The following is a 144,179-nucleotide window of genomic DNA, read 5'->3' on the forward strand; positions in this document are numbered from 1 at the left end:
AGATGGATTGCACCTGAATTGAAAGGGGGCTAACATACTGACAGGGACATTTGCTAGAGCTCTTCGGCAGGATTTAAACTAGTAAGATTTTGGTGGGGGGGGGTTTCCAAGGAGGTGGTGAGGAAAGAAATCAATGAGACTGATACTGTTGAGAAGAAGTGACAAACAGTCAGAGACAAAGCTGAGAACAAATTAGGACTGATAAACTGCATTTATTTCAGTGCAAAAGACCTAACAGGGAAGGCTGATGAACTCAAGAGCATGGTTAGGAACGTGGGACTGGGATATCATAGTAATTACAGAAACATGGCTCAAGGATGGACCGGACTGGCAGCTTAATGCACCAACTCGTATGGGGAGTCAAGCCAGATATCTAATATGCCTCGCTTTTCCTGAGTGTTGATGCAAACAGCAGGGGAACATCAAGCTGTACCCTACCTGTCTTTCTGAGAATTTGATGCGGACAGTGTCAAACAATCCTGTCCAACAAATGGCCCACAATCCAGAATCCAACCTGCCATGTCAGTGTTCAATTTGCTGAATTGGTTTGGAGGAGCAGTGAACAGTATGAAGGTGAATGGTTTCATTCAGACTGAGATCTGGACACACACATCCCCTGTAAGCATGTGGGTGTAGGGAAAAGTCTGCAAATGAGAGGCTCAATGGCCCCTGGGCTGGAAGGCAAGGTTCGTGCTCTCCCTGCAGTCGAAATGGTAGAGTGGATGCTCAGTCCTAGGAGATGAGAGAGACACAGGCAGTTTTAGAAGAGAGAAAAGGAGAAATGTATGAGATGGAGTGCGCATGTACGGGAGGGTGAGAGAAAGTGAACAGGCACAGAAGGGAGCAGGAGAGAGATGGATGAATGTTTGAGAGCCCTGCGACTGGTTGTGAGCCACACATGCACTGACCCCAGAAAGGTATCCATATACCAGACTGGGAGAAATGGGAAGTCTGGGCTTTTGTTTTTGTATGAGTTCTACTGAGGCCAGCTTGAAAGTGTGCAGCCAGAGTTGAACGTGTCAGTTAAATGCAACTCTTTAGCTCCCTGCTGATCAAGAGTTGGGGCTTAGTCTGTCCTTCCCTCTAGTGTATCACTTTAAGTAAAAAGGCAAGTAGGGTTTTGTGAACTTTGCTAAATGGTATTTTGGTGGGTTTTTAATTTTTTTTTACATACACCCATTTATTGCTTTGACTTTTCTTAGTGATTGAATGGTTTTTTTCATACTTCATAAATTTGAAAATAAAAATTTGATTTGTGTTGTGCAAAACATTTTCCCAGCTGATTCTAATATGGACCAAGTCCAATCCTAATGTTTGCAGTTTACCATGTGGTTAGTCACAAGTAAATGAATCTACCAATGATCTTTTGTTCTATAGAACACAAGTTTATCATGCAAACAAGCTACATATGATACTTTAGAAAGATCTTAGCATAAACAGCAAAACAAAGTTGCAACCACTTTTTCAAACAATATACTTTACTGATTCTTGATCCTAATGAAGAATCACTTCTTTCTTAAATCTTTAATGTCTTACTTAACTGACTTTATAGTTTTGATGGCTTACAGACTTTCCAATTCTCATGACCTGGACCTTTATTCAGCTCTGACAGCTTGAAAACTAATAAAAGTACAGTTTTGAGACATCATACACTCACCTCTTCTGAATTGAACTAGTGATGGGGAGGTGCTAGTGTTGGACTGGGATAGACAAGGTCAGATGTCACATGACACCAGGTTATAGTCCAACAGGTTTATTTGAAATCACAAGCTTTCAAGGTGTTGCTCCTTCAACAGATGTGCAGGTTAGGGTGAATGGGCCATACTAAATTGCCTATAGTGTTCAGGGAAGTGTAGATTAGGTGCATTCGTCAGGGGTAAATATAAGATAATATGATAGTGGAATGGGTCTGGGTGGGTTATTCTTCAGAGGATCAGTGTGGACATTGTTAGTCCGAAGGGCCTGTTTCCACACTAGGGATTCTGAGAATTCGATGAGGGGAAAAAAAAACACATCCCTGGTCTGTTTTCTCTGTATGTCATATGAGTTCAACTTTGTAAACACTGCATCAATTAACTCCATGGGCAGACTGCTATGCATTCATCTGAAATCATATGCTTCGTTGGAAATTATTTTTAGCACATTTGTCCAAATGACTTTCCAGCCTTCTTTCTTTAAAAATAATCTTCACGGAATTGCAACCACATATCTATTTCACCTCTGCTTTAAAATTCATATTTTCAAAGGATAATGTATATTTTATTTAAAAATCTTCAATGCACAAAACTTTGAATGAAAAACAAAATCAAGAATTGGCTCATCAGGTGAGCTTTGGATTACCCTAGTGTAGCCGAGAGTTTTGTCTACTGTTCACAATATCTACAGTGAGAGTGTTTGATTTAGGATAATATATGGGAAGCTTTATTAAAGCCATAGTGAAGTAGCCCTGAGGACACAGGCTTTGCCGTATTTCCAGGGTGAGCAAAGTTGAAAGATGCTCCTTGTCTGTCTAAGGGACTGTCGGGTACCCAGGTATTATCAGTGTGGTTTATTGTACTCTGAAAGAGGGTGAAGAGATTAGATTACTTAGTGTGGAAACAGGCCCTTCGGCCCAACAAGTCCACACCGACCCGCCGAAGCGCAACCCACCCATACCCCTGCATTTACCTCTTACCTAACACTACGGGCAATTTAGTGTGGCCAATTCACCTGACCCGCACATCTTTGGACTGTGGGAGGAAACCGGAGCACCCAGAGGAAACCCACGCAGACACGGGGAGAACGTGCAAACTCCACACAGTCAGCCACCTGAGTCGGGAATTGAACCCGGGTCTCTGGCGCTGTGAGGCAGCAGTGCTAACCACCATGCCGCCCACATTCCAATTAGCTTTTCAAATCCAACTCAAACATCAGAATTAGGGAAATATTTTTATTCTGTGTTAAGAAGGTATCAACACTGCTGTGCTTTGAGTTTATTTAGAAAGGTAGTTGTGATTTTGCCTCCAGCCAGTTCCTGTCGGGAAGGACATTCCACACCATTTTTTTTGGCTTGCAGAACCAGTTCATTACACTGAGCAAACATTAAGCTGGGGCTCCCAAGAGGCCATAGAGTCAGTATTTCAAGCAAAGCTGCCTCCGCTCTCCAGGACTCGGGGTGTCAAGAGTTTTGTGCTGGTCTGAAAAATAATGCCACGAGAGATGTCTCTGACAGTAATGGCCTTTTGTGTGATTGTCTTCTGCGCTGGTGGTGTCTTCTCCGCCAGGGGCGAAGTGATGCATAAACTGGCTAAAAGGAAGCTGTGTGCAGATGAGGAATGCAGCCGTAAGTAATCCTCAACACATAACTGAAAATCAGTTCGCTGCAGGGATGGGTTTAACGCTACTTTGGGAAGTTGAAACCTTGCTGAACATTACTTGGTTCAACTGACAAGTTTTAAATGAAAATTGCAACAAGTGGAAATCTGTTTTCAGCATCTAATACGGGAGACCATTCAGTCCATCATGTCAGTAATGTCTCCCTGGAAAGACTACCTAATTAGGCCCACCAGTTGGTTTTTCCTTCCCCCCCCCCCAAAAAAATCCTGCAAAATGTCTCTTTTCTGGTATTTATTTGATTTCCCCATTTGGATGCTATTCTGCTTACAGCACTTTCGCAGCAGTGCATTTCCAGTCATTATAAACTTGCTAGGCAAAACAGGTCTTTCCACTGACCCCTTTTGTTTATGCCAATTCTCTTAAATGTCTGCCTTCTATTTACAAACCCACCCCCAACACAAGAAATTTCTCCCCTTATTTGTTCTGTGAAAACTCTTCATTTTGAGAGGGTAAAAAGGTGTGACTTTTTTTTCCATAGGCAAGTGGAATGAACTGAGCTTCTGAAATCACCTTCACCATCTGTTCCACTCGGTCCTCCTACCCTTCTGTCAACAGCGTAAAGCCCACCATTTTTCAGCCCCTTTTGGTTCTGAAGAAGTCATGTCGGACTCAACGTTAACTCTTTCACTCTGCACAGATAATGTCGGATCTGTTGAGTTTCTCCAGCATTATCCATTTTTATTACAAACAATCAGAATCTGATTTCACTTTGGTAGACTTGGGTTTTCATTCAGAATTGTTATAGAGCACAAAGGAGGTCATTTGGCCCATCTTTACTGCTCCAGGACCTCAAAGCAGCATTTCACCAAGAGCCACTCTCCCCGTATTCTTGCACATTCTTCCTTTTCAATTAAGTCAATTCCCTTTTGAATGCTAATATGACCCTACATCCACCACACACTCAGGCAGTGAATTTTAGACTCTTAAGTACTCACTGCATGTATAAACTTTTCAGTACAAATTTTGCTTCTTTAGCCAATTGCTTTAGATCTATTAAGCTGGAGAGGGCTCAGAAGAGACTTCCAAGGAAATTGCCAAGAATGGAGGGTTTGAGTTACAAGGCGTGGCTGGGTTTTTTTTCACCAGAGTGTAGGAAGTTGAGGGGTAACCTTACAGACGTTTATAAAATCATGAGGGGTATAGATAAGCTGAATAGCTGGTGTCTTTTCCCCGGGGTGGGGGATTTCAAGACTTAGGGGGCTTTCGTTTAATGTGAGTGGAGAAATATCTTTTTTAAAAATGAGGGGCAATGTTTTTTATAAAGAGAATTGTTCATGTGACATTTGGATAAGTATGAATAAATGTTTTAGAGGCTTGTGAGCTCAGCGCAGAAAGAAGGGATTAGTTTAGTTTGGGATTATGGCCATTCGGACTATGGTTGGACTGAATAGTCTAAATCGCAAAATAGTCTACTTCTATGACTCTCATTGTCAATCCTCTTGATAAGGTGGGAACAACTTTTTCTCCCTATCTGCTCTATCCAGACTCCTTGTGATTTGTGCTTTCTTTTTAGTGTGTTCCCATAGGAAGAAGGCAGCTCATGTCAGTCCTTCACTGTCTCTTGTTTTGCTGCTGGAGATATAGTTTGGCGTCTGACCCCACTTGATGTGAAGACCTAGACAAGGAATGTTAACATTTATTCCCTTAAATATTCCCAGCATTGAACAGCAGGAGCAGGGAACGTGTCTGACTTTTTCCCCTCAAAATATTGATAAATAATGCCTTGGATATTTCTGGGCTTGATTCTGAACCAAAGGTGCACAGGCTGGACAATGCATGCTCTGTTAAACATTATTTTCCTTGTAGATCCAATTTCAATGGCTCGAGCACTGGCAGATTACACAGGTCCTGACTGCAGGTTCATCAACATTCGTCAGGGACAGATCGTTTACATTTATGGAAAACTCAGAGGAAAAGGACGCAACTTTTGGCAAGGGACTGTGAGTCTGAGACAAGTACCTCTATAAAGTCTGTTTAGTGTTGGTGCTGAGACTGACTTCTGCCCCTCACTCTTGGCTCTGGGGCTGGTTGTGGTACTTTGGTTATCATTGCTGGTGTTTGGGCTGTGGTTACTGTCTGATGTCTATGTAAAACCAAGCAAAGTCTGTCTGAGACTGACAAGTTTCTGAGTGAAACTGACCACCACCCGTCTTGAGACTGATTAGAATTTCTGTGAGATTGATCCATTGTCTATGAGACTGACAAGTATCTCAGACTAACGTGCCTATGGGACTGACCCACACTGAGACTGACCAGTGTTTCCGTGAAACTGACCAATATCTGAGACTAATATCTCTGTGACTGACCACTGCGAGACTGATGGGTATTTGTAAGACTAACCAATGTTTGTGTTTAGGTTCAAGGTGATTATTTTGGGGAGCAATCAACAACACTTGGATTTTTCCCAAAGTCGATTGTGAGAGAGCTCCAACATCTAGGGACTGAACTTGTGGAAATGCCAACAGTTGTAAGAGCATTTTACTTTCTCTTTCATTAGCTATTCATGTCTGCTGGCAGAGAGGGATAATTAATGGCATAGTGGGGCAATAGTTGGAATCACAGGACAATTAGTGCCACAGTGGAGCCACACAGATGCAATAAAAGACGTTTTGTCTTGCAACTCATTCTCCTGACAGCAAGTCACAAATAAGCAGAAAAATTGCTGATGCTGCCTACCTGAAATGAGAACAGTGAATGCAGAGCAGAACAGAAACAGTACGATGTTCATTACTATCAGGCAGAATGGACAAATTAGTGTTAAATCTGTACAGCCTCTATCCAGGATGGCCCATTCTTGCTTCACTAATACCACATCCATGGTGGCACTGGGCTACAAGAGAACAGAATTCCAGATGGCTCTCATATCTATGCTGATCAGCATAGATGTGAGTTGAAACGACTGTCTTCACCAAGGCTGAAAAAAAGGAGAATAACCCAAATGTTGCTCCTCAATTATTGCCCAGTGACCCCAGCTTAAAGTGAGCATGGAAATCAACCTGCATTTCTGCTTGATACTCACTGACTCCAATTTCAATTAAGTAGGAAAATCATTATGGACTCCTGTTCCCACTCTCTGTCCAGCTAAGACCTAGTTTAGAGATAAAAGGGAAATCTGCTTAGATTCCTACTCCTAATCATTGCTCAGTGATCCTGGTTAAAATCATCCAGGGTTCTTGATCTTAATCTCTAAATCAGGAATTCCTGGACAAAGAGAAAAAACTGCTGGTCCTCCATCTCCTGAACATTGGGCAATGACACCTCACTTAGAAATAAAGGGAAAACCAGCTAAGGTTCCAGGTCCTGATCTCTGTCCAGTAATTGCTGGCTTAGAGATCAAGGGAAATCAGCCAGGGCTCCAGTTTCTAATCACAGCCCAGAAAAATTGCCACGGATAAGTATGTGCATGTTGGCCTAGATTGTGGTAAAGCCAACATTTTAACAGTTTGATACTACACCAAAGCTGTGCTCATACGTGAAGGGTCGAGCAGCTGAGGGCAATTGATGCATGTGGAAACTGTTCTCCAGTAGGAGTCAGTATTCAATGGGAAAAATGAAAAGAAATTCAGTTATAGAGATGAGTTTATTACAGCCTTTTTGACAATGCTAACTTGTATTTGTAGGACTGGGATTTCTACTGTTAGTGAAAGAAGAGGATCAGAAAGGAATCGGGTTCCCACAAAACCAGCCAGTCAATGCCATGGAGTGCCATTGCAGCATTAGCTTTACAATAAACTGTCTTGTCAATGAGTTGTAATAAAGTGGTGTCTAATTGTTAACTGTAGTTCTTGCACTCTGCCACACGATGGCACTTGTGAGCTACTGACATCAAGTTGGGGATTTGGTCTAACTTTGAGACAAAAATTGGAACACATTAGCTCTCTGTATGGATCCACCTTTAAGTAGCCGAATCTAATTAGCTAAACCTACATCCTGCAGAGCACTATTGCTGTGCATCACCTCTGGATGCCAGATTCATGAGGTCACTGGGCTGCAGGAATCTCTCATCCCCTCTCCTAGCAGGCACATTGATCCTTGTGAACCAATTCTGCATCTAGCTTCTCTCTGTGCTCAGAGGATAAAAGAAGCCTGTTGAGAAGGAGCAACTTTCTGCCAGCCCTCTGGCTTAAAACCCATCCACAATATAGCCACTGGCTGCCTGGAACACCCATCTAAACCTACTGTATTCATCAAAAAGGAGGTAGGAGGGACAGATAAAACAGAAATAGTGCCTTTTAAAAAGTTCTCTCATGGTACCTGGGCACTTATTGCCCCACCTCAGAACATGCTGCTCAATTAGAGAGTTAAGGGAGAGGACATTGAATAATATAGCACAGAACAGGCCCTTCAGCTCTTGATGTTGTGGCGACCTGTGAACTAATCTAAGCCCATTACCCTACACTGCTCAATCGTCATCGTGGGCGGCACGGTGGCACAGTGGTTAGCACTGCTGCCTCACAGCGCCTGAGACCCAGGTTCAATTCCCGACTCAGGCGACTGACTGTGTGGAGTTTGCACGTTCTCCCCGTGTCTGCGTGGGTTTCCTCCGGGTGCTCCGGTTTCCTCCCACAGTCCAAAGATGTGCGGGTCAGGTGAATTGGCCATGCTAAATTGCCCGTAGTGTTAGGTAAGGGGTAAATGTAGGGGTATGGGTGGGTTTCGCTTCGGCGGGTCGGTGTGGACTTGTTGGGCCGAAGGGCCTGTTTCCACACTGTAAGTCTAATCTAATCATCCAAATGCTTATCCAAGGACTGTTTAAAATTCCCGTAATGTCGAGGAGTTAACTACATTAGCAGGCAGGGCATTCCACGCCCTTACCACTCTGAACGATGAACCCACCTGACATCTGTTTTAAATCTATCACCCCACAATTTGAAGCTATGCCCACTCGTACAAGCTGACATCATTGTCCTAGGAAAAAGACTCTCGTTATCTACCCTATCTAATCCTCTGATCATCTTACCTGTCTCTATTAAATCGCCTCTTAGCCTTCTCTGCAATGAGAACAGACCCAAGTCCCTCATCCTTTCCTCATAAGACTCAGACCAGGCAACATCCTGGTAAATCTCCTCTGCATCCTTTCCAATGCTTCCACATCCTTCCCGTGATGAGACGACCAGGACTGTACACAATATTCCAAGTGAGGCTGCACTAGCGTTTTGTACAGTTGCAGCATGACATCATGGCTCCGGAACTCAATCCCTCTACCAATAAAATCTAACACACCGTATTCCATCAACCACCACTCGCTGCCGCCTTACAGAAAGCCAGTTCCGAATCCAAACTGCTAAATCACCTTCAATCCCATGCCTCAGCATTTTCTCCAGTGGCCTACCATGTGGAACCTTATCAAAGGCTTTGCTGAAGTCCATGTACACCATGACAACTGCCCTATCCTTATCCACATGCTCAGTTACCTTCTCAAAAAACAGGTTTGTGGGTGACTCAAAGATCAAGGCCAAAAGCTTGGCCATCTCCTTCCTAAATTCCCAGAGAATTCTCAGAAAAATCCTATCTGGCCTAGGGGACTTGTCTATTTTCACACCTTCTAGAATTGATAACACCTCCTCCTTACTAACCTCGATCCTTTCTAGTCTAATAGCCCATATCTCCTCTACAATATTCTCTTTTTCCTGAATGAAAACAGATGAGAAGTATTCGTTTAGCACCTCTCCAATCTCCACAGGGTCCACACACAACTTCCCACTTCTGTATTTGACAGCCCTATTCCTACCCTTGTCATCCTTTTATTCCTCACATATCTATAGAAAACTTTAGGGTTCTCCTTTATTCTACCTGCTAAAGCCTGCTCATGTCCCCTCCTTGCTCTTCTTAACTCTCTTTAAATCCTTCCTAGCTAATCTGTAACTCTCCATTACCTCATCTAAACCATCTTATCTCAACGTCACATAAGCCTCCTTCTTCCGCTTAACAAAAGATACAATTTCTTTAGTAAACCACAGTTCCCTGATCTTATCACTTCCTCCTTGCCTGACAGGGACACATCTATCAAAGACATGCAATATCTGTTCCTTAAACCAACTCCACATTTTGATTGTCCCCATCCTCTGCATTTTGCTGCCCCATTGTATGCCTCCTGAATCTTGCCTAATCGCATGCTAATTGCCCTTCCTCCATCTTTAACTCTTGCTTTGTGGCACGTATCCATCCCTTTCTATCGCTAAACTAAATGTAACCGAATTATGGTCATTCTCTCCAAAGTGCTCACCTATCATTAAATCAAACACCCGGCCTGGTTCATTATCAAGCACCAAATCCATTTGGGCTTCTCTCTTGTTGACCCTTTGATGTACTGTGTCAGGAAACCCATCTGCACACATTGGACAAAAAGTGATCCATCCAACGTATTAGAGTTACAGCATTTCCAGTCAATGTTGGGGAAGTTAAAGTCCCCCACAATGACTATCCTTTCACTCCTGCCCAGAATCGATTTGCCAATCCTCTCCTCCACATCCCTGGAACTTTGTGGAGGCCTATAAAAAAAACTCCCGCAGTGTAACCTCTCCTCTCCTGTTTCTAACCTCAGCCCATACCACCTCAGTCCTCATCAAATGTTCTTTCAGCCATTGTTATACCGTCCTTGACTAATAAAGCCACACCTCCCCCTCTTTTACCTTAATGAAAAATCAAAACCCTGGAACCTGCAATATCCATTCCTCACCCTGCTCTATCCATGTCTCAGTAATGGCCACAACATCGAAGTCCCAGGTACCTATCAATGCTGCAAGCTCACTTACCTTATCCCTGCTACTCCTGGCATTGAAGTAGACACACTTCATACCAGCTTGCTGTCTGCCATACATTCCTGTGACTGTGAAATCCTGTCCCTATTTTCCAGTACACAGGAGTGAGAGTAGGGAACTACAACACAGGTCCCTCGCAGGTTCAAGTGAAGACCTGTAGAGGTCCCACCTTCCCCAGAATGAGCTCCAATTATCCATAAACCTGAAACCCTTCCTCCTGCGCCATCCCTGCAGCCACGTGTTAAGCTGATAGCTCTCCATGTTCTTCGCATCACTATCATGTGGCACGGGTAACAATCCAGAGATAACAATTCTGTTTGTTCTCGCTCTCAGCTTCCACCCTAGCTCCCTGAAATCTTGCCTTACATCCCTATCACTCTTTCCACCTATATCATTGCTACCTATGTGGACCACGACTTGGGGCAGGTAACCTTCTCCCTTCAGGACCCCAAAGACACGATCCGAGACATCACGGACCCTGGCTCCTGGGAGGCAACACAGCAATCATGAGTCTCTTTCGTTCCCAACAAACCTTCTATCTGATCCTCTCACTATTAAGTCCCCAATGACTAACACTCTCCTCCTTTTCCCCATTCCACTTCTGTGCAACAGGCACAGACTCTGTGCCAGAGATCTGCACCACAGTCCATGCCCCGGTTAAGTCATCCCCCACAACAGTATCCAAAATAGTATACTTGTTTTTCAGAGATCACTTCACTGACTGTTTCCCCCCTTCTAACAATTACCCAGCTTTCTTCATGCCTCGGAGTAACTACTTCCCTGTAACTCTTATCTATAACAGATGCTGCCTCCCGAATGACTCGAAGTACATCCAGCTCCTGCTCCAGTTCCCTAATGCAGTATTGGAGGAGCAAGAGTTGGATGCACTTCCTGCAGATGTACTTGGATGGAACACTAATGGCATACCTCACCTCAAACATCATGTAGGAGGAACATTCAGAATAAAGGTCTTATGCTATAGAAAGTCCTAACTCTCCCTTCAGTATAAAGACCTGTCCAGTTAACCAATCAGATAAGTTACCTTAATCTCTACTATGTTAAAGTCTTAAAATTAGCAAATTAATCCCATGAATGTTTTCTATCACGAATTCCAATGCAGCTTAAGAAATTAACCCACATCTATATACACTGTACAAAAATTGGTAATTACTGTTTGTTATTCTCTTCGCCCTGTTTTCACATCAACAGCACCCCTCCTGCAAATTCGCATGCAAAGACTCAATCTAATATCAGTCATCCCTATCCCTCTATACATCAGGAACCAAGCTGTCCCAGTACAAAATGCTACTAAAATTCAGGTCTGGATGAATCAGTGAAGAGAGACACAGAGCTAACAGGGAGTCTGATAAGGCTCTTCTTTAGACTGGTTCCCCCCGAGAGCTATCTCAAATATTTGTTTGACATTAAAAGGGTTGAGCCAGAGAGTCCCCTGCACAACGATAGGCTGAGAGGCTAATCTATACTTTCTGGTTCGGGTACGGGCCACCGTCCCAAACAGATTCATGTTGTATTTTGAAAAATATTCTAAACCTTTCTGCAGAAATACTGCCTTTTTGGACACCCTGACAGCTGCAGATTCCAGGGTCTCATAATTAAAATACTTTCATTTCTCTGGCACCTTATTACATTTTCCAAGAACTTCTCAAAGTGCATTACATCAAGTGAGTTATTCACGTAGAAGAAAATGACAGCTGATTTCACACAGCAAGAAACAGTGAATTTAATCAACAAATTAATTTGATCTTTCACAGTCTTGGTCAAAGAAAAAAATGTTGACCGGGACACCATAAATCATCAAATAGCGCAGAGAGATCTTTCAAATCCAACTAACTAACCACTGCCTCAGTTCAAGACATAGTAACTTAGCTCTTCCTTTCCTTACACTTATTTTGCATAGTGCCATTCGGATCCAGAGTAGTGTATTTGGTTATGGTCATGTCTAAAACACATCACTAAAGGCGAGACAGTGTTATCGTGATAATGTATAGAGGCTCTGGGGACCAGGGTTCAAATCCTGCCACAGTAGCTGGTGAAATTTAAAATTTGATGACCATTGTCACTGGATTTTATTGATTGCAATAAACAGTTCCCCAATCCCTTTAGTGAAGGAAATCTGCTATCCTTATCTGGTCTGACCTACGTGTGAATCCAGAGTCACAACAATACAGTTGTCTCTTAACTGTTCTCTGAAATAGCCTAGCAAACCACACACTTCAAGAACAACCGAGGCTTGAAAATAAATTCTAACTCTGCCAACAATGCCCACATTATTTAAGGGGAAGCAATGGCCTCATGGTATTATTGCTAGATGATTAATCCAGAAAACTCGGCGAAATGTCCTGGGAACCCGGGTTCGAATGACACAACGGTGGAATTTGAATTTGATGAAAGAAAGGAACTGGAATTGAAAATCTACGGATGACCATGGAACCACCGCTGATTGTCAGGAAAACCCCATCTGGCTCACTAATTTGTCCTTCAGAGAAGGAATCTATCATCCTTACCAGGTCTGGCCCACATGTGACTCCAGACCCACAACAATGTAACTCTCATCTGCTCTCTGAAATGGCCTACGAAGTCATTCAGTTCAAGGACAAATGGGACAGGCAATAAATGCAGGCCAGCTAGCAAGGCCCACATCCCACAAGCGAATTTAAAAACAAATCCCATTTAAAAGAATAAATGTTCAAAGAACAGCTGCAGATATCCAATGCACTCAGAATCCTTTCACCAAACAACCCAAACTCAAGAGACTAAAACAAAGTACTGAGAATGCATGCCCATGGCAACAAAGCCATCAGTACCCCATCACTTAAAAGTACAACACAGCTCCACAAATACCTGCAGATCTCCAACACCTTATCTAATTAAGACGATAGGCTGTTCCACCAAGACTTCATCATATGCACCTTATCAGATGGCTCACATTTACTTCCACGTGAGAAAAGGGTTGGAATTCTGAAGGACACTCACCAACTCGTAACACTAGCCCAAGTATTTGTCGGAGCAGCGCAGACCTCTTGAAATCCTGCAGAGTCCCAGACGCAGCAGGTTCTGTGGGAAGTGCCCGGTAAACTGAAGATGGCTGGAAAAGCACAGCAGGTCAGGCTGCACCCAAGGAGCAGGAGAATCGACGTTTCGGACGTAATCCTGATGAAGGGCTTATGCCCAACACGTCGATTCTCCTGCTCCTTGGATGCTGCCTGAGCTGTTGTACTTTTCCAGCACCGCACCGTCGATCCTATTGCTTTAACCAGATGCCACCTGCAAGCCCGTGTTATCATGAAGATTTACAAGGATGTTGCCAGGGTTGGAGGGTTTGAGCTACAGAGAAAATCTGAATAGGCTGGGGCTGTTTTGCCTGGAGTGTCGCAGGATGAGGGGCGACCTTGCAGAGGTTCATAAAATCATGAGGAGCTTGCGTAGGGTGAACAGACAAAGTCTTTTCCCCAGGGTAAGGGATCCCAAAAACTACAGGGTTTAAGGTGAGGGGGAAGATCTAAAAGGGACCTAAGGGGCAACCTTTCCGTGCACGTATGGAGTGAACTGCCAGAGGAAGTGATGGAGGCGGGTACAATTATCTAGATGGGTATATGAATAGGAAGGGTTCAGACGGATATGGACCAAATGCTGGCAAAAGGGACTAGATTAATTTCAGGTATCTGGCCGGCATGGACGAGTTGGCCCAAAGCGTCTGTTTCCGTGCTGTACATCTCTATGACTCTACTTACCCTTTCACAGTAGCTGTTTAAGTGTGCTGCTGGACATTTAAATTGCATAACAGAGCACAGTGATTGCTGCAAAGTCTTCTTGGTTTGGCTTCCCTCAACTATCCTGCATTACAAAGGAGCTGTTAAATTTCAGGTATGCTCTGTATTTCTGGAAGAACTAGGATTGGAATTCATAACTATAAATACACAGCTCAGAAGAAAAAAACATGGAGCAGAGCAGCAATCTGATTGTGATTGCCAATGCTCGATATCTGGGTCACAAATTTGGATTCCATGCTCACAAACCCTGCTGAGCGCTTGCATCAGAAACCATTAAAAACGTTTCAGTGTCTGCAATAGTTTGCCTTTTGCTCTCAGTGCCAGCATCTTAATGGATTGGGTTAAAGGTTTCATGTGAAAATTCTGCTTACAATCAGGTAGTCAGTCAGATTACGACAACAGGAGCCCAATCCAACAGATGTTGGAAATGAAAATAAATACCGGAAAGTGCAGCAGATCAGGCAGTGGCAGATTTAGTCTCATGTATCAGGCCAATGAATTATACTTGCTCTTTGCACTGTCAGATGCAGCTTGAACTGCTCACTGGTTTCTGTTCTCTGTCCAGTGACTCCAACATTAGAGATGATCAGGAAATCAGAACTACTCCGAACCGCAGTAACACCACAGGCTGCATGAAAATGACTGCTGGTCCTTCCAGACAACGTGTGGGTTGCAGATCCCAACCAACCAAACCTTGTTATCCCAAGATAGTTAGAATAAACAGCCCAAGCCCTTGATAATATGGAATTCTATCAGCAAACTACTGCAAAACCATCTTGCATTAAACACAACAGTTTATTACCCTGGTCAGAAAACACCCCTGTCCATTTATTGACTTTCAGTGGTTTATTAAAACAAGGCTTTATAATCATATTGTGAACACAAACCACAGCGAGATCAGTCAGTCAACAAGGGTTTTAGTGCAGTGTGATAACAGAACCCCCCTTGCCCTTCCATTAGAGGCCAGGGATCTTTCTCATCTGTGTGAGGGGGCATGTGGGGTCTCACTTTAAAGTCTCACGCAACGGACAGCCTATCTGGCATTGTGACTCTGCCTCAATACAGCACTGGCAGTGTCAACACGTGTACTGAACCACCTGAAGCTAAATCTTCGGATTGCTGAGCCACATCAAGGGGTGGGTGGGAGGTGTATGTGTGTGCCTGTGTGCATCTGTGCGTGTTGAGTATGTTAGCATGCATCCAGTTCACACAGCACTACTACTCCAAATTGGAGCCATCAAAGAGTAGAATTGTAAGTTATTCAGGTGTCTCTCCCAACAAACTGCACAGAACTACCAGGGTACCAGTCAAAACAACAGTTCTTCAGATAACCCAGTAGTTACAGCAAACGAAATACATTTCTGCCGAGCCCAAACTATCTTTTCACAAAATAAAAGTGAATACATCATAAAAGATGAATTTTTGTTTTAAAAATCTGGAATCTGTGACATTTACATCTAAATATGCATGGCATGTTTTGTGGGAGGCAATTACAGGTATGAGTTGTTGTCCTTCGATATGTAGTGCACAGTGGTGTAGTGACAATGAAACAGTAGTAATCAAAACACCCACATTAAAATGCTGGGGAATTTCAGTTCAAGTCCCACCGGGGCAGCTAATGAAATGAAAAAGAAGCTAGTCCTGGTAATGGAGGCCATGAGACCACTGTCATAAAAATCTGATTCACAAATGTCCTTTAGGGATCAAACGTTGGTGTCTTTACCTAGCCTGGTTTACACAGGACTCCAGATCCACAGTGACTGTAGTTAATTTTTAAACTGTGCTCAGAAATGGCACAGCAAATCATTCAGGTCAGGGTCAATTAGGGATAGGCAACAAATGGTGGCCTGACCAATAGCACCCACGTCCCACAGATTAATGAAAAATATAGCCCCTTGAAACCATTCCATCATTCACGGAGATGAGAGCTGAACTCCAGTTTCTGACTCATTCCCTCTACTAACGCAAGGCCTTTAGTTTGAAGATTCTTGGTTAAAGTAGTGGTGCCTGCTCAGCAGTGGCTTGAAGTGGCTGATTTGTGGCCGAGCAGGAAGAGGGAACACCGGTCACCGATGCATAATTCCCAGAACATTTCATTGTCTCCTGGAGCCTCAGCAGTGCGCGTGGGTCTCGGCTCTGGGCAGCACTGCAGAAGAGCCGGACGTGCTCCTTCAGTTCATCAATCTGCTGCTGGGTGCCATTGTTCTGCCGGATGAGGTCCTTGGTTTTCAGCGTAATCTCCAGAAGCCCTGACCTACTCAGGATCTCCACCGTATTGCGGAAGCGTCGTTCCTTGGCGGGACTGGAGACTGGTCGCCTGGGGCCTCTGTCAGCCAGTCGAGTGGTGTCACTACAGAGTGACTGGGCACTGGGAGCATGAGAAAATGTGGAGGCAGGGGAGGATGATGACGATGATGAATGCACAGATTCAGAAGATTCAGACTGGAGAACAGGATTCGGAGAAACTACTGGTGATGGGGAGACGGAGACATCAAACTGCGTGTAAAAGTGCGCTGGTGTCTGCTGCGTGTTCTCAGCTTGCTGGCAGTGGCCCACTGGTGGGACGTGCGAGGTTTGCTTGTTTCGGTGATATTCCTGCGGGGGTTCTCCCAACTCGTCCAGGCATAAACGTTTGCTCTTGCTGTGACCTGCAGTCCTGTCGTCCTGAGCCAGACAGTTCCCTTCCTGACTCCGGCCACTGTTGTCATCCCGGCTTTTGTCTGGGTGAGGCGCTATCCTGGGGTAGGAGTTTAAGATCGGAAGATAGGTATCTTTCCCAGTCCCAGCCTTTGCCTCAATCTTCTGCGATTTAAAAGAAGCTGCCAAAGGCTGTCCGATGAAGACCACTCGGGTCTGGCCTGACGTCCCGAGGGAGTGCTGACTTCCCCAGGTCTGTAGCTGGGCTTGGACAAGCTGACTCCTTGTTGGAACGGACAGAGGCTGTTTAAAAACATGGCAATGGGTAAAGCAGAATTAAGATCCAGTGATTTAAAGGAACTGCCATTCCCTGTAAGCATGCAACAAGCCTTCCATGCAACTGCTCCAAGCGAGCACACAATAAGCCCCTTTGCAGCCACTGCCTAATGCGTCTCATTATTATTCAGTATAAGTACATTATAAGATAGCACACCTTTGGTCTAATAGAAATATTGCAGCTGGGCATCATGTCACCATTCACACAGCCTGCGTGTGACCATCCTGTCAGTGAACATACACTGACTAACAATAGCAAGGTCAGGATTGCCAGCACAGTGGGCAGACGATGAGCAGTAATGGAAAGGTTTCTCTCATTTAGCACAATGCAAAATAGCAAGTAACATAAAAACAGACAGAAAGAGCTCCTTTAAATATATAAAAAGTCGGAGGCAGAAGAAGTGAGCCCAAGCCCCTTAATAATTAAGGCTGGGGAAATAATAGTAGGGAATCAAGAAATGGAAGATGAGATGAACAAATACTTTGTACCAATCTGCATGGTAGAGGATACTAATAACATTCCAAAAGTACTAAACACTGAAAGTGGTAACGGTCAGGCGAGAAAATAAAAAATATCACTGGAGCAAAAGTACTAGGGAAACTGATGGGGCTAAAGATGGTCATGTTTCTAATACTTTAATATAGTGGTTGTACTAGCCGTAATCATCCAAGAATCATTGGATTTTGGACAAGTCCCAGAGGATTACAAAATTGCCAATGTAATATCCTTATTCAAAAAAAGGAGAGTCAATAAACAGCTAACTTAAAGGCCAGTCAGCTTAGCATTTGTAATTTTCCCCAATGTCAAAGTTGATTATAAAGGATGCAATAGCATAGCATTTAGAAATGCAAAATATTACCAAGCAGTCAGGATGGCTTTACAAGGAGAAATCATGCCTGACAAATTTACGGTTCTTTGAGGTGGTAACATGCAGAATGGATAAAGGAAAACCAGTAGATGCAATATATTTGCATTTCCAAAAGCTTTTCAATAAGGTGTTGCACACACTTAATAAGACAAAAGTCCATGGTTTGGAGTAGCATGTTAGATTGATAGAGGATGAAGACAGAAGATAAATGATAAAAGACTGAGAATTGGGATAAAGGGGGCATTTTTAGCATGGCAAACTAGAATGAATGGAGTGGCACAGGAATCAATACTGGGAACACAATTATTTAGAATATATATTACAGGTGCACAATCCCTTATCTGAAATGCTTGGGACCAGCTGGTTTTCAGAATTCAGAGTTTTTCGAATTTCAGAATAAGTGACAGTTTGATGGTGACATTTTAAAAAATCTTACTGGAGGAGCATTCCCACTCAGCCTTGAGAGAGAATTGAGGCCTGGTGATGGTGGGACACACACACACTAGAATGGACCCAGTGAGGCTCTCCATGAATCATGAACAAGTGGAGGTAAGGAGTCTAGGCCGGCACACGTCACACTTTGTGTCCTTATGTTTCTCCCCTAACTAATCCACATCTTAAAGAGGGTTTACGACAGGACATTGTGGAGCAGGGGCCGGGTCTGTACCTCTTTAAGAAGAACATTCTTCACAATGTATACAGGAGTCAGGCTGGAAAGTGAGCTCTGTACAGCTGCTGTTCTCTCCATGTGGTTTGACACAGCTGGCCTCTTTTGCGAAGGTGGATCCTCCAAGTCGGTCTGTTCCAGTGTACTCAGATAGTCTGAACTTGTGTCTGAGGACAAAGCAGAGAGGAAGTGATGCACCCAAAGGTAATGCAAAGATAATACAAACTATCTTCAAACATGGACCATCAAATCATTACAACTTGGTGGAAATTAATGTACAAAATAATCTCTGCTTGCACATGACATAGCACAGAAAACGCTTCAGCCTATTGTACGTGCGCTGGGTTTTTGAAAGAACTGAACATTTCGACCTATTTTCACTATAATCCTGCTTTTTTTTTCCAATCAAATAGTTATCCAATTCTCTTTGAAAGTTGCAGTTTAATCTACTTCTACCATTCTCTCGGGCAATACATTCTAGATCCTAACCTTGCGAGTGAAAATAATTTATTTTAATTTCAACTTCATACTCAGACCTGATGTCATGAAGCTTTAATCATTTGAACTCCCAGGACAATGCCCAATTGTACAACTATTTCATCTCTGGTCGGCCTGACCTCCCTTCAGTATGGTACATGCACATGAATGTTAATGGTACTGTTTGGGCATTATCTGTTAGGTATGATTCCATGGGTATATCAGGCTGTTGCTTGACTAGACTGTGAGTCAGTGTGCCCAATTATGATGCTAACTCCCAGGTGCAAGTCTGGAGGATTAAGGTCAGCAGGGCGGAGTTTACTGCAATTTCCAGTGTCTAGCTCGATGCTTCATTGTCTATTCATTTTCATTAGTTTGATATTATTAGCGGTTTTTATTGTAGCTTGCTAGGCAATTTCAAAGAGTAATCCATGTTTCTGTGGGTCTGAAGACACTTATAGGCTAGACCAGATCAGGAGAGCAGTTTTCTTTACCTAAGGAATATTAATTGCAGGTTTTTATTGAATTCCATCATGTGCCATGATGGGATTTGAACCTGGATCCCTAGATCATTATCTGGACTCCGGCTTACTAGTCCAGCAAGAATACCACTATGTCATTGCATAACTTTTGTGCCTCTACACTAACATGGTTGATTCTTAACTGTCATTTGAAATTATCTGAAAAGGTACTGAGCTCAGGTACACTTCAGGATGGGCAACAAATGTTGACCTTGTCACTGATGCCCATAGAGTCATAGAGGTATACAGCAAAAAAACAGGCCCTTCAGCACAACGTATCCGTGCTGACCAGGTTTCCTACAGTAAACTAGTCTTAATGTGCCTACATTTGGTCCATGTCCCTCTAAAACTTTCCAATCCATTTGATTTTATAAACCTCTATAAAGGTTAATCTTTTCATCAATAAATAAAGAATAAAAAAATCAGCATTACATCTAAGCCCACTCTACAAGTGTCCCTTTAAACAGTCTTCAACTTTGTCAGCTCATCATGATGGAGAAAGTGAGGACTGCAGATGCTGGAGATCAGAGCTGAAAATATGTCGCTGGAAAAGCGCAGCAGGTCCAGCAGCACCCAAGGAACAGGAGATTCGACGTTTCGGGCATGAGCCCTTCTTCAGGAAATAAACAAGGCATTTCCTGAAGAAGGGCTCATGCCCGAAACGTCGATTCTCCTGCTCCTTGGATGCTGCCTGACCTGCTGCGCTTTTCCAGCAACACGTTTTCAGCTCATCATGATATCAAACACGGAGCAGTAAGCAGTGCAAGGTGGAAACATGGGAAGGTGATGTTGCACTGGTTTAACTAGACTGGTGATCCAGTATAAGTCTCTAGGGTCTCAGATTCAAAGGAGAAAGTGAGGTCTGCAGATGCTGGAGATCAGAGCTGAAAATGTGTTGCTGGAAAAGCGCAGCAGGTCAGGCAGCATCCAAGGAGCAGGAGAATCAACATTTCGGGCATAAGCCCTTCTTCAGGAATCCCACCACAACAGATGGTGGGATTTGAGTTTTTAAAAACCTGGAATTAAAAGTTTGATGACGACCAGGAATCCATTGTTGCATGTCGGAAAAACCCACCTGGTTCATTAACGCTCTTTAGGGAAGGAAATCTGCCATTCTTTACCTGGTCTGGCCTATATTGATTCACTTTGATGGGATTGATGTTGGCTCACTTTTAACTGCCCTCTGAAAAGGCATGCCATGCTATTTACTTGTATCAAATTACTAAGAGAAATTCAGGAATGAAACCAGACAGACCACCTAATATTGACCAAAGCAGTAGAAATGACAACAGCAAACTCAGACATTGGAACACCACTAATGGCAAGTTCCCTTTCAAGTCTCTCACTTCCTGACTTGAAAGATATTGTTGTTCCTTCACTGTTACAGAATCAAAACCCTGGAACTCCCCTCCCCACAGCACACATCAAGTGGGACTGTAGCAGTTAAAGAGGGTAGCTCGCCACAAACGTCTCAAGGGCAATTAGGGATGGGCAATAAATGCTGGCCCAGCCAGCAATGTCCACATCCCATGAATGAATAAAGAAAATTTTAAAACAGATTTCTGGGCAGTAAGGGAATCCAAGGACTGTGTGGAGATATAGAGGCAGAAATAAGCCACTTTATTGAAAAATAGAATAGGCCACATGGGTCCCATGGCCTATTCCTATTTCTCTTCATACAGGTACACTATCTCTCATTTTATTGCGTGTGCAAGGTACTTATCATAGAATCCTTACAGCATAGAAGTAGGTCATGCAGCCCTTCAAGTCCTTACTGACCCTCCAAAGAGCACCCCACCCAGGCTCAATCCTTTACCCTATTCTTGTAACCCTGCATTTCCCATGGCTAACTCACCTAACCTACAAATCTCTACACACTACGGGGCAATTTAGCATGATCAATCCAGCTGAACTGAACATCTTTGGTCTGTGGGAGGAAACCAAAGCACTTGGAGGAAACCCATGCGGCCACGGGAAGAATGTGCAAAACTCCACACAGCTATGAAAGGGTAAAGTCGAACCCAGCTCTCTGGCGCTATGAGGCAGCATTGCTAATTAAAGACACCGTGCCGCCCGAAAGGAACATTTGGAAGAATCATAGAACCCCTATGATTCAGGCCATTGAGTCCACACTGCTCTTCAAAGCTCATTCCCACCCAGACCTTCCCTCTCCCTGTAACCCTGCATTTCCCATGGCTAATTCATGTAGTCACTATGGCCACCTAACCTGCACATCAGGTTGTTGTAATCTGAACTCTTGTGGTGGAGTGGTACTTTTTGTACAGTTGTTGAATTGAACTGGTAAATGTGGCACCTGGTCATCTTCGGGTTGTCACAGTATTTCAAAGAGACAGCCAGCATGCACTTTAAATCATCACTCAAACCCACCCTCTCCAACCCACTGTTCCATCCCCGCCCCACCCCACCATCCCCCAACCTACACACACCTTCCCCCAACTAGTTACCTGAAAAACCAGAATCTTTCTCTGGTTCCTCTAATGACATTTTCCGATTCTTCCTGGCACTTCCCATGTGATTTATTTTCTCCGTCTCTTCGTACCAACTGCTTGGCAGACTCTCCAATTTAACAGAAACCCCATTCATCCTGTCCTTTAGGCTTCTGTGAGAGATTCTTGTGACGACAGGCACTTTATCCAGAGACATGTTTCTCTGAAAGAGAAATCCAGAATTATAAGGATTATTGGCACGTGTGCACGTCTGGGTATATGTGAGACAGAGCAAGAGAGTGTATGTGAGCATATATGAGTGAGAGAGTGTGAGGGCATGATTGAGGCAGAGAGAGTAGCATCATGATAATACCACTGCACTAGGAATTCACATTCCCAGGCTAATTCTCCAGGGTCTTCGGTTTGAACCCCAGCATGGTAGATGTTGATTTAATTTTTTTTTAAATTCTGGAATACAGACCTAGCCTAATGGCAACCACACAAAAACTGTCAATTGTTGTAAAAACCCGTCTGGTTCGCTAACAGCCTTTGGGGAAGGAAATCTGCCATTATTTTCCAACCTGGCCTACACATGACTCCAGAGACACAGCAGTATGGCTGATTCTTGATTATTATCTGGGGAATACTAGTCTGTGATGAATGAAAAAACACACTTGGAAATGGAATGCAAGCCTGTCCACTGATACTCTGTATGACCCGATACTGTTCTTTACCCTGCCCTCCCCCATCTTCATTTCCAACAAAGGATTAGTCATAAGACACGTGGAGGTGATAGTCTATTGCTAGACTATTAATGTGGAAACTCAGCTAATGTTCTGGGGACCTGGGTTCAATTCCCCAGGTGTTGGAATTTGAATTCAATTTTTAAAAACTGGTATTAAGAATCTACTGATTACCACATAACCATTGCCAAATAGCAGAAAAAAGACTCATCTGGCTCACTAATGCCCTCCAAGGAAGGAAATCTGTCATCCTCACCCAGTCTGGCCTGCATGTGACTCCTGATCCACAGCAATTTGGTAGACTCTCATTGCTCTCTGAAATGGCCTAGCAAGCTACTGAGTTCAAGGGCAGCTCAGGATGGGCAATAAATGCTGACCAATGCAATGCCCACATCCCATAAATGTATTTTTTTTAAATGACACAGGAGGCAACCATCTGGCCCACTGACCTTCTCCAAGTCTAACCCACTGCCCTGCATTTTGTTTGTCAAATGAGTATCTTATCAATAACCAAGGGCAATATGGCAGCTCAGTAGTTAGCACTGCTGCCTCACATTACCAGGGACCTGAGCTTGATTCAGCCTTAGGTGACTGTCTACGTGGAGTTTGCATGTTCGTCCCGTGTCTGAATGTAGTTCAACCAGGTGCTCCGCTTTCTTCCCACAATCCAAAGATGTGCAGGTGAGATGGATTTGGCCATGCTAAGTTACCCCGTTGTTTCCAGGGGATGTGCAGGCTAAATGGATCAACTGTGGTAAATGCGAGGTTACAGGAAAAGGGTTGGGGGCTGAGTCTGGATGGGAGCTCTTCAGAGGATCGGTGATGAGTCAATGGGCCAAATACCTCCTTTTACGTCATAGGGATTTTATAAGTCATATATGCTAAATGCAATAGGCAATTCAAGAGAACTTTTTTTGTTTAAACCCACAAACTGGGATTAATATAGAACTCATTACTACAATTAGATTAGATTTGATTACTTGCAGTGTGGTAACAGGCCCTTCGGCCCAACAAGTCCACACCGACCCTCCGAAGAACAACCCACCCATTCCCCTACATTTACCCCTTCACCTAACACTACGGGCAATTTAGCATGGCCAATTCACCTAACCTGCACTTTATTGGACTGTGGGAGGAAACCGGAGCACCCAGAGGAAACCCACGCAGACACAGGGAGAGTGTGCAAACTCCACACAGACAGTTGCCTGAGGCAGGAATTCAGACCACGTCTCTGGCACTGTGAGGCAGCAGTGCTAACCAATGAATAGTTGAGTTTAATTTAAGGAAAAGCTAAATGTGTATGAGGAGTTCAAGGGAAGAAAAGATCACGCTAATAAGATCGTGCTAATAGGAGAGTGTGAGAAGGCTTGTGAGATGCATCAACGTTGACCAAGTCCAGTTGGACTGGCGAAAGGTTCTCAATGCTGTAAGATAATTTGCAATTAATCAGCTTCCTTGAGTTGGGGAGAAGCTTTGTTCATCAACCCTGGGATAGTACTGACGTATCAGATAACAACAACTCTGAGGTGACAGGTCAAAAGCCAGATTTTCACAAGAGTATGTTGGAAGGATGGAGAGTGCAAACTGCAGCTCACCAAAACAAGCAATCTGAGAATTAAAAATTTATGACACCAAAACCAAAATGGATACCCCTTATCAGCTACCTAAATTTTTACTGGACATTCTCAAGTTTCCTGGGGCCACGAATGTTATAATGGGTGAAGAAAGCATTAAGGGCAGGAAGAAGCAGTCAGGTAGCCATAAGCCACCTCACAACAGCAACTATTGAGATTTAGTCTGCAATTAATGAGTGCCTCAGGGAGCAGCACAGTGAAAACTGAAATGAAATAAAGTGCGAAATAAGAGATTTAACTAAATGAGAATCGCAAGTCTAAAAGCTTCAATTAATTAAAAAGCAGATCCTGAGCAATTTCAGATTAAGGCCCTTTTTACTAGTATTTTCAAACATCTTTGTGCCCGTTTCCTCACTGTAATGACTCAGGGGCAGGTAGAGACTTGCTGCGTCACATGGAGCTTATGTCTGTCTGATAAACTGCTTTCCAATTCTGCAGAGTTCCTGCTGTCCCCAACTCTGAACAGCTGAAGCAACAAAAATCTGTAAAGACATATAAACAAATCTAAACAATGCTCCCTCTGACAAACTGCTCTTTTGAAATTGGATATTTTTGTAAAATAATCCCATAATGCACAAATACAGTGAAAACTGATACCTTGACCAAAATACCATGCAATTCAATCCCAAGTTTACATTCAGTTTGCAGGAAACTCTCCACATTTTAAATTCAATTCTTTTTCATCTCCTTCCCTCTATGCCCTCATCAGAACTTGCTCTCCCCAGCAACTTCTCTCCCCAAATACATTATGCTCACATTTAAAACCTAGACTGTCAACGTGTATGTTCTCACATGGGAATCCAGCCATAGGACCTTCCAAAAGCTGCTCCCACACTCCACAACTCACATTCCCATGCCCTCTGACCCTGAGACACCCCACATTGTCCCCACCAGGAACTCCACATTCTCATTCCCCTCACCCCAGGACACTCATGTCTGCTGCCCATCAGATCCCCACATCTATTGCCAACACATCCCCAGACCCCCACATCCTCTGTCCATTCTTCCATATGCCATCTGCTCTCACCCCAGGACTGCCACACAATCTGCTCAACCCATTATTCTTTACCTCGCCACCTCCATAACCTCTAAATCCATATCCAGAGGACATCCAAATTCTGTAAAACCCTCTTTATCCCTACGACACCCACATCCATGACCCTCCTCTCCCGTGGGACCCTTCCATTATCGAGCTGCACCCAACGGACACCCCCTTCCCATTAGTCTCTACTTGCATTCCAACCATGAGTATGCACCTCCTCTGCCTACCTCATTTCCTACCAAACCCTCTATGCCCATCGTGGGATCCCCACGTTCTCTACCCCCCGCTTCCCCTCACTGGGATCCCCACATTCTGCACACCCCTTCCCCTCACTGGGATCCCCACATTCTGCAACCCTCTTCCCCTCACTGGGATCCCCACATTCTGCACCCTCCTTTCCCTCACTGGGATCCCCATGTTCTTTACCCCTCTTCCCCTCACTGGGATCCCCACATTCTGCACCCCTCTTCCCCTCACTGGGATCCCCTCACTGGGATCCCCACATTCTGCACCCTCCTTCCCCTCACTGGGATCCCCATGTTCTGTACCCCCCTTCCCCTCACTGGGATTCCCATGTTTTGCACCCCTATTCCCCTCACTGGGATCCCCATGTTTTGCACCCCTATTCCCCTCACTGGGATCCCCATGTTCTGTACCCCACTTCCCCTCACTGGGATCCCAACGTTCTCTACCTCCCTTTCCACTCACTGGGATCCCCACATTCTCTTCCTCTCCTTCCCCTCACTGGGATCCCAACGTTCTTTACCCTCCATCCCCTCACTGGGAACCCCATGTTCTCTCCCCACACCCCCCACACCCAATAGGATCCCCACATTCTCTGCTCCCCTTCCCCTCAAAGGGATCCCCACATTCTGCAGACCTCTTCCCCTCACTTGGATCCCCACGTTCTCTACCCCCATTCCCCTCACTGGGATCCCAATGTTCTCTACCCCCATTCCCCTCACTGCAATCCCCACAGTCTCCACCCCCCCTTACCCTCTCTGTGTTCCCCACATTATTTACCCTCCTTCCGCTCACTGAGATCTCCACATTCTCTCTCTATCCCCCCACTCCCATTAGAATCCCCACATCCCAAATGGGGATCCCATCACTCTCTAAAACCTCCCCTGCCCCCCCCCACAATGGGATCCCCACACTCTCTAATCCCATCTCCACAATGGCATCCCCTCACTCTCTCATCCCCTGCCCTCCCCAATAGGATTTCCTCACTCTTTAACTGCCCCTCCCCCCAATAAGATCTCCACACTCTCTAACCATTCCCTCCCCAATGAGATCCCCTCACTCTCTAACCTCCCAATGGGATCCCCACACTTTCTAACCCCCTCCTCCACAGGATCCCTCACTCTCTAAAGATCCCCCTCACCAAAGGGATCCCCTTACTCTCTAACCCCATCCCCATTGGGATCCACTCACTCTCTAGTCCCCACCCCAATGGGATGCCCACACTCTCTAACCCCTCCCCAATGGGATCCCATCACTCTGTAGTCCCCCTCCCAAATGGGATCGCCTCACTCTCTCACCCCCCTCCCCAACGGGATCCCCTCACTCACTAAACCACCCCCCTCCCCAATAGGAACCCCTCACTCTCTCACCCCTCCCCAATGGAATCCCCTCACTCTCTCACCCCCTCCCCAATGGGAAGCCCTCACTCTCTCACCCCCTCCCCAATGGGAACCCCTCACTCTCTCATCCCCTCCCCAATGGAATCCCTTCACTCACTCACCCTCCTCCCCAATGGGGTCCGCCCACTCTCTCGCCCCCTCGCCAATGAGATCCCTTCACTCTCTCGCCCCTTCCCCAATTGGATCCCCTAAACCCCTCCCCCCTCTCCAATCGGAAGCCCTCACTCTCCACCACCTCCCCAATGGAATCCCCTCACTCTCTAACACCCCTCCCTCACCAATTTGATCCCCTCATCTCTCACCCCTCCTGAATGGGATCCCCTCACTCTCTTACCCCTCCCCAATGGGACCACCTCACTCTCTCACCCCCTCATCAATGGGATCCCCTCACTCTCTCACCCCCTCCCCAATGGGATACCCTCAATCTCTAAACCCCCACTCCCCAATTTGATCCCCTCATCTCTCCCCCTTCCTGAATAGGATCCCCTCACTCTCTCACCTCTCCCCAACGGGATCCCCTAAACCCCTACCCCCTCCTCAATGGGATCCCCTCACTCTCTCACCCCACTTTCCAATGGTATCCCCTCACTCTCTAGCCCCCTACCCAATGGGATCCCCTCACTCTCTAGCCCCCTCCCCCATGGGATCCCCTCACTCTCTCACCCCCCTGTCCACAATTTGATGCCCACACCCCCTCCCCAATGGGATCCCCCTGACTCTCACCCCTTCCCCAATGGGAACTCCTCACTCTCTAGCCCCCTCCCCAATGGGATCCCCTCACTCTCTAACCCCCTCCCCAATGGGATCCACTCACTTACCCCCTCCCCAACGGGATCCCCTCACTCACTCACCCCCTCCCCAACGGGATCCACTCACTCGCTCACCCCCTCTTCAATGGGATCCCCTCACTCACTCACTCACGCCTCCCCAATGGGGTCCGCTTACTCTCTCGCCCCCTCGCCAATGAGATCCCTTCACTCTCTCGCCCCTTCCCCAATTGGATCCCCTAAACCCCTCCCCCCTCTCCAATCGGAAGCCCTCACTCTCTCACCACCTCCCCAATGGAATCCCCTCACTCTCTCACCCCCTCTCCAATGGGAGCCCCTCACTCTCTAGCCCCCACTCCAATGGGATCCCCTCACTCTTTACCCCCACTCCAATGGGATCCCCTCACTCTCTAAACCCCTCCTCCACAATGGGATCCCCTCACTCTCTCACCCCCTCCCCAATGGGATCCCCTCACTCGCTAACACCCCTCCCTCACCAATGGGATCCCCTCACTCTCTAACACCCCTCCCTCACCAATTTGATCCCCTCATCTCTCACCCCTCCTGAATGGGATCCCCTCACTCTCTTACCCCTCCCCAATGGGACCACCTCACTCTCTCACCCCCTCATCAATGGGATCCCCTCACTCTCTCACCTCTCCCCAACGGGATCCCCTAAACCCCTCCCCCCTCCTCAATGGGATCCCCTCACTCTCTCACACCACTCTCCAATGGTATCCACCCACTCTCTAGCCCCCTACCCAATGGGATCCCCTCACTCTCTAGTACCCTTCTGAATGGGATCCCCTCACTCTCTCACCCCCACCTTCCCCAATGGGATCCCCTCACTCACTCACCCCCTCCCCAACGGGACCCCCTCACTCTCTCACCCCCCTCCCCAATGGGATCCCCTCATCTCTAAACCCCTCCTCCCCAATGGGACCCCATCACTCTCTCACCTCTTCCCCAATGGGATCCCCTCATCTCTAAACCCCTCCTCCCCAATGGGACCCCATCACTCTCTCACCTCCTCCCCAATGGGATCCCCTCATCTCTAAACCCCTCCTCCCCAATGGGACCCCATCACTCTCTCACCTCCTCACCAATGGGATCCCCTCGTCTCTCACCCCTCCCCAATGGATCACCTCACTCTCTAGTCCCCTCCCTATTGGGATCGCCTCACTCTCTAGCCCCCCTACCCAATGGGATCCCCCCACTCTCTAGTACCCTTCTGAATGGGATCCCCTCACTCTCTCACCCCCTCCTTCCCCAATGGGATCCCCTCACTCACTCACCCCTCCCCAAAGGGATCCCCTCACTCATTCACCTCCTCCCCAACAGGATCCCCTCATCTCTCACCCCTCCTCAATGGGCTCACCTCACTCTCTAGTCCCCTCCCTAATGGGATCCCCTCACTCTCTAGCCCCCTCCCCAATGGGATCCCCTCACTCTCACCCCTTCCCCAATGGGATCCCCTCACTCTCTAAACCACCCCTCCCCAATTTGATCTCCTCATCTCTCAACCCTCCTGAATGGGATCCCCTCACTCTCTCGCCCCCTCCCCAATGGGATCCCCTAAACCCCTTCCCCCTCCCCAATGGGATCCCCTCACTCTCTCACCCCACTCCCCGATGGGATCCCCTCACTCTCTAGCCCCCTCCCCAATGGGATCCCCTCACTCTCTAGCCCCCTCCTGAATGGGATCCCCTCACTCTCTCACCCCCTCCTTCCCCAATGGGATCCCCTAACTCTCTCGCCCCCTCGCCAATGGGATCCCCTCACTCTCTCGCCCCGTCCCCAATGGGATCCCCTAAACCCCTCCCCCCTCCCCAATGGGATCCCCTCACTCTCTAACACCCCTCCTCAATGGGATCCCCTCACTCTCTCACCCCCTCCCCAATGGGACCCCCTCACTCACTTGCTCCCTCTCCAACGGGATCCCCTCACTCACTCACCCCCCCTCCCCAACGGGATCCCCTCACTCACTCACCCCCCCTCCCCAACGGGATCCCCTCACTCGCTCACCCCCTCTCCAATGGGATCCCCTCACTCACTCACCCCCCTCCCCAATGGGGTCCGCTCACTCTCTCACCCCTCCCCAATGGGATCCCCTCTCTAAACCCCTCCTCCCCAATGGGACCCCCTCATCTCTCACCCCTCCCCAAGGGGATCGCCTCACTCTCTAGTCCCCTCCCTAATGGGATCCCCTCACTCTCTAGCCCCTCCCCCATGGATCCCCTCACTCTCTAGCCCCTCCCCCATGGGATCCCCTCACTCTCTCACCTCTTCCCCAATGGGATCCCCTCACTCTCTAAACCACCCCTCCCCAATTTGATCCCCTCATCTCTCAACCCTCCTGAATGGGATCCCCTCACTCTCTCACCCCCTCCTTCCCCAATGGGATCCCCTCACTCTCTCGCCCCCCTCCCCAATGGGATCCCCTCACTCTCTAGCCCCCTCCCCAATGGGATCCCCTCATTCTCTAGCCCCCTCCCCAATGGGATCCTCTCACTCTCTAGCCCCCTCCTGAATGGGATCCCCTCACTCTCTCACCCCCTCCTTCCCCAATGGGATCCCCTCACTCTCTAGCCCCCTCCCCAATGGGATCCCCTCACTCTCTCACCCCCTCCCCAATGGGATCCCCTCACTCTCTCACCCCCTCCCCAATGGGATCCTCTCACTCTCTCACCCCCTCCCCAATGGGATCCCCTCACTCTCTAGCCCCCTCCCCAATGGGAAGCCCTCACTCTCTCACCCCCTCCCCAATGGGATCCCCTCACTCCCCCCCCCTCCCCTTGGTACATGCAGGTGCACTGTGGGTGGGGGTTCCTCAGTTGTCAGATCGCGATCCCCTCCCCCACCCCGAGGATCCGCTGGTTCTCCGGTCCCCGTGCCCGATGTTGAGGGGAGTGGAGGATGTTTATATCCCGGACCCCGATGTTTTCATTCCGTTCCCCTCACCGAGCTGCCGTGCCGACCCCCCACTCGCCTTCGTCCTCGGACACTCTCGGTTTCTCCCGATTGCCGCCGCCGCCGCCTCTCACCCAAACCTGCTGCTGCTGCTGATCATCCCGCCCACCAAAAACCCACTGAATGACCACCGCACTGACCAATGGAAGGGCGCTCCTCTCCTCGCCTCCACCAATCCGACGCGGTGGAACCGCCCAGCATGTGTTCCGCCCCCGTGCCCAGTGTGTTTGGCTGCGCCGCCCGTGCGCGGCCTCGTGAGAGGCTGGCGTGATTGACAGGCCGTCTCCATGGCGACCGCCCAGGCGGCCGGTCCGTGCTGCTCCTTGAGGCACTTCAACGTGAGCGGGCTGCAGAGCGAGAGGCGAAGTGCAAAGGTGCAGCAGTGGTGCATGCAGCCCTGAGGCAGGGTGGGGTGACAGGCACGTGTGCAAACAGTGCAATGCAACGAGGAGGGTCTTCAGGAAATAATTGTACGCGGTGGGGGGACAGTGCAAAGGGTAAAAAATCTTTGCAGAGCTTTGAATGATGGTCATACTGAGCAACAGATTGGGCACCTAAATGGAAATCTGAACATAAGGAGTCAGAAGCTGGGTATCTGGGCAACCATTTATTAAAATTAAAGTTGTTGAGTGGTGGTCCAGAGGCTCACTGAAGATGTTACCTAATATGGTGACGAAACATCTGAAGATGAACCTTCCAGCTCAGCGAACAAACCTTTAGGCAGGTGGTCATGTCTCTACCTGTGGACCAAAGGCCTGGTGTTAAGGAACAAAAACATAAGTTGCTGGAAAGCTTAGCAGGTCTGGCAGCTCCTGTGCAGAGAAATCAAAGTTAACATTTCGGGGTCCCAGTGCCCCTTCCTCAGAACTGATGGCAGCTAGGAAAAGGCCTGGGTTTAACTCCCAGAGTGAGACATTATATCTGAATAGGTTGATTAGAAATTTTATTCAAAACTGTGACTGATAGATTTTTAAACTGTAAGGAAATCAAGAGTTATGGGGAAAAGGCAGGAAAATGGAGTTTAGAATTAAATTTATTGTCATGTGTACTCAATCATGTTATTATTTCAACGCAGTCTCACCAGAGTGTATGGGTCTGTTCTCGCATTAGAGAGAAGCAACTGGTGGTGATTTAACCTGAGGGCCACCAGACCTCAGGTGAGAGAAGAGGTTGAAAAGAAGAGTCCTTCATGGTAACCTCAAACCAGTGATGGGAATTGAATTCATACTATTAGCATTACAGTGCTCTGTTAACCAACAATCCAGCCAACTGAGCTAAACCAATTCCTACTCAAGTGTAGGACTATGTTGAAAAGTGTAGAAAGTTGTTCTTATCCAGTGCCATCTTGGCTACAAAACCAGAATTAAACGAATAACAGAAAAATGAAAAAAGAGCCAAAAGGTAAGAAAACATTTGTATCTAAGGTCTAAAGTCTCATCTCCATAAAGGAGTCTCACAATCTCATTGAATGACAGACCAGACTTGATGGGCTAAATGGTCTATTTTTGCGTCTATATCTATCTTAGTCTACAACGCCAGGGACCCGGGTTCGATTCCAGCCTTGGGCAACTGTCTGTGTGGAGTTTGCACATTCTCCCCGTGTCTGCGTGGGTTTCCTCTGAGTGCTCTGGTTTCCTCCCACAGTCCAAGGATGTGTAATTTAGGGTGGATTGGCCATGCTAAATTGCCAATAATGTTCAGGGATGTGTAGGTTAGGTGCATTAGTCAGGGGGTAAATGGAGAGTAATGGGGAATGGGTTTGGGTGGGATACTCTTCAGAGGGTCAGTGTGGAATTGTTGGGCCAAAGGACCTGCTTCCACACTGCAGGGATTCTATGATACTATCTCTAACCCCGTTCTGACAGAGGTGACTGACTGTAGTTTTGGGAGCAATGGTACCATAGCTACAATGATGTGGAGGAGCCGGGATTGGAGTGGGATGGACAAAGTTAAAAATCACACAACACGAGGTTATAGTCCAATAGGTTTATTTGGAAGCACTAACTTTCAGAGCGCTGCTCCTTCATCAGGTAGCTCAAGTATAGGAGTACATTGAAAAGTGGAGAAAGTTGCTATTATCCGATACCATCTTGGTTACAAAACCAGAATTAAACAACAACAGAAAAATGATAAAAAGAGCTAGAAGGTAAGAAAACATTTAGGTCTTAAGCTACCTGATGAAGGAGCAGCGCTCTGAAAGCTAGTACTTCCAAGTAAACCTTTTGGACTATAACCTGGTGTTGTGTGACTTTTAACCAAAGCTAAAGGCCACCCTTGCTCCTCCCAATGGTACCAGTGCTCTATGAATCAAAACCCATACCTTCCACATCAATCCTTGAGCTATGTGTTCAGCTCTCTGATTTTAATTATTTCCTGTCAATTATCTGCTTGTTGCTCAGGTCATAATCCAAAGATCATTTCCTTTGTGGTAACACTTATTAGTTCAGTCCCTTACTGTTCATATTCCAGTAGCAGAACCTCTTTTCTAGTGACAGTTAGGAATTCAAGAGCTTAGAGTGCAGCAGGCTAAAGGTTAAGTATCTACTGGTAGGGTTTCAGCTGCCGAGCAGATTACTGCTCCTGCTGTGTAGACAGATCACACATACTCCTTCATATTTTAAACATTTGTAATCAACTGTTCAGACTCACCTCTAAAGTAGCTGGTGAAAAATGTGATGCTGGAAAAGCGCAGCAGGCCAGGCAGCATCCCAGGGAGGGGCTTGTGCCCGAGGCTTCGGTTCTCGTGCTCCTTGGATGCTGCCTGGCCTGCTGCGCTTTTCCAGCAACACATTTTTCAGCTCTGATCTCCAGCATCTGCAGTCCTCACTTTCTGAAGCAGCTGGGGCTTGAATGCAGGTCAGTAATCCTCAAGAACCCCTTGCACATACACCTTCACTCTCATTCTCTTCATTTTCTTTGAGTGCATCAACTCAAACCTTTTACCCCCTCCCGACACTAGCTTTAATGCGCCTTATAAATGATTGTGAATTGCTGAGGTTCCAACTTCTATATAAGATGCCCTCCAAATTCAGGTGCATACACAGCCCCTTATCCTTACTGGCGCAATGCAGCATTTCCACAGATACCTCGGAATCACTGACCGATGACGATACAAAGAGGAGGAGGAGTATCTGGGAAGGCACCTGGAAACCTGCCACTGGGAGAAAGCAGAAGCTGGGCGAAAAGGGCAAAGGAACGTGCTGCCATACCAATGCCCCAACCACCCCATCCCGTGACCACCAGCTGCTTCAAGTCTAATAGAGTCTGCTGTAGCCACATTAGTCTGTACAGCCACCTTGGGACTCACCCTGAGAGTGACAGGGAGTCATCTTAGTCTGTGAAGGACCATCAATGTTGACGATTCCTTCAGCACGGTCCCTCACTACAATTTCCACCAATTCCACATCCATGATCCCAGTTGTCGCAAACATGTCACAAAAACAGAAGTCGCTGGAAAAGCTCAGCAGGTCTAGCAGCATCTGTGAGGAGAAATCAGAGTTAATGTTTCGGGTCTGGTGAGGATCACTGGATCTGAAACACTAACTCTGATTTCTCTGCACAACTGCTGAGCATTTCCACTAACTTCTACTTTTGTTTCTGATTTACAGCATCCGCAGTTTTTTCTGCTCTCTGTCTCAAACGTGTCTCCTCCTTTCACAGAATGTTCAAGCAGGTAATACATTTGGAAAGCCAAACCTGGCCTCCAGGACTCAGCGCTTATGCAAGCTTCTTTTATAATCCGAAAAAAAAGCTGCTCAACATTTTTTCACTATCACTTTCCCAATGGTGCCTTTCAAAATACCCAATTGTTTGAAGCCACATGTATTTATAGAGGTCTTGTCAGATAGTTAGAATCCCATTGACCGTTCTGACCATTTATTTTTAAAACACAGTGACAGTACATTATATTCCTGTCCATTGCTCATTCACTTGGTATTACTTGCTTTGTGGATGACTGATTTTTATTCAACCTAGAGAAACACAGCACAGGAGACCAATTGGTCCATTGTGTCTGGGCTGGTTCTCTGTGAGAACCTCCCCCAAACCTTTTTACCCATATCCTTGCATTTATTCAACTTTTTAAAGTTCTCTCATGGGATGTGGACATGACTGACTGGGCCATTATTTATTGCCCGTCTCTAATTGCCCTTGAAAAGGCAGTGGTGAGCTGTCTTCTCAAACCACTGCAGGCCACGTGATGTAGGTAGATGTACAATGCCCCTAAACAAGGGATTTTTTAAACCCAGAGACAATGAGAGAACAGAAACATATATCCAAGTCAGGATGGTCTGGGGTTTGGAGAGGAGTTTGCTGTGGGTGGTGTTTCCATGTATCTCCTGCTCTTGTCCTTCTAGATGGAAATGGTCGTGGGTTTGAAAGGTGCTATTATTAAATCTTTAGCAAATTTCTGCAGTGTATCTTGTTAATGGTACACACTGCTGCTACTGAGTATTGGTGATAGGAGGTGAGAGGGGAGGGGAGAGAAGGGGAGTGGATGTGATGCCAATAAAATCGGCTGCTTTGTCCTGGATGGTGTCAAGCCTTTCCAGTGTTGTTGGAGCGACACTTATCCAGGCAAGTGGGGAATATTCTATCACACTCCTGACTTGTGCCTTGTAAACAGTGTACAGGCTTTGGGGAGTGAGGAGATGAATTACTCACTGCAGGATTTCTCATCTTTGGTCTAATCCATTAATAATTGCATTACCTTCCCACCACCATCTCTGAAAATAGTGCCTCTGTTGAACTCCCCTTTGGTCATTTCCCTTCACGTGGAACCAGGGAAGGAAACTTGGACAGGTTAGGCCTAAATCTATTGGAGTTAATCTCATTGAAATATTGAAGATCTTGAGAGGATGTTTCCTCTTGTAGGTGAACACTAAAACCAAGAGAAATAATATAAAAGATATCCCTTTTAAGACATCAACAAGGGGAATTGTTTTTATAGGAAAGTGAAGGCATTTCATGATATGCTTGCATTGGTCAGTGCATTGAGTGTAGGAGTTTGGAGGCCATGGTGCAGCTGTACAGTACATTGGGTAGGCCACTATTGGAATACTACATGCAATTCTGGTCTCCCTGCTACAGAAAGGAGCTTATGAAACTTGAAAAGGTTCGGGAAAGATTTACAAGATTGTTTCCAGGTTGTAGGGTTTGAGCTATAGGGAGAAACTAAATAGGTTGGTGCTGTCTTCCCTGGAGCATTAGAGACCAAGAGGTGACCTTATAGAGGTTTATAAAATCATGAGGGGCTTGGATAGGGTATCTAGGTGAGGTCTTTTCCCTGGGGTAGGAGAGTCCAAAACTAGAGAGCATGGGGCTGTAAGTGAGGGGGTGGGGAAGATATAAAAGGGACCTAAGGGGGCAAACTTTTCACAGAGAGGGTATATGGAATGAGCTGCCACAGGAAGTGGCAGAGGCTGGTATGATTACAACATTTAAAAGGCATCTGGATGTGCATACAAATAAAAAGGGCTTAGAGGGATATGGGCCAAATACAGGCAAACGGGACTAGATTAATTAGGATATTTGATCAGCGTGGACGAGCTGGACAGAAGGGTCTGTTTCCACCCTGTATATTCAGACTCTCAAAAGTGTCATTTGGTTGTGGAAGCCTCTTCCCCAGAACATTGGAGAGGCTGGGTCATGGAGTCGGTCATGAATTTAACCCCAAGGCTGAAATAGATTTTCAACCGACAAGGGACTGAAGAGTCATTGGGTGCAGGCAGGAAAGTGGAGCAAAGGTCCAAAATCTGATCAGCCACGATTCAGTCCTTCCCCTAAGTCCTATGTTCCTTCACAGTTTGTAGAAAAAGAGCAATGATTCCTCTGTTCTGGCCCAAAAGCATGCTTCAGCCAGAATCTTACAGCCCAGAAACAGACTCTTCGGTGCAACTGGTCCAAAGCAGCACCAGCATAGCACGTAGTTGCTTTCAGAAGTAGGTTCTCCAATCTTAGAATGTGAAACTTATAGAAACTTGTCCGTCAGCCATCTGATGTCGTATCTGAACTTGATTTCCAGCTTACAGCCCCCAGTTCCTGCACCACCACCATAGCTTACAACGTAAATTGGCTTGGCTACTGTCAAATGAAGGTGGACTTTTGGTGCAGTGGGTATTTCAGTCTGGTTTAGCACCAGGAGCTCCAGGTTGAAGTCCAACTACAGGAGCAGTATCAATTGGTAAATCCTTCCAACACCAATGGCAGATGGTGAAAGTGGGAAAGATGCTAGAGGTTCCTGGTCAGCTGTGGGATGAAGAGAGAGTGGAGCCATCATTCATAACTCCAGACTCCAGTCGTACAGAATTGTAATAGAGCAGATGGTGGCCATTTGGCTCCCATCAAACCATCATCTGTAAGTATAAGGGCTTTTGCCCAAAACGTCGAATTTCCTGTTCCTTGGATGCTGCCTGACCTGCTGCGCTTTAACCAGCAACACATTTTCAGCTCTGATCTGTACAGGACTTTGGTTAGGCCACATTTGGAGTACTGTGTGCAGTTCTGGTCGCCTCACTTTAGGAAAGATGTGGAAGCTTTGGAGAGGGTGCAGAGAAGATTTACCAGGATGTTGCCTGGAATGGAGAATAGGTCGTACGAGGACAGGTTGAGAGTTCTCGGCCTTTTCTCGTTGGAACGGCGAAGGATGAGGGGTGACTTGATAGAGGTTTATAAGATGATCAGAGGAATAGATAGAATAGACAGTCAGAAACTTTTTCCCCGGGTACAACAGAGTATTACAAGGGGACATAAATTTAAGGTGAAGGGTGGAAGGTATAGGGGAGATGTCAGGGGTGGGTTCTTTACCCAGAGAGTGGTGGGGGCATGGAATGCGCTGCCCGTGGCAGTGGTAGAGTCAGAATCATTGACGACCTTTAAGCGGCAATTGGATAGGTACATGGATGGGTGCTTAATCTAGGTTGATGTTTGGCACAACATCGTGGGCCAAAGGGCCTGTTCTGTGCAGTATTGTTCTATGTTCTATCTCCAGCATCTGCAGACCTCACTTTTTATTCCCATGTCAACAGTCTCACTTTGGTGGTGGTTGTTGGTGATGGTGAATGGGATTGTGGCAAGGACATTGGCTGATGGCTGGATTGAATCAGAGAGCTCCCAATAACATAGGGTCAACTCCCATTCTGGCTGACTTGCATTTGGAAGCTGCCCTTGGCAAACCTTAACATTGTAGATCAGACTTAACATTAAGCAAAGAACTGAACAGGATTAAGAAGCGCATAATCTTTCTCCTCCAAATTAAAATTAGCAATACACAAATTTTTATTTAGAAAAGGCATTTTTATTGCATACATCAGAATAGCTCAACCTTTGCCTTGGGATCTTTGAGAGAATAATACGATAAATGTGTGCAGAATTTCATGGTTCAGTTGCAAGACATGCCAATGATAATCCATACTCAAGGTCAACTGCAAGTGAGGATGCAAAACCTTTTTTTTGGAAAGCTAGCAGTTCTTTTACAGTGACTGTATTTTCTTGAGAAAAGGGCTAGAGGACCCAATGGGAGAGACACATTTGAAGGCTGTTGTGGTGCAGTGGTAGTGTCCTTATCTCTGAGCCAGGAGACCCAGGCTCAAGTGCCACCTGCTCCAGAGGTGTGTCATCACATCGGAGCAGGTTGTTTGTGGAAAATATCAAACAGCACTAGTTTGGCCTCAGGTGCAGTGTTGTAACCAGCTTTAGGCACAACACCTTAGGAAGGAGGTGAAGGGACTGGAAGAGCTTTACAACTCCAGGTTGGCTCCAGTGATGAGGAACTTTGGTTATAAGGACAGATGGGAGAAAAGCTGGGACTGTTTTCCCTAGAGTAGAGAAGACAGATTTGTTTGAGGTTTTCAAAATCAGAAGAATGTAAATAGCTGGAATAGGCCATTCAGCCCCTCAAGCCTACACCTCTATTCTACAAGGTCACGACTGATCTGCCCCAGGCCTCAACTCCTCTTTTATGCCAACTCCTCATATCAAGGAGTTGAAGGCTATTTCAGAAATCTATCTAATTCCTCTAAACAATCAAGCCTCCACAACTCTCTGGGGTAGAGACTTCCAGACATTATCCATCCTTTAGGAGAAGAAATACCTTTGTATCCCAGTTATTATCCTGTTAATCTGTAACTACATACCCATAGTTCAAGATTCCATCACTAATGGAAACATCTTCTCAATATTTATCCTGTTAAGCCTGCTCAGAAACTTGTATATATCAACAAAATCATCTCTCATATCTTCTAAACTCTACTGAATAAAGGCCAAAGCTCTTTAGCTTTACTTGTAAGTTTGCAGATGACAGTAGAATTGGAGGTGTAGTGGATAGTGAAGAAGGTTAGCTCAGGGTACAACAGGATCTTGATCAGATGGGCCAGTGGGCCGAGGAGTGGCAAACTGAGTTTTAATTTGGGTACGTACGAGGGACAAATCAAGGCAGGACATATACACTTTATGATAAGATGCTGGAGAGTGTTGCTGAACAAAGAGACCTAGGAGTGCAGACTCTCAGTACCTTGAAAGTGTAGTCGCAGGTAAATAGGATAGTGAAAAAGGCATTTGCTATTCTTGCCTTTATTGGTCAGAGCATTGAGTATTGGAGTTGGGAGGTCATGTTGTGGAGGACATTGGTTAGGCCACGTTTGGAATAGTGCGCGCAATTCTGGTCTCTCTCCTATAGGAATTACATTGCGAAACGTGAAAGGGTTCAGAAAAGATTTACAAGGATGTTGCCAGGGTTGGAGGGTTTGAGCTATAGGGAGAGGCTGAATAGGCTGGAGCTGTTTCCCTGGACCGTCGGAGGCTGAAGGGTGACCTTTTCAGGGTTTGGATAGGGTAAACAGACAAGATCTTTTCCCTGAGTTGGGAGGAGTCCAAAACTAGAGGGCATGGGTTTAAGGTGAGGGGGGGAGAAAATGATTGAAAAGGGACCTCAGGGACAACATTTTCATACAGAGGGCAGTGCATGGAATAAAGTACAAGAAGAACTGGTGGAGGCTGATACAATTGCAACATTTAAAAAGGCATCTGGATTGGGATATGAATAGAAAGGGTTTAGAGGGATATCGGCCGGGTGCTGGCAAACAGGACTAGATTAATTTAGGATATCTGGTCAGCACGGACAAGTTTGGCTCTGTAGCCGTGCTGTATATCTCTCTGGCTCTAATTCTTCCATCCCAGGAATCAGCATCAGTCTCTTTTGATCTGCCTCCGATGCCAGCTTATGCTTCCTTAAATATGGGGATCAAAACTCGGAGGTCTGGGCAGAGTAAATAGGGAGAAACTGTTCTCACTCTTGAAACAATGGTGACCAAGAGGGCACAGATTTAAAGTAAATAAGCAAAAAAGCAATGAGGAATATAGTTTTCACTCAGTGGTCACAGTCTGGAATGCACTGCCTGATGCTGTGATGGAGGTAGGTTCAGTTGGGCTACTGTCATCTGAAAAAGGAAGAATTAGAGGGAAAAAGGTGAGAGAATGGCAAGTAGTAAATTGTTCATTCAGAGCTGGTATGGACCAAGAGAGACCTAATGGCTTTCTTAAATGCTGGAATAACTCTGCGACAAGTTGCTACAGGTGTCACATTTCAGATAATTCTAACCAACCGGTTTAGAAATGTTATGGATACACCTCAGGAGCAGACGAGACCTGAACCTAGGCCTTCTGTCTCAGTGGTAGTGTGCCACAGGAGCCTCAGCACTTGCCACAGTATATTCACATAGACAGACCACACACAGGTCAGCACAACTACAACTAAACCCCAGTAGAAATCAGCGACTAGGGTAATGTGAAAGGATCAGGGGACCCCATGAATCTACTGCCCAGACCATTTAAGAGGTGCCTTCTGCAATCATCCATTTGTGACATACCGCTTTCTGGGATCTTGCTCATTAGCACTTCCTACAGGCCGGTGGTTACGCTTCAATCTCTCACCTCGAAAGCAACCGGGGAAACAACCTGAAGCTGCGAGAGGTGCTAAATAAATGGAAGTCCCTTTCTTAGATATAAAAAGAGAGGGGAGTTCCAGATCAGTTTAAAAATACAGACACATGCAATTCTTCAACACGTGCTGCTCACGAGATTTCTGGATGGGAGTTCTAAAACAGATGGTGCTGGGTGGATATTCTGTTTAAAAATCACAATTGAAGTAAGAGTCACTCTTTTACAGTTTCCAGTTGACAGAAGGGAACGGTGTTCCTTGGTGAAAATGTGGCGGACAGTAGCTCCGACAGAGAGAGACTTTCTAAATCAACAGGGGGCTGGATGCAGGAGATAGGGAGGTCCCGTTCCCACTTGCAAAGCGAGAGGTTAGATTTAAAAGCCAAGTTGGTCGATGAAGCAAAACAGAGAAGAATCTATTTTCTTAAGCAATGTAGAATGCACTGCCTTTAAAAAAAAAGGCAGGCTCACTTTCAATTTTCAAAAGGGCGTTTGGATTGATTTAAGAGTAGGAACAATGTGCAAGGTGACAGGGAGAAGGCAGGAGAACAGCGCTAGGTGAGACGCTCGCTCGGAGAGCCAGTGCAGGATCCGCGGGAGGAATGGCCTCCTCCTGCACTGGGACAATTCAGAGCTTCTCCCTCTCTGCCTCCTTCGCCCCTCAAAAAATGAGCAAATTCCGGTTCACTCAGACAGCCACACTAGGAAAGGCAGCCACAGCAACGTGAAGCTGCTGCCAATGTTGCACGTCATTGCCGCAGCTCCCCATTCAAATTCTCTCTGCGGTTCGGTGATTTCACAATCCAGGCCTCAGACTGCTTGGAGGTGCCTCCTACTCATTGAGGGGCATCTGAAAGAGAGACAGAAGAGGGAAATCAGGATTCATTCCATACTGCTTCTGCCCCCCCTTCCCAGGTTTCAGTTACAGAGACAACTACGGAGATGGTGGCACAGTAGTAATGCCATTAGATGAGTAGTACAGAACCACAGGCTAATTTGAGAAAATCTGGTTCGAATCCCACCATTGCAGATGGTGGGTTCCAAATTCACAAGGAGAAAAATCCAGAATAAAATGGTAGCCATGTATCTATTAACAATTGTCATAAAAACCCATCAGGTTCACTAATGTCCTGTGGAGATAGAAATCTGCTGTTCTTACCTGGTCTGGCCTACATGTGACTCCAGACCCACAGCAATGTGCTTGACTATACAATAACCTTTAGGTAATGAGGGATGGGAAATAAATGCTGGATGAACCAATGACACCACATTTCATTAAAGAATTTTTAAAAGTAAAGCTAGCCAGTCATGGTAACCATGACAATGATCATTCATTGTTGTGAAAAGCCTAATGGTTCACACTAATGGCCCTCCAGGGAAGGAAATTTACTGTCCGTACTTCACCTTGCCTACACGTGACTCCAGACCCACAGCAATATGGTTGACTCTTGAGTACGGCTGAAAATGTGTTGCTGGTCAAAGCACAGCAGGCCAGGAGATGCTGCCTGGCCTGCTGTGCTTTGACCAGCGACACATTTTCAGCTGTGATCTCCAGCATCTGCAGACCTCATTTTTTACTCGAAGACTCTTGGGTACGCTCAAATGGCCTAGCAAGACGCTCAAAGTCAGAGTCATAAAGCATGGAAACAGACCCTTCGATTTAACCAGTCCACGCTGACCATCTGGCGGCGCTTGGCCCATATCCCCCCAAACCTTTGCTATTCATGAACTTATCCAAACGTCTTTTACATTTTGCAACTGTGCCTGCATCCACCACTTTCTATGGTAGACCATTCCACACATGAACCACCCTGAGAAAAAGTTGCCCCTCGTCCTTTTTAAATCTTTCTCCTTTCACCTTAAAAATATGCCCTCTGGTTTTGAACCCCCCCCCCCCCCAACAGAAAAAACTTTTGCTATTCACCTTGTCCAAGCCCCTCGTGATTTTATAATCTCTATAAAGTCACCCCCTCAACCTCCTATGCACCTGGAGAAAAAAAGTCCCAGTCTTGCCAGACTATTATTCTATCACAAACTCTCCAGTCCTGGCAACATCCAGATAAATCTTTTCCGAATACTCTCCAGTTTAATAATATCCTTCCTATAATAGGGCACACAATACTCCAAAAGAAGCCTCACCAACATCCTGTATAACCTCAACATGACATCCCAGCTCCTATACTCAATGAAGGCAAGAGTACCAAATGCCTTCTTAACCATGACACCTACAATCCTGTGAAAGACTATAAAGAAACCCTCAGATTAGTTTCACAGGTCGACGCACCATTGAGGGCCGAAGGGTCTATACTGTGCTGTAAAGGTCTATGTACTTTAGGGAGACAAAGAATAGGAGGCCATTCAGCCCCTTGAAGAGCAGATATTGGCTGCTCAACTTTCCACCATGTCCCTGAACACCCTCGTGCAATGAAAATCTGGTTCCTATAGTAACCAAAACAAGAACAGTACCCTATCACATTAAGCTGTTGGCCTGGGAATAGGCTGTTAAGTGTGCAAAAACTGTGCTCAGTGAAGCAGAGTTTCTGACATTCGAACAGCAAATAAAAATGGTCGTAATTTAGGCAATTTAGACAGGAGCAGGTTAAAGACTCTGTACAGATATAATCACCCATTTACTGACTGTACCTGGAGACAGCACCTCATGTAGAACCATGAGTTGCTCCTGGTAACAGAATAAGGTTTGACCTTTCACCTTCACACTTACTGGTTAAGCTCAGGCATGTCTCCTATCTTTGTCCGTCGCCTCTGACCTTTCTTCTTGTTGTTTCTCCTGAAATAAAAAAAACCATCACTTGAGCAAAAGTCACCAAATATTCATGTTATAAATTCTATTTTAAAAAAAAACACAGTAAATGCTTCACTCTGGAATCCAGGAGCAGGAATCCTTCCCGTACCTGTCACTTTTCAACCTCTTCCGTCGCCGTCTGAAGAGAAAAGAAAGAAAAAGAAGGCAATTCATGCTGATTATAGATTGGCAATGCAGAGAGAGGCCATTTGGCCCATCACAGCTATACTGGGACTTTAAAAAACCCAATTATTCTCACACTCTACTCCTTTTCCAAAAACCCTGCAAATGTTATTTTATTGTTTCATAGGATGTGAGTGTGGCTGGCAAGGTCAATCTTTGTTGCCCATCTTAGTTACCCTTTGACCAAGGGACATGCTGGCCATCCCAGAAGCAGTTCAGAGTCACCACATTGCTGTGGATCTAGAGTCATATGTAGGCCAGACGAGGTAAGGATGCCAGATTTCCTTTTTTAAGGCATTAATCCAGATTAGATTAGATCCTCTACAGTGTGGACACAGGCCCTTTGACCCAACAAGTCCACACTGACCCTCCGAAGAGTAATCCACCCAAACCCATTTCCCTCTGACTAATGCAGAATTTAGCACGACCAATTCACCTGACTTGCACATCTTTGTGACTGTGGGAGGAAACCGGAGCACCTGGAGGAAACCCACGCAGACACAGGGAGAATGTGCAAACTCCACACAGACAGTTGCCCGAGGCTGGAATCGAACCTGGGTCCTTGGTGTGAGGCAGCAGTGCTAACCACTGAGCCACCATGCCACCCCAAACAGATGGGATTTTACAATAATTATAGTTTTGTGTACTGAGGTTGTCACTGTCACTTCTAGATGTGACTTTAGTAAGTGTACGTTCATTTTATTTATTCACTTGTGGAATGTGGGTGTTGCTGGCTGCTTGGCACACTTTCCTCATTCCTGAAGAAGGGCTCATGCCCGAAATGTCGATTCTCCTGCTCCTTGGATGCTGCCTGACCTGCACATTTCCAGCAACACATTTTCAGCTCAGTTGGTGGTTAGGAAGGCAATGCAATGTTAGCATTCATTTCAAGAGAGCTAGAATACAGCTCATTCCATACAGCTAAAATACAAGAGCAGAGATGTATTGCTGAGGCTGTATAATGCGGTGGTCAGACTGTATTTAGAATATTGGAAGCAGTTTTGGACCCTGTATCCAAGGAATGACGTATTGGCATTGGAGGGGATCCAGAAAGGTTTATAAGAATGATCCCAGGGATGAAGGGCTTGTCATATGAGGAACAGTTGAAGACTCTGGTCTGCACATGGAGTGTAGAATGATGGTGAGGTGTGGGATCTGATTGAAACGAAAAGAATACTGAGACACCTGGATAGAATGAACATGGATAAAATGTTCCCACTAGTAGGAGAGACCGGGACCCATGGGCACAACCTCAATGAAAGGATGACTCTTTAGAACTGAGAGGTGGAGGAACTTCTTCAGCCAGAGGGTCGTGAATCTGTGGAACGGATTGCCACAGAAGGCTGTGGAGGTCATGTCGTTGAGTATATGTAGACATAGATAGGTTCTTACTGGATCAGTAGGGGGAAATCAAAGGATTATGAGGAGAGGGCAGGAGAATGGGGTTGAGAAACACATCAGCCATGACTGAATGGCAGGGTGGACTCAATGTGCCAAAAGGCCTAAATCCACTCTATATTTTATTGTCTTATCTCTCCTCTGCTCCTTTCGTTAATTATTGTAAAAAAATCAGTGTGGTCCAGTTACTGACCCTCTAGCCATTGGAAAAACATTACTCCTTATTGACTCTGATATCACCACCCTTCATGATTTTGACCCTCTCAATCAAATTATGTCAACATTCTCTACCCTGACCACATTAATCAAAGTCTGACCACAGTCTGGAACCACTTCTAGAAAGTCTTTTATGTCTCCTTTCCAAGGCCTTCGCCAACCAGAATCTGCCCAGATACAGATTGAGCCAAACAGAATGGAGAGATGGGCACAGGTTCCAAGATGATTCAGGTTTCATTGCTTCCTCTATGGTTAATGGATTAACCCAAAGCTACTGCAGGGGTCGACATTACAAACTGGGCTCTGTGCTCCTGGGTAGATCAGGGGTAGTCACTGAATCCTGAATTCCTGAGGAAGGGGGCTCCAGCCGGAAACATCGATTTCCCTGCTCCTCGGATGCTGCCTGACCTGCTGTGCATTGCTAGCACCTACTGTAATCTTGACTGTAATCTCCAGCATCTGCAGCCCTGCTGTCCAGTGACCACTGCTTGAGAGATGTTAGGAGAGGGCTGGATGGGCCACTTATTAGAGAAGGGGAGCATCTATACCCCAGTGTGAATCACTTACCACAGAAGCAATAAGGCCTAGAAAAGTCTGATCGGAGTTTGATGGAGTGGACATGAGAATATTTCCCTTTGTTGGCTGGGGGGGGGGGGTGGGGTGCGTGAAGCTTAACTAGAAGCCATCCATATAAGATAGCCCCCAAAAAAATCCAAAAGGAAAATTCAGACGAAACCATGGAGCGAGGAGAATGTTGGGCTTGCTCCCACAGGGGACCACAGAAGCGAATAGTTTCGACGCGATTAAGGAGAATTAGACACAGCGATGAGGGAGAACGGAATAGAGGGACTGACATGGTTCCACATATGGGCGGCTCAGAAAAGTCCATGGGATAGTGAATAATGAGGCAAGTTGGATCTAAAATGGACTCAGTGACAAAGAACAGGGGGTAATTGTTGATGAAATGATTCTGTGAATGGAAAGCAGTTTCCTGTGGTGTTCCATAGGACTGAGTATTGGGTCTCTTGCTGTTTATGGTACACATTCACGATTTAAACGTGGGAGGCATGATTGGGAGATTTGCAGACAACACAAAAATTGGCCAGGTGGTGGATAGTAACGAGGATAGGTGTTGGGCAAGAAGCTGGTGGGTGCCTGGAATTCATTGCCAGTTTGGCAACCAATATCCCATTTGAAAAAAGATCTGCTCCCTAAAGCACTGTAACCTGCAGACCAGGCACTGGAAAGCGGGATGACAATGGGCGGCTAGTTTAATGAGAACACCAGCCATGATGGGCTGAATGGCCTCTTTCTCTGCTGTAATTTCTATCTGAAAGTTTTAGACAAGGAAAGATTGCAAAATCCTTCAAATGTTAAAACTGGCATGGACTGATTAGGACGAATGGCCTGTTCCTGTGCTATATATCATGTGAAAGTCTACATAATCTGTAAGAATACACACCTACTGAATAAACACAGTCTATTGAGTTCAGCCCCTCCAGATAAATCCACATCCCCCATGAGTCAACATGAAATCTGATGCAGGTCAATTTCAGCCCAAGACTCATCACCTGAGCCAAACTCCAGACTTCCAGCACCTTAACCTGTGACTATTGATGATACAAATATCCCAGCAAGGGATCAAACAATCACTTCCCTAACTTTCCACAGAGTTCTAGGGTACATCTGACCAGGTCCTGGGGATTTATCTACCTTTACATGTTTCAAGACATCCAGCACCTCTTCCTCTGTAATACAGACATTTATCAAGATATCACATCTATTTACCCACATTCTATATCTTCCATGTCCTTCTCCATAGTAAACACAGATGCAAAACACCCATAACATTTCCCCCATCTCTTGCGGTTTCACATATAGGCTGCTTTGCTTTGAGGGGCCCTATTCTCTTGGCAACACTACAGCAGATTGGTGTGGACTTGTTAGGCCGAAGGGCCTGTTTCCACACTGTAAGTAATCTAATCTAAAAGTACACGATTTACAAAACTTTTTCACACAAAAGGTGGTGCATGTATGGAATGAGCTGCCAGAGGAAGTGTTGGAGGCTGATTAGATTAGATTAGATTAGGTTACTTACAGTGTGGAAACCGACCCTTCGGCCCAACAAGTCCACACCGACCCGCCGAAGCGCAACCCACCATTCCCCTACATTTACCCCTTTTACCTAACACTACGGGCAATTTAGCATGGCCAATTCACCTGACCACGAAGGTGGGAGGAAACCGGAGCACCCGGAGGAAACCCACGCAGACACGGGGAGAACGTGCAAACTCCACACAGTCAGTCGCCTGAGGCGGGAATTGAACCCAGGTCTCTGGCGTTGTGAGGCAGCAGTGCTAACCACTGTGCCACTGGCACAATTACAACATTTAAAATCCATCTGAATGGGTATATGAATAGGAAGGATTTAGAGGGATATGGGCCAAGTGCTGGCAAACGGGACTAGACGAGGAGAGGATAGCTGGTCGGCATGGACGAGTTGGACCAAAGGGTCTGTTTCCATGCTGTACGTCTCTATGGTTATGACTCACCGACATTCACAGCTGCTGTGCTCAGTGAAGATCTTCTCCTCTTGGCTAGTCACATGATCCAAAGGTTTCAATTTAATGACCTGGCAAAGATTGATGCAAATTGATTTACTACCTTAAAAACAACAGGGGAATTATTGCAACATTTCACCCGTGATTAACAACAGTAGAGTGGCTGAAGTAATTGAGTAAGTAACTCAATAAATACTCCAGGAACCTGTTTATTATAATTCTACTGTGTAGAAGCAGGCCATTCAGCCCACTGAATCCATACCACCCCTCCGAAGGGCATCCCTCTTTCCCATAGCTAACCCACCTAGCCTGCACATCCCTGGAAAGTGTGAGCAATTTAGCAAGGTCATTTCATCCTAATCTGCACACTTTTGGATTGTGGGAGGAAACCAGGGCACCCGGAGGAAACCCACACAGACACAGGGAGAATGTGCAAACTCCACACAGAGAGTCACCGGAGGGTGGAATCGAACCTGGGCCCCTGGTGCTGAGGCACCAGTGCGAACCACTGAGCCACCGTGCTGCCCTTTTTGTGGATACAAGCACCACCTGCAAAGCCAAGATTTATTGCCCATCCCTAATTGCTCAGAGGGCAATTAAGACTCAACCCCACTCTGTGGGTCTGAAGTCAATGTTGCATAGACAGGATAAGGCCAATTCCCTTCCTCAAATGAATTTTTGTTACAGTCAACACCAGTGCTGAGATTAGCTTTACATTTCATTAATTTATTAAATTACATTTTATTAATTGAATTTAGATTCCACCAGTTTCGCTGGGATTTAGAAATGCTTAAACTTTGATCATGCAGAATCAGCATAGACACCAGAAGGGGAAATCATGCCTGACACATTTGATAGGATTCTTTGAAGTGGTGACAAGTGGGACAGATATAAAGGAGAAGCAATATATTTAGATTTCCAGAAGGCTTGTGATAAAGTACTGAAAATGTGTTGCTGGTTAAAGCACAGCAGGTTAGGCAGCATACCATCCTGTTCCTTGGATGCTGCCTGACCTGCTGTGCTTTAACCAGCAACACATTTTCAGCTCTGATCTCCAGCATCTGCAGACCTCACTTTTTACTTGTGACAAAGTACCACATGTTAAGCTGCTTAATAAAAAGGTAAAAGCCCATGGGGCTGGGAGTGGTACATTAGCATCAATACTGGATTGGGTAATGAATGGAAGACACTGTTGAGATAAAGAGGGAGAGTTTTCAGGATGCCAACCTGCAACTAGTGCAATGCCACAGGGATCAGTGCTGGGGCCACTATTATTTACCGTACATATGCATTAATTGGATGAGAATGTAAATGTACAATAGCCAGGTTTGCAGATTGTACCAAATTAGGGCCACACAGTGTCTCTCAGCGCCAGGGACCCAGGTTCGATTCCAGACTCAGATGGCTGTCTGTTTGCAGTTTGCACATACTCCCAGTGTCTGTGTGGGTGTTCCAGTTTCCTCCCACAATCCAAAGATGTGCAGGTTAGGGTGGACTGGACATGCTAAATTGTCCATAATGTCCAAGGATGTGAAGGCTTGGTGGGTTAGTCATAGGAAACACAGGTTTACAGGGATAGGGTAGGATGGGGAGCGGGGCAGGTGGTTGTCAGTGTGGATTTAATTGGCTGAACAGCTTTCTTCTACACTGTGGGGATCCTATGATTCCATTCCATGATTCTAGTTTGGAAGTGGTGAGATTGTTACAGAATCTGCAGAGAGACATGGACAGATCAGGGCAGAAACTTGGAATATCTTTTGGGAAAATGCAAGGTTATGCTCTTTGGAAAGAACAGAGAAATTGAATATTATCTCAGTGGACAAAAACTGCAGAAAGCTACCACGATTTGTAGATGAATCACAGAACGCAAGTGTCTAAGTTCAGCAGTTAACAGGGAAGGCAAATGGAACGTCGGCTTTTATTTCAAAGGGAATGGAATATAAAAATAGGGAGGTCTTGCTAAAAATACACAAGGTAAAAGGTTAGACGACACTTAGAATGTAGTTTTAGTCCCCGTATTGAAGAAAAGATATACAGGCACCGGAGACAGTTCATTCGAGGCTGACACAAGCTATGGATGGATTTCATCAGGATAGGTTCAAGTTTAAAAGAATGAAAGAAAGAGACAACCTTTAGTGAAACCTACAAAGATTCCTAGGGGGCTTGACAGGGCAGATGCAGACAGGTTGTTCCCCTTATGGGAGAGCTGAGGACAAGACGGCATCATCTCAGAAAAAGGGTTGTCCTGAACAACAGGGATGAGGAGGAATTTCTTCTCGGGGATAGGAGAAAGTGGGGATTGGAGATCAGCGTCGAGAGGGTGGTGCTGGAAAAGCACAGCAGGTCAGGCAGCATCGAGGGAGCAAGAGAATCGACATTTCGGGCACAAGCCTCATTCCTGATGAAAGGAATATGTATAAAAGGCATAAGCCCAAAACGTCGGTACTCCTGCTCCTCGGAGGCAGCCTGACCTGCTGTGCTTTTCCAGCACCACACTCTCGTCTTCTCAGGGGATAGTCAAGGACTGGGCTGTTAAATATAGTAAAAATCAGTACAGCAATCAAGGCTTATGGGGAAAGGACTTGAAATGTTAGCTCTGATTTCTCACCATGGATGCTACCAGACCAGCTGAGTTTTTCAAGCAATTTCTGTTTTTGCTGATGAGAAAAGAAGGGGCGTTATCAGATCAGCCATGACCTCTTTGAATGGCAGAGATAACCTGATGGGCCAAATGGCCTACATCTGCTCCGATGTCTTATGGAATTTAAACCCATGACCCCCATAGCAATAACCTGGGCTTCAGAATGACTGATCTGTTGTCTTTACCATTAATACACCATCTCCCTGCCACAGTGTACTGAATGGGCAGTGAACTGACTGTGATTGAGGGGAGAATTGTGTGTGTCACAGATCTTTAAAACGTACCCTTCAACATTGTCTAATTTTCTCTCCACTGAGGAGGATTCTGACTACTTAGTTCTTGGAAGTCTCGCATCTCACGCGCAAGAACCTTGTACTGCCTGAACACTGGCTGTGGCCAAGATTATAGAGTCAGATACAGGAGCAAAGTTTGACAGATACACGTAGGCAGGGATTAGAGGTGTACAGACCATGTAAAGACAACAGGTTTTTAGTTTGGAAAAGCATGTGTTGGGGCAGTCTAGGTGGGCCAAACGGCCTGTGCTGTTCTTTATTTTCGACTCAATATTGGAATACACCCAGCATCTAGAGTGCACCTTGAGCCCACAATAGATCCGAATAGCTCCCCCTGCCATTCCTTTGTGGATGTGCAATTGCTCAACCCAGTTCTGAGCCACACTACCCTCGTTGATAACTGTTTACCTGTAGAGCCACAAATTGCCCTTCTTACATAAGAAATAGGAGCATCTGGCCCTTGGAGCCTGCTCACCCATTCAATAAGATCATGGCTGATCTTAGCGATACCTCAACTCCACTTAATTCATCCTCGCACCGTAACCTTTAATTTCTTTACTTTTCAGAAAATCTTAACTTTAAAAACATTGAATGCGGATGCCTCAGCTACTTCACTGGGCGGGGAATTCCACAGATTCACAACCCTCTGGGTGAAGAAGTTCCTTCTCAAATTCAGTCCTAAGTCTGCTCCCCCAAGGCTATGCCCTCTTCTCCTAGTTTCACCCACCAGTGGAAACATCCTCTCTACTTCTGTCTTATTCCCTTCATAATTGTACATAAGATCCACCCCCCCCCCCATTCTTCAATTCCAATATAGTTCCCCAGTCTACACTGTCTCTCGTCAAACCCAAAACCTTACCTGTATCGTTACGTTGTACATCTCCCGTACCGTGCAGCGTAACTTCTCATCGCCACAGCAGCCAGCACATCGTAGGAGGGGTACGCAGGAGGGCTTGAAGATATACTCCGCCTCGTTCGGAAACTCTCGAGCAACATCCACCAAAACCTCAATGGTCCGACAGTGACTGCGATTCCAAACCTCCTCAAATGGCATCACTGAAGGGAACAGGAGGAATGTCAGCTGGATGGGAACCATTGGTTTGGAACTCAAACAGGTTATTAGGAAATCGGCCAATGACAGGGTGTCGTTTCTGGATGGACCCCTCACCCAGCGACTGTTTCTGATTCAGACTCAACACTTAGTCAAATTAAATGCACCATTGATTGCAAGGTAACTCTCTTTTAACCCAACGCCTGTCCACCATCTACAAGTCAGGTGTGTGATGGAATACTCCCCATTTGCCTGGATGGGTGCAGTTCCAACAACATGAGCAGCTCGAAACCATCCAGGACAAAGCAGCCCACTTGGTTGGCATCACATATAAAAGATCCACTCCCTCCATCACCAGCACTCAGTAGCAGCAGTGTGTGGGGCATGTTGCTGGAAAAGCACAGCAGGTCAGGCAGCATCCAAGCAGGAAAAATCGACGTTTCGGGCAGGAGCGCATTCCTGATGAAGGGCTCTGGCCCGAAACCTCGATATTCCTGCTCCTCGGATGCTGCCTGACCCGCTGTGCTTTTCCAGAAAAACACTCAACTCTGACCGCCAGCATCTGCAGACCTCACTGTCTCCTAGCAGCAGTGTGTACAAAACCGACAAGATGCTCAGTAGAAACTCAAAAGATCCTCAAACATCACCTTCTGAACCCATGACCACTTCCATCTAAAAAGGGCAAGGGCAGCAGATACATGGGATCACCGCCTCTTGCAACTTCCGTCTGAGCCACACACCACCCTGACTTGGAAATATCATCGTTCCTTCAGTGTCGCTGGGTTGGAATCTTGCAATTCTCTCCCTAAGGGCATTAATAGTGTCCCTACATCACAGAATGCAGAGATTCAGGAGGATAGCTCACTACCACATTCCCAAGGGCGATTAGGGATGGGCACCGAGAAAAAGAATATTTAAAAATTCATAAAGAAACCGTGTAAGTTTGATTTGATTTATTATTGTCACTTGTATCAAGGTACGTAGAAAGGTTGTGTGTTGTGTGAAGTACAGGCAGACAGTACCATACAAAGTGCATTAGGGTAATAGAACAGAGCGAGGAATATAATGTTATGGCTATGGAGAAGGTGCACAAAGACGGAGGTCAACATTAAATTAAAAATTTGAGGTGTCCATTCAGAACGCGAGTAACAGTGGGGAAGAAGCTGTTCTTGAATCTGTTAGTACCCTTGTTTAAGCTTTTGTACCTTGTGCCAAATGGAAGAGGTTGGAAGAGATTGTAACTGGGGTGGAAGGGGTCTTAATGATGTTGGCTGCTTTTCCAAGGCAGCATGAAGTGTAGATGGAGTCAATGGATGGAAGACTGGCTTGTGTAATGATCTGAGCTATGTTCACAACTCTCTAGTTTCTTATGCTCCTGGGCAGACAATTGCAGTACCAAGCCATGATGATCCAGATAGATTGCTGTCTACGGTGAGTTAAGGAGCCAAAGCTATGGAATGGTGCTAAGTGAGACGTTTATTCGGAAAGCTGGTGCAGACAGGATGGGCTGAGTGGACTCATTCTGCACTGAAACAATTCTGAGATTCTGTAAAAGCTGGAGGTCCCAGGGTTGGAGGGCTTGAGCTACAGGGAGAAGCTGAAAAGGCTGAGGCTGTTTTCCCTGCAACATCGGCGGCTGAGGGGTGACCTTATAGAAGTTTATAAAATCATGACAGGCATGGATAGGATAAATAGACAAGGTCGTTTCCCTGGGGTTGGGGGGAGTCCAGAACTAGGGATAGGTTTAGAGCGAGAGGGGAAAGATATAAAACGGACCCAAGGATCAACTTTTTCGACAGTGGGTGGTATGTGCATGGAATGAGCTGCCAGAGGAAGCAGGTACAATTACAACATTTAAAAGGCATCTGGATGGGTACATGAATAGGAAGGGTTCAGAGGAATATGGACCAAGTGGTGACAAATGGGTCCAGATTAATGTAGGATATCTGGTCGGCACGGACAAGTTGGGCCGAAGGGTCTGTTTCCGTGCTGTACATCTCTACGACTCTATGGTTCTGGAATTCCATTCCCAAAACAGCTCTCTCCTCAACAACATACCCCTTTGCTTCAGCTTTTACCCACCTGTCTGAAATGCTGTCTTTACCTCAACATCAACCTTAGTCTGACGTATACTCCTGGGGTGTTTTATAACGTTATTTATAATTGCAAGTGATCTAGGAATGTAGAATGGTGAACAGTTAAATCAACTAATGACGGTCTTGCTATTAATATATTGCAGTTAATTTTTTAAAACAGATTAAAAATAAAAATTGCAGAAAAGCGGCTTATTTTGCAAAGGCATTAACAATGTTTGAGGATGTTTTGCAGGACTTTCTTAAAATTTGTTCCTGCAGATATATCCACACCTAAATGGAGGATAATTTAAAAAATAGAGTTGAAAGAAGTGTATGGTATTTTATTTTTGTAAATACACCTGTTAACATTTAAACAGTTAACTGATAAACGTGGTCCCCCAATTTACAAAGGCTCACGCTTACAAACGGTCTCCCATCTAAAAGTTAAAAGTTCTAAATTAGAGAAAGGCCAATTTTGACAGTATTAGGCAAGAACTTTCAGAGCTGAAAATGTGTTGCTGGTTAACGCACAGCAGGTCAGGCAGCATCCAAGGAACAGGAAATTCGACATTTCAGGCACAAGCCCTTCATCAGGAAATGTTCCTGTTCCTTGGATGCTGCCTGACCTGCTGCGCTTTAACCAGCAACACATTTTCAGCTCCGATCTCCAGCATCTGCAGACCTCACTTTTTACTCGAAGAACTTTCAGAAGTTGATCGACAGGGGCAGATGTTTGCAGGTAAAAGGGACGGTTGGAAAATGGGAAACCTTCAAAAATGAGATAATGAGAATCCAGAGACAGTATGCTCCTGTTAGGGTGAAGGACAAGGGTGGCAGGTGTAAGGAAAGCTGAATGACTAGAGACATTGAAGTTTTGTTCAAGAAAAGAAGGAAACATATATCAAGGATGAACAGCAAGATAGAGTGAATCCCTAGAAGGGTATGAAGGAAGTCGTTAGGGAGATTTAAACAATCCTTGGATGAGGACATGGATGATGATGGGATAGTATGGGGGACGAGCTGAGAATAGTTCACAGGACTGCACAACATCGAGGGCCGAAGGGCCTGATCTGCGCTGTATTGTTCTATGTTCTCACTATGAAGTATACTTAAGAGGGAAATCAGGAGAGCCAAATGGGACATGAGATAGCTTTGACTAAAAGGGTTAAGGAGAATCCAAAAGGGATTTTATAAATGCATTAAAGGACAAAAGGGTAACTAGGGAGAGAATAGAGCCCCTTAAAGACCAATCAAGGGCAACCTGTATGTGGAACTGTAGGAGGTGGGGGAGATACTAAACAAGTATTTTACATCAGTGTTTACTGCGGGGAAGGACATAGAAGATGGAGAACATGGGGAAATAAATAGCAACATCTTGAAAAGTGTCTATATTTACAGAGGTAGTGTTGGTTGTCTTAAACTGCATAAGAGTGGATAAATCCTCAGGATCAAATCAGGTGTAACCTTGAATTCTGTGGGAAGATATGGAAGCGATTGCTGGCCCCTTCCTGAGATGTTTGTGTCATTGATAGCCACAGCCAACCAGCTCAGGAGGGAAATCTGCCATCCTTACTTGACATGTGACTCCAGACCCATAGCAGTGGGTCAACTCTTAACTGCCCTCTGAACTGGCCCATGTGAGCCAATTAAGGATACGCAACAAATACTGGCCTTGCCACAACCCATTGAGAGAAAACTTCAGAATTGTTCTGGTTAAATGCATTTTGCAAGGTGTCCTGAAGTTTAAGAGGATTTTTAGGTAAAGGTTTGTTGCTGTGTAATCTCTAGCTCACCTTCACTCCCCAGCTTCTCCCCCTTTGACCCCCTCTGCTCCATTGTAGAACTTGGCTTGGTTACCTTATCAGTGCTTAAATCATTGCCTGATGGGTACATCTGGATGTATATGGGGGATAAAAAGATATGGAGCATTTCCACAACGCTGCTCAAACTGTTCTAGTACTAGAACAGCAAAGGGGACAGACCTTTGGCCCATCAAGTTCTGTGACAGCCCTAGAGCACAGTCAATTCATTTCACCCCTGCCTTCACCCTGGAATTAATATCATAAACAGGAAATATTTAGTTATCTGCAGCTTACCTCCTGGAGTGTATTTAGACAGCTGTAAGAGAGAGAAAGAAATAAATCAGTGTTTCATTTTTAAAAATGCCCTTCTCCCTCCCACTAGCAACTCAAAACAAGTTGTGTTGAAGAAACTACCAAAATAATTTTTTTGTGCATTTTGTGTTACGTAGAACATTACAGCGCAGTACAGCCCTTTCTGCCCTCAATGTCGCACCGACCTGTGGAACCAACCTGAAGCCTTTCGATCCTAGACTGTTCCATTTTCATCCATATGCCTATCCAAGGACCATTTAAGTCCCCTTAAAGTTGGCGAGTCTACCACTATTGCAGGCAGTGCATTTCACGTCCCTATTACTTTGAGTAACTACCTCTGACATTTGTCCTATGTCTATCTTCCCTCAATTTAAAGCCATGTCTTACTCGGTGAGACCCACTGACTTCTCTCCCCTCCCAACCCATAATCTACACAAATTTTAAAATTTGTATCACCCCAGACATGGTGGTAAATGAAGCAAAGGTTGGATGATGCACAGGGTCCCCAACTCCTCTAGACGATTCCTGGAAATTCCACATCTCCAACTATCCCACCTCCACGCTCCCATTCATTGAATCCCTACAGTGTGGAAGCAGGCCCATTGAGTCCACAGAAACCCTCCAAAGAGCATCCCACCCCCACACCCAAACCCAAACCCCCATCCTTTCCTTGTAAGCCTGCATTTCCCATGGCTAACCTTGCACATCCCTGGACACTATGGGACAATTTAGATTGGCCTTTCTACCGACCCTGCGCGTCTTTGGACTGTGGGAGGAAACCGGAGCGCTCGCAGTAAACTCTCACAGACCTGGGGAGAACATGCAAACTCCACACAAATGGTCGCCTGAGGCTGGAATCAAACCTTGGGGCTCTGAGGCAGCAGTGCTGACCACTGAACCACCATGACACCCCAACCTGCCCCATTGGATACTCGACTTGTCAATCTCAGGGGGCTCCACCTTCTCAAACTCGTCACTAGATTTGACAACCTGTCAGTCACTAGGCCATCAACATCCACCTTCAATTCTGTTTTTCTTTGAAAAGCTCGAGGAAATAACAGCTCAGAGAGGGTTCACTCGACTGATTCCCAGGATGAAGGGGTTGCCTGTGATAAGGTTAGGCCAGCCCTAACTCTCTCCGCTGTTATATAGCACATGGAGCGATGACCTTCCAGAAAGATCCTGAGGGGCAGTGTTTTTGTTTGCAGGGAATAGATTCAAAATGAACAGCACGATGAAGAGTAATTCCTTCTCGCTAAAAGGTCAAAGGTCTCATCCCCAGACAGGGTGAATGGTTGGATCAGTGAGCATATTCAGGTCTGAGATACCCAGATTATTGACTGCGAATTATTTGCTTTTAAGCTGATGGGGCTGGGGGTGTGGGGAGGTCTCATGTTAGATCTCGTGCTCGGTATACCTTTAACAGACACGCTCCCAATGAGCCTGCACAATGGGCCGATTGGCCTCTTTCTGCACTGTAGGGATTCTACAACCCGACTATTCTAAGACCCTATGGACGGTGCAGTGACTCAGCGGTTAGCACTGCTGCCTCACAGCGCCAGTACAATTCCACCCTCAGCTGACGGTCAGCGTGGAGTTTGCACATTCGCCCTGTGTCTGCGTGGTTTTCCTCCCACAGTCCAAAGACATGTGGGTCGGGTGGATTGGCCATGCTACATTGTCCAGGACTGTACAGTCTATGTGGGTTAGCAGTGGGCTATGTGGGATAGGGTAGGGAGATGGGTTTGGGTGGGATGTTCTTCAGAGAGTGGACTTGATGGGCCGAATGGTCTGCTTCCCCACTTTAGGAGTTCTATGACGAAAATCTCAGAATCCATCTTAACTTGGACCAACTGAAGCAACCATGCTGATGGAAATGAGATGCTCTTCATAACTGAATAGTTTGATACCAGCTCAGACACTACTGTGCCCTGTGAATGTACTGTAATACGTTTAATACAGCTGTTATTATACATCTGTTGGATCTTTCAATACCACATTATCCATGTCTATTTTCTTAGGTTATTGGGGATAACAATAAGCATTGCCACATCCGGTAAATATATCCTAACGGATAAGGTCAAAAATCACATGTAACCAGATTACAGTCCAACAGGTTTACTTGAAAACACTAGTTTTTGGAGCACTGATCTTTCATCAGGTGCTAGTGAGAGGGGTAGACCTTGGACACTGAATTTATAAGGAAAAGATCAAAGGGTCATAAAACAGATACCAATGAATTGAACATTACTTTTGACCTTGTCCAACCCTGGGACCTCCACATCATGGCTACCCTAATGGAGGCAGAAATAGTAGGGTGGGTTTGGGAGGTGGATAATAAACTGCAAAAAGGAGTTAAAACCACAAATCAGATCACACGTAAATCTTAAAATCTAAAAGCAAAGCAGACTCAAGGACTGAACGGCCAGCGACTTGTGTCTAAACTAACCAAGAAATAATTTGTTTTTTTTCTAATTTTAAATGGCAGCTCTAGTTTTACTCCTGAATGTGCTCAGACCCTTCTGTTGGAGGTTTCAAGTTTCAGTTTCTGGAGACTCCAAGACTATTTTGGGATTTTGGCAATCAGAAAGACACAGGGTTATTCCCAGGCCTTCAGAAGCTCAGCCACAATTTGGCCTACGACTTTGGTCCCAGAAGGTCCCAGGGACCTCTCAGAACGAGCCAACTTCCCCCAGTGCCTCGTGGGAAAGCAAGGCCTACGCAGGGCCTTGAGAATCACTAGCCCTGAACTTAGCATTTAGCTCAAAGTTCACTGCTCCCAAACTTCCCATTGAAACACTGGACCAATTTTGTTTTTTTTTTAAAAAAAATCCTGTCTGGTTTCTAATTGTTTCCAGGGTTACCCGCAGTTGGGATTTGATGAATTGTCACATGGAAACTTTCCAAGAAAAAGGACAAAATGTTCTTGGCTGCAAAAACAAAGACAGTTTTCTCCTGATGAGGTTGGGGAATCTAATCTGTGGCATTGATGCAGAGTTCTTCACTTACCTGGGGTTCAGGGATACCGAGGGAAAGGACAAAGAATGCGGGAAGGGCAAAACGAGACATTCTCTCACACATACTCAGTATAATCATCTTTGAAATATTACTGATTTTGTGGTTGCCTAACTCAGTCAGGGAAAAATCCAGTTATTAAAAACAGTGATACTTGGACATGATCCAACCTTTTAAGAAAATATATATATTTGTTCATGGGATGTGGGTGTCCCTGGCTGGGTCCAATATTTACGGCCCATCCCTGATTTCCCATAGGGAAGACGATGGTGAGCTGTCTCAGTGAACCACTGCTGCCCTGGGAATGTATGGTCACCCATAATACCATAAGGGAGGGAAGTCTAGAATGTTGATCCAATGACACTGAATATATTTCAAGTCAGAATGGGGGGCAGGTTAGATGGATCTTTCATGGGTTGGTATTCCCATATATCTGCTGTCCTTGTCCTTCTAGATGTTAGTGGTTATGGGTTTGAAAGGTGCTCTTTAAGGAGCTTTGAGTGTGTTGCTGGAGTACATCAGGAAGGGCTTATGCCCGAAACGTCGAATTTCCTGTTCCTTGGATGCTGCCTGACCTGCTGCGCTTTTCCAGCAACACATTTTCAGCTCTGATACTCCAGCATCTGCAGACCTCACTTTCTCCTCCTTACATCTTGTACTTGGTACACATTACTGCTAGTCCAGCTCCATTTTGAAGGACAGTCATAGAATCCCTAGAGTGTGGAAGCAGGCCATTCAGTCCATCAAGTTCACACCGACCCTCCGAAGAACATCCCAGCCAGACCCATCCCATCCTTGTAACCAAGCCTTTGGCTAATCCACCTAGCCTGCTTATCTTTGCAGGGGAAGAAATCAGAGCACCCGAAGGAAACATCTCACAGACATGGGGGACAAACGTGCAAACTCCACGCAGAGTCACCCGAGGATGGAATCGAACCCGGGTCCCTAGCGCTGTGAGGCAGCAGTGCTAACCACTGAGCCACCGTGCCGCCCGGAACACAAGACACAGTCAGACCTTTTCTTCCCAAGTTTAAGCGGTTCTTCCTTCTGGGAAAGTTCAAGATTCTTGTCAGGAAACAGGGATCACGAGGGAGAGCTAGGCAAATGACAAAAGTTCTGATACAAACCAACGACAAAGAAACACCAGCAAGGGTCTGAACGAGAGACGGAGAGAAGCAAGAAAGAACGTGCCAATTGTGCTTTTTGAAAGATCATCTGGAAAAGACGACCAAAAGCGAAATTCTACATTGGGAGAGGGACAGCAGCCGATCACAAGATGAGGAGCTTAATTTCCTCAGCTGGTTATTTTAAGCCGGTTATTGCTTTCACTTTTGAATTCCTCTTGTTGCTATTTTGACGAGCGACACCTCATTTTAAATAACCGCACGGGAAAAATAGCTTCTGGGTGTTAGCGCACGTTCATAATCATGGCCTGAGAGAGCTGTGTGGGTTAGGGAGAGGGGCTTGTGTCTAATCAATGGCAGAAATAAATTCTTGGTCAATTGGGGAAATTGAGGGTCACGGGGAAAGGGCAGGTAGGTTGATGGGGGCAACATCAGATCATCCATGATCCTGTTGAACATTGGAGCAGGGCTCACAGGGCCAAATGGCCTACCCCTGTTCCTTGTAAGGACCTCGCAAATCCCTGAGGGGAAAGGTGACTGTGGTCTTGGGGACAGAATTCCCACCTATTCTTCCATGATCTGAAATCTAAAGCTTCCCTGGGATGTTACAGTCTTCCCAACTGACATTTGACTGTTCATTAACTGGGGGGAAAAAAAAAGAGATTTAAACATCAGGGGCCTTTCCTCATCCATGGAGCGATCCAATTGAGTATTCCAGGAAGACTTCAGTGAGCAGCTCCTTGTTTTTGGAAGTCACAAGGCTGTGGGTTCCAGGCCCCACTTCAGAGATAGGGTCGATCCCGAGGGAACTTTGAATTATAAAAAGGACAGGCTGGAACATTATGTTCCCTGGAGCAGTCGAAGGCTGACCTTATAGAGGTTTATAAAATTATGAGGGGCATAGGTAAGCTGAATGACAAAGGTCTTTCTCTAGGAAGGGGCATTTCAAAACTAGAGGGCATATTGTTACAAAGAGAGGGGAAAGATTTTAAAAAAGAACTTGACAAGCAACTGTTTCGCACAGAGGATGGTTCATATGTGGAATGAACAGCCAGAAGAGCAGGAGATGCAGGTACATGAATAACATTTAAAAGACATTTGACAGGTACGTGAATAAGAAAGGTTTGGAGGGATTTGGTCCAAATGCAAGCAAATGGGACCAGTCAGATGTACAGCATGGAAACAGACCCTTCGGTCCAACCCGTCCATGCCGACCAGATATCCCAACCCAATCTAGTCCCATCTGCCGGCCCATATCCCTCCAAACCCTTCCTATTCATATACCCATCCAAATGCCTCTTAAATGCTGCAATTGTACCAGCCTCCATCACTTCCTCTGGCAGCTCATTCCATACACGTACCACCCTCTGTGTGAAACAGTTGCCCTGTAGATCTCTTTTATATCTTTCCCCTCTCACCCTAAACCTATGCCCTCTAGTTCTGGACTCCCCCACCCCAGGGAAAAGACTTTGCCTATTTATCCTATCCATGCCCCTCATAATATTGTAAACCTCTTTAAGGCCATCCCTCAGCCTCCGACGCTCCAGGGAAAACAACCCCAGCCTGTTCAGCCTCTCCTTATAGCTGAAATCCTTCAATCCTGGCAGCATCCTTGTAAATCGTTTCTGAATTTTTAGTGTGGAAAAATTTGGTCAGCATGGACCGAAGGGTCTGCTTCCGTGTTGCAAGACTCTGGCTCCATGACCAACAGGAAGCTGCTTCTCATGAGGGGAGGCTTGAAAAAGAGGGGATGTTTAGCTTAGATTCCCTATAATGTGGAAACAGGCCCTTCAGCCCAACAGGTTCACACTGACCCTCCGAAGAGCAACCCACCCAGATCCATTCCCCTACATTCACCCCTGACAAATGCACCTAACACTACGGGCAATTTAGCATGGCCAATTCACCTAACCTGCATATCTTTGGACTCTGGGAGGAAACCCACGCAGACGCGGGGAGAATGTGCAAACTCCACATAGACAGTTGCCCGAGGCGGGAATTGAACCCGGGTCCCTGGCGCTGAGGCAGCAGTGCTAACCAAGTGCATGCAGTCTCCTATTTATGACATGGCGTGAAACCTTATCACAGCCACCAATAAAATAAGGTATGGAACACAAAGCCAGCCTCCACGATGGGGAGCATGAAACAATTATTGCGAAGACCAAATCTGGTTCACTAATGCCTTTCAAGGTAGGAAATCTGCCATCCTTACCTGTTCTGACCTACATGTCACTCCAGGCCCATAGCTATGGCTTGGGCAGCATGGCGGCTCAGTGGTTAGCACTGCTGCCTCACAGCATCAGGGACCCAAGTTCGATTCCAGCCTCGGGCAACTACCTGTGTGGAATTTGCACATTCTCCCAATGTCTGCATAGGTTTACTTCGGGTGATCTGGTTTCCTCCAACAATCCAAAGATGTGCGGGCTAGGGTGGATTGGCCGTGGGAAATGCAGGGGTACAAAGATGGGGTGAGTCTGGGTGCGATGCTCTTCAGAGAGTCAGTATGGAGCTGCTGGGCCAAATGGCCTGTAGGGATTCTATGCTCTCCACCTCTCACGGAAAGAGTAAAATAACCAGTGTTCTCTTTCGAAGACTTTGATCGAAGAGGTGAAAGAACAGAAACCAAATTTGAGACAGCGGCCAGGAGGTTGTTGGGGAGGGAGCGGAACGCAGAACAGTGCCACCGTCACATTCGGAAATGCAGTTTTAACAAGTACGATCTCAGCAATCCACGAGGAAGCCCATTCACTGAAGTCTGGCCATGTGAGGGCAATGGGAAGAGAGACTAGCTTGTCAGCAAAGCAAGGGGAACTGACTGCATATGGGTGCGGCACGAACAGAGTGGGTTAATTCTGGGGCTTCTGTTTCACCAGTGGCAGAAGGAGCTGGTTTGAGATTCCCACAAGAAATGAACATTTGACTAATGCAGACTGTCCGTTTCCCAATTGGAAGACTGGATATTTGGGTTCCAACCCTAAACACTTGGGACGGCTAGCCATTCCAAAGGAGTATGCAATGTTTAATGGTCCCCCTGCATTGGCCTTTCCCTCTTTTGCATGAAATTCACATGAGCCGCAAGTTCCAAAATCAACACTTCTCACTATAATCATGGCCCTGAAGGGGGAGGACTTAAAGTACAGCAGCACACTGGCTCAGAGATTATCACTCAGCGCCAGGGACCCGGGTTCAATTCCACTGTTGGGTGACTGTGTGTGGAGTTTACACATTGTCTGTGTGGGTTTCCTCCCACAGTCCAAAGATTTGCAGGTTAGGTTGCTTAGCCGTGATAATTTATACCGTAGTGACCAGGGATGTCTCAGCTCAGTGGATTAGCCATAGGAAATGCAGGGTTACAGGGGTAGGGCAGGGGATGGGTCTGGATGGTTTCTTTAGAGGGTTGGTGTGGACTTGACGAGCTGAATGGTCTGCTTCCACACTAAGGATTCTAGTCTATTTTAAAAAGTGCTTGCATTTACGTAGCACCTGTCACAACCCAAGTCGGCCCAAAGGGCTTGGTGGGCTACAAAGAACAATTTCTATTTCAACGTCACCTACACTGCAAGATCCCACACAATAGTAACGTGATCGTGACCAGACCACTTCTTTTAGTGGACGTAGGGCAAGGGATAACTGTTGACCGGAATCATTCAACTGGATCTCCCTACAGCATCACAGGACATGCTGAAGGGTCTGTTTCCATGCTGTATGACTCTATCCGCGTGACTGAACAGAACCGAGGGTGGTTCGCATATGGAATGAACTTTCTAAGGATGCAGGTACAGTTACAACATTTAAAAGACATTCGGATAAGTACATAAATCGGAGAGGTTGGGAGGAATGAGCCAGGAGCAGGTAGGTGGGACTAGTTTAACTTGGGATTAGGTTTGGCATGGACTGGTTGGACCAAAGGGTTTGTTTCCATGCTTCTTGACTCTATAGCACTGTGGGCAGTGCAGCACTCCCTCAGTAACACACAGTGTCAGCCCTCACTCCACCCAGTACTCAAGAAAATGACCTTGAACTATCAATCTGGGCTGGGATGGGGTGAACGAGTGAAGTTAGATTTAGAGGCTGCTTTTATCAACACATACAGGGGCACTTCAACCTTCATGGCTCCACTCATTTTACAGATCCCTTTGCCACAGTGAGATTCACATTTTCCTTTCTGTGCCTGTCAACACATCAATACAATTGTAGAGTGCACACACACTCAGATGCAGGATCAAAACACACAAAGACAGTTACAGCATCTATGTAGTGATAATACGAGAGAGAGAGAGAGAGAGAGAGAGACACACACACACACAGACAGTGTTTATTCAGGTTACTGGCAATCAGGAGGCCCAGCTGTATATACACACACAGACACAGCTACACAGAGGGATTTATTGGCAGACTTCATTATTTGTATCGGTTGCAAAATACAATGCAAAGAGCAATAATTTTTTTCCTGTCAGCAGAAAAAGCAAGTGACTGGGGATTTAAGCATCTGCTGACTGACTCACAGCTATTTTTTTTCTTGCCTGAAGGTGCTGACCTGTTCAAACTCAACGCATTAGACACAAACCCAGGGGCACGGGCAGTTCTCTAGCCACTTTTATCTCTTTCCCCCACCATTTATAAAGAGTTACATTTATATAGGCCCTTTCCAAAACCTTTGGACCACCCAAAGCACTTTGCAGGCAGTGGAGTGCACTTCGAAACACAACCGCTGAGGCAAAATAGGAAAATGTGACAGCCAATGTACGCACTTGTAAGCTCTCGTAAATGGGAATCGTAATAGTGACCAGACACTTCTGTCGGTTGAGGGACAAATAATGGCTAGGAGTCCAGGAATAAATGCTTGCTCTTCTTCAAAAGGACACCATGGGATCTCTCATATCCATCTCAGGGGGTAGGCAGGATGTCAGTAATGATGTGGTGGCACCTCCAAGGATGCAGCACACATCTGGTAGCGCACTGAAGTCTAAGCTCCAATGTCCTGTAGTGGGACTTGAACCTTTAACTCACAGTAGGGTATTTGACCAAGTAGGGCATCACTGGATGGCCTAACCCTGTCCTCAATATCCTTAGTGCACAATGTCTCTGGAGACACCTAGGAGTTCTTTGAAATTTGCATCACAGGGCAGTTACAAGATAATACATGGCTTGGAAAGGGTGGACACTAGGAAATTGTTTCCGTTAGGCGAGGAGACTAGGACCCGTGGACACAGCCTTAGAATTAGAGGGGGTCAATTCAGAACAGAAATGCGGAGACATTTCTTCAGCCAGAGAGTGGTGGGCCTGTGGAATTCATTGCCGCAGAGTGCAATGGAGGCCGGGACGCTAAATGTCTTCAAGGCAGAGATTGGTAGATTCTTGATGTCACGAGGAATTAAGGGCTACGAGGAGAATGCTGGTAAGTGGAGTTGAAATGCCCATCAGCTATGATTGAATGGCGGAGTGGACTCGATGGGCCGAATGGCCTTACTTCCACTCCTATGTCTTATGGTCTTAAAGTAGTGTTTAGCACACTTCCCTGCATTGCTCTGACCTATGAATATAGGATTTGGGACGTTACATTGAGATTGTACTGAACCTTGGTCAGGCCTCTTCTGGAATACTGTGTCCATTTCTGGTTGCCCTGTTATAGGAAGGATATTAAGCTGAAAAGGGTTCAGAAAAGGATTTACCAAGATGTTGCCGGGGAATGGAGGGTTTGAGTTAGGAGGCGATGTCTTTTCACTGGAGCGCAGGAGGTTGACGGATGACATTATAGAGGTTTATAAAATCATGAGGGGTATAGATAAGGTGAATAGCAGGTGTCTTTTTCCTAGTGTGGGGGATTTCAAGACTAGGAAACTTTTTTTTTGAAAGATAAAAAAAAGAGGGGAAAAAGATTGTAAAAAGAAACGACGGCAACATTTTTTATTTAAATAAACAGTGGTTTGTGTGGGGAATGAACTGCCAGAGAGAGAGAGAGAGAATGGTGGATGCAGGTACAGTTACAACATTTAAAATACATTTGGGTAAGCTCATGATTAAGAAAGCTTTGGAGGGAAATGGACCAAGCAGAGGCAGCTGGGACTAGTTTAATTTGGGATGACGGTTGGCATGGACCAGTAGGGCCGAAAGGTCTGTTTCCTTGCCGAATGATTAAGACTTTGTTAGATCCCATTCAGTCAGAAACCCCAAATGCTTTCTCTTACCCCACATATTGCAAAGTACCAGCTGAGATCACCCTCATTCCTAGGAGTTACTAGGAAGTTGGAGTAGGAGACTTCAGAATGTGAGTGAGCTTTACTCCAAAGTTCAGCAGCAGTTGTGGTGGCTTCCTGTGTCGCAAACTCAGCTCGTAACATTACTCTTTCTCACGTGAGCTGCTGATGAAACTGGTCTCTGTATTTTTATCATTTCCAAGAATCCAAATCAGGCTATCCTTCTGCACGTAGTCCATCATGCTCACAACGTCAGTCAGACCCCTGATTTTCAAAAAGTGTCCTCTATTCTAATTTCTCCTGCAACAAAAGACTTCCTTTCAGCAGTTAACCTGGTAATTGAAATCACCTCAGGATATTTCAACAAGACCACCTTTTATTCTTCTGAACTGCAGTGGATACAGACCCAACTTTTCCTCATAAGGAAACACCTTCGTCCACTTCTCTGAAAGACTTTGAATGCGATTATATTCCCTCTTCAAATAGTCACCTTTGCATACAGTGCTCTCGATGTGGTCTCTGTGCAACTGTGATAAAACATTTCCAGAACTGTAGGGGGGGGGGTCACAGTTCAAAGATACCATCTAGGACTGAGATGAGGAGAAATTTCTTCACCCAGACAGTGGGGAACCTGTGGAATGCTCTGCCACACAAAGCGTTTGAGGCCAAAACATTGAATGTTATCAAGAAGCATTGGGATATGGTTCTTAGAGGGAAAGGGATCGAAGGATATGGAGAGAGAAAAAGCAGGAACAGGGGATGGAGTTGAATGATCAGCTGCAATCATAGAATGCCTACACAGTGTGGATTCTGGCCATTTAGCCCATCGAGTCCACACCGACCCTCCAAAGAGCATCCTTCCCAGACCCCTGTAACTCTGCATTTTCCATGGCTAATCCACCAAGCGTGCAGCCCCTTGGACACTCTGGTTAATTTAGCATGGCCAATCTACCCGAACCTGCACCATCTTTAATCTGTGGGAAGAAACTGGAACACCAGGAGGAAACCCACCCGGTCACAGGGAAGACATGCCAACTCCGCACAGACAGGCAGTTGCCAGAGGGTGGAGTCAAACCCAGGTCCCTGGCACCGACGGGCAGCAGTCCGAACCACTGAGCCAAGGTGTTTGCTCCAATTTTCTTGTTTCTGTGTTTATGTCTCCAAGCATAGTTTCATGTTCCATTCTCCTTGAAATAAACAATATTCTAGTGCCATCATGGGCGGCATGGTGACTCAGTGGTTAGCACTGCTGCCTCAATTCCAGCCTCAGGCAACTGTCTGTATGGAGTTTGCACATTCTGCACTGTCTGTGTGGGTTTCCTCCGGGTGCTGTACTTACCTCCCAAAGTTCAATGTGCAGTTTAGGTGGCCATGCTACATTGCCCATTCTGTTCAGGGATGTGTAGATTAGATACATTAACCAGCAACACATTTTCACCTAAAGCACAGCAGGTCAGGCAGCATCCAAGGAACAGGAAATTCGACGTTTCGGGCATAAGCCCTTCATCAGGAATGAGGAGAGGGTGCCAGGCAGGCTAAGATAAAAGGTAGGGAGGTGGGACTTGGGGGAGGGGCGATGGAGATGTGATAGGTGGAAGGAGGTCAAGGTGAGGGTGATAGGCCGGAGTGGGGTGGGGGCGGAGAGGTTAGGAAGAAGATTGCAGGTTAGGAGGGCGGTGCTGAGTTGAGGGAACCGACTGAGACAAGGTGGGGGGAGGGGAAATGAGGAAACTGGAGAAATCTGATACATTAGTCAGGGGAAATGTAGAGTAATAGAGTAGGGGGAATGTGTGGATGGGATACTCTTCAGAGAGTCGGTGTGGACTTGTTGGGCCTGTTTCCACACTGCAGGGGTTCTAATTCTAATTCCTGCTCACTTGCTGTACCTGTGTATGAACCTCCCAGGATCCCAAGCAAAGCAATGAAAAACTGAATTGTCTGCACCGAAAATAAATCAACATTCCCTGTCATTTCTTTGCCTCTTTGCGTGGACCACCTAGGTTTGTGTATGGCAGCAGCTTCTGCAAGTGGCAATGTATGAAATCTCCCAGCAGCCATACAGTTCAAAGGGAATATCGCCCAAAATGATAGCGATCAGAAAACCTTAGCAAGACAACACACTAGGTACAGCTAACCCAGTCTGCATTTTGGACCAATGCAATTGTATCTCGGGTTCTCACAATCCAGCTCCAAATCCCACCAGAAATCCCAATAAAAATTCAATGAATTAAACTAATCTGAAACTTTAGGAATAGACCTCAAAGGAATAGGAAATTCGATGTTTCGGGCTAAAGCCCTTCATCAGGAATTCTGATGATTCCTGATGAAGGGCTTTAGCCCGAAACGTCGAATTTCCTATTCCTTGGATGCTGCCTGACCTGCTGCACTTTAACCAGCAACACATTTTCAGCTCTGATCTCCAGCATCTGCAGACCTCACTTTTTACACGAATAGACCTCAATCCTGAGATCATAAATCTGTCTATTAACTGCATCTTTAACTAAAAATCAACTGAAAATCTACACCTTCATGGGGGACAGGATTCCAAACAGTCACATCCCTCAGAGTGAAGGAATTTCTACTCATTTCAATGCTAGATGTGCAACCTGTTATCCAGAGACTGTACCCTGTGTCCTAGATTCTCCACCTGGGAGAAACAACCAACCTCTGTCCCATCAGGATTCTTTGGAATCTTGCATCTTTCAATGAGAACACATCTTAACAGTAACAGCGACCATGAAATGATCATTGATTATTGTAAAAACAAACCAGTCTGGCCTACACGTGACTCCAAACCCCCAGCAACATGGTCAACTCTTAACTGTCTCAGCAAAGTAGCCACCATAATCTATTAACAGGGCATTCAGTGACTGTAGGGGAGCAAGTGAGGACTGCAGGTGCTGGAGATCAGAGCTGGAAACGTGTTGCCGGAAAAACGCAGCAGGTCAGGCAGCATCCAAGGAGCAGGAGATTCGACGTTTCGGGCATAAACCCTCCTTCAGGAATGCCTACAGTCAGTGATTGTAGGCATTCTATGACTCTGTGTGGGAGCAGGTCATTCAGCCCATCAGGTTCACACCACCCTTCTCAAAAGGGTTGTATATCTGTGGAGTTCACCACCCCAGAGTGCAGCCAATGCCAGGTAAATTTGAGGACAAGACTAAGTTTTAATGAGAAAAAAGGGTTATGGAGAATGGACAGGAAAGACGTTGAGGCAGAGAGTGAGATGAGCCGTGATCATAATGAATGGCGGAGCAGGCTAGGATGGATGAATGGCCTCCGGCTGCTCCTATTTCTTATGAGAGCAGAGAAGAATACCCTCAATTGTAGAGAAGATGAAAATTTTCTGATACCAGGATATATTTTAATGTATAGTCACCAATAAAGAAAACAGAGGAGAAGTGGCACAGCAACCCATTGGTTAGCACTGCTGCCTCACAGCACCAGGGACGCGGGTTCGATTCCAACCTCAGGCAGAGTTTGTACATTCTCCCAGTGTCTGCATGGGTTTCCTCCTACAGTCCAATGATGTGCAGTTAGGATGAATTAGCCTTGCTAAAATTGCTCATAGTGACGAGGGATGTGTCGGGTAGGTGGGTTCGCCATGGGAAATGCACGGTTCGAGGATTTGGGTAGAGGGGTGGGTCCGGGTCGAATGCTCTTCGGAGGGTCAGTGTGGACTCAATGGGCTGAATGGCCTGCTTCCACACTGCACAGATTCCATGATGAAATTTCTCTAAACAGAGGGTAGTTCAATATACAACAAACTAAGAAATAGGAACAGAAGTAGACCATACAACCTTGAGTGCACACTGCCATTCAATATGATTGCAGCTTATGTTAAGTCTGAACACCATTGGTAGTGACAGTTAGATAACATTTAGTCTTTGGCTGAGAGAATCAAAGAAAGTCTAACGCACCCCCCAATGACTTCAATACATTTCCATGACCAGGTCCCTCACTACCAACATTCTGCAGGTTATCATTATCCAGAAACTCAACTGGACTGCCATATACATGCAGCTGGTCAGTTGTGTTGTAGTGGTAGTGTCCCTATCTCTGAACCAGGAGGCCCAGGTTCCAGTCTCCTCTGTTCCAGGTGGTGGGTAATAACATTTCTGAACAGGTTGATGAGAAAATATCTATAAATACTGCGTCTACAAGAGTGGGTCGGACGCTAGGCATCCCTCAGCAAGTAACTCACCTCCTGTCTCCCCCAAGACTGTCCAACGTTCACAAGGCACAAGTCAGGAGTGTTATGGAATACTCCCCACTTCCCTGGATGGGGCACCTACAACAATGCTCAAGTTCCACACCATCCAGAGCAAAGCAGCCCACTTGATTGCCCCTATATCCAATGTTCACTCCCTCCACCACCAATGCTCAGTATGTACCATCCGCAAGATTTTTCTTTTAAATGCATTCATGGTGTGAGGAAATCACCAGCTCGGCCAACATTGATTGCCCAGAGGGCAGTCAAGAGTCAACCACATCAATGTGGTCTGGAGTTACATGTATGCAGTTTCCTAAAGGATATTAATAAAACCAGATGGATTTTTCCTAGTAACCAGCAATGGACTAGTCATCGTTAGACTCCGAATTCCAGGTTTTTAATTTAAAATTCCACCATCTGCCATGGCAGGATTCAAACGCAGGCCTCTGGGTTAACAGGCCAGTGATAAAACCATTAGGTTGCTCAACGCACTGCATCAACTCACCAAGACAGCTTTTCAAATTCGCAATCCCGACCATGAAGGAGGGCAAAGTCTGCAGATTCATGGGAACCCCACTCCCTGAGAGTTCCCCACCATCCTGACTTGGAAATGTAATGCTTTCCTTCATTATCGTTGGGTCAAAGCTCTGGAACTCATTCCTTTATTACATTGTGTGTCTACCTACGACAGATCACTTTCCAACCACTTCCTCCAGGGCAACAATGCACATCCCGAATAAATGGACGGACATTTTAAAAAAAAAGGTATTTTCCTGCCCAATCCCCATAACATCGTTCCTGACACCAAATATCTGTCTCCCCCCCAGCTTTAAATGTAAATGAACATATAAATATGGAGGGAGAAACTTGATAGGGAGATATTAAACAATAGGACGTCAGGTTAAGAGAGAGTGAGAGGACACAGCATGGAGCAATTGGGCTGAATGGCCAGTATCTGAGCTGTACTGTACATTACACGTGAACCATATTTTAAGTCTGACAGACTTTAGGATTATGAAATAAATGGCTCCATCAGTGACAACATCAATGGACAAATGAGTCAGGGGTGAGTCAGAGACTGGTGAGGGTTTTGTTTTTTGTCTGAGAGCTGGAGGTCCACATTTACCACAGACCTATTGAAATTCAGAAAAATCTGGTCAGAAATCTCTTAGGAGAAGAGAACACTTCATAGTTGTGGTATAACCCTTGGTCAGAAACACTGACCTTTGGCCTTTCTCTTCCACATTCTCAGGGTTTGCGCGCTCTGGGCCACCCCCCTCTTTAAGTGTGATTCAAGAGTCACTAATCCAGCTGTATATCCCCACGCAGTACAGTACCTGACAGATGGGCATGAACAGCAGCAAAGCAGCAGCTGGATGGAGTAAGAAGCTGGTCCGACACATCGCTACACGTCTCCGGTACCTCACATCGACAGGGAATGTACCGTCCCAATGTGAGGGGGGAAGAGGTAGTGGAAACAGGTCAACAATTCAGGGGGACACCATCCCCGAGACAAGGTCCTGGGAACAAAAATCAAACACTGAAGTCAGAGAGAAAGAGAGAGAGGATGCACAGCTACAGGGAAATTCAGAGAGAGAGAGAGAGAGAGAGAAACACACACAGAATGGGTGGGGGAGAGATGCAGACAGGGAAAGAAACAGGCACAGAGAGAGAGGTGAGAAAGAGAGACAAGGGGCACAGGGTGGATGGGGAGGGAAAAGAGAGAGATCAGGGTCACAGTGTAAGGCGGGGTGGTGGAAGAGAGAGAGAGAGACACACACAAGGGGCACAGAGTGGGGGAAGAGAGAGAGAGAGAGAGAGACAAGGGGCACAGAGTGGGGGAAGAGAGAGAGAGAGAGAGACAAGGGGCACAGAGTGGGGGAAGAGAGAGAGAGAGAGAGAGAGACAAGGGGCACAGAGTGGGGGAAGAGAGAGAGAGAGAGAGAGAGACAAGGGGAACAGAGGGAGAGAGACACACAAGGGGCACAGAGTGGGGGAAGAGAGAGAGAGAGAGAGAGACAAGGGGCACAGAGTGGGGGAAGAGAGAGAGAGAGAGACAAGGGGCACAGAGTGGGGGAAGAGAGAGAGAGAGAGAGAGAGAGACAAGGGGCACAGAGGGAGAGAGACACACAAGGGGCACAGAGTGGGGGAAGAGAGAGAGAGAGAGAGAGAGAGACAAGGGGCACAGAGGGAGAGAGACACACATGGGGCACTGGGGGAAGAGATGGGGTACAGAGAGGGTGGGGGGGAGAGATAGGGGTACAGAGAATGTGGGGGGGAAGGGATAGGGGTACAGAGAGGGTGGGGGGAAGGGATAGGGGTACAGAGAGGGTGGGGGGAAGGGATAGGGGTACAGAGAATGTGGGGGGGAAGGGATAGGGGTACAGAGAATGTGGGGGGGAAGGGATAGGGGTACAGAGAATGTGGGGGGGAAGGGATAGGGGTACAGAGAGGGTGGGGGGAAGGGATAGGGGTACAGAGAGGGTGGGGGGAAGGGATAGGGGTACAGAGAGGGTGGGGGGAAGGGATAGGGGTACAGAGAGGGTGGGGGGAAGGGATAGGGGTACAGAGAGGGTGGGGGGAAGGGATAGGGGTACAGAGAGGGTGGGGGGAAGGGATAGGGGTACAGTGAGGGGGGGGTAGGGATAGGGGTACCGTGAGGGTGGGGTGAGGAAGGGATTGGGGTACAGTGAGGGTAGAGGGGGAAGGGATAGGGGTACAGAGAGGGTGGGGTGAGGAAGGGATTGGGATACACAGAGAGGGTGGGGGCAAGAGATAGGGGTTCAGAGAGGGTGGGGGGAAGAGATGGGGTACAGACAGCGTGAGCGCAGGAGAGACAGAGAGGTGGGGGGGGACATGGGTAGAAACAGAGGAACAGAAATACAGACAAAGGGTCAGAGAGAAGGAAGACAGAGGAGACGTGAGTGCAAACAGCCTGAGAGAGAGAGAGAGAGAGAGAGAGAGACAGCCAAGGGGAAAAGAAACAGGCACAAGTAGTGAGGGGATGAGAGAGGGACAGAGTCAGAGAGAGATTGAGAAAGATGAGACAGAGAGATCCGGCCGGAGATAAACAGGGAGAAGAGATTCCTGGTTTAGTTATAGACAAACCGACAGACACATTAACATCTGCATGAAATGTAACACAAAGCCAGAGAGAGAGAGAGAGCCGGCGCCGGACTCAGTGACAGAGAGAGAGCCGAGTCTATAACTAACCTGGACACACAGAGCTCTGTTAATCCTCAGCTCAGACCTGACCTCCCTTACTTCAAACTTTTACACATTGGAGCCAAGTCCCAGGCGCGCCCCCGAGTCACGGGATCCCCAGCTCGTCCCCGACCCCTGTGTTAAGGTGGAGCTCAAGAAATCCCCAGAGATTCCGGATTTAAAACCTCCAACTTAATGTCAAAACAAAGCGACTGTCTGTCGAGAGTGGGAGCACAGAGCTGGGGCCAGGCGGAGAGGGGATGGGCTGAACCGCCGGGGGCGTGTCTACATCAGAAAGTGTCAATTCATTCAGCAATCAAACGTTCACCAGCCGGACCCCTCACAGCCCGGATCCTGTCCTGGGGGTGGGGAACACACTCCCTTCCCCCACAACCCCATATCACAGGAGGCCGTTCGTCCCATCGAGCTTCTGCCGGCTTCTTGAATGGCATTCAGCAATGAATGGTGCTCAATCTCCCCTGCTCTTGGAGCCCTCTCCCGACTAAACTCTCTTTACTTTCTGACTCCCTCCTTCCCACTGATCTGCTCTCAACTCCTTTACCCCTCCCCTGGTGAATCCCATCTTCACCCCCCCCCATGAAGCCTCTTGCTCCCTCTTCCATCTAAACCTTTCTTCCCACACCCAGTAAACACCCCGCCCTCCCCACTGAATCTCTTCCCCCCCCCCCCACTGGCCCCCTCCCCTTCACTGAACTCCCTCCCCCACTGAATCCCCTCCTCTATTGACACTATCCCCCCACTGGCTTCCTTCCCCTATTAACCCTTCTCCCCTCCACTGAATCCCCTCCCCCAATTGAACACCCCCTACATCCCCACTGAGTCCCCTCACTCACTGAATCCTTTCCCCTTTGAACCACTCCCCCCTCCCCCATAATTTTGCCAAGAAACCCCTTTCCCTCATTAAACCCCCATTTCCACTCACCCTCCCGAATCCCTGCAGCTAATTGGGAGTGAATTTAGGAGTGAGCAAATGGGGGAGAAAGTGGGCATGGTGGTGCTAGGGGAATGCACGAGAAGGAGAGAGAACAGCCTGGGAAAGGGGATTGGAAAAAATATAGTTCGGACGGAAGAGGCAGGAGGACCCTAGAGATTGGGTGGGGGTCTGGTGCAGCCAAACATTGACTTGCCCAGAGTTCTGACCTGCGGCATTTCAGCTTCAGTTCTGGGTCCAATGTCACATCAGCAGTTTGACTGCCTGGCACCCACTCCCTGCAGAGACTGAACCGTCTCACACCTAAGCTCAGAGAGTTTTGTTTTTCGAATTCCTCTCATGCCTTAGCAGCCCTGCATTCCACATTCAAGAGAGGATGCTTATCGACTCTGTGTGGCCTCGCCCCTCCCTATCTCTGTGACCTACAGCCCTCAGGGATCTCTGCATTCTTCTAATTCTGGCCTCTCTGCTCATCCCTGTCTCCTCCTCTCTGCCTTCAGCTGCCTGAGATCCCTGAGCTCTGAAATCCAATCCCTGAATCTCTCCGCCACCCCCTCCAGCCATAGACGTTGCTCCAAATCTACCTCTTGGGGGCTTTTGTGGGAAAGTGGTAATGTGCTTACCTCTGGTCCAGGAGATCTGGGTTCAAACATCACTCCCTGCCCCGCCTTGGAGGTGTGTCATAATATGTTGATTAAAAACAAAACTCTTTAAGGACTCTAGTGGTAGTGTGCCTAGCTCTGAGCCAGGAGGTTTGGGTTCAAATCCCACCTGGTTCAGGGGTGAGTCTCAGATGGATCAGGAAATATTCAAATGCATCTCTTTGACCTTCGAGTCATTTGTGCTTCTGCAGCTCGGGTGTGGGGTGTTAACACCCCTATGAAATGCCTCAGTCTCTCAAATGCCAGTTGTTGTTGTTGAGGTGGGACACCGAATTATTTGGCTGTTACGGGATCTTGCTGTGTGTAACTTGGCCTTCTGTTACAGCAGTGACTACATTCCCAAATTCCCACACGGGAGGTGCCTGGTGGTCATGAAAGGCGCTATGTAAACGCAAAGTCTTTCCATCGACTGACCTGCTCCCCAGTCATCCCCAACCAACCACTTGTAATGCAGGAGCCTGGTGCTGTGCGTATTTTGACTCCTGAGTTTTGATATCAGTGATACCGGGTGGTTAGATTTCCTGTTGTTTAGTTCTGGTGTCTCCCTGGGGGCAACAAATCCTTCTGTTTTGTTATTCAATGATGTGGGTCCATGAAAACAAACAGGCCGTGTTGGCTGGCATCCGGGTTACTGTAGAGTCAGACTGAGACTAAATTGGAAATGCAGCATGCTCACTCCTAGACACACACACACACACTCACACAATACTTTACCAACAGGTAAGGTCACTGTTGTCCATGGACTGTCAACAGTTAGGAAGTCAACGCACTGGGGTCTTGCACACTGCCTGTGCAAGACCCCGCGAATCCACTGGGAAGACATACACACCAACACCAGCCTCCACGACCAGGCCCAGCATCGACGTCCTGACCCCCACCTCGATGGGCTGGGCACGCCATCCCCATGACCGACACGAGACTCCCCCAGGCGGGTGCTCTCCTCCCAGCTCCCATCCGGCAGGCCAGCCCCAGCTGGGACAGAGGGAGCGCCTCAGGGATACCCTCAAGGCCTCACTGGGCTGAGTGCGGCCTTCCCACAGACACCTGGGAATCACTGGGCCCAGACCATCCACGGCGGAGGAGGACCATCCGGGAAGGCGTGGAGCACCTGGAGACTAGCCATTGGGAAGAAGCGGAAGCCGGGCGAAAGGAACGCGCTGCCTCACCAACGCTCCACCCACCCCCTTCCCATGACCACCTCCTGCCCCCAGTGTAACAGGGCCTGCGGTAGGCCCATCGGTCTGTACAGCCAGACTCACCCTGAGAGTGGGAGAGAGTCATCCTCGTCTGCGAGGGACCGCTGCTGGTGGTGATAGATTTGCTTTCTCTTTAGAGACAGCTGGTGGTGCTTTAACCTGAGGGTTACTACATCTCTGGGGAGACTGAGGAGGAGAGTCCTTCATGGTAACCTCGGCTGGTGTGGGATTTGAACTCACGCTGTTGTCATTATGCTATCACTGTGAGTCAGCTATCCAAACAATTGAGCTAACTTATTGAGGGAGTACAGGCCTGTCAAAGATGCTCCATTGAGGCTGGGAGTCTAAACCGATGCCTCATCACCTCACGCAAGGTGGATGTGGGAAGGCTATTTCCCCTGATGGGCAAATCTAGAAGCAGGGATCCACTGTTTAAAAGTAAGGGCATTTAAGACAGAGATCCTGAGAATTGTTTTCCCTCCCGCTGTTATCTTTTCAATCTCTTTCCTCAAAGGGTGGTGGGAGCAGAATATTTGAATATTGTTTTGAGGTGGAGGCGGGTAGAGTTTTGATAAGGGGAGGGTTAACAGGTTATCAGAGGAAAGTGTGGAGCTGTGGTTAACATCAGATCGGCCATGAATGAATTGAATGGTACAGCAGTATTGAGGGGCCAAATGGCATGCTCCTGCCCCTGCGTCTCCCCAGAGACCTGGACATTATTTATCCCTTGATCAAAGTCACAAAAGCAGACTGTTTGGTCACCATTACATTCCTGTTCCTGTGGAGATTATTTGGATAGAAATAATATTCAAGGTGAGGGGGGGTCAAGGCAGGAGGATGACACTGAACTGTAATGTTTATTCAGAGAGCCAGCACAGACAGGATGGGCACTGTAGCAGTCATGTGATTCCCAGTTTATGGCATGCAGGTTAGTTGCCACTTTAAACAGTGCCCACAACTTCAAAAGCACTTAATAGGCTGTAAAACCCTGTGATGTCCTGTGGTGCAGGATGGTGCTTTAGCATAATAATGCACATCATTCTTTTTATTCCCACGGCTGACGTCACTGAAGGCAGATGACCTGGCTGTTATTTGTGGGAACTTGTTCTGTACAAATAAATCCTGGTACCAATGTTCCAACAGTGAGTGCACTTCTGATGTTACGTCATTGGTTTTAATGTGCCCAGGGCCAGATTGAGGTTGTGAAAGGCACAGTACAGACACAATCTTCCTGTTGATCTTCCAGCTGAAGGAGTTGGCCCCGACTGAGTGTTGCAGACTGGTACATTCCAAGGTCCAGGACTACGTGTTGAGGGACGCGCTGAAGCTCGGGGCAGCTGCCGCCAAGGCGCGGTGGGGAAAGACCACCGTGTAACATCTACCTGCCTAAAGAAGAACAGGGGGCCCACCCAGTCATTTGGGCTCCAGCTAAATATATAGATATATGACTGATAAACGTACAGACCTGTATATACAAATGATAAATTCTGATCTCTGTGAGCAAAGAAATGGAATGTTTACGTATGTATGGCATGACCAACTGTACAGACCATCAAAATATTTTATGAATACAGTATATTTTTGAAATAATAAAAAAAATCTTCCTTTTATAAAGATGCAGTGGTTTTTGTTGAGGCTCATGCTGAGCAGCTCTGTGACACAGGACTCTGCTGTGTTCCCCGGGGCGCACACCTAGACAAACATCAACTGCACCCCACGCAGTCAATTCAGTGAAAGATACTGTTTGGTCTGCCTGAAGTGTGTTAGTCTTCCAGAGCAAGGAGTTGACCTCAGCCGAGTCCTTGATTCCTGATGAAGGGCTCCTGCCCGAAAAGTCGATTCTCCTGCTCCTCGGATGCTGCCTGACCTGCTGTGCTTTTCCAGCGCCACTCTAATCTTGACTCAATGGAGTGTTGCAGACTGGCAGACGCCAAGGTCCAGGACGACGTGCTGAGGGACGCACTGAAACTTGGGGCAGCTGCTGCTGCAAGGGGCAGTGGGGAGAGTCCACTGTCTGAGGTCTTCCTGCTGAAGTTAAATGGGGGTCCCGTTCAGTTCTCGGACCCTCCTCGAATATATAGTTTTGTATGAGTTAGAATTGCCTTGGGTTTGTTTGTTTCACATAGGTCAAGACTGTAGTGACTATGTACGTAGATAAAGGTTTCTATGAATAAAGTATATTTGTGAAATAAAAAATAACATCTTTCTTTTCTGTAACTAAGAAGAGCCCCTTCAATTGCTGTGTCTCATTTCTGAGCCAGAAGGCTGCCAGTTTTGTACAGAATCATACAGTACAGATGCCTTTTAGGCATCGAGTCCCTCCTGCCAAAAGACACGACTGCCTACACTGGTGCCACTTTCCCTCACTCGCCCCACAGCCTTGAATGTCATGACATTTCAAATGCTCATCCATGTACTCTCCCAGGCAGTGCATTCCAGACTCCCACCACCCTCTGGGTGAAGCAGTTTCCCCTTAGATTCCCTCTAAACCTCCTGCCTTTCATTTTAAAGCTATGCCCCGTTGTTATTGACCCTAAGACTGAAGAGATCAGTTGCTTTCTATTCACCTCTGCCACCTTCTTTCTCAACCTTCTCTGCTCCATAGGAAACCGTCTGAGCTTATCCAACCTCTCTTCATCACTGAAGTGCTCCATCCCAGGCAACATCCTGGTGAGTCTCCTCTGCACCTCCTCCAGTGCAATCTCATCCTTCCTGTAGTGTGGGGACCGGAACTGCACACAGTACTCCCACTGTGGCCTGACCAATATCCTGACCAATGACCACTGTCCTCATGACCTGTCCTACCTGCCAATCTCCCTTCCCACCTATCCACCCCACCCTCCCCTCTGACTCCCCTCTGACCTATGACTTGCATCCCACCCCCACTCACCTATTGTACTCTTTGCTACCTTCCCCCACCCTCCTCTTTGACCTATCACCTCCATCCCCACCCCCATTCACCTATTGTACTCTTTTCTACCTTCCCCCACTCTCCCCTCTGACCTATCACCTCCAACACCACCCCCATTCACCTATTGTACTCTTTGCTACCTTCCCCTACCCTCCCCTCTGACCTATCACCTCCATCCCCACCCCCATTTACCTATTTTACTCTTTGCTACCTTCCCCCACCCTCTTCTCTGACCTATCACCTCCATCCCTAACTCCAATCACCTATTGTACTCTTTGCTACCTTCCCCCACTCTCCCCTCTGACCTATCACCTCCAACACCACCCCCATACACCTATTGTACTCTTGCTACCTTCCCCTCCCCTCCCCTCTGACCTATCACCTCCATCCCCAACCTTATTCAGCTATTGTACTCTTTGCTACCTTCCCCCACCATCCCCTCTGACCTATCACCTCCATCTCCACCCCCATTCACCTATTGTACGCTTTGCTACCTTCTCCCCAGCACCAGCCCCAGCCCCACATCCCCCCCCCCCCCATTTATCTCTCCACCCTGGAGGCTTCCTGCCTGTATTCCTGATGAAGGGCATTTGCCAGAAACGTCGATTTTCCTGCTCCTCGGATGCTGCCTGACCTGCTGTGCTTTTCCAGCAACACTCTGATGTTGTCAACCACCTGATGAAGAAGCGTCGCTCCGAATGCTAGTGCTTCCAAATAAACCCATTGGACTATAACCTGGTGTTGTGTGATTTTTAATTTTGTAAAGCCAATAGGTTGAAGGTAACTGGCAAGTTAAGCAATGCTGACACATGGGGAAACATGTTCACACAGCGAATGGTTGGAATATGCTGCCTGTGAGTGTGGGGGAGCTAGAGACTACTGGAACTTTCTAGAAGGAAGATGGTGTCATACCAAAATTTGGAGAGCTGTCTCCTATTTCTTATGTTCTTCTACAAATAGAGTGACTACAAGAATCATGCAGAGATGAACTCACCTTCTGACTCCCCAATGCTTATCCACCATCTACAAGGCACACATCAGGAGCGTGATAGAATACTCCCCACTTGCCTGAATGAGTGCAGTTCTAACAACAGTCAAAAGACTTGGCACCCTCCAGGTCAAAGCAGCCCACTTGATTGGCACCACACCCAGAAACATCCATGCTCTCTACCACTGGCGCTCAGTCACAGCAGTTTCTACCATCTACAAGATGCACTGCAGCAACTCAAAGATCCTTTGACACCACCTTCCAAACCCATGACCACTACCCTCCAGAAGGAGAAGAACAGCAGATACATGGGACCCCCCCACCACCTGCAAGATCCCCTTCCTGACTTGGAATTATATCACCGTTCCTTCTGTGTTGTTGGGTCCAAGTCCTGGAATTCCCTCCATCCCAGCCTTGTGGGTGTCCCCACCGGCACAGCTGGTTCAAGAAAGCAGCTCACCATCACCTTCTCGGGGCCAACTAGGGAGCAATGCCCATAAATAACAAGCTCCCAATAATGAAATGTTTAAAATTGGATCTGTACGGGAAGACAGTGCAGTGATGTGGCAAGAAATCTAGGGGGAATGGCTCTGTGACAAATTAAGCAGAGGCACAGTGGGCTGAATGGTCTCTTACTGCACTGGTTTGGGGCTGTTGTCTCTGTACTGCTTCTAAGAGCGATCTGTCTCTCCCTTCCACCCCTCCTCCATCCAGCACACCGCTCAGTTTGCATCCATGGCATTCCTGTTTGGCATCGCTCTGCTCTAAGCATCGGTTGTTATCTCTCATCACTGATCCATTTGTAAACGCGAGATATCTGCATGTCAGATCTCATTCACAAACGCCAGTGCACAGATCAAGAGACTGGAGGTAGACAGGGCATGTTTACACAGAGCTAATTCAGTGGAGCTCTGCAGAGACTGACAGCTAAACAAAGGCCAAGACCACTGAACCGTTCAGCTCTCCCCCTGCCCTTCACACTCACCAGCTTCCCACAACCCTACACAGCTCCCCTGCCACCAACCCTGGTGATTAACAATGCCGTCAGTTTCAAATTTGTTCAATGCATCGTATCAGTTCCAGGTTTGTTCAATATATCGTATCAGTTGCACGACACTATGATCTTGTGCTCTAAATTAAGTGACTTATGATCCTGCCCCACTAGCTACCTGATGAAGGAACAACGGTCCAAAAGCTAGTACTTTCACTGTGGCTCAGTGATTAGCACTGTTGCCTCACAGCGCCAGGTTCAATTCCAGCCTCGGGTAACTGCGTGGCGTTTGGACATCCTCCCCTTGTCTGCGTGGGTGTGCTCCGGTTTCCTCCCGCAGTCCAAAGATGTGCATGTTAGGTGAATTGGCTGTGCTAAATTGCCCGTAGCGTTAGGTGCATTAGTCAGAGGGAAATGGGTCTGGGTGGGTTACTCTTCGGAGAGTCGGTGTGGACTGGTTGGGCCTGTTTCCACACTGTAGGGAATCTGATCAAAACCTGTTGGGACTATAACCCGGTGTTGTGTGACTTTTAATTTTGCCCAACACCAGCACCTCCAATCATTCACTTTCACCAGCGACTCAGTGAAGAAATGATCAGTCACTGTGGCTGGAAAGGAAATTGTCAGTGAGTGAGAGATTGTATGGACAAGAATAAAGGGCTTGGTGAGAGATGAACCCACTGACAAAGCAAGTCTGGATTTGAGGCAAGTGTTTGCTTCACCCAGAGGGTGGTGGGTATCTGGAAAGTGCTTCCAAAAAGGGTGGTCCAGGCAGGAACCCCCTCCCCAGGACATTATCAGAGAAAATTACTGCAGATGTTGGAATCTGTACTGAAAACAGAGAAAGGCTTTCTCTGTGGATGCTGCTTGAGCCACTGTGATCTCCAGCAGTTTTTGTTTCCAAACTTCAAGACGTTTCCTCCCCAATGGCATTGTGGGTCAACCCATGGCACACGGACAGCAGCAATTCAAGATGGCAGCTCACCACCACCTTCTCAAGGAGCATCTGGGCCCAGTTAAAAAAGGCTCACATCCCACAAATGAATTCTTTAAAATTATGAAGAGTACTTATAGAGTTTTTGCATGCAATTCTGGTCTCCTTCCTATTAGAAAGATGTTGTGAAACTTAAGAGGATGCAGAAAAGATTTACAAGGATGTTGCCAGGGTTGGAGGGTTTGGGCTACAGGGAGAGGCTGAATAGACTGGGGCTGTTTTCCCTGGAGTGTCGGAGGCTGAGGGGTGACCTTATAGAGGTTTATAAAATCATGAGGAGCATGGAAAGGGTAAATAGACAAGGTCGTTTCCTTGGGATGGGGAAGTCCAGAACTAGAGGGCATAGGTTTAGGGTGAAAGGAGAAAGATATAAAAGGGATCTAAGGGGCAACTTTTTCACGCAGAAGGTGGTACCTGTATGGAATGAGCTGCCAGAGGAAGTGGTGGAGGCTGGTATAATTACAGCATTTAAAAGGCATCTGGATGGGTATATGAAAAGGAAGAGTTTAGAGGGATATGGGCCAAATGCTGACAAATGGGACTAGATTAGGTTAGGATATCTGGTTGGATCAAAGGGTTTGTTTCTGTGCTATACATAGAGTCATAGAGATGTACAGCATGGAAACAGACCCTTCAGTCCAACTCGTCCATGCCGACCAGATATCCTAAATTAATCCAGTGCCATTTGCCAGCATTTGGCCCAAAACCCTCTAAACCCTTCCTTAGCATGTACCATGGTTAGGAGAGTGGGCAAAAAGGTGGCAGATGGAATACAATGTGGGAAAATGTGAGGTCATGCACTTTAGTGCAAAAAAAAAAGAAGCATGGATTATTTTCTAAATGGGGAGAAAATTCAGAAGTCTGAAGTGCAAAGAGACTTGGAAGATCTAGTCCAGGATTCTAACAAGAGAAACTTGCAGGTTGAGTCCATAGTTAGGAAGGCAAATGCAATGTTGGTATTTATTTTGGGAGGATTTGAATATAAAAGCAAGGATGTACTCCTGGGGCATTATTAGGCTCTGGTCAGACCACATTTAGAATATTGTGTGCAGTTTTGGGCCCCATATATCAGGAAGGACGGTGTGGCCGTGGAGAGTGCTCGGGAGGTTAACGAGAATAGTCCCAGGAATGAAACACTTAATATACGAGGAACGTTTGAGGATTCTGGGTCTACACTCAATGGAGTTGAAAAGGATGAGGGGAGATCTAATTGAAACTTACAGAATGGCCCGGACAGAGTAGGTTTTGGGGAGATATTTCATTGGTAGGAGAGACTAGGACCAAAGGACACAGACGTAGAGTAAAGGGAAGACCTTTCAGAACTGACATAAAGAGAAACTTCTTCAGCCAGAGTGGGGAATCTGTGGAATTCACTGCCACAGAAGGCTGTGGAGGCCAGGTCACTGAGTATATTTAACATTGAGATGGATAGGTTCTTGATGGTCAAGGGGCTCAAGAGTTACAGGAGAAAGCAGGAGAATGGGACTGAGAAATTTCGCCATGATTGAATTGTGGAGCAGACTGAATGGCCTAATTTCCGCTCCTACATCTTATGGTCTTACGGTCTCAACCATTCAGCTGCCTTTTAAATGTTGTAATCGTACCAGCTTCCACCATTTCCCCTGGCAACTCATTCCATACATGCACCACCCTCTGTGTGGAAAAAGTTGCTCATTCAGTCCCTTTTAAATCTTTCCCCTCTCACCTTAAACCTATGCCCTCTTGTTTTGGACTCCCCTACCCTGAGGAAAAAGATCTTGACCAATCATTCTACCTGTGCCCCTCATGATTTTACAAATTTCTGTGAGGTCACCCTTCAGCCTCTTGTAGTTTCAGGCGCTTATTTTGATTGCCACAATGCAATGGATAGCAAAGAAGGTTACCTCAGAGTACAATGGGACCTTGATCAGATGGACCAATGGGCCGAGGAGTAGCAGATGGAGTTCAATTTAGATAAATGCAAGACACTCCAGGGAAAACAGCGCTAGCCTATTCAGCCTGTCTGTGGCAATCAAAATAAGCGCCTGAAACTACAAGACTGGAAAATGACATTAGAATTGATGGATTTGACAGATAGATTAGTTGAAGGATCTTTTCCTGTGCTGTAAAAACTCTATGACTTGTTATCTACGGAGAGAATCAGGGTTAATGTTTGGATTTCTGATCGCTCATCAGAACAGGGACATATTAGATCCTTAATAAACCCAATCAAGCACAGTAGGAGGAGAGATCTGGTGGGGCAGTGGGTAACATCCCGACCTCTGGGTTCAAGTCCCACTCTACAACTTGACAAACAAGAAAGGTACATAATGCAGACAAACAGAGTTTTGACCTCCAAATGCTTCCAACACCTGCACACGGCAAGCAATAAGGGCAGGGGAGATTCCTGGTCAGGCATGTAATACTGACAATGGTGGACCCTCTACCATCACTGCCTGTGTACCCATCATTGTAACTCAGATATGGACAGAACTGTAAAACCTCATTTCAGAATGCTCTCCATTGTAGTTCCTAACCTCTGTCATGGAGGTGTTATAGAGTTTTACAGTAATGAAAGAGACTATCATCATATCCAGTTCTGGTCACCCAGTTAAGCTGGAGAGGGTTCAGAAGAGATTTACCAGGATGTTGCTGAGAATGGAAGGTGTGCCGGGTATGTCAGGTATAAAGAAAGGCTGGATAGGCTGGGATTTATTTCACTGGAGAATAGGGAAGTTGAGAGGTGACCTTACAGACGTTTATAAAATCCTGAGGGGTATAGACAGGGTTAATGGCAGTTGTCTTTTCCCTAAGATGGGGGATTTCAAGATAGGGGGCAAAGTCTCAAAGTGAGAGGAGAGAGATTTAAGAAAGCCATGAGGAGCAAATGCTTAACACAGAGAGTGGTCCGTGTGTGGAGTGGTGGTTATGGGCATGGTTACAAAGTTTAAAAGACACTGAGATAAGTGCATGAATAGGAAAGGTTTGGACAGATATGGGCTGGAAGTAGGATGGATTGATTTAGTTTGGGATTATGTTCAGCATGGACTGGTTGGGCCAAAGGGTCTGTTTCTGAGCAGTACGACTCTATGGCTGCAACAGACGTAATATCAGTTTCTAGCTCTTGAACATTACCTTGAATGCTATGCCATCTCAATTGCTCAGCTGTTCTCTGTCTCCTATAATATTCCAACGAATGTCATTTTCCTCAGGTACGTTGAGCTTGTTGATTGGAATATCTGTCTCCACTGTTTCTTTTCCCTCATAGTTTTGATTTTGGATGGCAACTGTTGATCAGAATCCTTTCTTTCCCTTTCACTTCTCCTCGATTCATCTTTTGTTGTTGAGGGAATGCTGAGGGAAAGGTTTTACATGTATTTGGGAAGGCAAGGACTGATTAGGGATGGTCAACATGGCTTTGTGTGGGAAATCATGTCTCATGAACTTGATTGAGTTTTTTGAAGAAGTAACAAAGAGGATTGATGAGGGCAGAGCGGTGGATGTGATCTATATGGACTTCATTAAGGTATTCAACAAGGTTCCTCATGGAAGACAGGTTAGCAATGTTAGATCACATGGGATGCAGGGAGAAATAGCTGTTTGGGTACAGAACTGGCTCGAAGGTTGAAGACAGAGGACGGTGGTGGAGGGTTGATTTTCAGACTGGAGATCTATGACCTATGCCCAGTGGTGTGCCACAAGGATTGGTGCTAGGTTCACTGCTTTTTGTCATTCATATCAATGATTTGGATGTGAACGTATGAGGTATGGTTAGTAAGTTTGCAGATGACACCAAAATTGGAGGTGCAATGGATAGCAAAGAAGGTTACCTCAGAGTACAATGGGATCTTGATCAGATGGGCCAATGGGCTGAGGAGTAGCAGATGGAGTTCAATTTAGATAAATGCAAGGTGCTGCATTTTGGAAAGGCAAATCAGGGCAGGACCTATACACTTAATGGTAAGGTCCTGGGGAGTATTGCTGAACAAAGAAACAGTTGTATGCTTGCCTTTATTGGTCAGTGCATTGAGTACAGGAGTTGGGAGGTCATTTTGCAGCTGTACAGGACAGTGGTTAGGCCACAATTGAAATGGTCCATGCAATTCTGGTCTCCATACTTTGGGAAGGATCTTGGGAAACTTGAAATAGTTCAGAAAGGATTTACAAGGATATTACCAGGGGTTGGAGTGTTTGAGTTACAGGGAGAGGCTAAATAGGCTGGGGCCCTTTTCCCTGGAGCAGTGGAGGCTGAGAGGTGACCTTATAGAAGTTTATAAAATCATGAGGGGCATGGATAGGGTGAATTGACAAGGTCTTTTCCCCGGGGTGAGGGAGTCCAAAACTAGAAGGCATAGGTTTAAGGTGAGAGAGGAAAGATTTAAAAGGGATGCAAGAGGCAACTTTTTCACACAGAGGGTGGTATGTGTATGGAATGAGCCACCAGAGGAAGTGGTGGAGGCTGTTCCAATCCAATATTTAAAAGGTATCTGGAGAGCTATGGGCCAAATACTGGCAAATGGGACTTGATTAATTTGGGATATCTGTTCGGAACGGACAAATCAGCCTGAAACATTGACTTTCCTGCTCCTCGGATTTGTCTGACTGGCTGTGCTTTGCCAGCTTCACATTTATTGACTCCACTCTCTTAGGTGGTCGTAAAAGATTTCAAGGTATTATTTTGGAGAAGATGGGTTGTCCTGGATGTTACTCACCCAATACGATGCGACGAAAAATGGCTAATCTGTTCAGGATCAAACGGCTGTCGCTGTGCCTCCATTTTCTGCCATCATAGCGGTGACAACAGTTCAGAAAGTACTTCATTGATTGCAAAATCTTTTTGGCCACCTTCAGGTTTTGTAAAGTTAGGGGCTATTTAAAGGCAGAACCTTTCTTCCATGAGGTTCCGTTGTTAAGGCCGCAGCATCCAGCATGCAGTTAATCCAGGATTAATTACTGCTCAGACAGAGCGTCAGGCTCTTTGCTTCCCCCTGTGGAAGGCCTAATGCCTGTTTCAAATCCAGGGCCCACTTTCCCTCCCTTTACCAAGATTGTGGCTCTACACCTTCCAGTTGTGATTGCCATTCTTTAAATTCATTCAGGGGATGTGGGCATCGCTGGCCAGGCAGCGTTTTATTGCCCACAGGGCAGTTAAAAGTCAACCACATTGCGATGCAATCTGGAGTCACATTTAAGCCAGACGAGGTAAGGATGGAAGATTTCCTCCCCTGAAGGACATTAGTGAATCAGATGGGATTTTCATGGACATTGTTAGATTTTTAATATCCATGTGGGCGGCACGGTAGCACAGTGGTTAGCACTGCTGCCTCACAGCGCCTGAGACCCGGGTTCAATTCCCGACTCAGGCGACTGACTGTGTGGAGTTTGCACATTCTCCCAGTGTCTGCGTGGGTTTCCTCCGGGTGCTCCGGTTTCCTCCCACAATCCAAAGATGTGTGGGTCAGGTTAATTGGCCATGCTAAATTGCCCGTAGTGTTAGGTAAGGGGTAAATGTAGGGGTATGGGTGGGTGGTGGGTTGGTGTGGACTTGTTGGGCCGAAGGGCCTGTTTCCACACTGTAAGTAATCTAATCTATATTTTTATTGAATTCAAATTCCACCATCTGCTGTAGCGGGATTCGAACCCAGGTCTCCGGAACATTACCCAGGTCCCTGGATTAGCAATCCAGCACTAATACCTCTCAGTTATCACCTCCCTCTCAAATGGACACTCATTTAGAATCTGGGAAATTCCGCCAAGTTTCTGGGTGATACAAAAGACGCAATGTATACTATCCATGGTCATTACTTAAGTGACCTGAATCTGGAACCTGTACTCACAGAGTGGGGCCCCTGCCTCACACTCCCCTCAACCCAGTGAGAGTGGGGTCCTGCCCCCGCCCCAAGTGAGAGGTAGACTCCCTGTACCCGAGTTTGGGTGAAGTCTCTACTCAAATGTATGCCTTAGTGATTTAATGCATGCAAGTAGTAAGAGAGAGACGCAGCGAGGAAGACAGACAGGAAAATGGAGACTGAGAGTTGCAGAGAGCTAAAGGTAGTCAGAGAGGGTGAGGGAGACACACAGGGGAAGGAATACGAGAGAAAGAAAATTATACACAGTATTATATAAACTTACATAAAATAAGTATAGAGAGAGAGAGGTGAACCACAGAGAGAGATAGAGCAGGAAAAGCAAAGGCGAGAGACTCCCAGAGTAAAAGAGAGAGAGAAAGAAAGAGGAAGACAAACAGAGAGAGATAAAGATGATTGTTCTTGCACCTTAATGAGTAAATGATAAGGTCATATCGAGCAGGTCTGGGCATGGAACACTAGTGGACTCACTAACATTAAGGGCATTTAAGTGGTCATGGGATAAATGTATGAATGATAATGGAATAGTGTTGGTTGGATGGGCTTTAGATTAGTTTCACAGGTCAGTGCAACATCGAGGGCCGAAGGGCCTGTACTGCGCTGTAATATTCCATGTTCTTTGAGGTCTATGCAAAGCAGCCTATGAGCCTCTCAGCTCCGGCTGACTCTGGTTCTGGGAATGGGAAGTGTTGGGCCATTGATGGACACTAGATGGCAGAAGGGACCACAGTTAGTCAGAGTACAATGCAATGTTTTCAGCTCAGAGCAAAACTTGTCCTCCGAATTTGGATCATTTGTGGCGGAGTTGCCAACTCTGGCGGCATGTATTCCTGGACAACCTCCTGTTTCCAAAATCCATGGCCCTCAGGCCAGCAGAAGTTAGGCCACTAACTTAGGGTCCCTGTCCGAGACACTACATCTTTCACAAGGATTTATTTTTTGAGGGACAGCCGCATAGGCTTTGTAAAATAATTCACAAACTTAAATTGCAAGGAGAGATCACACAAACCTGTGTCCTCTAGAATTTATCAGGTCAAGGATGATTCAGGTTTTCTGTGAAATAGAACAGATAGAGTGGTTAACAAGGCTTACCTTCATTGTTCAGATCTTAGAATGGAAGAGTTGGGACATCATGTTGAGGTCGTGCAGGACATTGATGAGACCTTTTCTGGAATACTGTGTCCAGTTCGGGTTGTGCTGTTATAGGAAAGATATTATTGAGCTGGAGAAGATTTAGATAAGATTTACCAGGATGTTGTCAGAAATAGGTAAGGCTGGGACTTCTTTCACTGGAAGACAGCAGGTTGAGAGGTGACTTTATAGAGGTTTATAAAATCATGAGGGGTACAGGTAAGGTGACTGGCAGGTGTCTGCTCCCTAGGGTGAGGGATTTCAACACTAGAGGGCGTATTTCTAGAGAGGAGTAAGATTTTAAATAGACCCGAGGGACAATGTTTTTACACACATTGAATTTTGAGGAAGTGGTGGATTTGGGTACAATTACATCATTTAAAAGACATTTGGATATGTTCATGAATAAGAAATGTTTGGAAGGATATGGGCCCAGCACAGGCAGGTGGGACCAGTTTAGAATCTTAGAATCCTTACAGTGAGGGATCAGACCCAACAGGTCCACACCGACTCTCCGAAGAGTGACCATCCCAGACCTATTCCTCTGCCCTATTACTGCTTACCCTGACTAATGCACCTAACCTATATAGACCTGAACACTATGGGCAACTTAGCATGGCCAATTCACCTGACCTGCATACCTTTGGATTGTGGGAGGAAACCGGAGCAAACCCACAGACATGGGACAATGGCTGTGTGGGATTAGCACAGTCGCCAAGGCTGGAATCAAACCGGAGTCCCTGGTGCTGTGAGGCAGCAGTGCTAACCACTGAGCTACTGTGCCTTTAGTTTGGGATTATGGTTGGCACGGACTGGTTGGACTGAAGGGTCTGTTCCATGCTGTATGAGTCTATGAAATGGACTGATATGGATAACAGAAATACTCACTAATTGATGCTCAACTCATTGCTAATTCTAAATCTGAGCTTGATGGCCAAAAGTGTTAAGGGATTATGGGAATATATGAGGTTGGCTTATAGATCAGCACTGACAGAACAGAGTCAAGGGGCTGAACGGCCTCCTTATGTTTCCAAGTTTCGTGGTGGATAATCTGACCTAACCCCACACGCCTCACACATTGAATTGGAAAGCAAATAGTGCCTTCATTTAAAGTGGGGCTGACAGGGGAAAGAGAAGAGAGAGGCAACATTTTGCCCATCAAATACTTCCAGGATGGGTCAGCACAGGGTTAGATACAGAGTAAAGCTCCCTCTACACTGTCCCCATCAACCACTCCCAGGACAGGAGCAGCAAAAAGGTTAGATGCAGAGCAAAGCTTTTTTTGCCCTGACCCTTTCAAATACTCCAAGCACATGCCAACACAGGATGATAAACAGTAAAGCTTCTTTGACACTGTCTCCATCAAACACTTCTGGGATAGAAACAGTATGGGGTTAGATGGAGTAAACTTTGCTCTACATGACTGCCAAACACACATGATAGGTACAAAACATGGGATCAGATACAGATTAAAGCTCCCTCTTCACTGTCTCCCTCAAACACTCCCAAAGCAAACACAGCATGCTAATACATACAAAGATCCCTCCACACTGTTTGTACTGATGGTCTCCTGCCACATGAGGAAGGGTCTGGTCTCAGTTAGATTACAGTTACTGCAGAAGTGGACTGAGTTGCCCTATTGGATCCATATTTTGTTGGTGCATCAATCTGTGACGGTCAGTGAGTCTGAGCTGGGTTTGAATTGCAAATCCTTGAGCCCCAATAACCCAGCAAAATCTGTGAGGCTTTTTGACATTTCATGCTCATGTTAGCTGCTTATGACTAAATAATGAGACGACACCTTTGAAGTTAGCATCAATAGTTCCTTTATTAACACATAGGAAAACGCAGTTCATGCACGTTATTGATCCGACAAACGCGTATTTCACCTTGTTAACAGGAGCAAAATACTCAAATATCAAAATAAACCTTAATTTCACAAAGTGCATAAAACACTGGTGGATCTAGGGCATGTCAAAGTCATGGTCGGAAATCATAATGGGAGACTGACATACACCAAAATGAAAGAGGGAAAGAGGGAAAGAGGGAAAGAGGGAAAGAGGGAAAGAGGGAAAGAGGGAAAGAGGGAAAGAGGGAAAGAGGGAAAGGACAGAGTGCTATACAGACGGCAAGACCATGAAAAGGAGATAGAGACAGTAGGCTGACAAAGAGATGAGTCCTTATCACACAATTAGAATTATTACTTGTTCAGGATTGCAATGTGGCTCAACACCAGTTTCACTTAAAAACACAAGCTTGACTCCTGCCCAACCCCCTCCCCCCCATCGCCAAGAGTCTCTGGAATGCTGTTGCGATGGAAAAAGAGGGAGTTAAGAGTGAATGTTCCTGACTGAATTGGTTTCTCTACTTTATGCCCAGTTATCCAGAAGGTTTGCTTGATCCCACCAGTGGCTTCACAAACTTGAGAGAAGGGTCTGACCACATTAGGTGCCAGTCTCCCAGGGTTGTGGCAGATTTGAGAGCAGCAGTTAGACCAAAGGTGAGATTGCATAGACATTCAACAATGTCTGGTAAGAGATCCTGATTTTTTTTGGGGGAGGGACAGCAAACCAAAAGGTTTGTCTGCACATAACAACAGCTCTTCTCCTAATGACCCAAATAAGTAAACACTTTCAAAAAGGGCTTGTGCCTTGGTCAGGCTGCAGACAGGTATCTACAGCGAGAGCAAAACCCATTTCCCAACACCCTGGTTACTACGTTAAAGCAGTTGTACCACTGCAGGGTGCTCAGACATTGTAAGCAAGCTATAAAACCCACAACAAATTGTCCACTGTTTAACAGCATCAAGCTCTGCAAACACTGGATACAGGCAGGAGTATTAGTAACAGTTTGACTCCAGACTCAATCATATTATGATGGGCCCCCTTTACACTCAGTCAAAAATAAAATCTAACTCCTGCTCTCAAATCTGTTTTGTAAAAGCCGTTGTAATGCCACATAATATACATATACAGTCACACATCCAGAAATAGATCTCAAAATATTTTTTTCAAATAATTACGATAGAATTTCCAATAACCTACTATGAATATAGTCACAGTACAAGACACAGGAACATACAGTATATAATCAGCTGCTGTAACACAGTCTGAGATTGTCCTCTGTCACAGTAAATATCAGATTTCTGTTTGAAATGTTAGCTGGTATCCATGCAGTTTTTTGGACGTATTTTTTGTAACATTTTTGTTGTTAAAAAGCTTTTTAATCCCTCAGTAATAAAGCTTAAAACTAGACACTATTTATAGACTAACACTTGATAAGCTGTTGGCAGTTTGAAGCAAGTTGCTTTCACATCAAGACTAAACAGAATGAGAAAAAAAATAGAATGGAATTGATCAGTAGCTTTGTATATATGACTGGCTGGTACAGAATAGGACTAGCTGTAGACTTTCCCTCTCCAAAGAGTTTTTTTTCACAAGACAGTAAAACTTTTGATAGCTCCAGACATTTTGTACAGCAAGTTTCGCATTCCATCTAACTTTAAATCTAAAGTTTTTATTTGTTAGAACTTCATACTTTTTTCCCCAATGGAAAAACGCAGATCATTTGAACCCATTAAAAAAATAAATATTAAAATATTAAAAAAAATTATAAAAACAGATGCTGCTAACGGAGACACCACTGTTGGCACAAAAAAAATGTGCCATCCTACACAAACTAAAGCCTAACCCTGCAGAAGACAATGGAGGCATGGGTGGGGAACACAGATGGATACTTTCCCCTTTGACTGCCATCCCTTGGAGTGGGACTGCCCCTGGGTGCAGTCTGTGCGCACCAGCCTAGGCGTGGATGGTGGGCAGGATCCTGGGCAAAAAGCATAATCTATTAGGGCCCAGTGACAAGCTGCCCGCGTGATGGACAGGCGAGGGAAGGGGAGCGGAGCCATTTTAAAAGCCTCATGTGAAAGTTTAAACTCAGTGAGAGTCCCACCACTGGAGGGTCATCTGCATCGTATGTGGTGTTTAGATTAGATTACTTACAGTGTGGAAACAGGCCCTTCAGCCCAACAAGTCCACACTGACGCACAACCCACCCATACCCCTACACTTACCCCTTCACGTAACACTACGGGCAATTTAGCATGGCCAATTCACCTGACCCGCACATCTTTGGACTGTGGGAGGAAACCGGAGCACCCGGAGGAAACCCACGCAGACACAGGGAGAATATGCAAACTCCACACAGTGAGTCGCCCGAGGTGGGAATTGAACCCGGGTCTCTGGCGCTGTGAGGCAGCAGTGCTAACCACCGTGCCGCCCAAAATATTGACAAAAATGCAATAACTTAAAAGTGATTTTAAAAGTGACCTGGTGTCAGCAAAACTTTTTAATGGGTCCTGCGTCAGAACCATTGAGGGGTTACAGCACAGGAAGAGGCCATTCTGCCCATCACCTCTGAGCCAGCTGAACAAATGGCTATTCTTAATTCAGCCCGGTTCTGGACCCTGGCATGTTCCAGTGCTGTGGGACGTGCTATCCATTAGGGACTGTGCCACTTACCTCCCAGCCTCTGTGCCACAAAGTCAAGCTAAGACATTCAATGGAGAACTAGTGAGCATTGGCAACCAGTTCCAGATAATGGGTGGGTGCATTCACGTGGACAATTCTGTTCTGGCCCAGGGGGTTTCGAAACAGGGCTGTGGGATGGTGGTGGGGGATGGGGGTTGCAGGTTCTTCCGAAAAGCACTCAACTAGGATCTGCCAAGGCTGAAGCTCAGACTCAGTCTGAGTTATAGGGAACTTAAACTCATGCAATTCTTCCCTCACAGAGAACCCTCTTTCCCCATGCCTTCGAGGGTGAGGGGGGGATAATTTTATCAGCTTCCTCAAAGGCTGTTCACCCTGGAGGGGCATCACAGACCAAAGAGGCATGGCCTCGAGTTGGAAGCAAAGCAAGGGCAATACCGCACCTCAGGAGAGGGTGGGCAAACTGAAATACTTCAAGGGGAGGCTGCAAAAAGAAAACCTACTTCAATTTTTGCTTTTCCAGCTTCAAGACTCTATAGCAGCCAGAGGAAAAAAATAAGTTAAAAATCACACAACACCAGGTTATAGTCCAATAGGTTTATTTGGAAGAACACTAGCTTTCGGAGTGCTGGTCCTTCCCAGGAAACCTGTTGGACACTAACCTAGTGCTGGAAAAGCACAGCAGGTCAGGCAGCATCCCAGGAGCAGGAGAATTGACGTTACATCAGGAATCCTTCATTCCTGAGTAAGGGTTTGTGCCCGGAACATCGACTCTCCTGCTGTCAGGGTGCTGCCTGACCCGCTGTGCTTTTCCAGCACCACACCTCTCTGATCTTCAGACCCTCACTCTCTCCGAGCTAACCTGTTGTTGTTGTGATGTTTAAGCTTCGCCCACCCCACTCCGACACTGGCTCCTCCACACAGAGGGAGAAAGGAAAACTAGCCCAATTCTGACAAGGGGTATCTGTAGCCAAGTTCGAGGAGACTGGGGGGAAACATGGGGTGGGGAAAATTCCTCCCAAACTCCAAACTTGGGGCTGGGTGGACATGCAGATGTCATCTAGAGAGAGAGTCAGTTTCTAATCAGCTGAGTTAAAAAAAATATGCTATTTCACATCGCCTTAGCAGGACAAGGGGAATTTCTTACCCACTCCCAACACCCACGCCTCCAATGTCAAGCCCAAAAAAACCTTCACTTCTTTGACAAAATGTCTGGATTCACAGTATATTGAGCGAGGAAGGCAGCTATTTTTTCGATTTACATTTAAAAACACAAGCAGAATTCTGGTCGGAACTTGCTCTGCATCGGATTTAACAATCACCTCCCCCCTTCTTTTTAAAAAATATAAAGGAATTTCTTTGAAGAAACATCATTTCAAGTCCGTGGTGGGGGGGGGGGGGGGAAAAAGGGGGCGTCGAGTCTATTTTCTCTTCTCTCATTTTACAGTCTACACACACCACCCCCCACCCCTTCCCAGGAGGGGGGTGGGAGAGCAGAAAGAGTTAAAATTAGATGGGGATTGGTACCCGGAATAAACTTCTGTCCAGTTTCCCCCCTCCCCCATTTCAGTGATGAGGAGGTGGGGGTCAGAGGGGGATGTGGGGGTGGGGTGGGGGTTTCTTCCTTCATCTTCTTTATTCCTGCATCATCCCGAAATCTTGCGAGGCGGTAAACAATTGGGGGGTGGGTGGGTGGGGATATAAAACACTGGTCCACTGATTTCACAAATGGGTCCTTTTCTTCCCCACACCCCCTCCCCCCTTCCTCTGCGCCGCCACTCGCTCTCTTCCTCGGCCGGCTGATCGGCAACGTGGAGCATCACATTCTGTTTTCTTCCCCCCCCCATTCTCCTCTCTCTCTCTCTCCCCCTCCTCAATTTGCGTTGTTTCTTCACCCTTCAAGCCCCCCCACCCTTCCTTCCAATCTCCCTCACCATTCCTTCCAACCCCCCCTCACCATTCCTTCCAATCCCCCCCAAGATTCCTTCCAATCCCCCCTCACGATTCCTTCCAACCCCCCTCAAGATTCCTTCTAATCGCCCCTCAAGATTCCTTCCAGACCCCCCTCAAGATTCCTTCCAACCCCCCCTCAAGATTCCTTCCAGACCCCCCTCAAGATTCCTTCCAACCCCCCCTCAAGATTCCTTCCAATCCCCCTCAAAGTTCCTTCCAATCCCCCTCTGAGAGGGGGGGGGGGGGGGGAGGAGAAAAAAAGCACACACACACGATGCAGCCTCTTTCCCCCCCCCCCCCAACACCCCTCCCCAGGAGAAATTGGAATGAAGGGGTGGGGGGGGGGGCTTATTCTAACTAAAAGACGATGAACCGTGGGAGGGTGGTTGAGAGAGAGAGGCGAAGGTGGGAGGGTGCCGACAAGTCTTTGGGGGGTGGGGGGGGGGAGAATCTTTTTTAAAAGCAGGTTTTTGTTTTTGAGAGAGAGAGTGTGTTTGTTTTTAAAGAGCCAGTAACGACGGCGAGTTCAGAGAGTCCGTGGACTGGTCACTGCTACTGTTCCGCTGGTGCAGGAGGCCGCAGCTGCTTCCCTCTGGGTAGGTGAACACAAATGAAGATGTGTATGAGGAGTTGGGGCTACTGGCATTCAAATAGGCCGAGTGGGGTGGCTCACAGGGCGGATAGAAAGAGCTGCCAGCCAGCGGTACCTCTAGTGGGTAGCTCCCGGTGAAAGGCGGTTCCTTCGCTTCCACAAGCGCGTTAGGCGGCGGCAGAGAGCTCACCTCGGCAGTGACGGACGCCCCTTGGGGGCTGACCGGCTCCTCGAACGGGATCTTGCAGGCCGGCCGGTGCGCCACCAGCACGAACTCCAGCCGCTCCTTCTCCTTGTGCAGCTCCGCGATCTGCGACTGCAGCTCGGCCTTCTCCTCCTCCAGCTGGTCCGTCTCCTGGCGGCAGGGGCAGGTTGGGGGGGGGGGGGGGAGAGGGCAGGGGGAAGAAAAGATACCAGCCGGGAGGGTTCACCGTTAGACAGGGCGGGCTATAAACAGGGATACAGGGGAAGGGGGAAGGGGCTACACAGAGACAGAGAGAGGGGAGAGAGAAAAGAGAGAGGAGGAGAGAGAGGAGAGAGAGGAGGAGAGAGAGGAAAGAGAGAGAGAGAGGAAAGGGAGAGAGGAGGGAGAGAGAGATAGAGAGAGGAGGAGAGAGAGAGGAGAGAGAGGAGGAGAGAGAGGAAAGAGGGAGAGAGAGAGAGAGAGGGGGAGAGAGAGGAAAGAGGGAGAGAGAGAGAAGAGAGAGGAGGAGAGAGAGGAAAGAGAGAGAGAGAGGAGAGATGAGGGAGAGAGAGAGAAGAGAGAGAGGAAAGAGAGAGAGGAGACACACAGCGACACAGAGACACAAAGAGACACAGACACACACACACACATACAGATAGAGACAGAGACACACAGACACAGACAGAGACACACACAGACAGAGAGAGACAGTCACAGAGGCACATGCAGAGGTAGAGAGAGAGAGACACGAAAGAGACAAATTGGGAGGGGGTGGGGTAGAGAGAAGTGGGGAGACAGCGAAATAGGGAGAGGGAAAGAGAGAGACAGGGAGCAATGGGGAGGGGGTGGAAGGGAGCAATGGGGAGGGGGTGGAAGGGAGCAATGGGGAGGGGGTGGAAGGGAGCAATGGGGAGGGGGTGGAAGGGAGCAATGGGGAGGGGGTGGAAGGGAGCAATGGGGAGGGGGTGGAAGGGAGCAATGGGGAGGGGGTGGAAGGGAGCAGTGGACAGAGAGAGAGAGAAAGCGAAATGGGGAGGGGGAAAGAGACAGACAGACAGAGACACAGAGACAGACAGAGATGAAGGGGGAGGGGGTGAAGACGCGGCTGGGGCACGAGCCCCAAGTTGTCGCTGTGTCCTCCCCAGCCCCGGGGGACGGAACCCTCCCGAAACAGGGTCACTCCAGGTCAACAACCCCCCCCCCCCACCACCACCACATTCTTCCGGCAACCACCCCCACACCGCCCCCCATTAATGATCCCACTGACTCCCCCCAACACCATTGGCCAGAGGCGGGGCCCGGGACGCAGTGATCCCAATCCCAATCCCAATCCCAGAGTTACCTCCCCGGGAAGATGCTACTTTCACAGCCCCTCCCCTCCTGTCCCGTCCCGTCCCGGGGGTCGTTGCTGGAGGGGATTCCCCGGGGTCTGCTACTTACACTCTGCAGGCGGTCAGTCAGCTCCCGGCGCCGGTTCCGGCACTTGGCGGCGGCCAGTTTGTTCCTCTCCCGGCGAACGCGTCTCTTCTCCTCCTCCTCGGCCGTGAGCTACGGCAGACAGAGAGACGGTCAATATCCAAAGCTTTACTCCGTATCTGGGAGTGTTTGATGGGGACAGTATAGAGGGAGCTTTACTCTATATCTGGGAGTGTTTGATGGGGACAGTGTAGAGGAAGCTTTACTCTGTATCAGGGAGTGTTTGATGGGGACAGTGTAGAGGGAGCTTTACTCTATATCTGGGAGTGTTTGATGGGGACAGTGTAGAGGGAGCTTTACTCTGTATCTGTAACACTGAAGGACAGAGTGAGAGTAGGCAAGGTGAACTACAATTCACGCTCCGCTCACGAACTGTAATGTTTTTGCAAATAAAAGGTTTTTTTTAAGGTTGACCGCTGATTGGGTACAGTCTTGTCTCACTCACTCTCCCTCGCCCGTTCACACATTCATTCATCCATCCACACCCTCAGTCTCTCTCACTCACAAACGCTTAGCTCTCTCCCTATCACTCATTCATTCACGCAATCAGTCTTTCTCTCTGTCATTCGTTCACACACTCAGTTTCTCTCCCGATTTGGAGATGCCGGTGTTGGACTGAGGTGGACAAAGTTAAAAATCACGCAGTACCTGGCTATAGTCCAACAGGTTTAATTGGAAACACTCATGAAGGAGCAGCGCTCCGAAAGCTAGTGCTTCCAAATAAATCTGTTGTACTATAACCTGGTGTTGTGATTCTCAAACTTTGTTCTCTCACACCCGCTCTCTCACAGTCTCTCTCTCTCTCTCTCTCTCACACACACACACAGTCTCTCTCTCTCTCACACAAACACACTCTCTCTCTCTCACACAAACACAGTCTCTCTCTCTCACACAAACACAGTCTCTCTCTCTCACACACAGTCTCTCTCTCTCACACAGTCTCTCTCTCTCACACAGTCTCTCTCTCACACAGTCTCTCTCTCTCTCTCTCTCTCACACACACACACAGTCTCTCTCTCTCTCACAGTCTCTCTCTCTCTCTCACACACACAGTCTCACAGTCTCTCAGTCTCTCTCTCTCAGTCTCTCTCTCTCACACACAGTCCCTCACACAAACACACTCTCTCTCTCTCACACAAACACACTCTCTCTCTCTCACACAAACACTCTCTCTCTCTCACACAGTCCCTCTCTCTCTCTCACACAGTCCCTCTCTCTCTCTCTCACACAGTCCCTCTCTCTCTCTCACACAGTCCCTCTCTCTCTCTCACACAGTCCCTCTCTCTCTCTCACACAGTCTCTCTCTCTCTCTCACACAGTCTCCCTCTCTCTCTCTCACAGTCTCCCTCTCTCTCTCTCACACACAGTCTCCCTCTCTCTCTCTCACACACAGTCTCTCTCTCTCTCACACACAGTCCCTCTCTCTCTCTCACACAGTCTCTCTCTCTCTCTCTCACACAGTCTCTCTCTCACACAGTCTCTCTCTCACACAGTCTCTCTCTCTCACACAGTCTCTCTCTCTCACACAGTCTCTCTCTCTCTCTCACACAGTCTCTCTCTCTCACACAGTCTCTCTCTCTCACACAGTCTCTCTCTCACACAGTCTCTCTCTCTCACACAGTCTCTCTCTCTCACACAGTCTCTCTCTCTCACACACACAGTCTCTCTCTCTCTCTCACACACACACACACACACACACACAGTCTCTCTCTCTCTCACACACAGTCTCTCTCTCACACACAGTCCCTCTCTCACTCTCTCTCTCTCACACACACACACACACACACACAGTCTGTGTGTGTCCCTCTCATCCATTCTCACTCTCAGTGCCCCCTCGCCCTCTCACCGTTTCATCCCGTGCTCTCCGGGGGCGGCTGGACCGTGTGGGTTTGGACGGCTCGCCCCTGCTATAGGGGCACATGCCGCCGGTGGAATAGCTGGTCCCGGGAAGGTTGTAAGGATCGATGCTGGGCTGGGGGAGAGCTGGAAGTTGAGCCTGAGCCTGAGACTGAGCCGCCGACGAGATGACGGTGGGTTGGACCATCCACTGGAGATCCTGGCTGGTGGTGATTGCCGTCAGTGTGGGGACAAATGATCCTGGCATTTCTCCGACTCCCGTGGTACACTCCTGGGAGAGATGGCCGAATATTACAAACACATTGGGACAGAATGGGATGTAGCAATAATAAAGTCTAAATGTCCCCTTGTTACAGCATGATCCATCACCACATTGAGTCATAGAGATGTACAGCTCGGAAACAGACCCTTCGGTCCAACCCGTCCATGCCGACCAGATATCCCAACCCAATCTAGTCCCACCTGCCAGCACCATCTGCACTGCTCCCCATCCCTTCCTAATCAGCCTCTCCAATAAGGGACTGTTGCCCGATTCTCTTGCTCCTCGGATGCTGCCTGACCCGCTTTTCCAGCATCCTACTCTCTCCCCACAACAATCCCAGTCACAGCCTCCTGCTTATATTCCATTCCCAACGCCAGGAGGTTCCTATGTCAATTTCACCCTCCCTCCCTACAGGGTCCAGTTGGGGAGGTGAGGAGAGGGGTGGGGAGAGGGGGAGGTGAGTGAACAAGAGAGAGGTATGGGCTAGTGACAAACGAAACAGATAATGTTCCAGACTCTGCCTCCTTTCACCCAGCGGCGAAATGGTACTTTTGCCTAACGCCCCCCACGAGTGAAGGGGGCTTCACAAGGGGACTGGAGGAAACTCAGTAGGCTCTGGCAACGGGAGGGAAAGAGAAAGAGTCCCGAAACGTCTGCTTTCTCCCCATAGATTAGATTACTTAGTGTGGAAACAGGCCCTTCGGCCCAACAAGTCCACACCGACCCTCCGAAGATCAACCCACCCAGACCCATTCCCCTACATTTACCCCTTCACCTAACACTATGGGGCAATTTAGCATGGCCAATCCACCCTAACCTGCACGTTTTTGGACTGTTGGAGGAATCCCACACAGACACGGGGAGAGTGTGCAAACTCCACACAGACAGTTGCCTGAGGCGAGAATTGAACCCGGGTCCCTGGCGCTGTGAGGTATGCTGCCAGACCTGCTGAGCTTTTGTTTTTGCTTAACATTTCGAGTTTGGATTCTCTTCCTGGGAACCCAACTGCAGATTCGAGGAAGTGAGACACCGGGCCCGAAATGTTAACTGTTGCTCTCGCCACAGATGCTGGCAAACACTGCTGAATTTCTCCAGCAATTTCCTATGTTAGATTCAGATTTCCAGCATTTGTGGGTATTTTTGCTTTTTAATTAAGGGGTCTCGCCAGCCTGGTTGCATGCAAGTTAACATGAAACATCAACAAAAATAATCGTCCCCTATTTGATAACAGTCCTCCCTGGATCCCAGCTTTTATTCCTAACACTGTATCCAGTATTCCTACTCTGCTTCTGACATCCGAGTCCTGGCGGCCGAGGAGATGAGACTATAAAGAGGGACAGTTCCGCGCTGGGCCGTTAGGGGACGCCTTCATCGCTGTCAGTGAGGGAGCTTTCCAAACCACATCACTTTCTGCTCATTTTTTTTGAGTCTAATTGAGACTCGTGTCGTCAGAATGAGAAAATCCCCCCCCCATTAAATACTGCCGCACCGCGATACCAAAATCTTAGAGAGAGCCTCGCCCACGCCTCCCCCCCCCCCCCCCCCCCCCCATTTTGTGGACAAACTCTACCTACACACACCCCTCCCCCCAAGAAAAGCTTCCCTACAAAACCTTTGCAGATTAGTGACAGTTTCCACGCAGTTTTACGCCCACCCGAATAGCCAAGAGGTGAAATGATCGCCCCCAGTTTATCTATTCTTTTGGGGTTAGACGAGGGGGATTGTCCCCGTCCGTGACTACCAGAAGCCCCGTTAATTCTGCAGTACCTTCTGTGTCTAACTGTTAAAATTTAGGAGTAGGAGCATCTTACTGCCAAAACCGAAATACACCGTTTTGAGATCAAGCAGGGTTTACAATGGAACCAACAATACCAGCAGGTGCTAGAGAAACTCAGCAGTTCTGGCAATATTTGTGGACGTGCCGGTGTTGGACTGGGGTGGACAAAGTTAAAAATCGCACAACACCGGCTAATAGTCCAACAGGTTTATTGGGAGTATTGATGGTGAGAGGGTAACGAGATGTGTTCTTTGAGCAAAAATTAAATAAACTGCGGATGCTAGAGATCAAACTAAAAACAGAAATTGCTGGAAAAAAAACTCATCCAAGAATAAAACAAACTAAAAACTAGAAATTGCTGGGTAAAAACTCAGTAAATAAAGCAGAGTGACGCTTCTTCAGAACTGGATACGGATGAGTCTTCCCAGCAATTTCTGTTTTTAAAGTCTGGTTGATGATGTTCCCTAGCCAGGGAACGAAACGTTTGCAGCAAAAACTTCCAGCTCGGCGAACAGAACCACAACATTTCTATTTTTGTTTGAGATTTAGTCTCGGATCTCCAGTATCCATAATTCTCGGATTTACGACTGGAAGGGGTGGTGGGTTAGAGTGGGGGCATTGCAAACGCCAGCATCGAGATGCTGCGTCCTCTTGCATCGTCTCCTCTTGCGTCCCCGGGCTACAACTGTCAATCAAAAAGCCGCAGCTCCCGTCCATTCATAAAACTGAAGCGAAAAAAAAAGGGCGCGCAGGCCGTGAGAGCGAGGGAAGGAAGCTGGGGAGGGGGCGGGGCCTGGAGACCCCGTGCGTGGTATGCTAATATCCCAGGCGCGCGTTGACGGCGTGGGGTTGCCTAGCAACGTTCCAAAATAGAACGTCGCCGACGTCAGCGCGTCGCAGAGTTGGGGGGGGAGGGGAAACGTGCGTGCGTAACGTCAGCAGGAGCATTCCAATACGTCAACCTCCTTACGCACCTCACCCGGACCCAAACGGCCAGCTTTTCTAAGTCGGCTGGAAATCGATGCAACTGATCGATAAACCGATTCCAACTGATTGCCATGGCGGAAATGCAACGCCGCGGACACACTCGTCAATTGCACGGGGCGCGCCGACCTGATTTTCTTTTTGCAACAACGGCCTTTCAACCAACCGCTTGCACCAGATTGTGTGACATTAGCGCAGAGATCAGTCAGTCACCGAGGTGCTGCCAAAACATCTGCTTGCCTCAATTGTACAAGGTAAAAAGGAAGAGGAAGGGTTGGGATGGGTGAATGTCAGTGGAAAGTTTGGATTCCGGCCCTTTTTAACTATTATTCCCTTTTAAAGGGGTCCAACCAGACCTCCCGCACAGAGCATGCAAACTAACCAAGACAGGCAGCTACCCGAAATCTCATCCCCCACCCACCCACCCCTCAACAAACTGGGAGGGGGGGGACAGTTAATTCATTTACCTGGGCTGTGGTGGTCGGACTGCCCACGCTCTGGCTGAAGGAGTCCACGGATGACAGGTACTGAGGCTCCGAAGGGGAGGAACTGCAGCGGGAAGCCGAGTCAAAGTCGCCTGAGAATCCCTGGTACATGTCCTCCCAGTCGGTGATGACCCAGGATTTGTCGCCCCTCGGATCCAGTTTCTGGGCTTTTGTTTCCCCTTTCTATTCTATGTGTAGTCTGAGTGGAAATAAAACGCACTGCCACTGCCGCTGTAGTAGTTCCTCGGTGCTGCCGCTCTCTTTATGAATGAATCCAGATCCTCGGCTGTCTTCTTTTATATACTCGCTGTTCTTCTGACGTCAGGTGGAATAGCAACACACCGAGAGGGGGGAGGGAGGCAAAACGGGCAAATTCCGACGGGAAGCTGAGACCTAGATACCCCCCAGACTGGCTGGAGTGAAGCCGACAGAGCTGATGCTGCTGATCGCCCGCTTGCAGCCTGCCCACTGCCCTTTATTGCAGGGAAAAGGCGATAAAATCCCTTTCGGCGAGCTAACTCCGCCCATCCGGGATCCCTGACGTACATGCCCAAATATGGAACTGTGTAGCGCGCTGTTTACTGGTAACCAAGCAATGACGTCAGAGGGAATCCCTCTCTAGACAGCAGCTTTATCAGAAAGGCAAGTTTTTAAAATAGAAACCTGAGCTTTATTTTTACAATAGAGGCAATAAATTTATCCTGTTTCGAATTGTGGGGGTGACCGACATCCTCGCCTCGGGGTGCAGGCCCCTTTACCTCCTCTGATCCAAAGCGGAGGGCTTGGGCTGCAAGGGGACCCTCTTTCTGGGATCTTGCTGTGCGCCCCCAGTTGCCCTTTTTACGACGGGTCAGCACCTCCCCCACCCCACACCAACATTATTTAATTGACAAGCAGGGAAAGGAGTCCACCCTCCGATGTTTTTTTTAACCAAATAAAACTTTTGTTTTTCGAAATATAAAATATTCCTTGTTTATTTTTCTGACTTCTTGAACTCCTGTCCCCAATTCTTCCATCCCAGAGGTCAGAGAGACAAAGAACACAATTTGTCATCTCCTAAGTAGGAATTGTCTTTCCACCAGAAATATTTGTCAGTAACTCCCCTCCAAACCATGGCTTTCAATAGCCAGCCAGTAATTATATTTTTTTCAAGACTTTGCCTTGTTTCAGTAAATTGCGTTTGTGGATTTGGTCTGCTGTCTGTGTTTGTGGTTTGTATTCTAACTGTGAAAAAGTTTGTTTTTGCAAGCAGGGAGCTCCTTCAACCGCCTCTCCCACTTTCGCCTCTCCACAGACACTTGTATTTACATTCCAAGAGTGTGCAGTCAGTCATTGGGCGTTCTGACTGTGTGAGAACCCGGCCTTGAGTGAGGACGGAACACACACGTGGGTTTCCTGTAAGCGGCTGAGCGACTGAGTTGAGATAAACCCAGTTTGACATTCAGGACCGCCTCATTGAAAAAAAACATCACGGTCCCTACAAAGACAGAAAGTATTATTCAACTGCTGGAAACATGTTCATTGACAAGAAACATCGATCGTGACAAGCTGTTCAGACTTGCATTTACCTAGCGCCTTGCATGACACTCAGGGCTTTTGCCCGAAACGTCGATTTCGCTGCCTGAACTGCTGTGCTCTTCCAGCACCACTAATCCAGAAACTAGGGGCGTTGCAACCAGTGAAGTACTTTCTGCTGTCAGGAATCAACTTTGCACACCAGGCAAGATAGGAGCATGAGAATTAGGAAAAGGAGGAGTCATCCCTCCATCTAATTCCATGTGTTCTTCCCACCCACCCCCTTCACTTCCAAGCCTTGATTCCCAGCTTGCTCCGCCATTCAATAAAACCCTGGTGTCCAGGTACCTGCAGGGTCAATTGGCAGGGGAATGGGAAGAGACCATAGACACAGAGATACCATAGACACAGTGGGCTGTGCTTATAAGTGTGCTGGGATTCTGCTGGCTCATCTGCACCAGAGGCTGGGGGGGCAATGGGACAATTCCTGCTCAGGATGACCCAAATCCCACACCTTCAGCCAACACAGTAGCAATCCCAGATGGGAACTTGGGATCTTCCTACCCTTTTTGTGAAGTTCTTTGTGAACCCTGTACAAAGAGATAAACAGATGCAAATTTCCAAGTAGATTAGATTTTAGTGCCTAAGATTTTGTACAGAGGTACCTTTACACTTAAGATGACACCAGGAATGGCAACATTGTACACTTTTCACTGTACTCCCGTATCATTGTACATGTGACAGTAAAATCTCATTCTAATTCTTTTTAATTCAATTGGAAATGTTAATGGAACAAACCAATACTTGAGAAATGGTAATATACTATTTACATGGAACTATAAAGCTATCGGCTGCAAAAACAAGTTCAACTGAGAGGAAATCACAAGATGCCCTTCCTGTTTTGTTTCAGTACCATCCCTTAAAAGTTGATTGTGGAGCCCTTTGCATTAATGGGCAGATTTTGTAGGCAGCTTTGTTGGGGGATCCTCCTTTGTTGGGGGATAGCAGCTCAGTTGTGAATACCAATAGAATAGGGTTAGGAACCACACAACCAAGTTTGTCAATAAAACAATGATTCCTGAAGAAGGGCTTATGCCTGAAATGTTGATTCTCCTGCTCCTTGGATGCTGCCTGACCTGCTGTGCCTTTCCAGCAACACATTTTTTCAGCTCTGAGCTCCGGCATCTGCAGTCCTCACTTTCTCCTAATAAAGCAATGATTGCATGCCATACCGATAGAAACATAACATCACAAAGGGGTATTAATGGATTGAGCAAATATGTCAGAACTGTGTCAAATGTCACAGCAAGTGTGAGCCCTCCTGCATTGGGTTCCTAAAGTGATTGAACCTCTTAATAAGAAATTGAAGGTGCAGAGAGCCTTAGGAATCCATATGTGCATTTACCAATAAAACGTCAAAAGGAAAGATTGAACATGGTCAGCCTGCATTCTTTGAATCATTGAATCCCTACAGTGTGGAAGCCGGGCCATTCAGCCCATTGAGTCCACACCAGCCCTCTGAAGAGCATCCCGCCAGACTCACCCTGTAACCCTGCATTTCCCATGGCTAACCCACCTAGCCTGCATTTCCCTAAACGCTATGGGCAATTTAACATAGCCAATCCACCCAATGGCACAGTGGCTCCCAGTGCCAGAGACCCAGGTTCGATTCCAGCCTCGGGTGACTGCCTGGGTGGAGTTTGCACATTCGCCCCATGGCTGCATGGTTATCTACCAGGTGTTCTGGTATCCCCCCCAAAGTCCAAAGATGTGCAGGTTAGATGAGTTGACCGTGCTAAATTGTCCACAGTGTTCAGGGATGTGTAGGTTGGGTGCATTAGTCAGGGGTTAAACGTAGGGGAATGGGTCTGGGCGGGTTACTCTTCAGAGGGCCGGTGTGAGCTTGTTGGGCCGAAGGGCCTGTTTCCACACTGTGGGAGGTTCTATGATTTTAACTTGCACATCTTTGGGCTTTGGGAGACAACTTTGGGACACATGGGGGAAACCCACATAGACACAAGGAGAACATGCAAACTCCACACAGACAGTCACCAAGCCTTCCCCCAATCCCATAACTCTCTCAGATCTTCTCTCTGCTCCCCCACCATCCCCGTTCCCACGTTTTCAGTTCTCACTAAGGGGTTTCAACAACACTAGGAGGCAGCAGTGCTAGCCACTGAGCCACAGTGCCACATTGGAGTTCAGAAGGAGAGGTGACCCTATTGAGTCATAGAAGATCCTGAGGGGGCTTGATAGGGCAGATGGGGGAATCTAGAGCCAGGGAGCACAGTTCAATGGGTAAGAGGTGTCCTACTTAAAATGGTCCTTTAGGCGCCTCTAGGAAATTCTTCTCTCATACTGTTGTTAGTTTGTGGAATTCTCTCTTCCAGAGAACAGTGGAGGCTGAGTAGATTCAAGACTGAGTTAGATTTGATTATCAAGGGACTCAAAGGTTATTGGAAGTGGGGGGATAAGCACATGCGGAATTAGATTAAGGCACCATTAGATCTTATTGATTGGCAGAGCAGGGTTCAAAGGGCTGAATGGCCTACTCATATTTCTTATGTAACAAAAGATCAAAGTGCTCCTCATAATGCTGGCCTCTACATCTCAGGGTCTAATCATAGAAAGAAGAAGAAAACATGCTGCAGTTACAAAAAAACCTTAGTTCCATTATACCTGGAGTATTGTGTTCAGCCTGGGCATCAATTCTTAGGAAGGGTGCAGTAGCCTCAAGGGAGTGCAATGTAGATTTACCAGAAATATTTGCCAAAATTCCAAGGGTTAAGTTATGAGGAGCGATTACACAAATTAATGTTTTATTCCCTGGAGTCTGGAAGATCAAAGCAGTGATTTCATCGTACAATTTATTCAGGGGAACAGAAGAGGTAGATAGTGAGAAATTGTTTCTGCAGATTGGATAATTGAAGAGTTGTTCAGGAGTAAAGTTTGGGAACACTTCAGCACACCAGGGAATTTTGGAACTCTATTAAATGAAATAAACCGGCAACTAAGTGAAATGGGACAAAGGATGGTCTATTGAATGAAAACATGAAGCATTTAGGCTTCAGAGGCAAAATGATCTCTCCTAGCGTCTACGATCATTTAGACAATCGGTATTGGTCTGAAATGCAGAGTAATGCTGCCTCTACACTGTCCTCATCAAACACTCCCAGAACAAGGACAACACAGGATTAGATACAGAGTAACACTCCCTTGACTGTTTAAACTGAAAGTAAAGCTCTGTTTACATTGACTCCACCAAATACTCCTCATGCAGGTACAGCATGGGGTTAAATACAGGATAAAGCTCCTTCTACATGGTTCCCATCACACACTCCCACAACAGGTACAGCACTGATGCAGAGTAAAGCTCTCCCTACTCTCCAAGATATTTTTATATACTATTCAAACCACCTGTGACGTCCCTGTATTTATATTGTTAATTATTGCTAAATCAATTAAAGCTCAACTTCCCTCAGTGCCTGGGGGCTGGGTGGGGATGTTGGTGGAGGACACTAAGTGGGGTTACAAGCTGAAATTGAGAGTTATGAGACTGAGGCAGCGATGACCACAACAGGGCTCTGAGCCTTCCCCCAATCCCATAACTCTCTCAGATCTTCTTTCTGCTCCCCACAGTCCCCATTCCCACCTTTTCAGTTCACACCAAAGGGTTTCAACAATGTATAAGTTGAAATTGGGGTCATAATTGGAAAAAGTTTGGGAAACACAGAATTATGGTATGACATTTACTAGGAATTAGATTGAAATTGTCCAACTTCATTTCACATTCCAGAAATTTCAAATCCATTGGTTTATATTCAAATTGAACCAACATCCCAAAAATGAAAGGGCAGTGTCTGTTCTGCCAATCAGTTCCCCAAAGACTCTTTATGTTACACCTAATGGATTTATAATTCTAGTAGAGCAACTGTTGTGAACAGTGAGAGATGGATTCATTGTGTATTGTCTTCTCACACTGCTCGCTAACTGATACAGCACAGCTTCTAGAAGTTGAAAGTTCAGTCGGTACATTTCTAAGATATCTGAGCTGTTGTGACCATCAGACACAGTCTGCTGGGAATGGCGTTGCTTTTAATGTCTAATGCCTCTACTGTCTGACTCATCCCTCTCTAAGGCTCGCATTGGCTAATTAGTCATAGTCATAGGGTCATAGAGATGTACAGCAAGGAAACAGACCCTTCGGTCAAACCCGTCCATGCCGACCAGATATCCCAACCCAATCTTTTCCCACCTGCCAGCACCCGGCCCATATCCTTCCAAACCTTTCCTATTCACATACCCACCCAAATACCTCTTAAGTGTTGCAATTGTACTAGCCTCCACCACTTCCTCTGGCAGCTCATTCCATACACATACCACCCTCTGCGTGAAAGAGTTGCCCCTTAGGTCTCTTTTATATCTTTCCCCTCTCACCCTAAACCTATGCCTTCTAGTTCTGGACACCCCCACCCCAGGGAAGAGACTTTGTCTATTTACCTTTTTAATGTCAAACTGTCTTATGACCTTATTATCTGTCTGGGAGAAAGTGAGGACTGCAGATGTTGGAGATCAGAGCTGAAAAATGTGTTGCTGGAAAAGCACAGCAGGTCAGGCAGCATCCAAGGATGAATCGGATCCAAGATTCTCCTGCTGCCTGACCTGCTGCGCTTTTCCAGCAACACATTTTCCAGCTTATTATCTGATTCCCTTGTTGCCTCTAAACTTGTTTATTCCAACACTCACCCACATTGCACTCCCCACACACCCGAGGCTGTCTAAACCTCTCCTGTCCACGTTCAAATTTTCACCAAATCCCCACTCACCTGTCATTATCTTATTCTCACTGACCCGCATTGGCTGTCAGTTAAGCAAGGACATCAATCTTAAAACTCCTGCATTCAAATCTTTCCGTGCCATCACTCTTTCCTGTCTCCATAGTCCCCTCCTGCTCCACAATCCTCCAATTGGTTTCCTCTTCCAATTCTGATATCTTAAGCCTCCCTGGTTTTAATCACTCCACAATTGGAGTCCGTGGCTTCAGCTACAAAGGCACTAAGCCCCAGTATTCTCTCTTCAGATCTCTCTCTCTTCAATTAAGATGTTTCTGAAAGCCTTCCTCAAGGCACTCATCCACAAATTCTATCAACAGACACATTGACCTAGACCCTATATACCGGCCACTGCAGCGGAGAGCAACTGACCACCGGAAGCGGCAGATTCAAACCAGTATAAATGCCGAAGGAAACAGCACAGAAGCGCTTCACAGGAGGCTCCCAAGCATTGAGGATGTCACCTAGAAAGGGGATGAGACGTTTGCAACAAACACTCCCAGCTCGGCGAACAGAACCACAACAACGAGCACCCGAGCTACAAATCTTCTCACAAACTTTGGAGCCTTCCTCTTTCGCCAGATGTTTGGTCCCCACCTTATCAGTTTCAGTGTCATGTTTTGTTTGACAGTGTTCCCATGAAGCATTTTCAGATTTTTCAAGACATTAAATTGCTATGAAAGTAGAAGTTGTTGTTGTTGAGGTTAACGTGTGCTGTTTTAGGGTTGGTAAACAAAGCCAGTATAGTTTTCCATTTGAATTTGAGAATTAAGTTGGACATGTTTTGAGGTTTTCAGCAGTTTTGAGGGAGACGGTGTCATAGTGGTAAAGCCACTGGGTTAGATCTGAAACTAAATTCTAGGGACATGGGTTCAAATACTACCATGGCAAGCGGTGAAGTTGAACTCGTAAATTTGAAATCTACTCTCAGTGATGGTGCTGAAAATGTGTTGCTGGAAAAGCGCAGCAGGTCATGCAGCATCTTAGGAACAGGAGATTCAACGTTTTGAGCACAAGCCCTTCTTCAGGAATTCCTGAAGAAGGACTTATGCCTGAAACGTGGAATCTCCTGTTCCTTGGATGCTGCCTGACCTGCTGTGCTTTTCCAGCAACACATTTTCAGCCCTGATCTCCAGCATCTGCAGACCTCACTTTCTCCTCTCAAAGTGCAGCAGGTCAGGCAGCATCCAAGGAACAGGAGATTCGACGTTTCGGGCATGAGCCCTTCTTCAGGAATGAGGAAAGTGTGTCCAGCAGGCTAAGATAAAAGGTAGGGAGGAGGGACTTGGGGGAGGGGTGATGGAGATGTGATAGGTAGGTCAAGGTGAGGGTGATAGGCCGGAGTGGGGTGGGGGCGGAGATTTACAGCATGGAATCAAACCCTTCAGTCCAATTTGTCCGTGCTGACCAGATATCCTAAATAAATTTAGGCCCATTTGCCAGCACTCAGCCCTCTAAACCCTTCCTAATTATATACCCATTCAGATACCTTTTAAATGCTGTAATTGTTCCAGACTCCACCACTTTCTCTGGTAGTTTTTCTATACATGCACTACCCTCTGCATGAAAACACTGCCCCTTAGATCCCTTTTAAATCTTTCCCCTCTCCTTAAACCTCTAGTTTTGGATTCCCCACCCCAGGGGAAAGACCTTGTCAGTTTGTCCTATCCGTGCCCCTCATGATTTTATAAACCTCTATAAGGTCACCCCTCAGTCTCTGATGCTCTAGGGAAAACAGCCCCAGCCTGTTCAGCCTCTCCCTATAGCTCAAATCCTCCAACCCTGGCAACATCCTTGTAAACCTTTTCTGAACCCTTTCAAGTTTTCCAATATCCTTCCTATGTCAAGGAGAGTGGAATGGCATGCAATATTCCAAAAGAGGCCTAACCAATGTCCTGTGGAGCCTTTTGTGTAATCGACTTCTGTTTTGTTGTTAAAACGCATCTGCAGTCTCACACAAATCTGTTTGTCACTAACCTCCACATTAGCCAACTGAAATAAAAGGAAACTTATGATCTGTCAAGCCAGGCTTTATACTGGGATCTGACTCGTCCAATGTTAAGCATTAGTTGGGATGATTACAATGAGATGGTGATGGGAAAGAAGATTTTCATGCTGTGGGCGGCACGGTGGCACAGTGGTTAGCACTGCTGCCTCACAGCGCCAGAGATCCAGGTTCAATTCCCGCCTCAGGCGACTGACTGTGTGCAGTTTGCATGTTCTCCCCGTGTCTGCGTGGGTTTCCTCCGGGTGCTCCGGTTTCCTCCCACAGTCCAAAGATGTGCGGGTCAGGTGAATTGGCCATGCTAAATTGCCCGTAGTGTTAGGCAGGGGGTAAATGTAGGGGTATGGGTGGGTTACGCTTCGGCGGGTCGGTGTGGACTTGTTGGGCCGAAGGGCCTGTTTCCACACTGTAAGTAAGTAATCTAATCTAAATAGGCAAAGACTTTTCAGCAACTGAGGAGTTGTGAATGGTGCAACATCAGCGGACATCCCTCGCTATGGATTATGATGGACGGGTGGTTATTGCTAACTCCTAGTTTAAGTTGGGAAAACTGGTCAGCAGGGTTTATTTCTGTGCTGTATTACACTATGACCATGACTCAGCTGAAGATGGCACTATCCTGAGGCAGAAACACTCTGAAACTGATTTGATTGTCTTTCAAACAACCAAACCCATCTTCAATGTTGGAAAGTGTGACTCCAACCAATGGGGAATCTGCCTACTCCCCTGCAGTGGAATCTCCAGCTTATGATCCTGGGGTAGAGAGCACGGTCCCATTAGAACCCTCAACCTCGAAGCTAACTGAAGTGGCAGCAGCTCAGACTTTGGTTGGGAGCGGCTAACAAGGTACACAGTAAGATCCCACAGTCAGCCCTGAGCGACACATGTCAGATCGCCAGGGAGACTCTCCTGCTATCGGCAGTGAGTCATTGACAGCACAGAATGAAGCCATTTAGCCCATCGGGTCTATCCTAGCTCTCCAGCTTTATTCCTGATAAGACCATAAGACCATAAGACATAGGAGTGGAAGTAAGGCCATTCGGCCCATCAAGTCCACTCCGCCATTCAATCATGGCTGATGGGCATTTCAACTCCACTTACCAGCGTTCTCCCCGTAACCCTTAATTGATGAAGAGCTGTTGCCTGAAACGTCGATTTCGCTGCACTTTGGATGCTGCCTGAACTGCTGTGCTCTTCATGATCCAGACTCCATAGACCAAACCCAATTCATCCCATTTCCTTGAACTGTCCACCCTCAAGGCCCCAAGAAGTTTACTTCCCTCCCCCCCTCCCCACCTCCAGAGTCCATCTAATTTCCTTCCAAAATCATTCATAACCTCCTCCTCTGCACCCCCCCCCACCCAACCCCAGCAGGGAGAATATGTTCAGGAAGAGTTCTCCCTCACACTCTTGCAAGCCATCACCCAGAGCGTCAACCCCAAGTCCAGCAACAAATGGGGAGAGATTTCTGTTCTCCACCTCATCTACAGGTGTCAGACTCTGATGTACACCTCGATCAAATCTCCACTCAGCCTCCCCTGCTCAACCCCAGCTTCCCCCAGTGCTATACAATTCCCGATTTTAGAGCCATTCTGGTGAAGGCTGGCCTGGTTGAAGCCATCCTCATGGGTACCAGACTGAGCTGTCGGCCTCTGCTCAGTCACTTTGCATTGTCACCTGTCCTGAAGTCCACCTTGGAGGATGGTCACCCGAAGATCCGAGGCCTCCAAGGCGGACTTCGAGACAGGCAACAATGCAAAATGGCTGAAGAGAGGCTGATAGTCAAGTTCAGTACCCTTGGGGGTGGCCTCAACCGAGACATTGCGTTCATGTCACACTACATGTGACACTCCCTCAAACACACACACTTACATACTCACACTCTCATGCAGACCCTCTCTCATAAACATACACGTACACCCCCCACAGGCACCCACTCACAGGCTTAGACTCCATCACACTCAGACACATACTTTACCAAGTTTGCACACAGACAAACACACACTCTTTCACATGCGCTCACACTCACTCTCCTGCACATGCACACACGTTTAGGTCTATAGGGTGAATTTGTACATGCAGCCTTATATTTACAGATACATTCCATTTTGCTCAAAATTTTTTGGGAGGCGGTCAATGCAGACAGTCAATCCATGTAATATTTTGTAAATTCCACTTTGGAAACAGAACCAGTCTGAGTCAAGATTGGGATACAGACAGACTCTGACCTCACACCTTCCATGCATTGTCTGAGCTGAGATGTCACCTTTTTTTCATAAACCCTTAGCTAATCTTGAGAACGTGATTTAAAAGAAGATCTGGGACCAACGTGTTAATGAACCAAAACCTGTAACCCGTGCTAAAAGATGAAAGACTTAACAACAATCGAGGTTTGTTAAATGTATCATTTTTCTTGCATGATACTATTATCTTTTGCTACAAATTCTGCGTCTTATGTTTCTCCTGATTCACAACCACCTAGTGAAGGAGCAGCGCTCTGAAAGCTAGTGCGTCAAAATAAACCTGTTGGACTGTAACCAGGTGTGGAATGATTTTTAACTTTTCCACAACGCCAGCTCCTCCACATCTTAAAAAAAGACCACCCCACCCACAGTGCAGCACTGGATATATCAAGCAGCTGAGGGGCTTTAATCCTAGTGGCAACCCTATCAATTCCTACAGAGCTTCTAGTGCTGACCCTGTCTACAATAGAGTTTCTAGTGCTGATTCTGTCTACAATAGAGATTCTAGTGCTGACCCTGTCTACAATAGAGCTTCTAGTGCTGACCCTGTCTACAACACATATTCTAGTGCTGACCCTGTCTACAACAGAGTTTCTAGTGCTGACCCTGTCGACAACAGAGTTTCTAGTGCTGATCCTGTCTACAATAGAGCTTCTAGTGCTGACCCTGTCTACAACAGAGTTTCTAGTGCTGACCCTGTCCACAACAAAGCTTCTAGTGTTGACCCTGCCTACTACAGAGCTTCTAGAGCTGACCCAGTCTATAACAGAGTTCGAGTGCTGACCCAGTCTAAAACAGAGTTTCCAGTGCTGACCCTGTCTACTATAGCGCTTCTAGTGCTGACCCTGTCTACTATAGATTTTCTAGTGCTGACCCTGTCTACAACAGAGTTTCTAGTGCTGTCCCAGTCTACAACAGAGCTACTAGTGCTGACCCTGTCTACTACAGAGTTTCTCGTGCTGACCCTGTCTCCAATAGAGCTTCTAGTGCTGACCCTGTCTACAACAGAGTTTCCTGTGCTGACCCTGTCTACAACAGAGTTTCTAGTGCTGACCTGTCTACAATAGAGATTCTAGTGCTGACCCTGTCCACAACAAAGCTTCTAGTGTTGACCCTGTCTACTACAGAGCTTGTAGTGCTGACCCTGTCTACAACAGAGCTTCTAATGCTGACCCTGTCTACAACAGAGTTTCTAGTGCTGTCCCAGTCTAAAACAGAGCTTCTAGTGCTGACCTGTCTATAATAGAGTTTCTAGTGCTGACCCTGTCTACAACAGAACTACTAGTGCTGACCCTGTCGACAACAGAGCTTCTAGTGCTGACCCTGTCTACAATAGAGCTTCTAGTGCTGACCCTGTCTACAACAGAGTTTCTAGTGCTGACCCTGTCTACAACAGAGTTTCTAGAGCTGACCCTGTCTACAACAGAGTTTCTAGTGCTAACCCTGTCTACAATAGAGCTTCCTGTGCTGACCCTGTCTACAACAGAGTTTCTAGTGCTGATCCTGTCTACAACAGAGCTTCTAGTGCTGACCCTGTCTACTACAGAGTTTCTAGTGCTGACCATGTCTACTACAGAGTTTGTAGTTCTGACCCTGTCTCCAACAGAGTTTCTAGTGCTGACCCTGTCTACTACAGAGTTTCTAGTGCTGACCCTGTCTACAATAGAGCTTCCTGTGCTGACCCTGTCTACAACAGAGTTTCTAGTGCTGACCCTGTCTGCAACAGAGTTTCTAGAGCTGACCCTGTCTACAACAGAGTTTCTAGTGCTAACCCTGTCTACAACAGAGTTTGTAGTTCTGACCCTGTCTCCAACAGAGGTTCTAGTGCTGACCCTGTCTACAACAGAGTTTCTAGTGCTGATCCTGTCTACAACAGAGCTTCTAGTGCTGACCCTGTCTACTACAGAGTTTCTAATGCTGACCCTGTCTACAATAGAGCTTCCTGTGCTGACCCTGTCTACAACAGAGTTTCTAGTGCTGACCCTGTCTGCAACAGAGTTTCTAGAGCTGACCCTGTCTACAACAGAGCTACTAGTGCTGACTCTGTCAACAACAGAACTACTAGTGCTGACCCTGTCTACAATAGAGCTTCTAGTGCTGACCCTGTCTCCAATAGAGCTTCTAGTGCTGACCCTGTCTACAATAGAGTTTCTAGTGCTGACCCTGTCTACTACAGAGTATCTAGTGCTGACCCTGTCTACAATAGAGTTTCTAGTGCTGATACTGTCTACAATAGAGTTTCTAGTGCTGACCCTGTCTACAATAGAGCTTCTAGTGCTGACCCTGTCTACAACAGAGTTTCTAGTGCTGACCCTGTCTACAACAGAGTTTCTAGTGCTGACCCTGTCTACAATAGAGTTTCTAGTGCTGACCCTGTCTACTACAGAGCTTCTAGTGCTGACCCTGTCCACAACAGAGTTTCTAGTGCTGACCCTGTCTACAACAGAGTTTCTAGTGCTGTCCCAGTCTACAACAGAGCTACTAGTGCTGACCCTGTCTACTACAGAGTTTCTCGTGCTGACCCTGTCTCCAATAGAGCTTCTAGTGCTGACCCTGTCTACAACAGAGTTTCTAGTGCTGTCCCAGTCTAAAACAGAGCTTCTAGTGCTGACCTGTCTATAATAGAGTTTCTAGTGCTGACCCTGTCTACAACAGAACTACTAGTGCTGACCCTGTCGACAACAGAGTTTCTAGTGCTGACCCTGTCGACAACAGAGCTTCTGATGCTGACCCTGTCTACAATAGAGCTTCCTGTGCTGACCCTGTCTACAACAGAGTTTCTAGAGCTGACCCTGTCTGCAACAGAGTTTCTAGAGCTGACCCTGTCTACAACAGAGTTTCCTGTGCTGACCCTGTCTACAACAGAGTTTCTAGTGCTGACCTGTCTACAATAGAGATTCTAGTGCTGACCCTGTCCACAACAAAGCTTCTAGTGTTGACCCTGTCTACTACAGAGCTTGTAGTGCTGACCCTGTCTACAACAGAGCTTCTAATGCTGACCCTGTCTACAACAGAGTTTCTAGTGCTGTCCCAGTCTAAAACAGAGCTTCTAGTGCTGACCTGTCTATAATAGAGTTTCTAGTGCTGACCCTGTCTACAACAGAACTACTAGTGCTGACCCTGTCGACAACAGAGTTTCTAGTGCTGACCCTGTCGACAACAGAGCTTCTGATGCTGACCCTGTCTACAATAGAGCTTCCTGTGCTGACCCTGTCTACAACAGAGTTTCTAGAGCTGACCCTGTCTGCAACAGAGTTTCTAGAGCTGACCCTGTCTACAACAGAGTTTCTAGTGCTGACCCTGTCTACAACAGAGTTTGTAGTTCTGACCCTGTCTCCAACAGAGTTTCTAGTGCTGACCCTGTCTACAACAGAGTTTCTAGTGCTGATCCTGTCTACAACAGAGCTTCTAGTGCTGACCCTGTCTACAACAGAGCTTCTAGTGCTGACCCTGTCCACAATAGAGTTTCTAGTGCTGACCCTGTCTACAACAGAGTTTGTAGTTCTGACCCTGTCTCCAACAGAGTTTCTAGTGCTGACCCTGTCTACAACAGAGTTTCTAGTGCTGACCCTGTCTACTACAGAGTTTCTAATGCTGACCCTGTCTACAATAGAGCTTCCTGTGCTGACCCTGTCTGCAACAGAGTTTCTAGAGCTGACCCTGTCTACAACAGAGTTTCTAGTGCTAACCCTGTCTACAACAGAGTTTCTAGTGCTGACCCTGTCTACAATAGAGCTTCTAGTGCTGACTCTGTCTACAACAGAGTTTCTAATGCTGGCCCTGTCTACAACAGAGCTTCTAGTGCTGACCCTGTCTCCAATAGAGCTTCTAGTGCTGACCCTGTCCACAATAGAGTTTCTAGTGCTGACCCTGTCTACAACAGAGTTTGTAGTTCTGACCCTGTCTCCAACAGAGTTTCTAGTGCTGACCCTGTCTACAACAGAGTTTCTAGTGCTGACCCTGTCTACTACAGAGTTTCTAATGCTGACCCTGTCTACAATAGAGCTTCCTGTGCTGACCCTGTCTGCAACAGAGTTTCTAGAGCTGACCCTGTCTACAACAGAGTTTCTAGTGCTAACCCTGTCTACAACAGAGTTTCTAGTGCTGACCCTGTCTACAATAGAGCTTCTAGTGCTGACCCTGTCTACTACAGAGTATCTAGTGCTGACTCTGTCTACAACAGAGTTTCTAGTGCTGACCCTGTCTCCAAAAGAGCTTCTAGTGCTGACCTTCTCTACTACAGAGCTTCTAGTGCTGACTCTGTCTACAACAGAGTTTCTAGTGCTGACCTTCTCTACTACAGAGCTTCTAGTGCTGCCCCTGTCTACAACAGAGTTTCTAGTGCTGATCTGTCTACAATAGAGTTTCTAGTGCTGACCCTGTCTACAACAGAGTTTCTAGTGCTGACCCTGTCTACTACAGAGCTTCAAGTACTGACCCTGTCTACAATAGAGTTTCTAGTGCTGACCCTGTCTACAACAGAGTTTGTAGTTCTAACCCTGTCTACAACAGAGGTTCTAGTGCTGACCCGGTCTACTACAGAGCTTCTAGTGCTGATCCTGTCTACAATAGAGCTTCTAGTGCTGACCCTGTCTACAACAGAGTTTCTAATGCTGACCCTGTCTACAACAGAGCTTCTAGTGCTGACCCTGTCTACTACAGAGCATCTAGTGCTGATCTGTCTACAATAGAGCTTCTAGTGCTGACCCTGTCCACAACAGAGTTTCTAATGCTGACCCTGTCAACAACAGAACTACTAGTGCTGACCCTGTCTACAATAGAGCTTCTAGTGCTGACCCTGTCTCCAATAGAGCTTCTAGTGCTGATACTGTCTACAATAGAGTTTCTAGTGCTGACCCTGTCTACTACAGAGTTTCTAGTGCTGATACTGTCTACAATAGAGTTTCTAGTGCTGACCCTGTCTACAAAAGAGCTTCTAGAGCTGACACTGTCTACAATAGAATTTCTACTGCTGATCCTGTCTACAATAGAGCTTCTAGTGCTGACCCTGTCTACAACAGTGTTTCTAGTGCTGACCCTGTCTACAACAGAGTTTCTAGTGCTGACCCTGTCTACAATAGAGTTTCTAGTGCTGACCCTGTCTACTACAGAGCTTCTAGTGCTGATCCTGTCTACAATAGAGCTTCTAGTGCTGACCCTGTCCACAACAGAGTTTCTAGTGCTGACCCTGTCTACAACAGAGTTTCTAGTGCTGTCCCAGTCTACAACAGAGCTACTAGTGCTGACCCTGTCTACTACAGAGTTTCTCGTGCTGACCCTGTCTCCAATAGAGCTTCTAGTGCTGACCCTGTCTACAACAGAGTTTCCTGTGCTGACCCTGTCTACAACAGAGTTTCTAGTGCTGACCTGTCTACAATAGAGATTCTAGTGCTGACCCTGTCTACAAAAGAGCTTCTAGAGCTGACACTGTCTACAATAGAATTTCTACTGCTGATCCTGTCTACAATAGAGCTTCTAGTGCTGACCCTGTCTACAACAGTGTTTCTAGTGCTGACCCTGTCTACAACAGAGTTTCTAGTGCTGACCCTGTCTACAATAGAGTTTCTAGTGCTGACCCTGTCTACAAAAGAGCTTCTAGAGCTGACACTGTCTACAATAGAATTTCTACTGCTGATCCTGTCTACAATAGAGCTTCTAGTGCTGACCCTGTCTACAACAGTGTTTCTAGTGCTGACCCTGTCTACAACAGAGTTTGTAGTTCTGACCCTGTCTCCAACAGAGTTTCTAGTGCTGACCCTGTCTACAACAGAGTTTCTAGTGCTGACCCTGTCTACTACAGAGTTTCTAATGCTGACCCTGTCTACAACAGAGCTTCTAGTGCTGACCCTGTCTACTACAGAGCATCTAGTGCTGATCTGTCTACAATAGAGCTTCTAGTGCTGACCCTGTCCACAACAGAGTTTCTAATGCTGACCCTGTCTACAACAGAGCTACTAGTGCTGACTCTGTCAACAACAGAACTACTAGTGCTGACCCTGTCTACAATAGAGCTTCTAGTGCTGACCCTGTCTCCAATAGAGCTTCTAGTGCTGATACTGTCTACAATAGAGTTTCTAGTGCTGACCCTGTCTACTACAGAGTTTCTAGTGCTGATACTGTCTACAATAGAGTTTCTAGTGCTGACCCTGTCTACAAAAGAGCTTCTAGAGCTGACACTGTCTACAATAGAATTTCTACTGCTGATCCTGTCTACAATAGAGCTTCTAGTGCTGACCCTGTCTACAACAGTGTTTCTAGTGCTGACCCTGTCTACAACAGAGTTTCTAGTGCTGACCCTGTCTACAATAGAGTTTCTAGTGCTGACCCTGTCTACTACAGAGCTTCTAGTGCTGATCCTGTCTACAATAGAGCTTCTAGTGCTGACCCTGTCCACAACAGAGTTTCTAGTGCTGACCCTGTCTACAACAGAGTTTCTAGTGCTGTCCCAGTCTACAACAGAGCTACTAGTGCTGACCCTGTCTACTACAGAGTTTCTCGTGCTGACCCTGTCTCCAATAGAGCTTCTAGTGCTGACCCTGTCTACAACAGAGTTTCCTGTGCTGACCCTGTCTACAACAGAGTTTCTAGTGCTGACCTGTCTACAATAGAGATTCTAGTGCTGACCCTGTCCACAACAAAGCTTCTAGTGTTGACCCTGTCTACTACAGAGCTTGTAGTGCTGACCCTGTCTACAACAGAGCTTCTAATGCTGACCCTGTCTACAACAGAGTTTCTAGTGTTGTCCCAGTCTAAAACAGAGCTTCTAGTGCTGACCTGTCTATAATAGAGTTTCTAGTGCTGACCCTGTCTACAACAGAACTACTAGTGCTGACCCTGTCGACAACAGAGTTTCTAGTGCTGACCCTGTCGACAACAGAGCTTCTGATGCTGACCCTGTCTACAATAGAGCTTCCTGTGCTGACCCTGTCTACAACAGAGTTTCTAGTGCTGACCCTGTCTGCAACAGAGTTTCTAGAGCTGACCCTGTCTACAACAGAGTTTCTAGTGCTGACCCTGTCTACAACAGAGTTTGTAGTTCTGACCCTGTCTCCAACAGAGTTTCTAGTGCTGACCCTGTCTACAACAGAGTTTCTAGTGCTGACCCTGTCTACAACAGAGTTTGTAGTTCTGACCCTGTCTCCAACAGAGTTTCTAGTGCTGACCCTGTCTACAACAGAGTTTCTAGTGCTGACCCTGTCTACTACAGAGTTTCTAATGCTGACCCTGTCTACAACAGAGCTTCTAGTGCTGACCCTGTCTACTACAGAGCATCTAGTGCTGATCTGTCTACAATAGAGCTTCTAGTGCTGACCCTGTCCACAACAGAGTTTCTAATGCTGACCCTGTCTACAACAGAGCTACTAGTGCTGACTCTGTCAACAACAGAACTACTAGTGCTGACCCTGTCTACAATAGAGCTTCTAGTGCTGACCCTGTCTCCAATAGAGCTTCTAGTGCTGATACTGTCTACAATAGAGTTTCTAGTGCTGACCCTGTCTACTACAGAGTTTCTAGTGCTGATACTGTCTACAATAGAGTTTCTAGTGCTGACCCTGTCTACAAAAGAGCTTCTAGAGCTGACACTGTCTACAATAGAATTTCTACTGCTGATCCTGTCTACAATAGAGCTTCTAGTGCTGACCCTGTCTACAACAGTGTTTCTAGTGCTGACCCTGTCTACAACAGAGTTTCTAGTGCTGACCCTGTCTACAATAGAGTTTCTAGTGCTGACCCTGTCTACTACAGAGCTTCTAGTGCTGATCCTGTCTACAATAGAGCTTCTAGTGCTGACCCTGTCCACAACAGAGTTTCTAGTGCTGACCCTGTCTACAACAGAGTTTCTAGTGCTGTCCCAGTCTACAACAGAGCTACTAGTGCTGACCCTGTCTACTACAGAGTTTCTCGTGCTGACCCTGTCTCCAATAGAGCTTCTAGTGCTGACCCTGTCTACAACAGAGTTTCCTGTGCTGACCCTGTCTACAACAGAGTTTCTAGTGCTGACCTGTCTACAATAGAGATTCTAGTGCTGACCCTGTCCACAACAAAGCTTCTAGTGTTGACCCTGTCTACTACAGAGCTTGTAGTGCTGACCCTGTCTACAACAGAGCTTCTAATGCTGACCCTGTCTACAACAGAGTTTCTAGTGTTGTCCCAGTCTAAAACAGAGCTTCTAGTGCTGACCTGTCTATAATAGAGTTTCTAGTGCTGACCCTGTCTACAACAGAACTACTAGTGCTGACCCTGTCGACAACAGAGTTTCTAGTGCTGACCCTGTCGACAACAGAGCTTCTGATGCTGACCCTGTCTACAATAGAGCTTCCTGTGCTGACCCTGTCTACAACAGAGTTTCTAGTGCTGACCCTGTCTACAACAGAGTTTGTAGTTCTGACCCTGTCTCCAACAGAGTTTCTAGTGCTGACCCTGTCTACAACAGAGTTTCTAGTGCTGACCCTGTCTACAACAGAGTTTGTAGTTCTGACCCTGTCTCCAACAGAGTTTCTAGTGCTGACCCTGTCTACAACAGAGTTTCTAGTGCTGACCCTGTCTCCAAAAGAGCTTCTAGTGCTGACCCTGTCTACAATAGAGCTTCTAGTGCTGACCCTGTCTACACCAGAATTTCTAATGCTGGCCCTGTCTACAACAGAGCTTCTAGTGCTGACTCTGTCTACAACAGAGTTTCTAGAGCTGACTCTGTCTACAACAGAGTTTCTAGTGCTGACCCTGTCTACTACAGAGTTTCTAATGCTGACCCTGTCTACAATAGAGCTTCCTGTGCTGACCCTGTCTACAACAGAGTTTCTAGTGCTGACCCTGTCTGCAACAGAGTTTCTAGAGCTGACCCTGTCTACAACAGAGTTTCTAGTGCTAACCCTGTCTACAACAGAGTTTCTAGTGCTGACCCTGTCTACAATAGAGCTTCTAGTGCTGACCCTGTCTACACCAGAATTTCTAATGCTGGCCCTGTCTACAACAGAGCTTCTAGTGCTGACTCTGTCTACAACAGAGTTTCTAGAGCTGACCCTGTCTACAACAGAGTTTCTAATGCTGGCCCTGTCTACAACAGAGCTTCTAGTGCTGACCCTGTCTCCAATAGAGCTTCTAGTGCTGACCCTGTCAACAACAGAACTACTAGTGCTGACCCTGTCTCCAATAGAGTTTCTAGAGCTGACCCTGTCTACAACAGAGTTTCTAATGCTGGCCCTGTCTACAACAGAGTTTCTAGTGCTGACCCTGTCTCCAAAAGAGCTTCTAGTGCTGACCTTCTCTACTACAGAGCTTCTAGTGCTGACTCTGTCTACAACAGAGTTTCTAGTGCTGACCTTCTCTACTACAGAGCTTCTAGTGCTGACCCTGTCTACAACAGAGTTTCTAGTGCTGATCTGTCTACAATAGAGTTTCTAGTGCTGACCCTGTCTACAACAAAGGTTCTAGTGCTGACCCGGTCTACTACAGAGCTTCTAGTGCTGATCCTGTCTACAATAGAGCTTCTAGTGCTGACCCTGTCTACAACAGAGTTTCTAATGCTGACCCTGTCTACAACAGAGCTTCTAGTGCTGACCCTGTCTACAACAGAGTTTCTAATGCTGACCCTGTCTACAACAGAGCTACTAGTGCTGACTCTGTCAACAACAGAACTACTAGTGCTGACCCTGTCTACAATAGAGCTTCTAGTGCTGACCCTGTCTCCAATAGAGCTTCTAGTGCTGATACTGTCTACAATAGAGTTTCTAGTGCTGACCCTGTCTACAAAAGAGCTTCTAGAGCTGACCCTGTCTACAATAGAATTTCTACTGCTGATCCTGTCTACGATAGAGTTTCTAGTGCTGACCCTGTCTACAACAGTGTTTCTAGTGCTGACCCTGTCTACAACAGAGTTTCTAGTGCTGACCCTGTCTACAATAGAGTTTCTAGTGCTGACCCTGTCTACTACAGAGCTTCTAGTGCTGATCCTGTCTACAATAGAGCTTCTAGTGCTGACCCTGTCCACAACAGAGTTTCTAGTGCTGACCCTGTCTACAACAGAGTTTCTAGTGCTGTCCCAGTCTACAACAGAGCTACTAGTGCTGACCCTGTCTACTACAGAGTTTCTCGTGCTGACCCTGTCTCCAATAGAGCTTCTAGTGCTGACCCTGTCTACAACAGAGTTTCCTGTGCTGACCCTGTCTACAACAGAGTTTCTAGTGCTGACCTGTCTACAATAGAGATTCTAGTGCTGACCCTGTCCACAACAAAGCTTCTAGTGTTGACCCTGTCTACTACAGAGCTTGTAGTGCTGACCCTGTCTACAACAGAGCTTCTAATGCTGACCCTGTCTACAATAGAGTTTCTAGTGCTGTCCCAGTCTAAAACAGAGCTTCTAGTGCTGACCTGTCTATAATAGAGTTTCTAGTGCTGACCCTGTCTACAACAGAACTACTAGTGCTGACCCTGTCGACAACAGAGTTTCTAGTGCTGACCCTGTCGACAACAGAGCTTCTGATGCTGACCCTGTCTACAATAGAGCTTCCTGTGCTGACCCTGTCTACAACAGAGTTTCTAGAGCTGACCCTGTCTGCAACAGAGTTTCTAGAGCTGACCCTGTCTACAACAGAGTTTCTAGTGCTGACCCTGTCTACAACAGAGTTTGTAGTTCTGACCCTGTCTCCAACAGAGTTTCTAGTGCTGACCCTGTCTACAACAGAGTTTCTAGTGCTGATCCTGTCTACAACAGAGCTTCTAGTGCTGACCCTGTCTACAACAGAGCTTCTAGTGCTGACCCTGTCCACAATAGAGTTTCTAGTGCTGACCCTGTCTACAACAGAGTTTGTAGTTCTGACCCTGTCTCCAACAGAGTTTCTAGTGCTGACCCTGTCTACTACAGAGTTTCTAATGCTGACCCTGTCTACAATAGAGCTTCCTGTGCTGACCCTGTCTGCAACAGAGTTTCTAGAGCTGACCCTGTCTACAACAGAGTTTCTAGTGCTAACCCTGTCTACAACAGAGTTTCTAGTGCTGACCCTGTCTACAATAGAGCTTCTAGTGCTGACTCGGTCTACAACAGAGTTTCTAATGCTGGCCCTGTCTACAACAGAGCTTCTAGTGCTGACCCTGTCTCCAATAGAGCTTCTAGTGCTGACCCTGTCAACAACAGAACTACTAGTGCTGACCCTGTCTCCAATAGAGCTTCTAGTGCTGACCCTGTCTACTACAGAGTATCTAGTGCTGACTCTGTCTACAACAGAGTTTCTAGTGCTGACCTTCTCTACTACAGAGCTTCTAGTGCTGCCCCTGTCTACAACAGAGTTTCTAGTGCTGATCTGTCTACAATAGAGTTTCTAGTGCTGACCCTGTCTACAACAGAGTTTCTAGTGCTGACCCTGTCTACTACAGAGCTTCAAGTACTGACCCTGTCTACAATAGAGTTTCTAGTGCTGACCCTGTCTACAACAGAGTTTGTAGTTCTAACCCTGTCTACAACAGAGGTTCTAGTGCTGACCCGGTCTACTACAGAGCTTCTAGTGCTGATCCTGTCTACAATAGAGCTTCTAGTGCTGACCCTGTCTACAACAGAGTTTCTAATGCTGACCCTGTCTACAACAGAGCTTCTAGTGCTGACCCTGTCTACTACAGAGCATCTAGTGCTGATCTGTCTACAATAGAGCTTCTAGTGCTGACCTGGTCTACAACAGAGTTTCTAGTGCTGACCTTGTCTACAACAGAGCTTCTAGTGCTGACCCTGTCTACAACAGAGTTTCTAATGCTGACCCTGTCTACAATAGAGTTTCTAGTGCTGATACTGTCTACAATAGAGTTTCTAGTGCTGACCCTGTCTACAAAAGAGCTTCTAGAGCTGACCCTGTCTACAATAGAATTTCTACTGCTGATCCTGTCTACGATAGAGTTTCTAGTGCTGACCCTGTCTACAACAGTGTTTCTAGTGCTGACCCTGTCTACAACAGAGTTTCTAGTGCTGACCCTGTCTACAATAGAGTTTCTAGTGCTGACCCTGTCTACTACAGAGCTTCTAGTGCTGATCCTGTCTACAATAGAGCTTCTAGTGCTGACCCTGTCCACAACAGAGTTTCTAGTGCTGACCCTGTCTACAACAGAGTTTCTAGTGCTGTCCCAGTCTACAACAGAGCTACTAGTGCTGACCCTGTCTACTACAGAGTTTCTCGTGCTGACCCTGTCTCCAATAGAGCTTCTAGTGCTGACCCTGTCTACAACAGAGTTTCCTGTGCTGACCCTGTCTACAACAGAGTTTCTAGTGCTGACCTGTCTACAATAGAGATTCTAGTGCTGACCCTGTCCACAACAAAGCTTCTAGTGTTGACCCTGTCTACTACAGAGCTTGTAGTGCTGACCCTGTCTACAACAGAGCTTCTAATGCTGACCCTGTCTACAACAGAGTTTCTAGTGCTGTCCCAGTCTAAAACAGAGCTTCTAGTGCTGATCTGTCTACAATAGAGCTTCTAGTGCTGACCTGGTCTACAACAGAGTTTCTAGTGCTGACCTTGTCTACAACAGAGCTTCTAGTGCTGACCCTGTCTACAACAGAGTTTCTAATGCTGACCCTGTCTACAACAGAGCTACTAGTGCTGACTCTGTCAACAACAGAACTACTAGTGCTGACCCTGTCTACAATAGAGCTTCTAGTGCTGACCCTGTCTCCAATAGAGCTTCTAGTGCTGATACTGTCTACAATAGAGTTTCTAGTGCTGACCCTGTCTACTACAGAGTTTCTAGTGCTGATACTGTCTACAATAGAGTTTCTAGTGCTGACCCTGTCTACAAAAGAGCTTCTAGAGCTGACCCTGTCTACAATAGAATTTCTACTGCTGATCCTGTCTACAATAGAGCTTCTAGTGCTGACCCTGTCTACAACAGTGTTTCTAGTGCTGACCCTGTCTACAACAGAGTTTCTAGTGCTGACCCTGTCTACAATAGAGTTTCTAGTGCTGACCCTGTCTACTACAGAGCTTCTAGTGCTGATCCTGTCTACAATAGAGCTTCTAGTGCTGACCCTGTCCACAACAGAGTTTCTAGTGCTGACCCTGTCTACAACAGAGTTTCTAGTGCTGTCCCAGTCTACAACAGAGCTACTAGTGCTGACCCTGTCTACTACAGAGTTTCTCGTGCTGACCCTGTCTCCAATAGAGCTTCTAGTGCTGACCTGTCTACAATAGAGATTCTAGTGCTGACCCTGTCCACAACAAAGCTTCTAGTGTTGACCCTGTCTACTACAGAGCTTGTAGTGCTGACCCTGTCTACAACAGAGCTTCTAATGCTGACCCTGTCTACAACAGAGTTTCTAGTGTTGTCCCAGTCTAAAACAGAGCTTCTAGTGCTGACCTGTCTATAATAGAGTTTCTAGTGCTGACCCTGTCTACAACAGAACTACTAGTGCTGACCCTGTCGACAACAGAGTTTCTAGTGCTGACCCTGTCGACAACAGAGCTTCTGATGCTGACCCTGTCTACAATAGAGCTTCCTGTGCTGACCCTGTCTACAACAGAGTTTCTAGTGCTGACCCTGTCTGCAACAGAGTTTCTAGAGCTGACCCTGTCTACAACAGAGTTTCTAGTGCTGACCCTGTCTACAACAGAGTTTGTAGTTCTGACCCTGTCTCCAACAGAGTTTCTAGTGCTGACCCTGTCTACAACAGAGTTTCTAGTGCTGACCCTGTCTACAACAGAGTTTGTAGTTCTGACCCTGTCTCCAACAGAGTTTCTAGTGCTGACCCTGTCTACTACAGAGTTTCTAATGCTGACCCTGTCTACAATAGAGCTTCCTGTGCTGACCCTGTCTACAACAGAGTTTCTAGTGCTGACCCTGTCTGCAACAGAGTTTCTAGAGCTGACCCTGTCTACAACAGAGTTTCTAGTGCTAACCCTGTCTACAACAGAGTTTCTAGTGCTGACCCTGTCTACAATAGAGCTTCTAGTGCTGACCCTGTCTACACCAGAATTTCTAATGCTGGCCCTGTCTACAACAGAGCTTCTAGTGCTGACTCTGTCTACAACAGAGTTTCTAGAGCTGACTCTGTCTACAACAGAGTTTCTAGTGCTGACCCTGTCTCCAATAGAGCTTCTAGTGCTGACCCTGTCAACAACAGAACTACTAGTGCTGACCCTGTCTCCAATAGAGCTTCTAGTGCTGACCCTGTCTACTACAGAGTATCTAGTGCTGACCCTGTATACAATAGAGCTTCTGGTGCTGACCCTGTCTCCAAAAGAGCTTCTAGTGCTGACCTTCTCTACTACAGAGCTTCTAGTGCTGACTCTGTCTACAACAGAGTTTCTAGTGCTGACCTTCTCTACTACAGAGCTTCTAGTGCTGACCCTGTCTACAACTGAGTTTCTAGTGCTGATCTGTCTACAATAGAGTTTCTAGTGCTGACCCTGTCTACAACAGAGTTTCTAGTGCTGACCCTGTCTACTACAGAGCTTCAAGTACTGACCCTGTCTACAATAGAGTTTCTAGTGCTGACCCTGTCTACAACAGAGCTTCTAGTGCTGACTCTGTCTACAACAGAGTTTCTAGTGCTGACCCTGTCTCCAAAAGAGCTTCTAGTGCTGACCTTCTCTACTACAGAGCTTCTAGTGCTGACTCTGTCTACAACAGAGTTTCTAGTGCTGACCTTCTCTACTACAGAGCTTCTAGTGCTGACCCTGTCTACAACAGAGTTTCTAATGCTGACCCTGTCTACAACAGAGCTACTAGTGCTGACTCTGTCAACAACAGAACTACTAGTGCTGACCCTGTCTACAATAGAGCTTCTAGTGCTGACCCTGTCTACTACAGAGCATCTAGTGCTGATCTGTCTACTATAGATCTTCTAGTGCTGACCTTGTCTACAACAGAGCTTCTAGTGCTGACCCTGTCTACAACTGAGTTTCTAGTGCTGATCTGTCTACAATAGAGTTTCTAGTGCTGACCCTGTCTACAACAGAGTTTCTAGTGCTGACCCTGTCTACTACAGAGCTTCAAGTACTGACCCTGTCTACAATAGAGTTTCTAGTGCTGACCCTGTCTACAACAGAGTTTGTAGTTCTGACCCTGTCTACAACAGAGGTTCTAGTGCTGACCCGGTCTACTACAGAGCTTCTAGTGCTGATCCTGTCTACAATAGAGCTTCTAGTGCTGACCCTGTCTACAACAGAGTTTCTAATGCTGACCCTGTCTACAACAGAGCTTCTAGTGCTGACCCTGTCTACTACAGAGCATCTAGTGCTGATCTGTCTACTATAGATCTTCTAGTGCTGACCTTGTCTACAACAGAGCTTCTAGTGCTGACCCTGTCTACAACAGAGTTTCTAATGCTGACCCTGTCTACAACAGAGCTACTAGTGGTGACTCTGTCAACAACAGAACTACTAGTGCTGACCCTGTCTACAATAGAGCTTCTAGTGCTGACCTTGTCTCCAATAGAGCTTCTAGTGCTGATACTGTCTACAATAGAGTTTCTAGTGCTGACCCTGTCTACAACAGAGTTTCTAGTGCTGACCCTGTCTACTACAGAGCTTCAAGTACTGACCCTGTCTACAATAGAGTTTCTAGTGCTGACCCTGTCTACAACAGAGTTTGTAGTTCTGACCCTGTCTACAACAGAGGTTCTAGTGCTGACCCGGTCTACTACAGAGCTTCTAGTGCTGATCCTGTCTACAATAGAGCTTCTAGTGCTGACCCTGTCTACAACAGAGTTTCTAATGCTGACCCTGTCTACAACAGAGCTTCTAGTGCTGACCCTGTCTACAATAGAGCTTCTAGTGCTGACCTGGTCTACAACAGAGTTTCTAGTGCTGACCTTGTCTACAACAGAGCTTCTAGTGCTGACCCTGTCTACAACAGAGTTTCTAATGCTGACCCTGTCTACAACAGAGCTACTAGTGCTGACTCTGTCAACAACAGAACTACTAGTGCTGACCCTGTCTACAATAGAGCTTCTAGTGCTGACCCTGTCTCCAATAGAGCTTCTAGTGCTGATACTGTCTACAATAGATTTTCTAGTGCTGACCCTGTCTACTACAGAGTATCTAGTGCTGACCCTGTCTACAATAGAGTTTCTAGTGCTGATACTGTCTACAATAGAGTTTCTAGTGCTGACCCTGTCTACAAAAGAGCTTCTAGAGCTGGCCCTGTCTACAATAGAATTTCTACTGCTGATCCTGTCTACAATAGAGCTTCTAGTGCTGACCCTGTCTACAACAGTGTTTCTAGTGCTGACCCTGTCTACAACAGAGTTTCTAGTGCTGACCCTGTCTACAATAGAGTTTCTAGTGCTGACCCTGTCTACTACAGAGCTTCTAGTGCTGATCCTGTCTACAATAGAGCTTCTAGTGCTGACCCTGTCTACAACAGAGTTTCTAGTGCTGACCCTGTCTACAATAGAGTTTCTCGTGCTGATCCTGTCTACAACAGAACTTCAAGTGCTGACCCTGTCTACTACAGAGTTTCTAGTGCTGACCCTTTCAACAACAGAGCTTCTAGTGCTGATCCTGTCTACAACAGAGTTTCTAGTGCTGACCCTGTCTACAAAAGAGCTTCTAGAGCTGACCCTGTCTACAATAGAATTTCTCCTGCTGATCCTGTCTACAATAGAGCTTCTAGTGCTGACCCTGTCTACAACAGAGTTTCTCGTGTTGACCCTGTCTACAACAGAGCTTCTAGTGCTGATCCTGTCTACAATAGAGCTTCTAGTGCTGACCCTGTCTACAACAGAGTTTCTAGTGCTGACCCTGTCTACAACAGAACTTCAAGTGCTGACCCTGTCTACTACAGAGTTTCTAGTGCTGACCCTTTCTACAACAGAGCTACTAGTGCTGACCCTGTCAACAACAGAACTACTAGTGCTGACCCTGTCTACAATAGAGCTTCTAGTGCTGACCCTGTCTACTACAGAGTATCTACTGCTGACCCTGTCTACAATAGAGTTTCTAGTGCTGATCCTGTCTACAATAGAGTTTCTAGTGCTGATCCTGTCTACAATAGAGCTTCTAGTGCTGACCCTGTCTACAACAGAGCTTCTAGTGCTGACCCAGTCTACAACAGAGTTTCTGGTACTAACCCAGTCTACAATAGAGCTTCTAGTGCTGACCCTGTCTACAATAGAGCTTCTAGTGCTGACCCTGTCTACAACCGTGTTTCTAGTGCTGACCCTGTCTACAATAGAGCTTCTAGTGCTGACCCTGTCTATTACAGAGTATCTAGTGCTGACCCTGTCTACAATAGAGCTTCTAGAGCTGACCCAGTCTATAACAGAGTTCGAGTGCTGACCCAGTCTAAAACAGAGTTTCTCGTGCTGACCCTGTCTACTACAGAGCTTCTAGTGGTGATCCTGTCTACAATAGAGCTTCTAGTGCTGACCCTGTCTACTACAGAGTTTCTGGTGCTGACCCTTTCTACAACAGAGCTACTAGTGCTGACCCTGTCAACAACAGAACTACTAGTGCTGACCCTGTCTCCAATAGAGCTTCTAGTGCTGATACTGTCTACAATAGAGTATCTAGTGCTGACCCTGTCTACAATAGAGTTTCTAGTGCTGATACTGTCTACAATAGAGTTTCTAGTGCTGACCCTGTCTACAACAGAGCTTCTAGAGCTGACCTTGTCTACAATAGAATTTCTACTGCTGATCCTGTCTACAATAGAGTTTCTAGTGCTGACCCTGTCTACAACAGAGCTTCTAGAGCTGACCCTGTCTACAACAGAATTTCTACTGCTGATCCTGTCTACAATAGAGCTTCTAGTGCTGACCCTGTCTACAACAGAGTTTCTAGTGCTGATCCTGTCTCCAATAGAGTTTCTCGTGCTGACCCTGTCCACTACAGAGCTTCTAGTGCTGATCCTGTCTACAATAGAGCTTCTCGTGCTGACCCTGTCTACAATAGAGTTTCTAGTGCTGACCCTGTCTACAATAGAGTTTCTCGTGCTGATCCTGTCTACAACAGAACTTCAAGTGCTGACCCTGTCTACTACAGAGCTTCTATTGCTGACCCTTTCAACAACAGAGCTTCTAGTGCTCACCCTGTCTACAACAGAGTTTCTTGTGCTGACCCTGTCTACTACAGAGTTTCTCGTGCTGACCCTGTCTACTACAGAACTTCTGTTTTTTAATCGATATTTTTATTAGAAATTTAAAATTTTTACAAGTTTACAAAATTAAACAAAACTCTCAAGTACAAACATTGATATACAATTAAATCTTTGATATATATTAACCAAAATTTAACAAAAGAAAAATACTGAGAGAAAAAAAAGCAAAACTCAACTAACCGTTAATCTAACCTCCAACTACCCAGAGTGTATAATTGAGTCTCTTACATTTTTCAAGTAAGAGAAAGAGAGAAAAAAAAACAATGGATAACATAGAAATTGGATAGTGAGATACATGCTCGGAATGTGTTAACATCAATTATAACAAAACCCGTATTCATGCGGGATTCCTCTCCCAAGGGGCCCCGGACCAGCCAGGTTAGTAATCTCAGTTAAATAAAAGCCCTTGTTAGGATGGCCGAAATATCTGTATTCATATAATTCAAGAAGGGCTGCCATATTTTATAAAATAATTCGGCCTTTCGGTGCACCATATTTGTAAGGAGGTCAAGGGGAATACCGTCCATAATTTATCTGTGCCAATTTGAACATCCAGGGGGGCCTCAGCCACCCAGTTCACCAAAATATTTTTCCTTGCACAGAAGGAGAGAATAGAAAATAGTCTCTTCCCGTACATGTCCAGGGAGGATAAGTTCGAAAAGCCCAAAAGGAAAGATACGGGGTTCATTTTAATTTCCGTTCCTAAAATTTCTGTCAGGGCACTTGCTACCTTAAGATCTATGGATCTTATGACAGGTCCATAGGCAATGTACAAGAGTGCCCACCTCTATTTTACATTTGGGACACATTGGAGATGCTCCTGCCTTAAATTTTGCCAATCGATCCGGTGCTATATGGGCCCTATGAAGTATCTTCAGCTGGATAGCCTGAGTTCTGTTGCAGATGGTGATTCTTCTGGCGTTTTCCAGTTTCTGTCATTCCATGTTTCTGTAGAGATTTCTAGTCCCAATTCCTGATCCCATGTTTTAAGTAGATTGCCATATCTCCCGATACTTCATCATGTAGTAAATGATAAATAGTACTGATGGAGGACACCCAAATTGGTCGTAGTACTCTACACTCTCTTTCTGATTTATAAGGACTATCTAATAACGTAGTCTTCTTCAGTATATAGTCTCGAATTTGGAAATATCGAAAGAGGTCTCCATTAGGTAATCCGAATTTCTGACGCAGCTGTTCAAAAGACATCAGGATCCCATCTTTAAATTGGTCTCCTAGACATGAGATACCCCTGGATCTCCAGAGTTTAAAAGTGGCACCTGTAAACCCCGGTTGAAATACCCATGCTCCCACTATCGGAGCATAGGGGGATGTTTTATGTGAGTTGCCCTCATTTTGCCGCATTATATTCCAAGCTTTAATAGTGTTTAGTATTCTAGGGTTTTTACAGTGATCCGTAATGATTTTCCTCTTGTCTGAGAATGAAAGGTTAATAAGTGGGCATTTTACTTGAGAAGCCTCGATGTCCAACCAGATTGATTGCGGGTCAGACAAGACCCAATCAGCTATGTAACTTAATAGGGAACTTAACTGATATTTCCTAAAGTCTGGGAAGTCCAGTCCTCCCCTTGCCTGTGGAAGCTGTAGCTTCTTCAGCTTAATGAGGCGCCGTCTATGATTCCAGAGAAAGGAACCCAACCAGCCATATAATTTACGTAGTGCCAGCCTCAGCAGCATCACCGGGAGCATTCTCACAGGGTATAGGAGACGGGGCAGGACATTCATTTTAATTAGTGCTATTCTACCCAGCCAGGAAATTGGAAGGTCTCCCCATCGCTGGAGGTCCTGCCTTATCCTATCCAGTAAATGCATAAAGTTAACCTTGTATAACTGACCAAATAATGGGGTAATAAAAATGCCTAAATATAAGAAACCTTCCAGGGACCAACGATAGGGAAAATGGGATCCATCCACTAAGTGGGGTGTCATAGCAACGCCACCCATTGGCATAGCCTCCGATTTTGAAATATTAATTTTATAGCCTGAGAATGCGCTAAATGTATTAATAACTTGGATTAAGCGAGGTACGGACATCAGAGGATTACTGAGGAATAGAAGAACATCATCTGCATAAAGGGTAATTTTGTGTTTACCTGTACCAATCCTCGGGGCCGTTATATTAGGATCAGCCCCCCGTACAGCTTCTGCTAGTGATTCAATTATTAGCGTAAATAACAATGGCGAGAGAGGACATCCCTGACGGCAGCCCCTACCCACACTGAAGCTATCCGAACCTAACCACAACTGCTTTGGGATCACTATACAATGTTGAGACCCATTTGGTAAACACCTTTCCAATACCAAACCTTTCCAGTGTGTAAAACAAATATGACCATTCAACCCCATCAAATGCCTTTTCCGCCTCAAATGAAACTACTACTCCTGGTATCTTTCCAGATTTGAGGCTTGAATCATATTCAAAACCCTTCTAATATTATTGGATGATCTACGGCCCTTAATAAACCCCGTCTGATCCTCCTTTATGATATGTGGCAGTACCCTTTCTAGTCTCAATGCTAACGTTTTAGAAAGGATTTTAAAATCTACATTTAGCAAGGATATTGGTCTGTATGACGCACAATCTTCTGGATCCTTTCCTTTTTTAAGGATAAGAGAGATATTTGCCTCTTTCAGCGAAGGCGGGAGACAGCCCTGACTGTATGCGTAGTTATACATGTCCATAAGTGGTCCAGCCAATATTCCTGTAAATTCTTTATAGAATTCAGCTTGAAAACCATCTGGGCCAGGTGCCATATCATTCTGAAGTTGCGTGATTGCGTCAAGTACTTATTGGACTGTTAGGGGAGCATTTAAGACCGATACCTGTTCCAGAGTTAGGCCTGGAAAGGTCAGATTTTTAAAAAATGATTGCATCTTCCTAGTCCTGTCTTCACAATCCTGCGATTTATATAAGTCAGAATAAAATTTTCTAAAGATTGCATTAATCTTTTAATGATCATGAGTCAAATACCCGTACTTTCCTTGATAGACGTGGTAGTTTGAGGGGCCTTTTTTCTTTGCAAGAAATGCTAAGTATCTACCCAGTTTGTTGCCAAATTCATATAACCTTTGTTTTGCAAATAATATTTCCCTCTTAGCCGTTTGGGTAAGCGTGGTGTTTAGAGCTGTCCTAAGGGCCGTAATCCTTTGTAATTTAATAATAGAAGGTCTGTCAGCGTATGCTGTTTCAGCTGCTTTTAAGCGAGCTTCGAGCAGACGCTGTTGTTCTCCCTTTAATTTTTTCTGGGTCGCTGAGTAGGAGATGATCAAATCTCACGCGTAAGCTTTGATGGTCTCCCACATCAATGATGGGTTGCTAGCCGTACCTAAATTAATTGCTAAAAAGGTTTTAAATTCTTGAGAGAAGTACTTTACAAATTTACTGTCTTTCATTAGGAAGGGGTCCATACGCCAATGCCGAGGGGATGTCCCATTGTTCCTCACCTTAGTTTCCATATATACAGCAGCGTGGTCGGAAATTGCTATACTGCCTATTTTACAGGATGATATGGAATTTAAAAATTGAGGGGGCGAAAACATATCAATTCTGGTATGACATTTATGTGGATTGGGGTAAAAAGAAAAATCTCTGCCCTGTGGATGAAGACATCTCCATATATCTACTAATCCTAATTCTTTATTCAGATCCACCAATTGTCTAGGTCTGGGAGATACTCCAGCAGCACTCTTGGGAATCCTATCTATTTCCGGATCCATAATACAATTAAAGTCTCCCCCTATAATTGTACGACGGGCACTGAGAGCCATCAATTTTGAGAAGGCTTCCGTTATAAATTTAAAGGGGTGTGCCGGGGGGCAGTACAAATTTAAAATCCCGTATTCCTCTCCATTTATAAGGGCTTTAATCAGAATATATCGTCCAGATTCGTCTTTTATCTGATTTAGGATTTTGAAAGGGAAATTCTTCCGAACAAGAATAACAACTCCCCTACATTTTGAGCTAAAAGAAGAAAAAAAGGCCTGATCAAATCCACCCTGTCGTAATTTCAAGTGTTCTTTATCCAACAGATGTGTCTCCTGTAGGAGAGCTATATCAACTCTTTCTTTCTTAAGATTTGATAATATTTTCTTCCTTTTGACTGGCGAATTACTCCCCTTGACATTCCAGGTGCACCACGTAACCATAATCGTCCGGGCAAATCCAAGACCCCTCGGGAGGGGAAACCCTATCCAAAACACCCCGAGCATAAAGCATATAAAATTCACAAAAATAAAAGCTCTCTAATACACTCGCAACAGTATAGTAAAAAAAAATTTCTAAATAATATAAAAAATATAAAACGTATTTAAATGGAGATTTTCCCCCTTGTTCCCGGGGGTATCACTTCCTTTCCAAAGGTCCATCATATCCTCTCCCAACCAATGCCCCACCCTTGACCCAGGCGCTCCTCAATAGGATGAGGAGAATTCAAATATAGTACAGAGCTAGAGTTAACAGTGAGCACCCTACCCCCACCCACACCTGGATATATTTGGTAATGTTAATACCATGTATAAACATATATAACTATAAAATTACAACCTCAACAAAAAATAATTAAATATAATAATACAAAATAACAAGGGAAAATAACCCCGTTCCTAGAGACAGAGGTAAAATAGAATAAGGTAACCACCTCCCCCCACCAACATTAACTAAACCCCCCCAGCTTATATATATATATATATATATACACACATACATACATATAATAATAAAGAAAACAAACGCCGGGGGGGGAGAAAATAATTAAATAAAGAACAAATAAATAAATCCCTCTCCCCACCCCCCAAGATAATATTAAACAGTAAGGTAAGAAAAAGAAAAAAAAAGGGAGGGGATATAAACCGGAGTGGGGGGGAAAGGCAAACCACCATCCATTGTCTCTTACAATTTATCTAAGAGAGTCCAAGAATTCCTTAGCCTTTTCTGGCGATCCAAAGTTATAAACGGATCCTTCATGGTTAAAGTGTAGCGTCGTTGGGTAGTGTAAGGAGTACTGAATATTTAGGTCCCTTAAACACTTCTTCGCCTCATCGAATGCCTTCCTCTTTCGGACCAGAGCTGGGGAAAAGTCCTGGAATAACATGATCTTGGATCCTTTATAGATCATGGCTCAGGAATCTTTTCCAAGATTTCTAGAGGCTTCTAGGAGTATCTGCCTCTCTTTATAGCTCTGCAGCCGGAACAGGACCGGGCGGTGGCGCTGGTTCGAGCTGGGCCCGCGTATTGTAACCCGGTAGGCCCATTCCACCCTTTCCTGGCCTGATCCAGCCTCCAGATTTAAGTGTTGTGGCAGCCACTGCTCGAGAAACGCTGTCAGCTGGCCTTCCTCTTCCCGTTCGGGAAGGCCCAGCAAACAAATAGTTTTTCGGCGACCTCGATTATCGAGGTCATCAATATGATTCTCCAAGGTTCGGACTCGCTGTTCGAAAGTCCGGACCCGATCCACAGCCGATTGCACTGCAGTCTCCGAGGAAATGGCCTTTAGCTCCGTCCCTCCGAGTCGGCGCTCGATTTCTTTAATATCACGGTCGTGCAGCACGGCCGAGAGTGAGTCCCATCGATTTTGGGATTCCTCAATGAAAGCGTCGATCTTCGCATCACGTTTGGGAGATGGTTTCCACGAGGCTCGCCACCGTAGGTAAGTCCCCCAGGGTGACGCGGACACCTCGGCGGCAGCTGGAGAGGGTGGGGGAGGGGTTCCCGCCTGCTGAGAGCTGCGGGCTCCCTTCCCATTAGTCATATTTACTAAAGATTAGATTGTTTAAATTTAATACTAAACAACTAATTACATGAAATAAAAGCTATTTTAAATGATTTGGTGAGTGTCGTGGGGGAGGGTGACCCACTTTGCCCAAGTCTTGGGAGGAGCACTGTAGACTCAGACTTGCTGGGTCGCTGCCATTTTGGATCCCCACATTACAGAACTTCTAGTGCTGACCCTGTCTACAACAGGGTTTCTAGTGCTGACCCAATCTAAAACAGAGCTTCTAGTGCTGACCCTGTCTACTACAGAGTTTCTAGTGCTAACCTTGTCTGCAATAGAGCTTCTAGTGCTGACCCTGTCTACTACAGAGTTTCTAGTGCTGACCCAGTCTACAACAGAGTTTCGAGTACTGACCCTGTTTACAACAGAGTATCTAGTGCTGACCCTGTCTTCTACAGAGTTTCTAGTGCTGACCCTGTCTACAATAGAGCTTCTAGTGCTGACCCTGTTTACAACAGAGTATCTAGTGCTGACCCTGTCTTCTACAGAGTTTCTAGTGCTGACCCTGTCTACAATAGAGCTTCTAGTGCTGACCCTGTCTACAACAGAGTATCTAGTGCTAACCCTGTCTACAACAGAGTTTCTAGTGCTGACCCTGTCTACAACAGAGTATCTACTGCTGACCCTGTCTACAACAGCGCTTCTAGTGTTGACCCTGTCTACAACAGAATTTATAGTGCTGACCCTGTCTACAATAGAGTTTCTAGTTCCGGCCCTGTCTACAACAGAACTTCTAGTGCTGACCCTGTCTGCAATAGAGCTTCTCGTGCTGACCCTGACTACAACAGAGCTTCTAGTGCTGACCCTGTCTACAACAGAGTTTCTAGTGCTGACCCTGCCTATAACAGAGCTTCTAGTGCTGACCTTGTCTACAACAGAATTTTTAGTGCTGACCCTGTCTACTACAGATCTTCTAGTTCTGACCCTGTCTACAACAGAGCTTCTAGTGCTGACCTTGTCTACAACAGCATTTCTAGTGCTGACCCGGTCTACAACAATGCGTCTAGTGCTGACCCTGTCTACAACAGAGTTTCTTGTGCTAACCCTGTCTGCAACAGAGTTTCTAGTGCTGACCCTGTCTACAACAGAGTTTCTAGTGCTGACCCTGTCTACAATAGAGCTTCTATTGCTGACCCTGTCTACTACAGAGCTTCTAGTGTTGACCCTGTCTACAACAGAGTTTCTAGTGCTGACCCTGTCTACAACAGAGATTCTAGTGCTGACCTTGTCTACAACAGAGCTTCTAGTGTTGACCCTGTCTAGTACAGAATGTCTAGTGCTGACCTTGTCTACAACAGAGCTTTTAGCTTCTGGATCAGTGGTGCTGGAAGAGCACAGCAGTTCAGGCAGCATCCAACGAGCAGCGAAATCGACGTTTCGGGCATAAGCCCTTCATCAGGAATAAAGGCAGAGAGACTGAAGCGTGCAGAGATAAGCTTGGGGAGGTTGGGGGTGGGGAGAGAGTCGCATCGAGCTTCTAGTGCTGACCCTGTCTACAACAGAGCTTCTAGCGCTGACCCTGTGGATTCCGGCACAGTTTCTGGTGCTGACCCTGTATACTCCTACAGAGCTTCTGGGGCTGACCCTGTATACTCCTCAGAGCTCTCCCACATTGGCACCTCGCCCTGTTGACAATGTCTGAGGGCGTGGGGCTGCGTGGGAGGCTGGTATCACCTTGCAAAAGGCAGATTGTGTCACAAGGTTTGGCGGCGGGGGTTTGGGGTGGGGGGGGGGGGGGGGTGGTGCTCCAACCCAAATTGCTCGAAAGTTTATTGCCTTGAAATGCAAAAGGCACGCCCACGGGACGCAGCCTTGGGGCAGGGAGTGTTGTTGGCACACACAATTCCACCCAGAACTGGGGACCATGCGTCTGATCGGAGGAACACTGTGCCAGTGACGTGAGACTTCATTTGCCCCCGTGGATCGAAGAGCTTTACAATTCTCCCAAAGAAATGCTTCACGCTACATCCACGATTCAAGACAAAAACATACAGACAGAATGAAAGAAAATGTGACTTCTGAATTTACTACAATCGAGACGTGTGGCGTCCTCGCCGCCAGCGTGATGTTGATATCGCTCGCTCGTAATTCTCTCTGTAGCATGGAGAAGAATGTGCACAGAGAGTCGTGTTCCCAAGGACAAAGCGCCTGACGACACAAGGTATTTCATCTCCGGGTCTGTCGTGGAGTTTGACACCTTAAGTTGTGATATCTTTTTCCATTTGAGTCTGTCTAAGGCCCTGCTGAAATGACTCGTGCTGTCAATTAGTCACTTAGTGAATGTGTGGAGACCGGGGAGGGTTACCTTTTCCCGCCGGGCTGGAACTTTCTAGAATGCAGCTGAGAGACTGATGAAGGGCTTATGCCCGAAACGTCGAATTCCCTATTCCTTGGATGCTGCCTGACCTGCTGTGCTTTAACCAGCAACCCATTTTCAGTTGAGAGACTGCACCGAGATTCACCCTCAACTCAGAATTCCAAATGGATCGTTACAATGAACAGAAGAGGGTTTTTAAAAAAAATTTCATTTAGTGGATGTGGGTGTCCCTGACTCAGACTGGCATTTATTGCCCATACAAAAACAGGACAGCACAACAGATCTTTAGACCCAGCAAGCTCTATTCACGCATGACCCTTATCCAAACTAAAAACTTTTTTGCCTCTATTCCCTGAGGTATCAGTCAAGATGCTCCTAAAACGTCATTATTGTATCTCCTTCTCCCACCTCCTCTGGCAGCGCATCCCAGTCTGTGTGTGTAAAAAAACTTGTCTCTTACATCTCCTTTAAATTCCACCCTTTCACCTTAAACCTATGTCCCATATGAATTGACATTTCGGAACCGCCTTTTTGATGCAGGGAACCACAGTGCGTTTCAGGATTTTGACCGAGTGATCCTGAAAGAACCTTTCCAAGGCAGGATGATGATGTGTGGCGGAGAGGGAACTCGCAGGAAATGGTGTTCCCCTTGCATCTGCTGCCCTAGACTTTGGAAAGCAAACAGACTGTACACTGCAAAAAGCAAAGCACAGCGGAAATCTGATATTTAATAGGAACAAAAAGAATGCTAGAAATACATCTGACATCATCTAGAGAGGGAGACACGGAATTGACCTGCTTTGTGACCTTTCATTGGAATGGGTTTCAAAGTAAATATTTGGAAAAAAAAACAAAATTCTGGAAAGAAACCCAGCAACATCTGCGAGGCAAGGGTGAGATGAACATTTCAGACGTGACCTGAGTGTTCCAGCATTTGACTTGTTTTTGTTTTAAGATTTCCTGCATGTTTAGCATTTTTGCCATTGGTGAGATGTTGCTGCAGATTAGAGAGTGCAGGGTGAGGCAATCTGCCATTAAAGTGCATTACCTCACACACTCACACACAGTTACACTGTGCTGTCAGGGCTCTGCTATGTTCTGGAATGTTCTGGTCAGTTTCTGGTCAGTTTCACATTCCACCGCGTCTGACCAACCGATACCCACGTGGGCCGCTGCGTTGGGGAGGATACATCGCTCGTCGTCATGACGACCGCCGCCTCAACGTTCCACAGCGCGTGACGTCAAGCCGCTGCCGTTGTTGTCCCCGTCGCGCCGGGCAACGCTTCCGGTACAAAGCAACGCGGGGGCGGGGCGGCGTATGGCGTCATGGCACTTGACTGACAGCTGGGGCGATGGGCGGAGCCCAAGACCTGGGCTCAGTCGCGGACGGCCGTACAACAACAACTTACGTTCATTTGGAAAGCGCCTTCCAGGCGTTGAAACGCTTTGTTGCGCTGGCTAGAGTGCCTGGGGACACCGAAATCCTATTCTGAGCCATATATTTTAAACATTCGGACAGAAAAACCAAGGTTTCTAGGGAAAGGGGAATTTAAAGTTATCAGGTTAGCCACGATTTTATCGATGGTAGGGTAAAAGGTGGGCTGAATGGTCTACATCTGCTCCTATATATTCTGTATTGTGTGAAGCCAAAGCTTATTGGAAGAGTTAAAAAGTGTGGCTGGTTTGGAATTCTCTACCACAGAAGGCTGTGGAAGCCAAATCACTGAATATATTCATGAAAGGGAAGGATAAATTTTTAGATTCTGAAGACGTCAAAGAGATATGAAGAGAAAGTGGGAAAAGGGCATTGAGGATCGTGATCACACTGGATGACAGAACAAGTTTGAAGAGGTGAATACCCTATTCTGGTCCATGTTTCTCCAATTCCACATCAGCTTTAATTTCTATTGCCATTTGCCAGAGAGGGAGTGCAGTGGGCTGATACCGAGGTTGGCAGGACTGTGCTATGAGGAAAGACTAGTTCAACTAGGACTGTGTTGACTAGATTAGATTACTTACAGTGTGGAAACAGGCCCTTCGGCCCAACAAGTCCACACCGACCCGCCGAAGCGCAACCCACCCATACCCCTACATATACCCCTTACCTAACACTACGGGCAATTTAGCATGGCCAATTCACCTGACCCGCACATCTTTGGACTGTGGGAGGAAACCGGAGCACCCGGAGGAAACCCACGCAGACACGGGGAGAACGTGCAAACTCCACACAGTCAGTCGCCTGAGATGGGAATTGGACCCAGGTCCCTGGCACTGTGAGGCAGCAGTGCTAACCACTGTACCACCGTGCCGCCCTTGACTGTACCACCGTGCCGCCCTTACTGTACCACTGTGCCGCCCTTACTGTACCACCGTGCTGCCCTTCAGAAGGATGAGAAAAAATTTAATAGAATTTTCTATATTTCAAACAGGGCCATACAGACTGGATGGAGAAAGTGAGGACTGCAGATGCTGGAGATATCAGAGCTGAAAATGTGTTGCTGGAAAAGCGCAGCAAGTCAGGCAGCATCCAAGGAACAGGAAATTCGACGTTTCGGGCATAAGCCCTTCATACAGACTGGATGCTGGGGAAATGTTTGCCCTGGTTCGAGAGTCCAGAGCCAGAGGACACCCTCTTGGGTTATGGGGTCGTCTATTTTGGACTTAGATGAGGAAAAATGTCTTTGCTCCAAAGTTGGTGAACTAGTGGAATTCTCTGCCACAGAAGGCTGTGGAGAAATAGTTATTGAATACAATTGGGAAAATGATAGATACATTTTAGATTTGAAAGACATCAAGGGGTAGTGGGAGAAGTCAGCAAAGAGATAGAGTCAACCATGACCATATCGAATTGTGGTGGAGGGGGCTTGAAGGGCTGAACGGCTTACTCCTCCTCCTCTATGACTAAATGAAGCACAGCAGTGGAGGATTGGGGCAGTCTAATGTTCAGTGTCCTGGCAACTGAGGGCGAGACAAGCTGTGGCAAACATCAGCTTGGTGACAGACTTCGATGACAGGTGCCTATTGATAGGTTGACTGGAGGCTTCCAAAGTCAAAACTGGAACGCCGTTGAGAAGTCACTGGGAAAGGTACGGGGCTTTCGTGATGATTCACACAACAGCTGGTCAATGGCTGGATCCTGAGGGAGGTCACGCGATAGCACGCTGTGGATTGTCCAGGTACTCCACTCCATCAACTGTTTAAAAGGTGCCACCCATGATGGAACATTGGCTTCAAAATGGTGGTGACACGTCCTCACTTGGAGTTGAGAGGGAGGTGTGGGGGTAGGGTACAGGTCCACTGCTTGTAATGTAATGGCCACATATAGAAAGAAGGGTGAAGTTTCTTTCCCTTGACTCAGTTTATAGAGAGGTAAGTCAGAGAGGACAGGGAGGTACAAGACTTGGTGAGAGTTAAGACAAAGGCAGCAGAAGATTGGATGACCTTAAGTTATCAAAGAATAGAATGTTGGAGACCAGCCAGGAACTGGTCTAGAGGTAACAAAGATACACATGAGGGGATTCCACAGCTGGGTTGCTGAGATAGGGAAACCTTCAGGCAATATTACAGAGAAGGAGGTGGGTGACCTTAGTGGTGTCACAGATAAAAGGAAGCTCATCTCTAGGTAAAATGTCACAACAAGGCTGCAACTCTCAATCTCAGATTGTTACCAGGGAGTTAGCAACTCGCGCATAAATACAGCACATAAGGAGATCATTCAGCCCATTGAGTCCACACTAGCTCCTTCGAGAGGAGTTAGCATTGCTTTGACCTCCCCCTGAAATCCTGCAAATATTTTCCCTTCAAGAACATAAGGTTACCATTGAACCTGCTCCCACCACAACTCGCCGCTCAATAAATAAATTCCTCTGGCCCATTTGCCATTCTGTCTCCTCCTGATTACAGACCCTTGCACTGCTGAAACTCCTCACTGATCCTATGCTCAATCTTCTTTAACCTTCTTTGCTGTCAGG

General features: G+C 46.6%; 4 protein-coding genes across 6 annotated transcripts; 1 reads left to right on the forward strand and 3 right to left on the reverse strand.

Annotated features, from left to right (window-relative positions):
• Positions 1-3,115: 3,115 nt before the first annotated feature.
• On the forward strand, positions 3,116-7,122 carry LOC132836755 (melanoma-derived growth regulatory protein-like). Its single transcript, XM_060856197.1, has 4 exons — positions 3,116-3,322; positions 5,182-5,315; positions 5,732-5,842; positions 6,996-7,122. Exons 1-4 carry the CDS (start codon positions 3,187-3,189, stop codon positions 7,014-7,016), a joined length of 402 nt encoding a protein of 133 aa, XP_060712180.1. The 5' UTR covers positions 3,116-3,186; the 3' UTR covers positions 7,017-7,122.
• A 7,581-nt stretch (positions 7,123-14,703) lies between these two features.
• Positions 14,704-30,782, reverse strand: LOC132836674 (CLOCK-interacting pacemaker-like). 2 transcript variants are annotated; one of them, XM_060856063.1, is made up of 4 exons: positions 30,700-30,782; positions 21,900-22,104; positions 18,437-18,603; positions 14,704-16,867 (listed from the first exon to the last, which is right to left on the reverse strand). In XM_060856063.1, exons 2-4 carry the CDS (start codon positions 22,096-22,098, stop codon positions 15,920-15,922), a joined length of 1,314 nt encoding a protein of 437 aa, XP_060712046.1. In that variant the 5' UTR covers positions 22,099-22,104; positions 30,700-30,782; the 3' UTR covers positions 14,704-15,919. The 2 variants fall into 2 exon arrangements, with proteins under 2 accessions (XP_060712046.1, XP_060712045.1); XM_060856062.1 differs by having other exon boundaries at positions 30,672-30,776.
• Positions 30,783-37,985: 7,203 nt separating this feature from the next.
• Positions 37,986-74,946, reverse strand: LOC132836760 (vascular endothelial growth factor A-like). 2 transcript variants are annotated; one of them, XM_060856204.1, is made up of 8 exons: positions 74,863-74,946; positions 71,835-72,017; positions 55,931-55,952; positions 51,568-51,764; positions 47,766-47,845; positions 43,526-43,555; positions 43,336-43,401; positions 37,986-41,463 (listed from the first exon to the last, which is right to left on the reverse strand). In XM_060856204.1, the coding sequence occupies exons 2-8, from the start codon at positions 71,898-71,900 to the stop codon at positions 41,424-41,426; spliced, it is 501 nt and encodes a 166-aa protein (XP_060712187.1). In that variant the 5' UTR covers positions 71,901-72,017; positions 74,863-74,946; the 3' UTR covers positions 37,986-41,423. The 2 variants fall into 2 exon arrangements, with proteins under 2 accessions (XP_060712187.1, XP_060712185.1); XM_060856202.1 differs by lacking the exon at positions 74,863-74,946 and adding an exon at positions 73,711-73,941.
• A 21,268-nt stretch (positions 74,947-96,214) lies between these two features.
• On the reverse strand, positions 96,215-103,793 carry fosb (FBJ murine osteosarcoma viral oncogene homolog B). Its single transcript, XM_060856106.1, has 4 exons — positions 103,412-103,793; positions 99,911-100,192; positions 98,029-98,136; positions 96,215-96,759 (listed from the first exon to the last, which is right to left on the reverse strand). Exons 1-4 carry the CDS (start codon positions 103,538-103,540, stop codon positions 96,313-96,315), a joined length of 966 nt encoding a protein of 321 aa, XP_060712089.1. The 5' UTR covers positions 103,541-103,793; the 3' UTR covers positions 96,215-96,312.
• Positions 103,794-144,179: the final 40,386 nt, after the last annotated feature.

Source organism: Hemiscyllium ocellatum, chromosome 47 (assembly GCF_020745735.1).
Source record: "Hemiscyllium ocellatum isolate sHemOce1 chromosome 47, sHemOce1.pat.X.cur, whole genome shotgun sequence".
NCBI classification, from domain to species: domain Eukaryota; kingdom Metazoa; phylum Chordata; class Chondrichthyes; order Orectolobiformes; family Hemiscylliidae; genus Hemiscyllium; species Hemiscyllium ocellatum.

Excerpts from the sequence above, each read along its gene's own strand:
- fosb (XM_060856106.1), bottom strand. The coding sequence starts at position 103,540 with ATGTACCAGGGATTCTCAGGCGACTTTGACTCGGCTTCCCGCTGCAGT. Across the intron at positions 100,193-103,411 it reads GTCCGACCACCACAGCCCAG|GAGTGTACCACGGGAGTCGG; the intron begins GTAAATGAATTA and ends CATCTCTCCCAG. Across the intron at positions 96,760-98,028 it reads TGACTGACCGCCTGCAGAGT|GAGACGGACCAGCTGGAGGA; the intron begins GTAAGTAGCAGA and ends CCCTGCCGCCAG.
- LOC132836760 (XM_060856204.1), bottom strand. The coding sequence starts at position 71,900 with ATGTGTCGGACCAGCTTCTTACTCCATCCAGCTGCTGCTTTGCTGCTG. Across the intron at positions 51,765-55,930 it reads GTCTAAATACACTCCAGGAG|TGATGCCATTTGAGGAGGTT; the intron begins GTAAGCTGCAGA and ends TGTTCCCTTCAG. Across the intron at positions 43,556-47,765 it reads CACAGCAGCTGTGAATGTCG|ACGGCGACGGAAGAGGTTGA; the intron begins GTGAGTCATAAC and ends TTTTCTCTTCAG.
- LOC132836755 (XM_060856197.1), top strand. The coding sequence starts at position 3,187 with ATGCCACGAGAGATGTCTCTGACAGTAATGGCCTTTTGTGTGATTGTC. Across the intron at positions 3,323-5,181 it reads TGCAGATGAGGAATGCAGCC|ATCCAATTTCAATGGCTCGA; the intron begins GTAAGTAATCCT and ends TTTTCCTTGTAG. Across the intron at positions 5,843-6,995 it reads TTGTGGAAATGCCAACAGTT|GACTGGGATTTCTACTGTTA; the intron begins GTAAGAGCATTT and ends TTGTATTTGTAG.
- LOC132836674 (XM_060856063.1), bottom strand. The coding sequence starts at position 22,098 with ATGTCTCTGGATAAAGTGCCTGTCGTCACAAGAATCTCTCACAGAAGC. Across the intron at positions 18,604-21,899 it reads GAAAGATTCTGGTTTTTCAG|ACACAAGTTCAGACTATCTG; the intron begins GTAACTAGTTGG and ends CTTTGTCCTCAG. Across the intron at positions 16,868-18,436 it reads AGAATGTTCTTCTTAAAGAG|CCTCTGTCCGTTCCAACAAG; the intron begins GTACAGACCCGG and ends GTTTTTAAACAG.